The sequence below is a fragment of the Periplaneta americana genome, chromosome 9 (genome assembly GCF_040183065.1).
Source record: "Periplaneta americana isolate PAMFEO1 chromosome 9, P.americana_PAMFEO1_priV1, whole genome shotgun sequence".
NCBI lineage: Eukaryota > Metazoa > Arthropoda > Insecta > Blattodea > Blattidae > Periplaneta > Periplaneta americana.
The window spans coordinates 7,404,707-7,548,885 of record NC_091125.1 but is presented as its reverse complement, the minus strand read 5'-3'; the positions used below and the strand labels follow the sequence as shown (position 1 = coordinate 7,548,885).

The 144,179-nt window shown below is 36.9% G+C and overlaps 2 protein-coding genes across 3 annotated transcripts in view; one reads left to right on the top strand and one right to left on the bottom strand.

Moving 5' to 3' along the window:
* The window catches only part of LOC138705755 (uncharacterized), a 130,780-nt gene extending 117,095 nt beyond the window's left edge, over positions 1-13,685 (top strand). Inside the window, exons 4-6 of the mRNA XM_069834377.1 lie at positions 730-988; positions 8,228-8,519; positions 11,499-13,685. Coding sequence (XP_069690478.1) covers positions 730-988; positions 8,228-8,519; positions 11,499-11,660 — 713 coding nt within the window. The 3' untranslated portion in view covers positions 11,661-13,685. The remainder of the gene's footprint in view (positions 1-729; positions 989-8,227; positions 8,520-11,498) is intronic.
* A 52,006-nt stretch (positions 13,686-65,691) lies between these two features.
* On the bottom strand, positions 65,692-140,643 carry LOC138705754 (UDP-glycosyltransferase UGT5-like). Of its 2 annotated transcripts, none has more exons than XM_069834376.1 (6): positions 140,500-140,643; positions 100,472-100,706; positions 84,923-85,512; positions 82,206-82,428; positions 79,904-80,123; positions 65,692-71,738 (listed from the first exon to the last, which is right to left on the bottom strand). In XM_069834376.1, exons 1-6 carry the CDS (start codon positions 140,500-140,502, stop codon positions 71,447-71,449), a joined length of 1,563 nt encoding a protein of 520 aa, XP_069690477.1. In that variant the 5' UTR covers positions 140,503-140,643; the 3' UTR covers positions 65,692-71,446. The 2 variants fall into 2 exon arrangements, with proteins under 2 accessions (XP_069690477.1, XP_069690476.1); XM_069834375.1 differs by lacking the exon at positions 140,500-140,643 and adding an exon at positions 140,446-140,489.
* Positions 140,644-144,179: the final 3,536 nt, after the last annotated feature.

Here is a 144,179-nt window from a genome sequence, read left to right as displayed (position 1 = left end):
CTTTTTTACTGCTGATTTTATTCTATTATGAACAAATTATTCTACTCCTAATTGGTGATTATTGTTTCCTTCCCCATAGTACAACACGTAATTTTCTATTTTTGTTATGGCATTCCCGTCTAACCTAACCTCTTGTACTCCCACGAAGTCTATTCTATATCTAGCTAGTTCTTTTGCTACTAATGTTATCCTTCTGTTCTATAAAAACTAGTTACGTTCCACGATCCAAATCCCATAACCTTATTCCTTTGCTGCGGTGTGCCAGAGAATCAATCCCATTCCGAGGCTTACTGTATGGGTTCGTAACAAGCTGTTTTTTTATGGTGATGGGTTGTTAGCCCTTCACCCAACCCCCAAACTGGATGATCACCCCTTATTGGTTGTCCACGACTGCTTATTCAATATATTCGCAGCTAATCTCCATATCTGGAGGCCGTCTCCTCTATCCGAAACCTGAGGACGCGCCATGCCATGGGGATAGGGACCCACAATACATGGGTTTACGTATAATGCAAAGAAAATAAAAAATGGAGTGTGTTTGTGAAACGAAAGAGGGAAATCCTTTGCAACATCTATGTTGTCCACCACAATTTCCCTTACACCCAGGCCGGGTGGAGATGAAAGAGTGTGCCGCTAGGTCTGAGCCAGAGACGCTGCTATTTAGTAAGTCTATGGCTTCAACGTGACTGACATACAAGGTTCACCAATATAAGTTGGCGTTGCTCACAGGCGCAGCCTGCACGCTGGCTGCCGTTGTCCTGTACTACACCTTGATGGCTTCTTTCTCGTGGCTACTGCTGATGGCGTTCGACGTGTGGCGTACTCTGCGGTTGTCTACGGTGCACCTACGCGTGGTGTCCCGCGAATCGAGGCATCACGTATTCCTGACATATGCCGTGCTGGCCTGGCTGCTGCTGCCCGGCTCTATTGTCTGCGCTTCTTTGACAGTGGAGTTCCTGTTGGATGAAACAGCGCTGATCCGGCCACGGTGAGTGCCATTTCATTCTATTTCCTCGTCTTCTGTGGTCTCGAAAGTTCTATAATGGAGCAAAGACCATTACGTGAACTATGACAAGGATAGCAATATAGACTATGACAAGTACCAAGGCCCTTGTTGTGGTCCTTGTCGTGATCCTTATCGTGGTCTTTGTCGTGATCCTTGTCGTTTATCTTCTCATGGTCGTTATCGTGCTCCTTATTGTATTTGCCATGGTCCTTATCTTGATATTTCTTGCGTCATATTACAAAAAAAAAAAAAAGTCACCCTATCTATCATGATCTTGTTAGATCTAAATTATAACAATTATTTCAAGATATCGTCGAGTCAACTGTTCTTATGAAATACATTTTTTCATGCATTTATTGTATCGTTTATAATATTGTAATTTTGTATTTTCTATGTCCAATAACCCCGATCGAAAACCTACTTATGCTCGGTCTCTTAATTTTTGGACTTTCTAAAACTCTATTTAATGTTATTGAGGGGAAAAAATAAAAACAAAGAACAAATACAAAAAACTTGCAAGTATAGGATTCGAAACCGCTCTTTTTCGTATAATACTCACATGCACCAGACGTACACATCTTGTAACGTATTAACCTGTTTCTGTCTCATTTATTTTTCATTTATAAATTTCTTAAATTGTGTTTATGTATCTATTTTGATCTCAGGAACATATTATAATAATTAATAAAAAATTGAAACATTATGTCACGCCAGGCAGAATATGCATTTGGAATATGATGTATGTAAACTTCAACCAGAGAATGCAATAAAGCCTTTATTTTATGCTTAGGCAGTACTTTTCATTTTCATTTTTCATTTCCTATGGAATGGCACCAATTACTCTATACACGTTATTTTTGGAGATACTTCGCAGTTTTCTGCGTCAATACTTTTCACACTAGACAGGTAAAACTCTTTCCAGTCCAGAACAACTTTCAGTACAACGAAGATATCTAGGAATAACTGCATTTTTTGTGAGATAGCATATGACAATGCAATGCCTCAATTCCAACTCTGACATATTGATGTTAATAATAATAATAATAATAATAATAATAATAATAATAATAATAATAATACGTGGCGTGACAGTTCACGAAGGGCGAAGACCGACAAAACGACTGCTGATTTCACATCTATATGCCTCAAGATGAGGTGAATTCAAATAGTACGGGAGTAACATGTCAGCACGATGACATACAGCCGTTATAACTCGCTTACGACATCGGATTTCGCTATTCAGCGTAGCTCCCCAAATTAGTCACGATGCTGTGTAGGCACCAGTTCCATGTAATGGTCCAAATTTAATGAAGAAATGTCTTTCATCACGTGTACTTTTTTATTTTTTTAATTTTTTTATTGTTGATTTTTTACTGTACTTTTTTATTTCTTTTTCCAACACAAATCCATATACAGCTATAGAATTAACAAAACATTTTAAGCAGACAATACTTAATAGAATAAGTCCCAAAACGATATTGTATAATCTGATTGTAAATCACCTAGTTCAGCAAAAATAAATGTTTCTGTACATAAGATACAATCTTATACTTCCTACATATTACAAGCCATTAAAAAAAGAAACATTCCAACATTGTATATATCTTACTTTTATATTTAGTTTAAAATTATTTCAATTCCTTTTCTTAATATTAATTATCACATAACTATACACAAAATAAGTATCAAAAGTTAAAGAATCTTAACAGTCGCATACCAATGCTCATTATTACACCAACTAATACCAATGGTGGGGTCAGTGACTGACCCCACATATTTTATATTGTTTCTCCAATTAAACTATATAAACTATATATTTTTGTAATCTTTATGGTTTAAGGAACTTTATGTCAACTTTATTGAATGCATTTTACTTTACAAAAATTTTTTTTGAACATATACAAAAAAAAAATAAACATTCTGAGAGAAACAGGTATTCGGATACAATATTACTTGGTGTATTCAAGATTTATGCAAAAAAAAAACAATCATTCAGAATCACACTGCGAACAGGTTCTAAAATTTTTTATTTTATTGTAATAGGTTATTTTACGACGCTTTATCAACATGTTAGGTTATTTAGCGTCTGGATGAAATGAAGGTGATAATACCGGTGAAATTTGTCCGGGGCCCATCACCGAAAGTTATCCAGCATTTCCTCATTTTGGGTTGAGTGAAAACCCCCGAGCAAACCTCAACCCGGTAACTTGCCCCGACCGGGAATCGAACCCGGGCCACCTGGTTTCGCGGCCAGACGTGCTAACCGTTACTCCACTGGTGTGGACAGGTTCTAATAGGAATGGACTCTTCTTTCGTCATATAAGCAGAACATATGTACTTATTACATGAAGTACAGGTCTTCATGTATTTGCAGTCCTTACTTCTTGGGCATAAATAACAACCGCCTTTGTTTGGAATATTTGTCACTGCATTACGAGTCACTTTTCTTTGTGTTTCTGAACGTACAGTTCCCCTGCTCACTGCTCCTTGGTCTTGATTGAAATTATAACCAAATATACATAAAGCATGTATATACTTTGTGTATAGGCCAACCGAATTTTCAGTACGCTTCTTTATATTTATGATGCAAAGTTGTGGACTCAGTTCTTTCAAAAAAAAAAAATTCCTTCCAGAATCTTTTTTTTTTTTTGTACTGTTTAGCCCATTGATCAGTAGTTTCACGAAACAATATATATGCATTATATGCTGCAATGTCAGTGAGGTTGAACAGAACCGTCATTGGCCGTTGCCGCGTTCCTCGACAACAAGAGTATGTTCTTATGCACTAGTCAAGAACATCCACTCCTGCTTTAGTAGAATTGTAGAATAGGATTATATCTGACATATCGTCAGTCACCTTCATGTCACAATGTTGCGTGCAAAGGACTGTCACAACTTTTCCTTTCTTTGGGACATTGCTGACCAAGGTGGTATCTTCAGTGAAGGCAAATCTAACTGTTCCAGGTTGGGCAGAAACGGGGCGAAGCTCTGTCGGTAAATCTCTTCTGTCACTTCGTATGGTGCCAACTGTAGTTACTTTCTCCTTCAACAATTCCGTTGCAAGGAACATTCTTATGAATATCTTGTCCATTGTGATGTTTCGTCCTGATTGTTCCAAGTTAGACATACGAACCAACCTTTACACTACTTCAGGACCACTGTTATGATTTCTTTGCTCAGATTCAAACTATCCTGCATAAGGGTCTGCTGCGAGGCAGTAGTTTGTGTTGGAATCACACAACAGGTTTACTTCTATCCCATATTTACCTGGTTTGGTTGGGATATATAACCTAAATGGACAGCGCCCATGAAATGTTTTTAGTTCTTCGTCAACAGTGGCAGACTCGTTAGGGTTGTAAAACATAGGAAACTTTCTCACCACCATATTCCAAACATCTCTGAGAGGAGCAAATTTACCTCTTTTCTTCCAATCTTCACGTGTAACTGAAATATCAAAACGCAGACATTTCAGTAACAATCTAAATCTATGTTCTGAAAGTGTAGCTCTATACATTGGAAACTTTTCTGCACTATATAGCTCACGAACACTGTCTTTATTTTGTCGATTCACCCCACAGATTAGAGGAAGTCCAATAACACCTAAAATTTCCTCTTGGACAAAATCTTTCGAATTTCGAATAAATGCATCAGCACATGATTGCCTGAGTATATCCAATCTCTGGTTCGTGTGGATCAAAATAATATATAAACCATCCTGATCCAAAATACATACAGAATGCTTCCCTTGGAGTGTCAGGCTTCACTCCCGGCTTAGGTCCTCCCTAGGTTCTGATGATGTTAGCGGAGTGACGCCTTCCCTCATTTGTACTGGTTCATTTTTCCATATACTGTATTACCAGATGAAGCTGTCCCATTTCCAGGGGGTTGGTCAATTTTTGCTTCCGGACGTAGATGCTTTCGTACGGGCTGAACTTCTAAAAAAATAAGTATTTACATGCATCACACACGTAACCAGAAACCTATTACTTTCTGACCAGTAGTTTATTTACAAACAGAAAAATAATATTATTATACGGAGGAATGAAGCAAACGTTAGGCCTACCTTCTTCTTCCTCCGACTCACTTCTTTCTCTTGAAATATCTCGACCTTTAGGCTCCTGAATAACCAGGGGCGTATACTGGTTAAAGGGTTTGGGCTACCGCTGACCCTATTATTACACAAAATATATCTAACAATTACTTTAATTTTAATTACTATGGTAAAACTAATACAAAATTATTACATTATGTTATATTATAAACTTTTTCTTTTGTAATTTCCTTGGGCTACCGCCGGTAGCCCGCAAAATACGCCCCTGTGAATAACATCTTCAGCTTCGCTACAAGAACTGTCAAATATCGCCTCATCAATGTCTGTCCCTGTTATACACTTCTTCTTAGCCATATTTACTGTCAAAGAAATAAATACAACCTCCTGGCTGCAATTATTACTGAAACATAAATGGATATAAGAAATCCAATGCGCATGTACTGACAACAATCGCTATAACTCAACAATGGACTGCCTCCAAAAGTTAATTTTCTGCTACGGTGTGTACAACATAACAACAAAGAATGTCAGAAAAGCATAGCATAAATTTCCCAGTAATAAAAGAGAAATCATTAAATATATTCTCTGGGGTCAGTAGCTGACCCCCCCCCCCCATTGGTATGCGACTGTTAAGTAATTGTTGAACATAATAATTATAATGAACATAACAATAATAACATAATGTACCCCATGATATGTCCAGTGATCATATTACCAGTCAAACAGCAACGATTACTGAACTGATAATGAAATAAAACCTTTTCTACATATTACAATTTTATGTAATCATACTTTTATTACATTATTGCTGTATATGTGTATGGACATTGCTTTAACATTTTAATCCAATATTGTTTTCATACAAAGTGCTAATCGCTTCACAATGGTTGCCTGTGTTGTCTTCGGTTTATAATAAAAACGTGGCTTGAGTATAAAGTTTAAATCTATATATGTCACAGGGATATGCGCCATGTCACTAATATTCTGAATTGTAGTTTCCCAGTATTGTTTAGTCCTCGGGCACTCAAGAAAGCGATGTTGAAGACTGTCCTCTTCCTGACAATAGGAGCAGAGTGATGTCCGGGCTAATCTGATACGGTATAATTTGGAAATATATCATTGACCACTCGAAACCATAGGTCTTGCTGTTTAAAGGTCAAAACACTGTTTCGTATATTCTTCCAGATCCGTTTCCAATTATTCACAGGAAAACGGTAGCCTACACAATTTTAGGAGCTGGCAAATTTCTATTCATATACTTATAAATATATTTAGCCGTGACAGAAGCTGGAATGTTTTGTGGTATGCAACTGATTTCCTGTTTGAAAGTTCGTACTTGTGGTGCATGACTTGGCAGACATCGTAAATCCGGTGGATTCTCTAATTTGGTTATGGATACCCATTTGGAGAAAAATGTGAAGGAGAAGTCATCTCCCTGTCCTTGGACATGAAGAAGTACTCGAACCAACACTCACTCATTCTGTAATCTGTACCGTTGTACTATGCAGCTATGGTGCGTAAGTTTAATTCAATACACCTGATCATAAATTCTATAGCCACAGAGTTATTTATACACAGATTTTATTTGCGAGGCTGACCTTTATTTACACGGAAGACTGACGCGAACACAAAACTTCAAGTTAAGTATAATGATGAAAGAAACATGAAAATTAATTCTGTCCTCTTAAGGATTCGTATAACAAGAATAATTCAAATCATCAGAAATGTATGTTATATATGACAGCAACACAGACGATTAGACAAAGAAATATAAATGAACTTCTAGCAACGTTAAGTTTCCATAGATATTTTCGAAATGATAATTCCAGCGGAAATGTTAAAATGTTAAACGGCATTACACATTCCGCTGTTTATCCAAAATGGATGAACTTGAAAGTTTTATATTTAAAAGTTACACTATATTCAAGCTTCATTGTTACATCAGCTTGTTTGAAATGCGCTGAGCACTGATCGCGTTCTCTTTACATTACATTTCAGGTTCAGCTCTCATAACAGAGCTAGAAAGTTGGTACCAAAACTGTTAAGTTGTGTGAGCTTGGACTATAATATATCTCTACCGAATGAAAAGTAATAGCCCATCTCTCAATGTCAGTGAACCAGAAAGACAAACATGTACAGCCGGGTGGTAACCAAACATGTGCTCTAATCGGCTACAGCCTTAGAACAAGAAAATAATAAACAAATAGACCTAATATAGAAACAATCATTTGTAATTATAAACTTCGTAAACCCCAAACTAAGATAATTTACTCAATCATATAAAAATAACATATAAAGTATACAATTATGATTCTAGCCACATTATAACAAAAAACAATTAACATTTTCATTTTATCAAAAGAAATATTCCTTTTATGTTCAGAAAAAGAAAACAATATTTGTACACCGAAAATGTATTCGTTCTACGTCACAAGACGTCTGAAATATGATGCAGTATATGTTACTATCATCAGGTGAACAACTACTTTGTGAATCTAATAGTGTATCTCGTATGTGGCACATAATATTAAACCCATAATAATTGTTTTCAAGAGAATGATTTTTCATTTCTATTGTAATGACAGCTAGAAAGTTCGTATCGTAATTCCGATGTCGAACTTGGACTGTAACGTAACCGAATGCATAACAGCATGATACGTCAACATTTAACGAAGAATAATCCGCGAAAAAATAAACATATTACACACTCCTGTTTGCATAATTATTTAATAACAGATGTATTTACTTTTTTGGAATCATGCATAATATTAACATTAAGTAAATAATACAGTAATAACAGAATAGCTCACTTTGTTCAGAACTTAAAATATTAATATAAATTAATAATATTCTTCAAACTATTCAAGACTGTACACAGCTCCACAGAATGCCACTACACGTTGTTTATGTGAACATACTGCGTATCGTCTGTAGCGAGCGGGAGCAGGGCGAGGCGCGGATGACATCTATACTCCTCGCTGTACTCAACTGAAATCTACTGCTTTGGTACGAACTTCATGCCTGTGCTCATAATTATTGGTTCGAAGATCGATGCACACTTTTCCCAAATGAATGGTGCACTGCTTTTACGTTGGGTTTTGAGAATTGTGAGTTTAAAGTCTGACAGAAACAGGTCGCGTTTTCTGACCCACAATTGCGTTATTTTACAGTTTTGGCTCTTACAACTGCTGGTTTGGAGCTCGCTGGGCACTAGCTATGTTCTTTGCCGTGCCTGTGGGTGTGATAATGGCGCTAAACTTGATGTTCTACATCTCCAGCGCTCACATGATATGTTCCACCACGGTGTCCAAATCAAACAAGAGCTCTAGTACACGGAGGGACCACAGACTTTTTGCACGTCTGGCTCTTCTCATGGGCCTCACGTGGATCACTGGTTTCATCGCGGATTACCTGAACTTGACAGCTATGTGGTATATCTACGTAGCTTTGAACGCTTTCCAGGTGAGTATAGAGTACACTAATTGCAGGAAATTAAGGAAACGCGTTGCTGAGTTGTGGTTTATTTGGGCATTGTCTTCATTTTTAAAAATGGTATACTGACGTTCAAAGATATCTGACACTACTAATCGATAGTGATCGATAATTTGTTGGTGTAAGTGTGGATTCTTTAGTTATTACTTCTCTGATTAGATGGCGAAGATAAAAGTCACTGTTGCCAATAGTAGATAAATATCCCCGTGCTACAGAATAAAATTTTTCATCCCACTCTACTGATTGTAAAACAACACTGAGTTTGGCTGGAAACCGCTGATATCGTCTATTAGAAGGATAACTTTTGCTTAATCTACATAATCATTTTCCCTGGCACTATTTTAACGGGTCACAATAATGGTGCCACCTATTGAGAACTAGCGGAACTCTTTCAAGTTTGTCAATTTTTCATATCTTTGGTTCTAACTTATCCCGTGGTTGAAAACTTCGCTTACACGATCATAAAATTGTAAGTCGGATACTTTTGAACGTCAGTGTACAAGAAATTTTCTTGAGAAATACTGAGGTGAAGATTGCATCGCGATATCATCATTCTAAGTTAGAAACAGTCTGTTCCATATACGCCTAAATAGTTGTTATATTCAGAATGCATATTAAAACTTTTGTCAACGATTATTACAATATGTATTTTCTCTATTCACTGTGTTGAATAGAGGCGTATAACATTATTATAGTAACCGCCGTGTTCAATGAAGGACTATAAAATTATACTAGCCGGTGTGTTCAGTAAAGGTTTATCAAATTATAATAAGCACTGTGTTAAGTGCAAGTGTATCAAACTATAACAGAAACCCTCTACATTAAAAGCGTATCAAATTTTAGTGACCACTGCATCTAGTGAAAGCTCACAAAATTACAATAAGCGCCGTGTTTAGAAAATGATTTTAAAATTATAGTAACCACTGTGTTTAGTAAAAGTTGAAGCTACTAAATTTTTATAATCGCATTTAGTAAGGACTTATGAAATTACAATAACCATTGTGTTCAATTAAGTCTCATACAATTGTAATAACCACTGTGTTCAGTAAAACCATATCAAATTGTAATAATCACTGCGATCAATGAAGTCCCTTAAAATTATATAATAACCACTCTGTTTAGTAAAGGCTTAACAAATTATAATAACCACTGTGTTTAGTAACGGCTAATTAAATCGTAATAACCATTGTGTTTAAGAAACGTTTATGAAATCATTATAACCATTGTGTTCAGTAAAGATTTATTAAATCATAATAACTACTGTGTTTAGTAAATATTTATTATATCATAATAGCTATTATGTCTAGCAAAGTCCTTTTTGACCCAGATTTGCCCACCGTCCTTTTGAAAGGCTATTTTTCCTTTCGTGGTAAAAATTACTTACATTTTAGGAGTAACTCTATTTTCTCAATATTCTTGTACATGAAATTTGTACCTATCTGTACTGCATTCAACGAGATTTCTTCAGTGAGAATGAGGTTTAGGAGCCTTGTTTTTTATTTAAAATGAGCCGGATTTCTCTTACATTCTTACTAAATTCTTTGTGATTGAATCAGATGGTTGTTGGACATGAGAATATTTTCGTATTTTTGTAAAAGTATAGTTAGGGTGCTTAGGAAGATATTTGGGGCTAAGCGGGATGAAGTTACAGGAGAATGGAGAAAGTTACACAACACAGAACTGCACGCATTGTATTCTTCACCTGACATAATTAGGAACATTAAATCCAGACGTTTGAGATGGGCAGGGCATGTAGCACGTATGGGCGAATCCAGAAATGCATATAGAGTGTTAGTTGGGAGACCGGAGGGAAAAAGACCTTTAGGGAGGCCGAGACGTAGATGGGAGGATAATATTAAAATGGATTTGAGGGAGGTGGGGTATGATGATAGAGACTGGATTAATCTTGCACAGGAGAGGGACCGCTGGCGGGTTTATGTGAGGGCGGCATTGAACCTTCGGGTTCCTTAAAAGCCATTTGTAAGTAAGTAAGTAAGTATAGCATGACACTTTTTGTACAACTTCTGTGTAATATACCGCACTCACATTATTATGCTCGTGCATGCAGATTTAAATATCCTAATGTACGCTATATTGTCATGAAATACACTGAACTGCATTGAATGGAAGTCAGCTGTATACTAATTCTCCAATATTAATGCCTCTTCAGCGTATATTGTCTGTGGATACTACGCAAGAAAAAAATCTTCCCACGTTCGACCCAGGAGAAATGTACACACTATTTCGTCGGCAGTCGCGTTCGACCTTTCAATAGTAATAGGCCGAACGCAATTAACTATAACACTAACTATGAAGTAACTACCCTTTATATAAAAACTTTCTTTCAGGCTCTTCAAGGACCTTCCAATTGTTTCACTGTCATGAAGACTTCTTGTTACTAACTTATTTGCATGCTCTTTGAGGCTCGTCAACTCCTCACTTCTGACTTGGTTTCATTCTCATTAAGTAATTACTCGTATATTGGTTTTTTCACGCTCATCAAAGAAATTTCAATAAAATTACTTTGCTTCATGGTCGCAAGAGACATTTTTTGCAGCTAATTCGAGCAACCCATCACCACAGACTTATTTTCATGCACATAAAGTAATTCCTCACATAATATTTTTTTTTACCTCACCAATTAGCTCTCAATGTACTGTTAATATTCGCGGAAGACGATATTACACTGATCTCCTTTCATGCTCACATGCTGTTCACTCCATACTTTATTTCACATTCAAGAATTCTTAACATATTGACTTTTTTATACCAGCTAAGAGATTTTTCCTACATGTATTTTGTTTCATGTTTATCAATTACTCTCCAAACACTGATATTCTTAGTAAGAATTTCTTACGTGCTTATAAAGTCGTTCATAATGCTCACGAAGTGACTTTCTTTGCATCATATATGTTTCGTAATCATTTCTCATACACTTATATGTTTTAGGGCCTATTCATCTTCGGGGCTTTCACCATGACGCAGAAGATATGTGACAGGATAAGAACTCAGGTGTCAGGAGACTCTAAAACTAATTCGACGACGAAGGAAACTTCCAGCAAGAAGAGGAAGAAAACCTTTATGTCGTTACAAACAGATTGCACGTATTAAGCATAGTTCCTTAGATTCAGTATTCTTTGAAAGTGTTGAGTCAAATATACTTGCAAAGTACAATTTCTTTCATTTCAAGAAATTCTGTGTGTAGACATTTGCAATTGATAATCTCCAGTCCATTCTTTTTTCGGTCAGGTTGTTGTGCTACCATTACAATGGGATATCATAACATATGGTCCAAGAAACACAGGAAATGAACGTAGTACCTATATAGTGTTAGTGTTCGCTTTTCACAGAACAGTGCATTCGTTGACATTGGACATATTTCCATTTAATCAACTTTTATGCAACTACAGCCATCTTAAATTAACAAACCATGCTGCTGTTAGAATTGGCAACATTCATATATGGCTGAGTCAGACTCCTAGTTGGAGATTAAAGTCAAGTATGGGAGAATGATCGAAGACCATAGTGAAATTTGAATTTAAAGTAACATTTAGATTTTTAAGGATGAGTATTGTTTTTAAGAACTACTTGTTTTCAATTAACTTATTAAGAGAAAAATATAACGGTAAGAATTAATATAATCGTTTTTTTTATTTATTTAAACTCCAACCTATGAATTCTTGAATTTCCTTTTAGACGTACATATTTGTATCGTTAAAGTTCAAATTATTTATATTTTAGGTGCCTAAACGATGCTGTGTTCCCGAATGCAAGTCTATCTACGACAGTACATTAAAATTAGGCACGCATGTAACAACGTTTTCATTCCCCAAATGTGAAAATAGAAGAGAAGCATGGATTCGTACAATAGCCTACCTAAGAAAGATTGGACTTCTACTTCTTCATCAGCTGTGTGCACCACCACTTTGATGAAAAAGATATGATTCTTTATGACAAGTACAGACAATCTGATAACACACTTACGAAATTGAGGCGTTCAGAAGTCAATATGATTAACTCCTTTTCCAAAGGTTTTGAGATATTCAAGGTTAAAGTTAAACACACACTATTAATTCTGTGATGTAGTCGAGAAGAAAACTGCAGTCTGTGGGCTTTTTACTGAACTATGGAGCAATCACATTGACCACTGAAAATATGGTCAATTTAATAAATTGCCAACTTATAAACTCTGAAATAACCAAAAGTGGAGTTAATCATGTTGGCTTCTGAACGCCTCAATTACTTCTTAGGTAGATCCTAAACTTTCGAACGATGCAGTGTCTCGTAAATTCCAAAATGAAAAACATAGCTTTAAGTAAAATTATAGAATAGAGGTTGTAGAAAAACTAAATAAGGGAAAAGAAGAACAGGTATTGAAAATATGTATAATAAGTGATTTTAATAGCTTTGTGGTAGAATTACCTGCAAATTTATGTCTGTGAAAATGGTCATTTAAACAAAATGATGATTGAGTGTGGCTATAAAAATTAAAGTATGATGTCAGTGAAACAGAAAGTTGATAGTGTCATAAGTGTAGTAAGCAGAGAGATTCATTTAAATGATCTGAATGATGTACTTCTTATTCAATTCGCAAAGTTTAATTTGAAATCTAACAGTGTGTTGGTAGATGAGCAATGCGTAAATGGGCAGCAATTTAATGTAATATAATTCACAATGTTTATTTATTTGCCAAGAAAATGTTGCACAATCACACAAAGTGTGTAAATGACAGAGTAGAACAATCGAGAATATTAGGCCTGCAATAGGTTATTACCTAGTTACTGTGTGAATTATTTATCAATAAACTCAATCACTTATATTTAACTCTTACTTATATCGTTATTTTGAAATAATCAAAATGTACAAAAAACAAGTTACATATCACTGTTTTTTATATATTTACTTTTTAATTTATATTTTCAAATTATAAATTGTAAATTACTTACATTTATGTTTAAGATGATGTAAATTTCAAATTATTGTCCAATACAAACTTCTTTGAAAGCCTATCACCATTATTATTAGTATAGTGGTTTGTTAGGCCTAAAGGTTGACTTAAGGCACAGGCCTACTGATTTTTAAAAACGTCAATGTTTTCTTTCTTTAATAAATTATTTCACATTTTAATGCAAACTACTTAAGACGAACCATTATTATTGCTTAATGTTTTCCTTTTTTATTGTAGTGTGTTGTAGAAATATAAGTAAATTAAGTCTCTATCTTTATTGATAATAGCCTATACCGCCGCAACTGCACATAACATAAAAACAGGTTTTGTGTTTATATTTCCTAATTGTAGAATAAGGCTTATGTATATATCAAACAAAAATGGCTGCTTGTCAAAGAGGTACTCAAAACAGTTCAGAATGTTGAAGAAAATATCAGGCACTTTCTTTGTTTAAATATATAAACTGGTGAACCTTCATTGTCCCTACTAAAACGACTGGACGTAATCTAGAGAGCTTGTTTTCACAGTTCTAAATGTCTTCATTCACCACTGTTAAAATGTGCACTCCAGGGCACCTATCTTTCAAAACTGAAAGCAGCACATAAAAGTCGGGAATATCTTTTCCTTCTGCTACAGCCCTGACAGCAGATCTTTTTAATGTACCTCCTACACATCAGGGTCTCCTCTATTGTGCCCAGACTTAGTGTAGTTCCAAGAGAAGTATTCAACAGTTGGCATTAATTCTTCACAATTGTTCGAATTATATGAAACATTGTTTTACTCGTATTTCGGTATTGCATAGCTGGGCTATCACCAGTGGCGTGCGGTGCTATTTCTGGATGGGGAACAGGTCAGAAATAATAATAATAATAATAATAATAATAATAATAATAATAATAATAATAATAATAATAATCTGTATTATGATTTAGCAACATTACCAATTCTGTGCGGTGCTATTTCTGGATGGGGAACAGGTCAGAAATAATAATAATAATAATAATAATAATAATAATAATAATAATAATAATAATAATAATAATCTGTATTATGATTTAGCAACATTACCAATTCTTTTTTTTTACTTCATTTATAACTTAATTAGAAAAAGAATATGTTAATATAAAACAAATTAATGATATTATATTATCGTTATTATTATTAGACCTAAATATATAACACCGTTAACTAAAAATAAATAAACCTAAATTAAACCCACAATTTACCGCTTGACGAGCACCCAGTTAACCATTTCACAGAATTACAGTAACTATTTTGAAAATGTCTTGTATAAGATTTTGTTTTAGTTTTAAGTTCTGTAAGGAGAGGAGTAGGTTTGCCATTCAAAATAACCGCGCTTTTCTCAGCAAAATTGATCGAACTAAACGCTCTCGACTTCAACTGATCGATAACACAATACTTGCTGTCTTGGTTCGCATTATGGCGCTCGCGCTCTGTCTCGTTGAAGTTGGAACAGGCAGCAGTCACCTGTTCCATTGTCATTATTTCGTCAGATTTAACTCAGGCCGTGAATGCGTAAATCGTACGGATTTTTTTAGGAACTATTATATAATTTCACACACAATATTATGTCACACGAAAAACTTTTCGAACTTAATTGTTTTCCGAATTATCACTATATAAATAAACTAACTTGATGAAATAGTATATTACACACTTCTCAATACTTCGCGAGGGAAGAGGTAGCCTTACAGCTTCCAGCGATACTCGGGTAAGTTCGTGTCCACTCGAGCCTGCTTCGGAGAAAACATTGCTTGCAACTCCCACTCACATCATCACGCACAGCAGACGAGAAGGGCTCGAGTCGTTTACTCTTCGCTGCAATAAGCCTGCTAACAATAGCTGTTTTCGCTTTTCGAAAACTGCGAGTAGACCTATCCTTTAGAAAGAAGTATATCTCACAATCTCAGTTAAGGGGGCAGGGAGGAAGGGAACAGACTGTTCCCTCTGTTCCATGGAGGAACCGCCACTGGCTATCATTAAGCCTATGGAAGGTACTCAAAGTTTCATCTTTATTCAACTCGGCAGCCCAAGGGAAATAGGTTTAAAGTGAGTCATTATGACAAAAGCATCATGGCGAAAACTCTTGGACATCGTGCAGAAAGGAAAGGATGTCACATCTTCGGCTAACAGCTTTAAGTACATTACATCAGTGTGAAGTCTTATTTGTTGTCTTGAGCCTCCAAAATTGAAAAACCTGGATTTGTTAAATATACTTACAATTGAAATTGTCGCATATATGACGACTTCTTTGTCCGTAGTGTAGATTTTAATTTTAACATGGCATTATATTGATGGACTATGTTTTCAACATGTCACATAAATTTGATCCATTGATTGATGAAGTTTGCGATTGTAAGAAATGTATATATGTTTTTAGCATTGAAACTCCTCCAACTACAAAACAGTTACGGAATTTGATTAATTTAAGTGTCAGTGAGTGTTTATCATGTGTTCATCACTCTCTCTCAAATGAAATCACTTCTTCACTAGTGAGACAGTACGAGGGAATGACAGTGAAGGAATGATGATGATGATGAAGATGATTCATTAACTTCCATGGGCATCATCTGGATAATCAGGTGCTTCTTCTGTTGTCTGCAATTTTTATAGAAGTCGTGGAATACGCTAGGGATTCATTGCAGACATTTCTTAGGTCAGAATGCTTATGAACATTTATTGGAATTTGAGTGTCTCTCGGGGATACAACAGCAACTGGCCAAAAAGCTAACTGACTTTTCCTCTTAACATCCACCTCTTGGAAGTCCTTGGTTCTCATATCTGTTTTGTAGCTCAGCACGGAGATCTTGAAATTTGTCTTGTTAGTAGGAATGATTTCACTGAAGTAAATAACATTATGACTTTTTTTTTTTTTTTTTTTTTTTTTTTTTTTTATTTTAATTTTGCAATTCCATGTTCATCACAGAAAACGGGTTTCTCTGCTTGCAACCCCTTATAAATTGCTGCCAATCCCATGGAACCATTATGTGCTCTGCTCCATGTGCTTCTTGGAGCTCTCAATAATGGAATGGTCACTCTCAGCGTGTGTGTGTGTGTGTGTGTGTGTGTGTGTGTGTGTGTGTGTGTGTGTGTGTGTGTGTGTGTGTGTGTGTGTGTGTGTGTGTGTGTGTGTGTGTGTGTGTGTGTGTGTGTGTGTGTGTGTGTGTGTGTGTGTGTGTGTGTGTGTGTGTGTGTGTGTGTGTGTGTGTGTGTGTGTGTGTGTGTGTGTGTGTGTGTGTGTGTGTGTGTGTGTGTGTGTGTGTGTGTGTGTGTGTGTGTGTGTGTGTGTGTGTGTGTGTGTGTGTGTGTGTGTGTGTGTGTGTGTGTGTGTGTGTGTGTGTGTGTGTGTGTGTGTGTGTGTGTGTGTGTGTGTGTGTGTGTGTGTGTGTGTGTGTGTGTGTGTGTGTGTGTGTGTGTGTGTGTGTGTGTGTGTGTGTGTGTGTGTGTGTGTGTGTGTGTGTGTGTGTGTGTGTGTGTGTGTGTGTGTGTGTGTGTGTGTGTGTGTGTGTGTGTGTGTGTGTGTGTGTGTGTGTGTGTGTGTGTGTGTGTGTGTGTGTGTGTGTGTGTGTGTGTGTGTGTGTGTGTGTGTGTGTGTGTGTGTGTGTGTGTGTGTGTGTGTGTGTGTGTGTGTGTGTGTGTGTGTGTGTGTGTGTGTGTGTGTGTGTGTGTGTGTGTGTGTGTGTGTGTGTGTGTGTGTGTGTGTGTGTGTGTGTGTGTGTGTGTGTGTGTGTGTGTGTGTGTGTGTGTGTGTGTGTGTGTGTGTGTGTGTGTGTGTGTGTGTGTGTGTGTGTGTGTGTGTGTGTGTGTGTGTGTGTGTGTGTGTGTGTGTGTGTGTGTGTGTGTGTGTGTGTGTGTGTGTGTGTGTGTGTGTGTGTGTGTGTGTGTGTGTGTGTGTGTGTGTGTGTGTGTGTGTGTGTGTGTGTGTGTGTGTGTGTGTGTGTGTGTGTGTGTGTGTGTGTGTGTGTGTGTGTGTGTGTGTGTGTGTGTGTGTGTGTGTGTGTGTGTGTGTGTGTGTGTGTGTGTGTGTGTGTGTGTGTGTGTGTGTGTGTGTGTGTGTGTGTGTGTGTGTGTGTGTGTGTGTGTGTGTGTGTGTGTGTGTGTGTGTGTGTGTGTGTGTGTGTGTGTGTGTGTGTGTGTGTGTGTGTGTGTGTGTGTGGTGTGTGTTGGTGTGTGTGTGTGGGTGTTTGGTGTGGGTGTGTGTTGTGTGTGTGGAGTGTGAGTGAGTGTGGTGTGTGTGATTGTGTGTGTGAGTGTGTGTGTGTGTGGTTGGGGGTGTGTGGGGTGTGTGTGTGTGTGTGTGTGTGTGTGAGTGTGAGTGTGAGGTGGGTTTGTGTGTGTGGGGTGAGTGTTGGGTGGGGGGAGTGGGTGGGGTTGTGTGGGTGTGTGTGTGTGTGTGAGTGTGTGTGTGTGGTGTGGTGTGTGTGTGTGGGGTGTGTGTGTGTGTGTGGTGTGGGTGGTGGAGTGTGTGTGATTGTGGGTGAGTGTGTGGTGTTTGTGAGTGTGGGTGTGTGTGTGTGGTGTGGTGGTGTGTGTGTGGGTGTGTGTGTGTGTGGGGTGTGGTGTGTGTGGTGTTTGGTGTGGGTGTGTGGTGGGGTGTGGGTGTGTGTGGGGGTGGTGTGAGTGGTGTTCGTGGGTGGGTGTGTGTGTGTGGTGTGGTGTGTGTGTGGGTGTGTGGGTGGGTGTGTGTGGTGTGTGTGTTTGTGTGTGGTGTGTGTGGGAGTGGTGTGTGTTGTGTGGTGTGTGTGTGTGTGTGTGTGTGTGTGTGTGTGTGTGTGTGTGTGTGTGTGTGTGTGTGTGTGTGTGTGTGTGTGTGTGTGTGTGTGTGTGTGTGTGTGTGTGTGTGTGTGTGTGTGTGTGTGTGTGTGTGTGTGTGTGTGTGTGTGTGTGTGTGTGTGTGTGTGTGTGTGTGTGTGTGTGTGTGTGTGTGTGTGTGTGTGTGTGTGTGTGTGTGTGTGTGTGTGTGTGTGTGTGTGTGTGTGTGTGTGTGTGTGTGTGTGTGTGTGTGTGTGTGTGTGTGTGTGTGTGTGTGTGTGTGTGTGTGTGTGTGTGTGTGTGTGTGTGTGTGTGTGTGTGTGTGTGTGTGTGTGTGTGTGTGTGTGTGTGTGTGTGTGTGTGTGTGTGTGTGTGTGTGTGTGTGTGTGTGTGTGTGTGTGTGTGTGTGTGTGTGTGTGTGTGTGTGTGTGTGTGTGTGTGTGTGTGTGTGTGTGTGTGTGTGTGTGTGTGTGTGTGTGTGTGTGTGTGTGTGTGTGTGTGTGTGTGTGTGTTTTTTTTTCAAGAGGAACTTGTGATGAATTACTTTGAGGTTGGCGTAGAACCTAAGGACTAAAAATAGAAGGCCACCATAATGAAATTTCGGTTTTGACCAGCGCAATTATCACTCCAAATTGTAAGTTCTTCTATTTGCGATTTTGTTAGTTCAATCAAGGCAGCATTTGTACAGTGCTGAAGAAATTATGAAGAATAGTCTGGTGTTGGCAAACATTTCTCAAGGTCTATCATAATTGTTCTCTTTACAGTACTGTTCTCTCCACATGAGTTTTTATTATTTGCCTTTTCTATATAACGTAGGTCTGGTTCTGTAAGATGTATGTTGTAGTCCATTTGTATTATTTGCTTCTCTTCTTCAATATCTGTCTCTTTAAGTTTTGTCAGAAATATACCATAGATATTTACTTTTAAAATCATATTGGACTTACAGAAATATAACAACAGAGTTATCAACATAAACATTCTTCAGGTGGTTAAAATGGACTTAAACCATATTCTCATAACAAAACTAAAGCAACAGAATTACCAACATAAAAATTCTTCAGGGAGAAATTATTGTATAATGGACTTACAACAATATTCTCATAACTGAAATAATTGTTTCAGGAGTAAAATCTTGTAAGAGAACTTACCACATTTTTCCTCTAATACATAAAAGGACATACAACTGTTTCACATATGCTAACTTCATAACTGCATGGTTTTGAGATACAATACTTTTTCTCTAGAAAGACACCGCAATCATTAAGCCTCTGGTGGACTTAACTAGAAATTGAAAAATTTGGGCTTACAACAATTTACCTCCGAGGTACAGATATTAGTTTTATTACACTAATTTATTAGCTGAAAACCAATAATGTATTTCGAGAAGAATTGACTCTGTTGAATATTGCAATGTGTTGGAGTTATTGGCTGCAATTACTATGCTTGTGTCATTTGCAAATAATATTGAATAACCTACTACATCTTTTATAATGGGGCCAAGATCATTCATGAACACTAGAAAAGTTTATGAACAATGACACTGGTCTGCGGACTGAGCAAGTTGCCAAGTGACATGCACAATAACACAACCACTTAGACAAGGATTAGCGTTGTTTTGGAAAGAAACACGCTTAAAATATGAGTGAGAGGTCATACATAATAATACATTATTATATGTATAAATCATAAAAATTACCAAATGGACTCAGCGCCTTTTGGGGTACCTCTATTATCAGGCAGTACATCTCATTTGACGATATGTGTCAGAGGAAGAACAATTGTCTGTATGCTTCTAAATTCTGATTAGTATAACATGTAGATAATTGGCGATGTATGCAATGAAGGGAGAAAGAAACTGGCCATCCTACTCCATTATCTCCTGGCCTAATTGCCTCACAAGTGGTGCTTTTTGGTATCACTTGTGAGGGTCTGTCTTCGGAGAGTTGACTACACAACAACTCTTGAATTATAGAATAACAATTTCATCAAAATATGTCGGGATATGTGAATGCAGCCGAACGCCATTTTTAAACAACTCTCATTACACATTATGCAATGAAATATAATTATTGTGTGCATGCTACTATGAATCAAAGATACATAAGTAGAAATACGTGTCGCAGTCTACGTCAGCCATTAAAGCATGTCTGATAAATGTGTTTCGAACGGTGCAGGGACGAATGGGACAATGTCGAAAAATGTGAGTGAGTGAGTGAGTGAGTGAGTGAGTGGTTTACCATTACATCCTCTGCACCAAGTCAGGATTATTTGCAACTTCCATCGACAGATCAATGGACATATTATACTAGTAATACGAATTTGCTTGTCTGATTCGTGTATGGATCATGTTAAAAAATAGAGATTCCAGCCATCAGAGTAACTGGATGCCGCGACATAACAATTTGATTCATAATCTCCATAATGGTTACGCAAAAGAATACAGAAATAGTGATAATTTGAGTGACAGTACAAATACTATAGCATTGGATATACCTATGAATGCAATGAAGCCAAAGGAAAAGGAGGAAAGAATAAGTCCGCTATCTTTTGTGAAATTGTTCTGGGTTGATTCTTGCAAGCTCTTAATGAATAAAAGTACATAATATGTCAAATAGTTAACACATAATGTAGCAAATTCGATTCTTGCTGTCTACGTAAAACCAGGCGATTATTGTTACAGAAAAGGAAATATTGATGGTCATAACTGTAGTGTAGTTTTTCATTATTTCCATAGCGTAGCTAAGAAAGAGTTTAGGCCCTACAGCCCTAAAAATGTAATTTAGGCGAAATATTGATTGCAGCTGACAGAAACTACGTCACAAAAAAAAAAGTACTTCATAGATGAATTATGAAATATCATTGAGCTTTTCATGATGATTCTTCATCCACTTCCGTAGATCCTTGTCTGTCTCTAGCCAAGTTTGCTTAGTCAAATGTATGGATTTAATTAAAACAGACATGCAAAAATTACAATATATTTTCTAGAAGAAACCCCAGTAAGATGGGGCGATGGGTGTAATGTAAATCTTGCTTTAAGTAGGTTAATTTTTGTTTTTCATGCAATTTCATTGCCAGAACTCAGACTTCTCCCACTTGAACGATGAAGTTTTAAGTACAAGGTGCGTCATTGAAGCATGAACCAGCGCGCGGAGTTTGTGCTCTCATCAAACTCACAGCTTGTTCTCGCCTGTGGATATGCAACCAAGGTAGTGTGAGGATGGGAATTGTGTGTGTGTTGTTTATGTAATCCCAGAAGTTATTATGGCACAGTACTTTTTAAGTAAACACCGTGTATTTATTTATGATGTACTATTAAACAGATGCCTCATCAAGTTCAAAACTAATATTAAGAAAGAATTCCGGGTGTAAAAGTTTAAGTTGTGCAACACTTCATGCTCTTTATAATTAATGTCAGGCGGCGTTTTATAATAAGCAAGAAAAAGAGTAAAAGGTTCTCACCGAAGAAGCATTAGTTGACATTGGTCATCGCTTATAATATTCTATACAAATTCATTCAACGCCTTTCACAACAAATGGGACTTTCTAATGTCTCTGTAAGAATAGTTACAAAATTGTTAAAATTAAAGTCAAAAATAACTGTGGTGCGTGAACATCAACTAGGTGATCCTATAAGTAGTCGCATCTATTTTAAGACAATCCTGAATAATAAACATGATGGAGATATAGACCCGCACTTAATACTTTTCTCGCACGATGCTTGATTCCAGTTCAATGTAGGCCTATATTAATTTTAATTCACAAAATAATAGTTATTTGTACTCTGAAAAACCTAGTAACCTTCATAAAGTGCCCATCGACGAAAAGTGGTGTACGATGCGCAATGAGTATCGAAATAACCATAGGACTAATCATTTATGAGAAAACAGTCAGTGCCTACACATATGTGAATGCGATTTTGTCTCCTTTCTTTAGAAAATTAACTGACAAGGAGTATGATTTTGCCTTTTCTCAACAGTACTGTGGGACAACTCATATAGATAATGTTTCGATGATGGAAATGAAGTGTATGTTCAATCGGGAGACAGAGTCATTAGTAGTGATTCTTTGTCCTCTCGATCTCCCGACGTAAGCCTTGCGACTTCTATCTCTTGAGTTAAATTAAAATATGTGATATGCAAGACAGACTCACACATGCTGGAAGAATTTAAGAAATATCCATCGGTTTCATTACCAGTTAAAAAATGATAAGTAGGCAAAATTTTAACTGCTTTAATCTATAAATTGTTAAGCAAATTTTATATATAGCCCTTGTTCTGTAAACAGGATCCAAGTTATTTAAAAAAAATATTAAGTATACTAAAAACTATTTTAGTAAACTTTAAAATCTGAAACATGTCATTGTTGCAACTAAGAATCATAGTTATTTTGTATTAATACGTGTATAAGTCTGTTATGTCAATGATTCCTTTGCAATAAAAAGAGAAGTTCGGGTAATATAAGTTTATTGCTCGTACTGTAAAATTAATGATTTGTTGGTTGTCCTCTTTTTACAAAAGAGGGGTGATATATAGTGTCCCAAATTGATGTAGGGGAAACTGTCCTAAAATGACGTACTCAGGTAAAATGACATACCTTAGGTTTCTCAACAGTTGCGCACGAGACAACATTCCTCTGAACTGGGTTATGCTCGTATATTGGTTACAGAAAACCTCCATAAATTGCGTTGATTTTTCGTGAAAAATCTTATTTGTGTGCCTAAGTCAGTGAAAATCTTGTTGCCGAAATTTGGAATTACATTTCTTTGGTGGCATTTTATTTAGACTTAAAGAAATCAAACGCAATTTTTTTTTGTATATGAGGCATGTAAGTACTTTCGTTCTGATTATTTTTGACGTATTTTGTAACCTTCAAATCCATGTGAGCGTTGGCTGTACCTCCATATGTTGAAAGATACCAGTCAAGGTAAAATGACATACCATCTATGAGGATAAAATGACACACTATGTTATTTTACTCAAATTGAAAGTTAATGCGGTTTTAAGTGAAAAACACATCCATCCTACATTAAATTGAAACGTTGTTCAATCGACACTATTCCTAGCTGTTCAAACACCAAAGAAAATCCTTGCAGCTCGGGGAAAGAAGCAAATAGGGACTATAAAATGCTCCAAACGAGATCAACAAGCAACAGCGCTGTCATATGAGCTCTCCTGGAAATTTTGTTCTGCCTGCTTTGATATTTGCCATGAATAAGTGAAAACATGAACTTTTTTGACGACGCTTCATATGGAACATCAGGACTAGTTAATGAATTGGGATGGATGACCGGGGAGATTTTCACACAGTGGCTGAAGTGCTTAATATGCCAACATATCCAAAAAGAAAGTACTTCTTCTGAGTGATGCTCATTTGGACTAAAAACATATTAATATGTTGACATATGCCAGAGATAATGGTTTCATCCTCTCCGCACATCACGCATCAACTTCTCCTCTTAGATGAGAAATTCTTCGGGTCTCTCAAATCGTATCAAAACCAGGAAGACTCCAAATAGTTGAGGGTTTATCTTAGGAGAGCTGGGTGACCCAGTACCAGAATGACAGTTTATTTTCATTGGCCTAGAGGAAAGCGGTCACTAACCACAATGCTATTATTTGATTTGCACAAACAAGAATTTGGCATTTTAATCAATTCTCATATAAGCCTATACACATTTTGAAACACTATTTCTCAGTAACGATATGAGACAGAAATACGATTCTTGCGGTTTTGTATTCCTTAAGCCCGTACTTGTTCAAAATGATTCCCTTCCTCCACAGTACACTCCCAACAACGACGTACAACAAAGCGACATACTAATTGGATTGTTTCTAATGGAATATCATTACAGACATGTTCAATTTGAACTCTCAGTTACGCCAGTGATTTTGGTTTTTCGGCTTACACTGTGTCCTTTAGAGCTCCCCAAAGGTAGAAATCTGGAGGGGTTAAATCCGGAGATCGAGGCGGGAGCCCCGCAGCACTTCCGCGTCGTCCTATCCATCTCTGATTGAGTGTGCGATCAAGAAAATTCCTCGCATTGACATGAAAGTGAGCTGAAGTCCCGTCTTGTTCAAAGTAAAATCCATTTTCATTCTCAAAGAGGTCATTAAGACGTGGAATCATAGTTCCCAACATCCACACCTGTTGGAATAACGGTTAGCGCGTCTGGCCGCGAAACCAGGTGGCCCGGGTTCAATTCCCGATCGGGGAAAGTTATCTGGTTGAGGTTTTTCCGGGGTTTTCCCTCAACTCACTATGAGCAAATGCTGGGCAATTTTCGGTGCTAGACCCCGGATTCATTTCACCGCCATTATCGCCTTCATCTCATTCAAACGCTAAATAACCTAAGATGTTGATAAAACGTCGTAAAATAACCTACTAAAATAAAAAAAAAATAAAAATAGTTCCCAACATTTGCAAGTATTTCTCACCCGTGACAGTCCTTTTGAAGAAGTAAGGTCCAATTATTTCTCTGGAAGACAGACCACACCATATTGTTACTCCTGGAAGACTGACGGCCATTTCTTGCAAAAAGTGTGGTTTTTCGTTAGTCCAGTACACAATTGTGCCAGTTAATTGTGCCATTAAGTTTAAATGTGGCTTCATCTGACCAAACAATTAAAACTTGACAATCTTCCCTTTCATTACAGATGTTCTAGAACCACTCACAAAATTCCAGTCGTCTATCTGGTTCGTCCTCATTTAGTGTGTAGACAAGTCTCGGAATGTAAGGCTTCCATTTTTGAGCTCGCACAATTCGATGAACACTAGATTTGCTGATACTAATCTCACAAGAACATTGCCTCATTGATTTCTTTCGGGATTGTGGAAAAGCCTGCATGACTGCATCAACATTCTCGTTATCGGTGGAACTCCTCTTTCTTCCGCGCCGCCCTTTCAACACATCTTGCACTGTTCCGTCGAGTTCATACTTGTCTCGGATTCTTGTGATAGTTAACCTTGTTGGTGGTTGTGTTACAAATTCAACCCTCCAACGTCGTTTAACCTCAACAATATTCTCCACTTAACATTTCAGTATTCAGTTACGTCCATCGAACGATAATTGCACCGACATGTTTGTTTATAAACAGATGAACACGTTTCCATGCTTTCTGAATCATAAACTGCAAAAAATAGTATTTCTATCTCATTTCTTTGCTGTGAAATTGTATTTCAAAGAGTGTAAGGGAATTCGGGGGAATATGGGCACGTGGGGAATATGGGCAATATTAAGTTTTCATGTCAAAACTCTTGCAAGGAATTGTGTTTCTTCGCTAATAACGGTTAGTATAAAGTGAGAGTATCGTAATGGTTGCTGTACGATGCGCGCTATGTAGTACTGTCTCGTATTGTTGTTAAAACAGCCATCTAAATCGTGAGTATTGACTTCCAAGCATACTAAAATTTCACAATACTTATTTTAGATATGTTATATGCAGTAGATTACACATGAACTTTAGAAAATAGTTTAAATCTAATAGTATACATACAAAATACACATCTTCAACTGCCGGTTTAACGCGTCAGAAGTTGTTTTGTGAATTGTTTACGGTAGTGCCAACTATTCAAAGTAAACCCTACATGTCGGGGTAATATGGGCGCTAATGTTCGGGGGAATATGGGCAAGCATTACAGTTTATGAAAATGACTCTTCAATCTTGATGAAAATGGCATACAAATGATTACAAGAGCGAAAGATGTCATTGCACCCAAAGCACACAAAGTGGTGCATTGCATTTACTCTAAAGAAAAGGGAAAATCCATTACACTTGTGGCCTGCTTCAATGCAGCAGGGAACTACTTTTCTCCAAGTATCATTATAAATCGAGTGAGGACAATAATTACTGAAAGAAGAGCTGCCTGCTGCCAGTAAGTTGTACTCCAACAAGCAGTCTACCTACATTAACGGAGATACGAGGTATAATCATTAAATTCCGAGACCTGTCCCATAAGTGGAAATAAAACTACCTCATTTAAATGTGGCTGCCATCACCTTCAAGGTAGTCCTCTTGGGCAGCTATATACTGATCCCAGCGTGTCTGCCATTTTTGGAATGCCTCCTGGAAGTCGCGTTCTTGAAGCCTGTCAAGCACCTTCTGCGATTCGCGTTGGATCTCCTCCACAGTGCTAAAACGGTGACCCTTTAGCTTGAATTTCATCTTCGGAAACAAAAAAATTCGCAGGTGGCCAAATCTGGTGAATACGGGGGTGAGGAACGACGACCATATCATTGAGAGTGCAAGACTGGAGTGTTGCGAGAGCTCTGTGGACTGGAGCAGTGTCGTCATGGAGTATCCATTTGTTCTTTGTCCAGAGCTGTAGTCATTCATATTCAAAATGGACGTGAGGATCATTATGCACAATTTGTCAAATTTTTCGACATTTTCGCCAGTGTTGCACGTGCGTGGTCGACCAGGCATCTCGTCGTCCTTCAGCGATGTTTTGCCATTTCTGAAGCACGATTGCCACTCGAAACATCTCGCCTGAATCACTGCTTCATTCCCGTAGGCTTGCTTCAAAATTCCATGGGTTACGGTTGCCGATTTCCCAAAGAATTTGACGTTGGCTCTCTCCTTCAGTTCCGAGTCCATCGCATTTCGCAAGTGCGCGGATGCACGCGCTAACAAAACCTTGTGTAACACAGGTTTCAATGAAGAGAGCGCTTCGAAACTTCGTGTCGCGTCTTTCCAAGGTCGTTTAGTGTCACTGCTGCGCACGCGTGTCAATCACGTGATCCCTTCGCCCACAGAAGACAAAATCTCGGAATTTAATGATCACGCCTCGTATATTTTTTCTCAATAATCAAGAACTTCGTTGCTTATTTCAACATCAGTAAGCATGCACCTGCAATTTTGATAGTAGATGCACGTGATTCACATAGTTGTAATCCTGATACTTTTAACTTTGCAGTAGAAAATGGATTATGCATGTTTTGTCTTCCTCCACACACCACAGCCTGGCTTCAATCAGCAAATAGTGGTCTGTTTGGTCCTCTGAAGAAAGCTTACAACAGTAGTGCTACAGCTTTCTTCAGGCAACATAGGAGACATTTTACGAAGGTCGAGTTTGCTTCCATTGTCAAATAAGCATGGAACAGATGTATCAATGTATGTCTAGCTGTAAATGCCTTCCGAGCTTCAGGCCCTTTTTCACTGCACATGAGTGTCATTCCTGATTATGCTTTACATTGGCACTGCAGCATCAGGTGACAAACCTACAATTCATACAATTCCTTCGTCTGATTCAAATGTATTAGAATCTCCAAACGTCATTCATCGCCAAAGAGTCACATCATCTGTCAAAGGCGTTACGCAATAACCATCACAAATTGCATATACAATATATAATATAGTTAATACAGTTATATTTTCAAGTATTTTAAGTGTTTTTCACTTCTTTCAGTTGAATATGATTCACATCATTAATGCCCATTTTACCCCCACACTCGGGGGAAAATGGGCAAAACACATTAACTTGCATTTTCCAGTTTTACTTGTATACGATTAGGAGTAAGCAGTTAGGATTCTTATATAATATAGGTAAATAGTTAAGAAACATATCCCAGCTGTAAAATTATTTATTAGAAAAACCCGAGAGATATTGCACCCGAAATAGTACTAAGATGCCCATATTCCCCCGACTTCCCTTATACATCAATTTGGGACATTCTGTATATACGCTATAATATGGTCGATGTCATCAAGGCTATTCTACGATTCTGACACACGACGAGCGCCACTCTCTGCATGAGTAAAAACGCTGTGTACTGGTTCCCACTTCATTGGCTTTCTCTGTGTATGTGTCATATCAATAATATTCGATAATGTTATAACTATATTCATGTTTTAAGAAATTATCTTATTTAGATTTTCCTATATTATTAGCATTAATAATATCTAAACTGTGTAATATGAATTGTTTGTACTTAATTATTATAGTATATAATTAGCAGTTACAATTTTGTGAAAATCAACTTTACGGCTATGGGAAAAAGTATTGTCTGAAATAAAATAGGACTATACTATAATCTAATCACGTTTCACTAAATAAGATATCACAAATTTGTATTACTTACAGGAAGACTCATAACTATGAAGTTAACTACGTCGCGTATTATATAAGTCGCGTTCTTTACTTCAACCGAGGAACATGTACAAAGCACTGCTAAGCTTCAATCAAAATATTGCTCGATATAATTAGGTAATAAAATAAACAGAGTATCAAACACATTTGCGAGAGCGGCTTAACTCATTCTCTTCTTTGTAGAAAATGCTGATACATTTTTTAAATAAAAATGGTGTAGTTTAAGTGACACTAATTTTGTTTCAGTTCACAGCTATGTACATTCGTAAAATATCAAATATCAGTATTCCGCAACCTTTTCCTACTCATGGCACACCCTAGGCGGTCCTAGACTCAACAAGGCACATCAAAATGTTAATCCCCTCAAAAATCTATGATGTGACTCTCTTAATATAATTACGTAATGGAATCAAGATAATAACAATAACAACAACAACAACAATAATAATAATAATAATAATAGGTAGTAATATTATTATTATTATTATTATTATTATTATTATTATTATTATTATTATTATTGAATAGCAATGGTTAAAAATTGAATAATTTCAAAGAAAAATTGATGAATTTTTGCCAGTACATGGGGGCAATTTTCAGTACATTTTGTGAACTGAAATCAACACGTGATACAATAGAACAATACTAATGTTGGTTTTATTGGGTTTTCTTGCTTTGAAATTCATGTATTGCATTACTATTGCAGTTAAATTTCAATGGTGCATATCCTACAATGTGTCTTTTGAAATCATAATTAATAAGTTTACATAATATTAATATTGTTAGTCAATTGTTTTATTAGCTTTATCACTTGTTTATATTAGCTTTTGTCTGCAATTGTTTAATCCAAAGCCTCCTCAAATTGATGTACTGAAACATTAAAATTTCCCTTTATTCAGTATACATACATTGTCACCAAAAGAGGTAATTTTCAAACGAATAGCTTGTAAATGGCAAAAAATATGGTTTTGTATGTAGTGAGACCTGGAGAATCCAAAAATGGAGAAATAAGTACATGGTACTATTTAAATAAGACTCATTGGCACATTCTTTATAAATGAAAACATGTTCAAAATATTCCTTCCTTGATACCCTGCAACTTTTGTATAAATAGTTTCTTCATAAAATTAGAAATAAGAAATTTAGAAGCATTGTTCCATACTTTTTACTCACTCTGTATAGAGAGAAACCCAATGCCCTTTTTCTGAGAACAGTCTTCACAAGCAGAACACTATGCTAATTGCACATATTCTTAGAACATTTTGAACAACACTCAACAATTTTTCTTTCTAAGTCACGTGGGCTCAAAAAGCATCTTTTTCTTGGCATTTTCTTTGAGTGGATGAAATCCATATGCACTTTCTGGGACTGTTTGACTCAACACCAGGCCATTATTTGAAGAATATTCATGTTCAAGTCTGGATTGTTGACTCTGTGCACCATATGTGGTCGTGTAAGGTCAAGGTCGTAACATCGCGCCGTTTGTTTTTTCTATGGCTGCTAAACGTCGTCCCTTGAGATATGTACAGTAGACTATTTCGTCTACAATATTACTTATGATGAAGTAACTCCATGTATCCTTCGGTACTGACGTATTCCTTCCTCTTACGGGACCTGGAGAAAATTTCATAATATTATGAGTGTGCACCCTGCTAGGAAGTAGTGGTGTTTTACTCCACTGAGTTTCATCACGTCCGATCAGAAAGTTCGCAGGCTGGAGTGTATTTTTTTGTACAATTGATGCCAGATGCTTCATTACTACTTACTCCGCATTCTGAACTATCTGACAGAGGCCTGTATTTAGGTTCATTCTCTGAAGCTTCGCTATATTCATCCAACCATTCAGAAATTGCGGTTGAAGAGTTAATATGTGCTTATTGTAGTGCTTGTAGTAGGCTACATCGTCTTTCTCGAGAGCCACTAGTTGGTGCCATACTCTATACAAAAAATAAAAACTTTCTAAGTTTAGAAATAAATGTGTAAATAGAAATAAGAATAAATATTTTCATGATTTCTATTTGTAAGGCCAAAAAACACAAATAGGGTAATAAAAATACTTATATTTCACAGCTCTGAGAATAGCATCTTACTCTGCCAATGTAAACTCCAACAATGGTTGTTTGTACGAACCTGCTATTTCAATAGTATGTTTTCATTATTTTCAATAGTTTGCATCACTTAATAAGGTCTTCTCTGTTCTAAAAATATATTTGACTACATGTGAATGATAATTCCATCTCGTGGGTGATACTCGGAGCAAACTTTTCTCTATGATTTCTTGAATTACTTTTGATCTTTGTGGTGAATTCGAAAAGAGGAACAAATTCCTGAGAGATGTAAAAAAAAAGATGTGACTGTTAGGATTAACTGAGACAGTTGTGGACATATTGGGATTTAGTTGGTGAGCATAGCAATGGATGTAATTTGCATTTGTATACTATTTAAGCCTCCCCTCATAGCATTTGTGCAATCGTAACTCTGAGGAAAAAGTTTCCCTGGATTATCACCAACAAAGGGCTTGAGTTCTTTCAAATGCAGTCTGCAATAGAATTCTCATTTTGAGGTACTGGGTTAATAAAGTTCCAAAATCTTTTCACTGGCTTCCGATTGATAACATATGGTAAGACAATAACCAATTGAAATTCACAAGAAATATCGGCTATTACAGCTACATAATTGGCACTCTTTATTTATTTTCAAACTTCCTCATGATATACTTTCGAAAAATTCGTTTTGTATGGTATTGGAAATGCCTTTAAATACTAAAGATTGACACAGATGAACTTTAAGATCTTTATCCAATTCAGTGCTGAACTGAATTAAGTCGCGAAGCACTACTTTATTTTCGAATGTTGCTGTTTTATCATGTCCCCTGAGCGCCAAATCCAGTGCACTACAAAACCCAATACAGTTTATAATTAAGTTTAGAATATATCTCTTCCTATCCACTTGTTCATTATGACTGATTATTGTTTCTCAATAGTGCTTATTCTGAATACTGGTTTTCCCCAAAAATGAAAGGCTTAAAACATTGTCCATGTGACGGTTAGATGATTCGTGCAGTTTCATTTTAGACTATATGTGCCCCATAGCAGTACTTCCAGTCTTACACCAACTTACACCTCCGCCGAACAACGCACATGGAAAGCAAAAGAAAGCATTTTTTCATTCACAGTCACAAATCTATTTGTTCTTGTAATAAATATCAGGATTGAATTTGCGGCATCGACTTTTTGTTTGTTGATGAAGATTCAGAATTGTAAGCGATCTGCCCTAATTTTTTATTGTATTTTTTTTCTGCCAGCGTTCTAATACTAAATGGAGTTTACAGCAATTCACATATTCGACTAAAACAGTTTATCTGCCGAATTCATTTGCAGATGAATTTTGTTCATATTTCTCATGTCATATGGCTATATTTTAGTTGAAAAAGGTATCGTGGTGTTTTATTTTATTTTTTTATAAATTCACACTTTATTTTGTTGTTCCCAAATGGGAACATTAGCAGGTAACATTATCTTCTTTTTCTTTTTTAACAAAACTTTATTCTATGTATATAATAGTATAATTACATACATTTAACTAATTTATTTCTTAAAAAAAGACATGCACCAAGCTGAGAAAATACAATGAATTGCTATATTACTCAATTAAAAATTTAATTACAGTATTTAAAAAAGTTCATGAAACGCTGGAAAACAATGTAAATGCATATTTCTCGAACATTCCCGACAATGAAGACTTGCATTACTTTTGCATTGCACACACCTTCCCTGTTTGGATTCTACCAGGTAATGTCTGTCACTTTTCCTTACGTATGTGGAAGGCTGCATTCTTGGCCCTGGTTTTGATCTTAACATAGACTGAGACCTAAGCAAGGAAACAGTTACTTCCCTCCACAAAGGTGTTCTTTCGATGGTAATGTATAAGTTTATTTTTTCCTGTTAACCCGTCTCTTATCAATAACATAATTTATGGTCGCTAATGATTTGGCAGTTTATAGCTAGATGAAAACGATTTTCTGTTGTGGTATTGTTCTACATTGTCTCTTCCGGGAGACTGAATTCTGATGGGAGTACAGCCTATCGCTCCCACAACACCAGAAAATTCATCTATTTGATGCAATCCATACATTACAGACAGTGGCGGTTGGTGACATTTGTCAATGGGTGTGCAGTTAGGAAACAAGTAATAGGCCTAAAACAAACATAAAATTCGGTACTTAAATGTAATTAATAATTACCGTACGTTTATATTAGTATGGGGGGTAGAAAATACATTCTTCTCTCCTTTCTCTGAGCGAATCTGTCGATTACCCTCTCGTTGAAGTCACACATGTCACTAATCACTTGCTTTTCAATGGACAACATTGCCAAAGCTGTCAGTCTGTCTTCCCCCAGGGTGCTACGTAGAAATGTTTTCACACGTTTTAATGTCGAGAAACATCTTTCCGCTTCACTGGTAGTCATGGGTATTGTCACTTGAACCTTCAAAAGTTTCACACTTTCGCTGAATGTACGCTCCAAATTATTTTCAATAATAAATTTCAATAAAACACTTGCACTGGAGGTGTTACTAAAGTCTTGATGCATGTAAATGATTTCTAACTCTGTTCGGAGTCTAGGTACATTAATGAATGGATAGGCTATGTGGGTTTCGTTTAACAACATTTCTAGAAACTCCTTGTTGTATTTGTTGAATTTCTCTGTAACGAAAAGCTTAGATGACTTGAGATGCCCGGTAAATTTAAACCGATCTACAGCTTGAGTAATGACAGTGTCACATATTTCTTTCGCAGCAACTTTCCTCGTATCGGACGTTTCCACTTTCCTTTTCTTTTCTGATGGTGGATTTTCGTTGATCGTACCAATCTATCTCTGACCTTTCGGATGTTGTGCTGAAAATTTGTGACTGCTTTATTCGCTGAAACAGAGTCTATTTGCCTTTTTTGCAGTTGGTTATACAGAATATCCACATGAGGTATTATCAGATGAAACACTTTCAACCAAAAGAGAAAGACTGGCTGCTGGATTCGAAGAAGAAGCCCTCTTGCTTGAATAATTGTACTCATTCGCTTGCTTTGTTCTTGTATTTCTTCAAGACAGTTTATCAGAGATTCCCTATGCTCATATACAGTTTAGACCAATCTTGATTTTAAGTTCCACCTTATGTTTGAAATACCAGGAAATCTCTTGCCTACGATGTCATCGAGTAATCGTACACGTTGTGGTGAGTTGGAAAAAAAAGCTGGAATTTCATTAATATCAGAAAAAAAGATCCTCACTTGAGTATTTTGACTCGTAACTTGCGCCATAATTAAATTCAGTTTATGAGCATAGCAGTGGCCGTAATGCGCGTAAGGATAGTAGAGTCGGGCAAACAGCCTCCTACTCCCGCTCGTTCTCGCAGGCGATACTAGCTGGCCGATAACGCCAGTTCCGAGAATCGTATTCTCGAGATCCCCACTCTCGGGCACGAGGAATACCGGGTCCCGGCCTGTTATCGCACGGCCGACTTGTTATGAAATGCGTACACTGACTGCCGGCTTAATTACCGCTCATCACAACTCGTAACTCTTATTGAAATGTTAATGTTCATGTGTGTAGGCTACACAATAATACAACATATTATGATGACGAAATTCTTGTAGAATTCATATTATTTTAATTAACTGTTGCCTTTCTCGGGAGACAAAATATTGCAGCATTTTCAGTATTTGCCTAAGCTCTTCAATAACAAGCTGTGATTGGATCTATAACATGTTTTCTTCTTATCAGTATTTCGTTCACATTGTTTTTATTCATTCAATAGTGTTTTTGAATACCGCTATTGTAATGGATATCACAAGAGTGTATATTTACAATAGTAAGTAAAAGCTAGTCCGCCTCCTTGGTCTGATCAAGATGGACCGGGTTCGATTCTCGGTCGTGAAGTCAGGGGTATTTAATTCGGACCTCTTCACTGGGACTGGTTGTCTGTCCATTGTCCAAGTGTGTGTGATGTCTCGCAGTGGCCCCCGAATACTCTGACCCAGTAAAGGGGGAAGTCCTGCAGTGTGTGCATATGTTCAATATAGTTGTGGGTCTAGGTACAATAAGCCTCAGGCTACGGTTCCGAAATTAGTAAAAATAAAAGCTAATTAAACAGTAGGTACTGGACAACAAATTACACGAACGATTTTACAATAAGAGTACATATTATAAAACAAAACTATATAATTTGAGTTAGTATGATTGACAATAAAATAATTAATACGGCAGTATAATATGTTAGAACGCATAATAGAGTAATTAGGCATTCGAATTTCATCATTATGAAATAAAATGACATAAAAACTAAGTTGAGGTAGTAGAATATTGGCAATAAAAAATTAATTATAGGACGCATAGTAGACAAGCAAAGTATTCCAATTTTTTCACATGAAATAAAACGTTACAAAATGAAATAAAGTGAGATAGTATAACTGGCAATTTAAAATCATTAATAATAGGAATTTAAATGTTATAACTAATAAAAGACAAAGTTTGGTTTCAAATTATGTCATTACAAAATTAAATATTACAACATTAAATAATTTGAGATAGTATAATGGCAATTTAAAACCATTAATAATAGGAATATAAATGTTCGTACTCATGAAAGACAAATTATGGTTTCAAATTATGTCATTACAAAATTAAATAATACAAAATGAAATAATTTGAGATAGTATTTGAGATGATAAATCAATAATAATAGGAATGTAAATGTTAGAACTCATAAAAGACAAATTATGGTTTCAAATTATGTCATTACAAAATTAAATACTACAAAATGAGATAATTTGAGATAGTAATTTTAAACATTTAAGATTTAAAAAAGTGAACTATTATAAATAAAGTAAAACCAACCCCATGACATGCCAAATAGGTCTAGAGGATGGCGAGAGGTTAAGGCTTCCACCTTTACAGACACTCGGCATTTAATGGCAGTAGGGGTGTCAGTCCTACGTGCTCGCCGCCTTTACCTCCCAATGAAGTATGTCTCTAGTAGGCCTACTCATTTCTGTTAGAGATTGAGTAGACCTCAGGGCCATAGTGCGGCTGAAAGGATTAGATCAGTGGAAAAATCCATGACCCCATCGGGAATCGAACCCGCGACTTTCCGGCTTGAGCGTTACGCCTTAACAGCGACGCTACCGTGCGTTTCTTTACATACAGTAAATACTAGTCTTTAATTCACGAATTTATAGTATTACCGTGGATCAGTATTAATTTGTCAAAATGAAATATTATGACTAAAGAACAACTTCCTTAACTTCCTTAAAAATTCATACCTGAAAATTTATCCAACATGCACTTGTTTTGTCATTTACAATCTTTCCCACTAATTTGTAGGTTCCATCCGCTAATTTACTCCTCACGGTTTCTTTTGTATTAGACTGCATTGTATTTAGCAAGCGCAACTCATCACCACGTATAGCATACTGGGTTAATGAGTGATCTCTACAGAGTCTACACTTCATAAATAGCTTGAGATATCGATGACATTTGCTCTTGAGCATATCGTCCAATCTGCGAAAGAATGTGACGGCTGTTATCATCTCGCATCCAAGTTGATCGTTTTAACCCAAGTAACCATAACACAGATATCTGTCTCCATACGTCCTTATTCCCTGAAGGTTATACAGTTTGTGTTTGATTGATTGATTGATTTCACAAGGGCTGGATTCGGGATGGATCCTTGCACTTAGGCCAGTTAGGCCCATTGTATTCCCTATATGCGATGATTGTCTAACAATAAGTCCGAAAGATGGCCCGGGTGGCATCCGTGTATCGACACTGACAAGCACGCCATCCTTTTTGTACCTTGCAGGCAAGATCCCATAATCTACTAACAAGCCCAAACCCGGGGCCCGGAGCTTCAAGCTCTTAAAACCTCGGTAAGCATCGGAAATCCGCACTACTCCTGGATATCATTCCAGCCTCTTTTTGACTATTACAGATGATAAGTGAAATGAGAGAGGGTGGAGTGTATTGGTGGGATGAATGAGAGAAACGGGAGTAACCCGAGGAAAACCATTTGCAACGTCTATTTTATCCACCACAAATTCCATCCAGACATGACCGGGGTGTGAACCCGAACCGCCTAGATCAGTGGTACTCACTAGCAATTGAGAAAATGGCTATTTTCCGAGAGCCACAATGCATTTCATAGTATTGAAGCTTAAAAAAATACGTGGATTTATTATTATTATTATTATTATTATTATTATTATTATTATTATTATTATGAGTTATTTAATAATAATAATAATAATAATAATAATAATAATAATAATAATAATAATATGTGATTGGTGTTTCTGAATATTAAGGGCGAACTTTGCTACTCTTCTGAAAAATCACATCAATAGTACGAGAAGGTTGAATTGTTAGTTAATCTGTTTTTAATTTCCAAATTTTGAAAATAAAGTGTCACATAGGCCTACAATTGAAAGACACTCCTTTAACAATCTCCGCACCTGTAAATAGCTTAATTTCTGCTACGTGATACGATACTTTGGATTTAGTTCGTTTTTATGTACAGTGGAATACATCGATTTCTGTTCAGATATCAGAGACATTTTTAATATTTTCAGCCTCCTGTTCTTGGATGAGAATATTTTGGACACTTCTTATCAAATTTTGAATGCATGCTATTGTAATATATATTAAGATAAACATGTTTACAACCAATTATTATATCAAGACATAATAGGCACATGGGACATCATGACTATCCTTTTATAAAGAAAACAAATAGCTACGTATAGTAGCTGAAAATCTTCATTGACAGTAATGATACAGGGTAATCAAAGTTTTCTCCGGTTGCACATTATTACAGAAATTTATATATATAATAATAATAATAATAATAATAATAATAATAATAATAATAATAATAATAATAGTAATAGGCCTATTAGTTCAGGGGCCGCAATAAATGTTTCTGAGTGCCGCAAGCGGGCCGCGGACCGCGTAATGAGTACCACTGGCCTAGATGGAAGGCCAGCCTCATGTTATCTATACTAATAATAAATCTGTAGCTGAAAATTTTCTGGTAATTTTCGATTTTCCAAAAATAATTGGTCCTAACATATATAATTAACCACCCTGAAACCGAAAATCGCTTTTTTGAAATTTTTGTTTGTATGTCTGTCTGTCTGTATGTTTGTTACCTTTTCACGCCATAATGGCTAAACGGATTTCGATGAAAATTAGAATATAAATTAAGTTCGTTGTACCTTAGATTTTAGGCTATATGGCATTCAAAATACGTTATTTAAAAGGGGTGTTATAAGGGGGCCTGAATTAAATAAATCGAAATATCTCGCTTATTATTGATTTTTGTGAAAAATGTTACATAACAAAAGTTTCTTTAAAAATGATTTCTGGTAAGTTTTATTCTTTGAAAAAGTTTGATAGGACTGATATTTAATGAGATAAATGAGTTTTAAAATTAAAATAACTGCCATCTAAGGCGGTGTATTGAAATAAAAAACAAATGACTTCGCCTATAAGGGGCCTTGGACACAACAATCGAAAGCTATGAAACATAGCTTTTCCAAAAATAATTGGCAATAACAATTAATAACATGTTAAAGGAATTGTCATTGCACCAAATGAGTGGTCTCTGGATCAAAATGATCGCATTTTAATATTTTAAATACAATAAAAATTAAGTAACACATTAAACGATTTATCCTTCTATCAAACACGAATGTTCCCTGGATCAAATGTCCTATTTTAATTATGTAATTACTTTATATTTATTTCTAACGGGTGCAGCGGAGCGCACGGGTACGGCTAGTACATACTATATTAAAATACCATTTAATACCATCCGTACAATAACGTGTTTTCATGCGTAGAAGGGTTCCGTACAAATTTTACGGAACAAACGTTTGAGTCATGAGTCCTGCGCCAACAGCTTCTTTGGTTAACACGCCGTTATTCGAGAACCAGTAAAGATTTTGAGTGGCCATCACTTTTAAAAGTAATTTCCATCCTTTCTCAACATTTCTCTCGCAACATTTCTAACGTGAAAATAAAAGTTTTCCGCTTACCAGAGGTGAAGTAGCAAATGTCTATTCTGAACAGATCAATCTCCATCGAAGTTAATATTTTTTTTCTCACTTTCCAAAACAGATTTTCAGTTCGATTTTTTTCTATGCTTTCCTTAGACATTGAGCTATCAATCCAAAAAATTACAGCGCGATTGATTAAGTATTATAGGAGCTACGACATGATATATATAGGACCGGGAAATGTATAAGCCAATGCTTCCTATAGAACCACGGCCCGAGCGATATTGCTTCCTTATCAGTACTACAGTCCCGTCTAGACCTCCGAGACTGTCGGGTATGATATAGTATCGGTAATCTCGGGACCAAGAGAATCTCGTGTTCTCTATCAATGAGTCATTTGGCTACATTCGGTACGCGTGCACTAAGCGAGACTGTGGAGATTACGCAACCGAGAACGGGCGATAATATGAGGCAGTCTGCCCGACTCTAAAGGATAATCTGCCTGATTAAAACGTGAACACCAGCATTTCCGCCGCTCATAACGCTAGCTCCGTCATAGCTTTGTGAAATAAGCTTGTTTTTGTCATGGATTACTTGCGACAAAACATCTTTAACACACTCTGACAGACACCGCATTACAATTATTCGGGTTCACAAAAGATCACAATCGTTCCACAGGCTTCCCATTGGATGAAAGATAACGCAACACTATCACCGTTTGTGTTAGGGATGATACGCCCGTAGTTTCATCTGCTATGACTGATACATAGTCTGCTTTTCCTATTTCTTCCTTCACCTTCTCATGGTACACCTCCAACATGCACTGTAACAGGTCATTTTGTATGTCTTTTGAAGTGCCCTTAAACACAGTTGCTTCTTTCACGTGCTCTTTAAGTGCGGAATCCAACTCAGCTGTAAAGTTTATTAATCCGCGAAAAATTCCCGGATTTGCGGAACTATCCCTTTCGTCGTGGCCACGTAGAGCTAACTCAAATGCACCACAAAACTTTATACAGTTTATTATAGCACATACCTATTTCTACTAATTTGCATATTTTTCTGCTCAATATTTCTTCTGAACGCAGTGTCCAATTGTTGCGCAATGTTACTTCTACCGAGCATTTTTAAGTCCAATTCCGCATTCAAGTGACATCTGGAATTTTCATGCTTAGAAGCTTTTTGTCGTAAGTGACTAATATTTTCGAAACCAACTTTCGTCCACGTACCGCTTACATCCTGGCCTCGCGCAAAAAGTAAACATGGGAAGCAATAGAGAAAATTAGTTTCGTCACAACCACATATTCACTCATAAGTCGAGTAGACATTACAATTGAATTTTCTTTTAACTTCTTTTCCTTTGCACTTCGTTGTTTGAATTAGTTTAATATCTGGAACAGGCCTACCTCTCTCCTTTATTCTAAGCTTTTCTTCAATCGTGAGATTAAAGAAATTCACTACTTTCAGGTCTCGAACGCAGTTCATTTTTGCAATATCTATACACAGTGACAACAAAACAAGATTGAAGATTCACACTTATATCACAGCATGGTGCTGGCTCCTGGCTGCAAAGTGCGAACTGTTTGAAATTGAAACGATTGAGAAACCGGAGTCGATCTACAGTATCGCAAACTTCTGTATGCAGAAAGTTTCAAACTTTTTTTTTTTAACAGTCCGGTATTTAAATGAAAAGTTTATGTTTAATTATCTACTACATGACATCGAGTTGCTAAATTACAAACATACATTATTTAAACCATCAACATAAGGATTACAGCAATTTTATACAGATGAAATATTACGACGTTCGCCAAGAAAGAAAGTTGTTGATTTGGCCATACCGTATGTTTGACAAGGAGAGACGAGTGAGCGCGAGAGAGCCATTGGGCCGAGTCGGCTGCGTACGCGCATTCGCATACCTCTTGGCGATCTCCTCTCCACTTATAAAAAAACACAAGAAGCTTCCGGTTTAGTTGGTTCATAACCTGGTCACGTCAATGTGCTACAAATTAACGCTCATATGAAGAGACGCGGAAATGCTAGTGTATAGTGAACAGTGAAAAGTGGAAAGTGAATAGTAACAGACACGCATAAATATTAGTAATACGAAGCCCTCTCAGGACCCCATACGAAAGGCGAAAGTATATATATGCGTGACTAGTGGAACACTGGCCGCCATTTTATCACGGCCTACTAGATACCATGCCAGACGCAAGCAACCAAGAAACCATGACGAAGACCAACGAATGTGAGACGAGAGACAATCAAGACACTTGCCCCATCTGCGAGCGGAGGGTAGAGGATGAATCAGTCATCACTTGCGACGGACTGTGCCAGAGATGGCACCACCTATCATGCACTGAGTTACAGCAAGGCCAATTCAATGCATTAAGATCAACCAATAAAAAGAAATCCAAGCTGATGTGGTTATGCTATAACTGTGAGCAAGACTACATGACGTACAAAGCAGGAAAGAGCATGCAAAAAGAAATGGAAACCTTAAGAATGGATATGAACATGAAGCTAGACGCAATGGCAGAAGCCATAAATAAGCTGAAAGACGAAAGACCACTACGTGCAACTCGTGAAGAACGGCCTCCGCAGCCCGCACGCAGTTCGGTAATCAAAAGCCCAGCAGAGAAACTTACAAATGAAAAGAAAACGCAACGCTCGGAGAACGACAAGTCTAGTGAAGCAAAAGGCAGAAAGGCAGCACAACCAACAAACAGCGACGACAACGCTGCAGAAGACGAGCCAAAACACACGGAACGAGAAACCGAGAACACTAACATCGCAGCGGAAGAGGAGGAGGAAGAACAATTCACCGAGGTGATCTACAGGAAGAGACGACGACAACAACAGCGATCGCACACAATTGGTAAAGGAGACACTGAAGACAACCTGATAGAAGCTGGAGTGGCAAGAGCATGGCTTTACCTGGGGCGCCTCTCACAGCATACAACTACAGAGAAAATAAAGAGCTTCCTCAGCAGAAAAGGGATACAGCAAGACGTAGTATGTGAGGAACTAAGAACAATGGGAATGGACAAAGCATTCAAAATAGGAATACCAATGCAGAACTTAGAAGAAACTGAGAAGCCCGAATATTGGCCTAAGGGGATTCTCGTAAGGCGATTTCGCTTCTCACGCAGAACAACGGGCACGCAATACCCCACAACAGAATTTGATGCGTAACAGCCACCAAAGAAGAATCAAGACAGCCGACAGGACCCGCCTGATGACAACCCGGAGCAGGGACAAATCAATAAGTACACTTTTATGGAACTGTGAGGGACTAATAAATGCAACATCAATGCTTACACAAGACATATTTCAAAAATACGACGCAGTTGTGTTAACAGAAACATATCTAATGCAAGAGTAGCACAGTCAGAATTTCTACGCTATCCACAACTTCGCAACACAGGGAAGCAGAGGCAGACCCAGAGGCGGGATATCGCTGCTACTAAAACCAAAGCTGACACCCTTTCAGACACTTCATAAAACGGAGAACATATTACTTGTGAAATGTGGACCCATATGGATAATGTGTGGATACTTCCAGCCATATCTCAAGGAAGAGGAAATTATAGATGAAATTGAAGAAGCAATAGTTAAAGTGCCAAGGTACGAGCCCCTGCTTATAGCAGGCGATCTAAATTGCCGTCTGGATAGCCCACTAGCTAAAACGGAAAACGTACTCTCCTATATAAATAGTGAAGGGCTCTCTGTCGTGAATAACAAAACAGAGAAAACTTACTACAGCCCAAATGGCAGCAGCACCATCGACCTGGTCTTTGTAAATGAAGGAACCAAAGTAATATCTCACAAGGTTATCACTAATGTTGCTGTGAGGAAACACTTACCCGTAGAAACCATTCTACAGCTTGGAAACACCTTCGGAACCACGGAAACTTCTAGAGCCAAAATCCCAAGGAAACTAGATGTGGGAAAGATTCAGGAAAAGGACTTGGAAAATGTAATTAGCATCATCCAAGAAGGAGATGTGGATACCGCACTGGAGACTATCGAAAAACGCATGAAAGAAGCCATCCCTCACCATGAAGACAATACCTGTACAAGGAAAGCTAAACCATGGTTCAATGCCGAATGCTATAGTCAGAGGAAAGCCACACTCAACGCACTACACTCAGCTAGGGAGTTGAAGACAGAAGCAGCCTACAGGAATTACGCCGACAAAAGGCGACAATACAAAGAGACTGTAAGAGAGGCAAAAACAACATACCATCTGAGCAAAGAAAAGAAGTTAATAGAAGAAGCAGAATCGGATCCATACAAAGCATTACGCCAAAAGAATCCCAGATTCCCGAAGACAATACCAATACAGACGTGGACGCAACACCTAAGTAGCATCGTAGGTGCGAAAGATACACGCCCCAAGATCGACTCATCACCAGCTGTAGGCTTCGAACCCATTAATGAAGAGGAGGTAACATATACCATAAAAATGAGCAGACCAAATAGAGCACCAGGTCCTAACCACATCACAAATGAACACTTGAAGCTCGCGGTTCCAACCATGGTGCCAGCATGGACAGCACTCATGAATGAATGCCTGCGCACAGGGAAAATCCCTGCACAGTGGAGAACAGCAATAATCAAAATGCTATATAAAGGAAAGGGAGACCCCAAGAACCCAGACGCCTACAGAGGTATTGCTTTGGAAGATGTACTGTTGAAAACTTTCACGAAAATAATAACAGGTCGCTTGGCAGAAATGATAGACCCTAGTATCCCAGAGGAACAATTTGGATTCAGGGAAGGAAGATCGACCATTCAAGCTGTCCGATGCCTCCAAGAAGACATACAAGATGCACTGCGACATCCAAAAGGAAAGCTGTATACAGTTCTCGTGGATTACAGCAAAACGTTTGACACCATCAACAGAAACATGGTAATAAAGAAACTGGGCTCGATGATTGGAACAGGTCATTACGTCACCAGAATAGTAAACAACATATTGCACAAAAACAGCTTAGTAATCGACGACAGCGTCACATACTCAGAACCTATAGAGCAAAGTATCGGGGTGTTGCAAGGCGACCCACTAAGCCTCACGTTATTCAATGTAGCAACAGCTGATATTGTGAACAGTGTCAAGCTAGATGGAGTCAGCATGTATATATATGCCGACGACATGGCCCTAGCGTCCACATCACGGCAAAAGCTTCAGTCCTCGCTAGACCAATTATCAATATGGGCCCGAGAGAACGAATTAGCCATCAATGTAGACAAAACCGTATCCATGATCTTCCGCCGAGGAGGAAGAATAGCAGCTGAAGATACATTCCGTCTGGAGCACAGGGAGCTACAAAATGTAACCCAATTCAAGTACTTAGGAATCACCCTCCAAACGCATGGGGATACGTATACACAACATGTAAATGAAAGAACCATACATGCTATAAAAGCAATGCATGAAGTACAGCATGTAAGCAAATTATCGCTAGAGACAGCCATGACATTATTCAAAGTCAAAATCAGCCCTATATTGCAATATGGTCTGAACATCATATGGGAGAACCTTACAAAGAGCAATTTAAAACGCATAGAACGAGTGAAGGCAACATTTATTAAAAGAGCCCTATCCATATCAAAATATGCTCCATCACGACTATGCTACGAAATGTCAAGGGAACCCTTCTATATCGAAGATTTGAGACACCAACTACTTCTCCCGTCCACTGCCCAGTACGAGAATCTCCTACAGGAACTCCGAACGAAGAGGTCACAAATATGGAGCGACTTCTATACAACAGAGGCCATGCTGTCCGACGAGTGGAAGAGACCGTACTACGAACTCAGACACACCATCACACGCTTCGCAGTGCATGGTTTTCATTTCAAGATTTGCAAAACGACAGGCTACCATGAGCCCAGTGCAGAGTGCGTGTGTAAATTGTGCGAAGGTGCCTGTGAAAGATACCACGCCCTCTCATGCAGACTAAGAATCGAATCACTAACGAGTTTCTGTAGTGAATAAGCATCCATGGAACGAACACACAAAATATGCATATTTTGCGCTTTTCTACCTATTAAAAAACACAATCCTCCCTTCTCACTCCTCGCCGCACCTTCCCCTCGTTCTGTAGCAAAACCAGGAGTTGTCTCTTGACGCCTGTTACACCAGCGCGATGCGGCAGAGGCAAGAGTAAACGGCGGCAGATTTAAATTCGTTTAAAATTGTTTCTTGGTTCACATGCTCGAAATTTGAAAGATAAATGAACACTCTTTTAAAACTAAGTTTCTTAGGGTGTGCACTTGCGAGCGTGCGAATACCCAGCCGCCGCCACTGATTACAGATCGTAGTTCTGTCCCTGAAGGAAATGAAATATAGCATGGGCAGAAAGACGCAAGCATCTACAATAATGCATAGTGCTGTGGTACGATTAATGCTATAAATATCACTAATCATAATGTTAAATGTCCCTGTAGCGTACGATCTTAACGCTGTTAAAACTCTGTTCATAGATGAGACGGGATTATTTCGATTAGTAGGAAATTCCAACCTTTCATTCATTTCATTCACTAACCATCACATGGTTTCTTTGGACAAACAAAATCTTTCCTCGCATTTCCCATCGCCGTATTCTTCAAAAGCTTTCCCTCTTTCCTCATTAACGCCAATTTGACGTTGGCCTCTGTTTGAAGAACCCAAGTACAATATTTCGTCTTCTATTCCATCGAATCGCGCGGCCATTTTGTTGGAATTTGACCCTGATAAATTCTACATAATCAAGTTTTAACCTTTATCCTGGTACACTGAGGTTAAACAGGGCGACATGCGAACTTTACTGCTGTAAAATTGTGATCAAGAATGGTGTACTCGTTTACTAGAGGTTCAATTTGCTCATGTCATGCCCTAACTTGATCTGGGACAAATCGGCAAAGGCTTCTAACATCAGACAACTTGGCTGCCGTCACACTTGGTTTTTCTACTGGAGTCATCACTAATTCTTCAGGAAATGACTTCTTGACATACTTTAAGGATGTAAACATCGTTGTGTAGGTTTGCGATGCAAGAACTGTTCCATAAAATTTTGATAAAAATAAATCCATGAGACGTTTCTTCCAGTCTTTTAGCACTGCACTCCGCGTCAATGACTTGGAGAGGCTCGGGAATCTTCCTGCATTTACTTGAAACATCATCATGCCTTGTTGTGGCAGTTGTCACACCTGACTTTAAAATGCTGCCCTGACCTCCAGAATGTTGATCTTATCTTGAAAGTTGGTGAGAGGGAAATTATTTATACATTTATAATGATGGGTGCAATTATTTATAAATTTATAATGGAAAAGGATATAACTCCTTTGACGTCCTTATTCATCAAACTCATCAATTGGTGCTCATATAAATTGACCTGAAGTTTATTCTATACGAGAAACTGATGCAGAATCTGCCTTAGATAAACCGACGGGCATTTGTGCACGATTTGTGTCTTCAAAATACTATAATTTCTTACAATGGGCCACAATTTACTTTTCACGAGTTTGCTGAATTTTATCTTGTAAGAATAATAGACTAATATAATCGTACAATTAATCTGGTAATTCGAAAATTCTTAAAAAATTGTGATTGCAGATGAGTCCAAAACGTCGTAAGCTGTGGAAAGAGGAGGTTATGAAGGCTGCAATCATATCAGTTAGGAACAAAGTCATGCGATTGCAATGTGCTTCCAATACTTTCAATGTTTCCAAGTATACTTCAAAAGATAAAGTCAATAACAAAGAGGAGGATGTAGATAAACTAGTGAGCACGAAACTTGGTATAAAACCTGTACTTCCATTTGAACTGGAAGATTCTTTGGTTTCATATTGCTTAGAAATGGAGTAGAGATTTTATGGTTTACCTGCAAAGGACTTAAAACTATAGCTTTTCATTTAGCAATTATGAATGGTCTGAACCACCCATTTTCGAAGAACGATGAAGCCGCCGGACGGAAATGGCTGCACAGTTTCTTGAGAAGAATCAGGAATTGAGTCTCCGGAAACCACAAAGAACGTCTATGGCAAGGATCAGAAGTTTCAATCAGGAGAACGTAATTAAGTTTTTTGACATGTATGAACCATTGATGAACATTATCAACCATTCACCAAACAGACTGTACAACTGTGACGAGACAGACTTGACAATGATTCAACACAAAATCATCAAAGTAGTTAGTCTGAAAGGTAAGAGGAAGGTTGGATCTGTATCTTCAGCAGAGAGGGAATCTTTAGTGACTGGAATGACCTAAATGAATGCAGCTGGCCATTTCCTGCCCCCGTTTTTGGTTTTTCCTAGGGTCAACACGAAAGCCGAACTTCTGGATGCAGCACCAAATGGTAGCTTAGCAGTCTGTCACAAATCTGGCTGGATTCAGAATGAAAGTTTTGTTCAATGGTGTCATCACATTCTCAGCAATGTGAAGCCTACGAAAGATGACCCAGTAATTCTGTGTTAGATGGGCATTATTCCCACACTAGAAATGTTGAACTCCTAGAACTAGCACGTGTCAATGGTGCTCATATTGTGTGCTTACCTCCACATTGCACGCATAAGATGCAACTCTTGGGTGTGGCATTCATGCTACCTTTCAAAACTTCCTATGCGCAGGCAATTGAACAGTGGCTCAAACAAAATGCAGGAAGAGTAGGGACTCACTACCAGGTTGGTATGCTATTGAGAGAAGCTTTCAATAAAGCAGCAACTGTTGCTGTAGCTACAAATGGCTTCAGAAAAACCGGTCTGTATCCTTGCAACCACCATATCTTCAGCGACTTCAAATTTCAAGAAATTTCTCCTAATACCCATGAATCAAGTGATCATTCATCTGAAGCTTTACCAAATAAATTAGATGATGCCAACACTTCCCAACCTCGGCCAGGCTCTAGCAGTATCAACGAGCCAAAAACTCCACAAAATTAGTCGTGAGGCAAACTCTTATCTTTTGTTACACCTGCTCACATTTCACCAATTCCTAAAATAACTTACAACAAAAAAGTCCAACTGATAGGGGACGTAAAAATGGTTCTGCTGCTCTACTAAAATTTTCGCAATATAAAAACGAATTGGCTGATGATTTTAAGAGGAAATTACTCACAGATAAGGAGACATATGAACAAAAAAGCGTTCAAAAGAAGCAGACTGATAAAGTACCTACTCAGAGGAAGAGACAGAAAAAATAAAGTCAGGTATCTTCAGATTCAGACGACGAAGAGTTGGATGAGCCATTGATAATGAAGATAGCGAAAATGATGCAGAATGTCCATATTGAAACGGGAAGTTTTCTTTTGACAAAAGGGGAGAAAAATGGATCGTATGCACTAAATGTGGAATTTGGTGCCATGAAGAGTGTTCTGGGGATTATGACTACAAAATGTTCATTGTGTTATTGTTTGGAAGGTTAGATTTAGTTCTCTAAATATCTGGATTATGTTTAATTAACAAACATTCTATACCTTGCAAATAAAGCTTTCAGGTATAACTTCCTGTAAAGTTATTTGAATAATTTCGAGGGAAAAATTGTTCCGGGGCCGGGTATCGAACCCGGGACCTTTGGTACGTTAAACCAAAGGTCCCGGGTTCGATACCCTGCCGGGAACAATTTTTCCCTCGAAATTATTCATTCTATATCTTGATAGCTGAATATGTAGTTATTTGCTGTCAAACACATTGTATCAGAAAATCTTATAATTTCCATGTTGTATTCGTATGTTATTAAAAAAACATGTTTTGCGCTTAAATACAACAGATATATAATAAATATGTAATAAAATTCGTTTCTATACAATAAACTTAATATTTGTCCTATGTATTTTTCACAAAATGAGGGGTGCGATATTAGGAGCACTATTTCTCCTAATACGGTTTTTGCAATTTTTCTTTTGTGCTTGAAAAACAAATGCAAAATAAAAGTAATTTTTAAATTTGACCTCACTGATATAAGTATATTAAACCCGTATTAAGAATCCGTATTTATTTCGAATTTTTGTAATATATTAATACTTGAAATACTACTTTTTCAAAATGGGTGCGATATTAGGCACAGTTCCCTTAATATGATTTTATTTCTTGTAATTGTCAGCTTTTAACCCTATCTTCAGCGAAAATATTGTAGTAATTTTTAATGCAAAAAATGTTATCAATGAAAAATGTTTTCCTTCCAACCGCTCAGTGGAATTTTAAATTTATCTGGCTGATTGTATACATAAAAGTTTGTTACATATCCCTATTTTTTCTACATTTGTATCTTTTATCACTTCTGAGAAAAGTTCACCCAAAATTGAGGAATGTAACATTGTAAGATATGGAAATTTTGACACCATTTTTATGCACGTTATTTTTTGTGACATTGGTACACTTTTTTCAGAAAGTATTGTACCCAGAAGGCTGAAATTCATATAAAATATAAATGTGATTGCTTTTACACAGTAGGTTAAAAAAATAAGTTTATTTCTATGTTCAGAAAAAATAAATAAAAAAAATTGCAGTCATGATTAACGAAAAAAATGTTATCAATTATTATTTTTCCCCCCAATCGCTCAGTGGAATTTTAAATTAATTTAACCAGTTGTATACATAAAGGTATGTGACATATGACCTATTTTTTCTATATTTGTATCTTTTATAACTTTTGAGAAAAGTGTACTCAAATTTAAGGAATTTAACATTGTAAGATATGGAAGTACAGACTCCCCTTAAGAAATAATTTAATTAAGAAACTTTTAACTGATCCACAACAATCCAAGTGTAGCATATTTTGTTTAATAAGCAAATATTTGTTACCGTTTCGTACTACTCCTGAGTGCACGTCGCGACAGGACACACTCCTGCTAAGATGATGTTTACGTATGAACTTAATTAAACTCGTTTAGATTTTTTGTCTCTGTCAATAACGAAGATTTGTAAACAGAATCAGTTCGCCTACGAACATGGTAAACGTGAAGTCAGCTTCATGGTTAGTGAAAATATATACGTGAAGGATGAAGGCAAAATGGATAAAGGCTGATATATTGAAGATTTTACGAAATTGTAATTGTTGTCAGTGAAGTGAAAGTAAAAATAAGGTTACCAATATATATGCTGATCAAATAAAAAGAATTTGTTGATTTGTGATGTGTTCTTATGAATAATAAAATTTCTGTAACATATACATACATTTCTGGCTTGTGGGGGAGGGTTATTATGTATTTAATTTATTGTAATACGTTGCTATGCTGTTGTAATGGATTCCATAAATAAAGAATTGATTGTTTGTTCTCGACTTAATATGAGAAACTATATAATATTATCCTTTGGGAAGTGGACACAATGGAATAATAAAATAAACTAATTCATGAACATATTATACTCTTATGATGAGCAAACGAATGCGCCCACACTCATAGAAAAAACAAAATACATGTCATAACGATACATTTCCAATTTCATTTTTGTTTTTATTTTCCGATAAGCTACTTATTATACATTATAACGATACATATTGTAGTATACGTACACAATGATATACTTAATATCCATTACGCACTCTGAAATCAATAGGCCTACCTTACTTAGCTAAGTGCAGGGACATCATTTTATTTTTACTTCAATTTTTATTGTACCTGAGTTTTTTAATGTACTTCACTCCCATCCCTTTTACTAATGAAGCTCAACCGTCCTCCACACAGATCTAAGACTGCATACACAGTCATAGTAGCCTTACGATCATAGTGAACAGTACGTTCCAAAAATATGTTTGCGTAGTATATTTGACTTCCAATCAAAAAGTTTGTATAAACAAGATAAATAATTATATTAACAATATATTCTATTATCATAATTATATTATTATCAACAATTATTATAGTAATAGCAACAATATTATCAAAAAAACAAATTGAAGACCGAGAAAAAAGATCATAGGCCTAGCTTTCAATATTGAATCATTTTCGCACAGGTACTGTCGTCCATTTGCCTACGTCGTATCCCGATTTCCTCCACCAACTTTTATTCGCCAGCTAGTGGCTGGGCTGTATTAGCTCTTTTCTGAAAACATTAATTTCTGTTAGGAGTTAATTGGACGTCTACGTAATATTATACTACTATTTAAAATAACTTAAATAAAAGGGCCCCGTTAAGTAATGAACATGATTTCCTCCCTTTCTACGACCCTACGACATAACCACTTGGACGGACAGTAGATAGTATGTCTGAATAATTTTATCGTTTCGGATCGGGCAGAAGTGAAGATTGAATTTACAGTACGTAATGCACTCTTTTATTGAGTAGGTACAGAATTATTTCAACATGAGTTACTAGTACGAAGGGCGAAACTGGTAATTGGAATAGGCACAATAGTCTATAGTGCGATAATATGCACATTAGAACTGAAGCCTGTATCGAAATGAACGGCCACCATTTTCAAAAATGTGTTTAAATATCCATATTATGATCATTCTTCAATTTAACTTAATTCTCTATATTGTACGCTAATGTGCTGTAGACAGTATAATATACACTGCATAATGAATACGTCCGCATGGATAGCTCAGTTCGTGAGTAAAAACACTCTATACTGTACTGTATACTATACTGTATTTTGATTAAACAAAAACCTAATGAAAATTATCGAACTCAAAATCGCGATATTTCCTAGTTTACGTAAATGGATGAACTATTTTTCTACCTAGTAAAGTGATTTGTTTCTACATTACGCCAGTATCATCGAACTCCAGTCGTGGAAGGGGGTAGCAAACGACTTTGATCGAAAGGTATAGCCAGGTTAATATTAAAAATGTTGGTAAAAATAAAATGATGTCCCTGTACATCAAAATGCCACAAATATTAAATAAATAAATATTGTCGATTTTTCTTTACGAGATCCCAAGATCCCTGTATGAACTAGAGAGCTATGTCCAGCGCTGATTCTGTAGGATGCTTCATGCTTGTTCACTTCGCCATTTGTTGTATAGTCATGTCATTACCCGCAATAATAGCAGATGCACCAACACTTACACTATTACCTGTAGTCTTAGCAGGTTCTTCATTTTTACTAATACGTTTTCTTCCACATTGTTCTGTAAAAAGGAATGGATATCTCGCGAACTCATTGTCACATGAAGTGAAATGAATGAACTCTGTCTAGAAAATATTCCAGGCTTGTTCCAATTCATCCTTACCTGGATTATAGAAAGACAAATCGCATAAAATAATTCTTGTACTTAAAATAAATACCTCTAAGCGAACGTTTATCTGTATATTCATTTGCAAATAACCCTATTATGACTCCTAGCTGATATTAATGGATAAGTGTTACTATGGTTTGCCACTGTTGCTAGACCTGCAGAAGACCGAAAACTACTCCTAGTCCACAAGCCTATATTTTAGTAAGTCTGTTTGCTTATGCAATACTACGATCACGGCAAACATCGACAGAAGGATAATGCTCTCCACATTATTTTTTCTGTCCACTTAACATAATATGTAAGAGTGTTGCTCTTAATCCCACTAAATCTTCAAGATAACTGAGTTCGTCATGTGTCTACGATGGGGCGTTCGTGATCTGGACGAGAGCCAGAATTTGCAGCTGCTAAGTGATAGAATTCACAAGGACAAAGGAGAAGACAAACTTGCCACAAGGAAGTACATCGTTTAATTGTTTAAAGAATTATTTTGAAGGAACAGTAAAATAACAAACAAGCGAATATATATTATTTTCAGGCAAAAATCATTCGGATTCACGCTTACTGATGCAAAAAAACAGAGTTTTATCTGCAATGCTTGTCTCCGTATTAAAATGCAACGAAATTCTATGAATAATATTCATCCGCTGTAGAATTACCCGGAATTAATTTTAATTTGCCAGCAAGAATTACTGGGTGAAATAACTTAAAATAGACCATTACTAACAATTCGCTATCATCTCAGGAACACCTATTTTTCGTGATGCTGTTTTGGGTGAAAATTAATAATGGAAAACAAAAATATTACAGCCAGAGTACAAAATACTCGAAGGTTGTCAGGTTGTTTGCAATAAAAGTTGCGGCGTACCGTTTGCTCAGTTAATGTACATACTGTATCTACCTCCATCGTTAGTTATTTGCTTTGTGCACTCTTGGGATTAAAAATGATGAGGTCCCGAGTTAGAGAACGGTTTCATTCACTTTCTTATCTTGATTTTCTATGTTACTATGCTCGGTACTATTAGAATATTATTTGGTTATCTGAAATTATTCAAATATTCACTGATTCCTGCGATTACAAGGTATGTATACTGGATGTTCATTTCAAAGTGTGTCATGACGTCACTGTTGTTGGGTCACCGATTTGAAGCGAGTTTCAGTTTATATGTTAGAGAAGTTGCCTATTATTTAAGGCGTTCTTCAATCTGAACTTGAGAATGTGTACGGTATAACTTGAACGTCGTAGCAACAGATGGCGGTCTGTACGGTCTGTGTGCTACCATAACCTCTTTCGAACTGTGTTTTGCGCCGGAAAGTCGTACGCAGGGTATTTGTTATCATCGGTTGCGTACGGTAACATTCCACAACACAAATCAAATGCTCCGTGTCCATGTTGACCGTCGAAGTTAATGTCAACAAATACGTAAGTAATCGTCTTAACCCTCTCCCCATATCTCGACAGTACGTATTTCCAAACAGTTCACATTCCTGCCACTACCGGCGTTACCGTACGTATCGGCACGTACTCTTCAGAATGAACGCCGTACTTGCTAGCCAACTTCTCTGCCTCTTAGATTATACACCTGAGCTGCGGAAGTGTAGGAAGATTGAATTCTCTAGGCTCATCAGCTAGCCACATGACGGCATGCAGTGAGCCAAGACACATTTTGAACTGAACACCCAGTAGATACCTCGGTATAGTCGCCACCGTGCAAAGAAAATTCACATATCTAGCTGTTCCATCACATTGCAGGCGAGTATGAAATATCTAACTGTTCACAGAAAGCTTATAATATGACTATGTCGCAGTTTCGTTACGTAGACAGTGGAGAGTTCTAGTGTCTGTGCAGACGTTCAGACGTTACTGAAGGAAGCAGACAGTGCTATCGGAAGCTTTTCGAAGATGCACTTCGGTCAGAGCATTAAATTCTGAATGTGATGAATCCGAGCTAGAATACTGACTGATGATTAGAGACGACACTTTGTCCCAGTTCGCCATGAGGTTCACTGGTACTGGTGTATAGAGTACCTGTGTTTACTACAGGGCTGACCACATTACGTGATTCTGAGAAATGAGCGCTGTGTGCTTTAAAGAGCGGGTCTTGGGAGCGCTGTGACGTATGCATAGTGTACGTCATTCAGTGTCGGTGCAGTTGTGACTCTGCAGTATGATGGCGAACTTTGAAGACGGAGCTTCCGCTCATACACTAAAGCGCCCCGCTATTCCCAGTGCTTTTAATGTATCATGGGAGGAGGAATTCTTTTTCGTAGAGAGCAGTGGATTAGCAAAGTGTTTAATTTGTCATAAAACAGTCCAACTGATTAAGGAGTTCAATATCCAACGGCATTATTCTTTACAAGATGCTACTGAATAATGACAAATATATTGGTAATGAACGCCATAAATTAATACAACAACTTAAAGAAAATGTTTCTCAGGTACATTATATTAGAGTAGCCTATCTATTTGATATTTATATTGCATTATAAGTTATTATACATTTAGTAATATATAATTTTAAATTATCATAGTATAGTACATTACAGTTCATGATATATCATATCATATCATATCATATCATATCATATCATATCATATCATATCATATCATATCATATCATATCATATCATATCATATCATATCATATCATATCATATCATATCATATCATATATAATATATCATATATCTAATATAATATAATATAATATAATATTATATTATATTATATTATATTATATTATATTATATTATAATGTATTAACAGGATGACAATAATACACTTAGTGAATCGGCTATGAGAATTAGCTACAAAATTTGCCACGAAATTTCAGAGGAATTGAAAACATTCAACGAAGGTAACTTCATCAAGCGATGTTTAATTATACTGGCAGACGAACTCTGTCCACAGCAAGTAGGGGAAGTGGAAGCCATATGCCTGTCTCGCAGAACCGTGGTGAGGAGATTGCAGTATGTGCATATGAGTTATGTAAATAAGCCTAATGTTTTGTGTGTGTGCATAGAGCGAAGTTTATGCCATTAAATTAATAAGAGTGTTATAAAGTCTGTACTGTACAATGGATTGATGTAATAGCCTTATAAACTATTATGTACTGACAGACTGAATGACTAGAACAACCGTGGCTCTTGTTATATTAATGCAGGGAAGGTAGCTGTAATGTGAGTCCGCCACTGCGTGAGCGTTCTCCTCTGGCTTGCCTTGCGGAGCAAGAGCAGCTCCGGCCTGCTAAATGGAGCCGCTCTCATACCCGGCCCTGATTTATTAGTTGATACGAGCAATCCAGTGTCAGCACGCGACTGTTTGCTGGTATAGATCGACGGAACGAAAATGCAACGTTTCTACAGGTTATCATTGCCATATAGTATGTATGCGCGTAGCATATGCCTTGATTAGTTACATCTTTACAATATTACTTATAATATTTGCAACAACGACCAGTTAGTCAAATTATACACAAATATTTGCATTCGAGTTACGTACATTATTCTGTTACAAACTGTAGTCCGTTACAATATACTATATAACAATGTGCATTTTTAAGTGTGAAAAAAGAGAAATTCCTTCTGTTTTCACTTAAAATGTGCTTGTACTGCGAGAAAGTTCGCTCAACATCGCACGATGTTATACATAGGTGCATCTCAAAAAGATTAATAATAGTTTCACTGTTTACTTTTTCTACTGTAGTATTTCTGACGCCAACAAAAATTTATTTCCTGGTTCATTGGAGAACATCACTCCTACAACAACGTGAGCTACTTATCGTTCCACAACATCCGATGTTTCATCTATAGATACAAATATTTTGTTACTACCTTTAGCTGTTCGAATGGGTTCAGAGTTTTTTTCGTATACAGACGATAAATAGATTGTACGCATTGATGTTATACTAGGCAGTTTTTTAGACGTGTATTTTTCCATAAACCGCTGAAAATGTGGGTTACTGAACTTGAAGAGTCCACTGCAAGAATGATGGATGCCATTTGGAATACATTTTGCAGGAGAAGCAATTGAAAGTTTGAAATGGCTCAAAGCTTAACTGTGATTTTCCGATCGTTACTGGACAATGACTATCAGTGTTAATGCCATATAACTCTGTGTGTACATTCTATATGTCTTAAGCTATGCATTGACAGTCTTGGTTCATTTTCTACAAGAAAATGACATCCATCATCTTGTAGTGGACTCTTCACTTGTGTATTGGACTATTTGCCGATATCATCATCTCGCGCAAATCATTATAAAACTCAAAGTTTGTAAACCGAGCAGATGAGAGAAATAACGGCAAACGTTCACTATGCTTTTTCGTTTCACAATGCTTTTGCAAATCTGTACGAACGTTTACCTTTAGTTCTGTGTTGCACACTTTACAGCGTATATTATCTCCCTCCACACTAATATACTCACAAACGCAGTTGCAATTGCATTCAGTTTATAGTTCTTGTCTGACTACGTTGTATTATGTTTACACTACTGCACGCAGTCATGATCACAACCACCTTGCCATTAAGTGACAACGGCACCAGTAGTACTGTAGGAACTGTAGGTAAGCCACAACGAGTTAGAAAGAGAAAGATATAGAGTGGTCATTGCGCCGCCATGTTTGAAGAAAATTGAACGACCGTCGGTAATGAACTTATGCGCCCAAAACAAAGTGGGCGTGGTGATAACTGGCATTAGAATCGTCAGCTTCTTAATTTCGTTTGCATAAATCAGTTAAACTGAAGTGGAAAAACCTAGTATTTCGTCAAATACGTGCTAGGAGCTTAATCTAAACTTATGTACGCTAAATTTAAAACACTTGAGCTATTCCTACAAGGAATGCTTAAAAGAATAACCTAAGCAAAATTGTCATGTAGTATGACAAGAAGTCCTAGCAAATATACTGAATAAAATGTTAATATTCTTAGGTTCTTTTAAATGCGACTTGCAAGATTGCCTATAAAATGAACGAGTATGATTCGGATGATTTTATTAAATTGTTTTCCCATTCTCTACACGTTGCAAAACTATTTACTATACCATAAGATATAGAATGAAAGTAAGCCCTATCTGTAGTAAACAACCTTTACCTTCAAGCTTGTAACGTGGGTGAAACATGACAAAACACGCTTTCAGTTTTTTTGTTACAGTAAAGTATAATTATTATCGAAATGTGAACGTGAGGCCAACAGCCGGCTGGTCTGTCTCAGCCTTTCAAGGGCTGTGGCACCACAGATAATTATTAGTGTATAATTGAGCACCCATGTACAATAATGGGGTAAGTAGTTACGAAAGATATTCATACTTAACCCATTATTGCACGTGGGTGCTCAATTATGTGCTTTCATGTCCTTCCAGTCAAAATACTAACAAGAATACGACCTACCCCAGAGTTTTGCGTTATTTTGAATGCGAGTGTCGAAATACAATTTTAATATTTGATTGCTATTACTAGGTTTGAAACGGAATTGTAGCGGTTTTATCCGTATTTAGTTTAACTTTATTACTAGTGAACCATTTATTTGATTAATCGTTTGTCTTCGAAATAGGCCTACTTCTTATAAGCTATAGCTCATCGTCTTCTTGTATAGGCAGTAAGGACAGAAGGAGCAGAAATAAAGGATGCCGGTGTCGAAATACAGTTTTAATATTGTATTTCTATTTGTTTTTCACTGGGTCTGAAACGGAATTGTATTGGTTTTATCCGTATTTAGTTTAAGTACATTACCAGTGAACCATTTATTTCGTTTATGCCGGGCGTTGTTACACATTTATGCATGAAAAAAGTGCTGCTAATTAACAAAACTATGGACTTAACTTCATAAAATTTACATGAAATATGATATATCAGTTGTCTTTTTCTTTTTGACATTGCAGTTATATGCAGCACACACAACAGGCATGTTTTTTCTTCGTTTTTTTGTACTTCTTACTTCCGTTATGCAACATTGTAAGCAGACGAATTTTTACAAAGGTGGGCGCTTAGCTCAGATCTGCATTGTTTCGCGGTGGCACCGCAAAGAGCGCTGTACAGGACAACATGGCCACTCTATAGTCTTCTCTTTCTAACTCGTTGGTAAGCCACTACAATGAAAAACAAGCAGGCAGCGGCGGAGAGCAGCATAGGTTCGAATCCTAAACAAATCAAAAGTACGTACGTTCTTTCTCCGGTGCAGCACACACAGGTTGCCCTTTCCTTTCACAGTGCAGTACCTTCGAACCCATGGACTCCGTGATGTCAATATAGGCAAGCAACAACCAACCTAAAATCCTTCCATGATGGGACAAAGTGTCGTCCCTGCTGATGATATAAAATATTCCTTCGTAAAGTGATAAAAGCAATGTGAAGAAAATATTTTGAAAACAATACTGTAATAATAGGTACTCATAAGGTCGTGCAATTTTTTTGGATACCGGTATATTTTCATTTTGAGAAACCACATTTTATTTTTTACCCATCACCTAAAAAAACTGGGATACGCAAGAAAATACAAGAGTTATATTTTCTTATATAATGTAATGCATATGGAATGAAATAACAAGGCAAGTTGTATCGTATGCCTGCAATAACAAGGAAAGTTGCATCGTATGACTGCAATAACAAGGCAAGTTGTATCTTATATCTACATTAACTAGATAAGTCGGAGTACTTTACTGTTAATGTATCAAAATAAATTCAATAACGAGATTTTGACGAATAATACATGAAACGTATACATATAAATTATCAGTAATACTAATTAAAAAAATGAAGATTTCCAAAGGCCTTTTTTAATGAAAACAATGTTACTTTTACTTACTGCCAAAAACCCACTTCTTACATATACCTTGTTATTGCAGAGCACCCCTCAATATCCCAACTCGAAACAGCTATTACCTAATAAAATACCGTATTTGCTTGCATACTTTGTTCCACCGCGTATTTTACGCATCCTAACTTTTAAAGGATTATTATGAACTTTAGTTTTGCTCCGTGTATTTTCCGCACACATTTTACGTACAATATTTTTGTCAGTGTAGTATGAACCTTCATTCCCTAAATTCCATTGCCAATACTTGCATTCCACGGCATTGTTCCACACGTTAAAATCGCTGGTGCGCGTTGTATATCCCTGTTCACTTTCACCATTATGATATATTTCCATGTGTGTATATTACAATTATCTGTATAATATAGTAAGCTTCGTATGACATTGACAACTTGTTTCTATTGTCCTCTTTTCTCTAGTATCCTCCATAAGTTTTCCTTCTCACCCAGTCAAAAGTCTTTTCGTAATCTATGAAAGCAGGATGTGTTTGAATATTAAATTGTCTCTGTTACGCCATAATCTGACTGGCAGTGAAGATATTATGAATACCTCAATAAACAGTCTTGTAGCTACTCTGTTCTTCCAGTAAAACTTCCACAGACTATGTGTTAATACGAAAAGCTCCATTTCAAGTCCATTTCCAACGGTCTCAGATCAATTTCTTTATTAAGGTCTACTTCCTTATCAAATGTAAGTTTGGCATAACTTTCAATTCATCGCTGTCGACGGAGTTTGTCAGTGCACTTCCGGTTAGAAGGCCAGCGCAATAAGCATTGGAACATTGACACAATGGCGTTTAAAAAATATGTTTTCGTGGCAGTTCATCGTCAAACATTACTGGACTTCCTGCTCTTCGTCAGATAAAGTTATTATCTGTTCCAATTTAATTGAAATTATTTTGGTCAACAATAAATTTCATTGCGGTGTTCAGCAGTGTAATGCCTCTGTAATTTTGATGTTAAGATTTATCGCAGTTCTTGTACACTGGAATGGTTATAGGCCTATTTGTCTTCCAATTTCTGAGTATTTCTCATGAGGGCTTGGTATTATTCGAACGGAGTGGAAAGCTAACTTTCAACATTTCAATATATGCACTCAACTTTTACATATAAATTAGGCCTACATCTATTTAAATTTTGTCAGGGATGCTTTAACAAATCTTAATAATATCTCTGAAAATGAATTTCCGAACTTAAAGAAAGCACAGCAACTGAGAGAAATCCTAAGGAAAAGATATTTTTCTTCATGGTGTCAACTGCCGCATAAGGGTAAAGGAGTCAGTTTTTATGCGGAATGTCCTAAGACAAATTTCTGGCTATTCAATAAAAAAAGGCCTGTCATTATTTAAATATATTAATGCGGTGAAGATGTCATACAACCTTTCTGCAATACCGTCAGTCTCAGGTAGAGCATTCAACACAACCCGTTGCCGCCACCTAGGCTGTGACGAGACTGAAACCCTAGGACATGTGTTGGGTTTCTGCCGAAAGACTGAGTTACTGCGGAAAACCCGCCATCACAGGTAAGGACAATGCTTGCTGACATCGTAAGACAACAAGGATTAGAAGTCCATGAAGAAGTGCATTGTATCTCGAAAGATGACTCAACAAGACGAGCAGATATTGTTGTCATTGATAGGAAAAGAACACAGAAAAAATACTAGACCCGACTCTCAGGTTTGAAAGAGATGCACAACAGCCAAAACTTACTGATGATGAAAAGAGAATCATCTATGAACCTTGCATTCCTTACTTTAGCAAGCAGTATAACATTATGGCTAATCGTTGGTCAGTAGGCTACACGAACTTTTGAAATCAGAGGGATTCACATTTTTCAATGTTGAGAAAATACTTAGAGAAATTTTAAAGAACTCAATTCAAATTTTGCAATTTCATCTCTATTTCAAGTAATATAATTCACTTTAATTTTCTTTTGCAATTTATTGTATGTATTTTCATTATAAACTTTTATATGTGTATTTGTTCCCTTGATCCTTGTGGTCACCTTTATTGAAGGGCAGATGGTTTTATTTTATAAATCCGAATTGTTGCAACAATGTCGTTAAGTCAGATACTACGTTAGTGGCTCCCAATTTGGAGTGCATACCTTAGCCGTGTAAATCAAGTATATCATTGACAGCCACACAAAATACATTTGACTGAATTGTGTTGAAGGCCACTCTGGAGTTCTCGGAGACGAGCGAGCTAATGAGCTAGCGAAGAACGACATACATTATTTCTTTAATAACCCTGAGTTTTGTTGTCAGGCGACCGAGCGATCCTAGAGAGGGAAGTGTGTTGCGCCTGTTTACGTCGTGAGAAGTCTGTCTGCAATCGATTGCGTGTACCAGGAAAATGGAGAAGATATTGCTAAGCGGCACTTCTACTGACCTCCCGGCACAAAGTGCTCCAAGACGCAAATCTATTTGGACAAATGTAATTTTATCACTATAAAGAAAGCTGTCTCAAATTAAAATTTTCATAGTCTAGAAATTCAGTATCAACTTAACTATTCCTCATCACGTGCCCCATTAGTGACACCACTAACATAACATGTGTTTCCGTTGACAGGCAAAGATCTAAAGGGCTATTCCATATGAAATCGATCAGTAAAAAACCTCGCAATTTTTATACTCTAATTTTTTCCCTACTTATACAAGGTGCTGAGGAGAGTGCATTTTCAAAAATATACTATCGAAAGTCAAACTGTTTTCGTATTATTGAGCGACAAATTTAGCGTATTTTATAAAAACAAGCCTCTTTCAGCGCTCAGAACTCTGGAACCATTTACTGCAGAACATTGAACGAGGGCTTATTTTGAAGCTGACAGTTGGTAGATTATGTTAAGAAGTAATTTTTATTTTTAATGTACATAAAGAGACACAGATAATCTGATTTTACTTACTTTTAGGCTTTTTGGCCATTTGTAAAAATGTAAAAATTATTGAGAAAAAACCCTGCATTATTAAGAGGGATTCGGTATTGTTTGCTTAGTGGTATGGCAATAAGTTTCGAGGGTATTAGATTATTTTCACACGCCTAGACTTGAACGGCGCAGTACCGCACGCACTGGCCGAGAGCTGAAGATAAGCGAGCGTTGGGCGTCATTTTACTCCTGTGTTTATGAAAACCTGTGATAAAGCTAGCACATCACGTGTTAGTCTCCTGGCCTTGGTTGTCTCGGCTAGCTCCCTTCTCACAGTCAGCTGGTTAGTTCACGCGCGTACTATTTATTTTCTTTATTTGATATTTTCAATACTTTCTTATCAACATACCATCAGTAAAAAATATGTGTTTATTTGTACTTTCAATGCGGAATCTAACTATATATTTTTAAAATATTTTTTCTTGGCAAAGGCGTCTTAATGAGAAAAAAATTTAAATTCCTCCATTTCCATAAAAAGTAAGAAAATCTGTTTATATGTCAATATAAACTTTAATTTCTCAGCATCAAAATAAACCATGATTTTGAGCATTGGGTGAAAGGGTTTCGGAGCTACAACAGTTTAAAGTTGCTAATTTTATGAAAATACGATAAATTTAAATATTTTTAATTTAAACACTACGAAGTTCTGATGCCTCAAACTTTGCATAAAGCATTGTATCACAGTTCTCTACGTACAAAAAAAGTTTCATTGTATTTAGAAATTGTAAGGTCAATTTTCTCTATATTTCGGTCGATTTGAGATGGAATAGCTCAAAAACAGTCCTGTTATGTAAGTGTTACAGTGAGATCTGTTTGCGATTGTGCAGTTTTCGTGTATTTTTATTCGAAATGGAATCTCTCTTAAAGCCAATGTCAGTGTATAAATATGATAAAAGATTTTTATTATTTATTTGTTATTAAATGATTTATTGTACATACTTACTCACTTATGGCTTTAAAAACGAAATAGCTTCCCAAGGTCAAAAATGATTATCTTTCTTATTAGCAATCTACCTTATTATATGCAACATTTTGCCAGAAATTTTATAAAATTAATAACAAACTTTGATGTATCTTACATTAACTGCTGTTCACTTCCTCAACAGAAACCACCAAAAAGTTCAAAGTGTGAAAAATTTCTTTGCTTGCTTCCAGCTTGAGACGGTTCCTTGTACTTAGCTTAGATATTGTTTGTTTATTTGTTTGTTTATTTTTATATGTGTAGTGTGTAGGATTAGGTATTCATTTTTGATAAGGTATTTTATTTTATTGATTTCCATGCGTAGCTTAGATTGGGATTGCATATGTCATACACAGAACGCTTAGAACGCTAGATAGTTTAGCATAATAGCCGCACTAGACAATGTATAACGGATAGAGTGCGAAGGCTATTGTCCAAGTCAGACTCGTGGAGCCAGGTTTAATGATGCGTGGTCCTATATTCCTTTGAGTCGACGTGTACTGAAGTAACCTCGTGATAGTGTGGGTAAAGTTTAAAGAGATGGTCTTTGTTACACGGGGGAATTTTGTGTTTTTTGAGAAATATTAGGAAGCCATTAGCAGATATTGTAGATGCATGCCAACGTATATTTTTCAAGTAACGCGTCTATGTTGACGTAGGGCTCTTCACAACCAATTAAAGTTTAGGAATAGATCATGTGATCGAATAGTAGAGGTGTTGATTTTCATATAGTTAGGGGTGGCAAGACGCGAGGAGATTCATTCTGTTTAGTGATGGGCGAAGTTGTTCTTTTCCCGGAACAGTTCCGACGGTTCCGGTTCCGAAAAAATACTATGTTCCAAATAACAGTTCCGAAATAACAGTCACCAGTGGTGATAAGTCGGAGTCGTTCAAACGAACGGTACAGTACCCTCCCTCTTCACCATGCAGCTCACACTGGAGCACTCATAGGCATGACATAGTACACATTCTTATCTATAGATGGCACTGCAATGCACATTCGAATCGATTTTGGAAAATTGTTGTGCATGCGGACAGAACCATTCAACCATACGTAGTGTGGACCGGGCCATGACTAGAGAGGGCTATGACAGAAATCAAAAGCTTAATGTTAGTAATTAAACAGCTGTTGACTACAAGGACAGAATACAACACTTTGTTTTCGTACATAAAGTTATAAAGACATGGTAGCCAACTAAAAAAAATAACATAACATTTAAAACATATGGTATGTAATTTCCGTTCTCTCTATTACATAATAAAAAAAACAAATCATTAATTTTTATTTTTACTTTTCTTAATGCACAGTTATAATAATAATAATAATAATAATAATAATAATAATAATAATAATAATAATAAAAAAGATATATATTGGCAGTACTGAAACCTGGAAACCCCGCAGTGGGTTAGTAAAATGTTGGAATCGCATCTTTACCAAAATGTAATTTAAACTTCGCATTAAACCTCGCTCTCCAAATCAGTACTTATATGGGTAGTTTCCAACAAATAATGCTCCAACATTTTTGTCGTTCTTTGATAACAGAGAAGATATCACAAAACGTGTGCTTGTCAGACTTAACCTCAACAAACGACATACAGACATTGTAACTAAACCACTCATTACCATTTACGACTTTAACCTTTGTATAGAATCAGCTGATCAATGAATTAATAATAGTATGCGTACTTTATGACTTTGTAGAATGTTTATAAAACAGAATTAGTCAACTAATGGTGAAATAAACTATAAAGCGGGAATGAATATTACAGATTATTAAATACTTACTATAGCATTACAGATGATTGGCCAGTCTTACAAATGTTGATATTAAAGTTCGCGCCACCGCAAGGATTTCAATTTCCATGCGCCCCCCTCCAACCACGTGGGAGTTTCAAGTACCAACTTCATCCAACGAAGTTCCAAGTACAACATAAAGAACAACGAGAACAGTGTAACCGCAGCTGTCATTGGTTCATCGGAACGAGCTCCGACATTCCGACTGTTATCTCGGAGTTGGAACATACCTTGTGCAACGCGGTACTGCGAGCCCGCAACAGCTGGGCAAGTGAGCAGCTCGGAGTCGGAACACTGTTATTTCGGAACAGGAGGTTCCGACCTACTGTTCATTTTTGCAACAGTTCCGAGACCGGAACAGTTCCAAAATAACTGTTGTGTTATTTTTTACCCATCTCTAATTCTGTTAAGAGTAGTGATGGGGTAAAACGTGATTTTTCACTCACCGGTGAAGCAGTGATAGTTCTTTTTCAATCACGGTGATTTAAAGTAGTGATCCAGTGATTTGAAGCGATTTTCAACTGCCTGTGATTACGACGAGCTGTCTTGCAACAGCTGATCACTGGAGCAGTGATCTAGTGAGTGGTGGCGATTCGGCGATTGGAAATTGGAGTGATTTCTCACTACGAAATGCCAGTACTCCAACTGTTTTTAATGAAATTGTTGGTGAATGTGATTATGATCGTGAAATGCGTTGGTGTCAAATTCAAAATAATGAAGGGATAAGAAATGGATACATTCAGTGGAGAGAAAAGACTTTTCGCGCTGGGTTGGCCCTGAATGTATAAATTAAGTTGTGTTAGCTGAGGTGATTTTGGAAGCGAAAATCATTGAATTTATGAGGGAGTTTGTTTGTGGAGATGCAGTTAATCGTATACGCAAGGAATAATAAAAGCTTAAACTAACCTAACCCATCATAGATTCGTATAGGGCTATGCAAGGTGTACAAGCGGAGTACAAAGGGGAACTACCTCAGCACTAGTTTAGCATAAGTGATCTAGAAAAAAATGTTACAGTGAAATCAGACATATTAGTTGAAAATATTTGCGGAATTTAAAAAATATTTAACTTAAATTAAATATGTAATTTTCATTTGGTAGGATTAAAATAAACTGGTAAGAGTGATTGAACAAAGTAGGCTTACTTTCTTATATTAGCCTTAACGAACCTCGCCTCAGTCTTTTTATTTTTTCCACATTCCACAGTATCGTTAAACTACTACAGTATACTGCAAATAATATTAGTAATTCTCCAGAAAAGCTACAATCAATAAGGCTCAATTTTCTTTGACTTCACTGGCTTCTGTGAGATGTATACACGTATTGTGATGTACACGTGGTTTAGTAAGCTCCCATAAATACAACAGCTATCGTGTAGACCTATGTAGCAATACATTCAACATAAAAATCGTTTCATACTTACCTGTATATTCTAATGCATTGTTGTATCCCTCCCTCCCACTGCTTATCAATATAACACTCGACAGGTCCAAGACGCAATACTAGGAAACTATTTCTCTAGTAATTATCCTGGACCGCTCGCAGGTTATGTTGCAAATAGTAAAGAGAGTGTAGTTCTTCTGGAGAACATACCATAAATTAACATGAAATCAATAATAATTACTATGGTTAAATCGCTATAACAACATTTATTTAAAGAATTTACTTATATAAATAATTACCAGAGATAAGAATTCATGCAATTACATAATCTGTATGTAAATGTCGTAAGTGAAATTTATTGTAGACATTTCAAGAATTTTTGTTTTGGACGAGTGAATTTTATTTCATTATATTGGCATATTCGAACAATGTTTTGCATATTATAATATCATAAAATAAGCATATTTTATTTTGTTTTCCATATTATTTGTATATAAACGTTAAAAAATCTATCTACCTGTGGTACAGTTAACCTCGAGAATTATGGAGAAATTACTACAGTAACATTTATTTACAAAATGAACTTGGTGAAATCTCTACAATAACATATATTTACAAAATTAACTTAGTGAAATTACTACAATAATATTTCTTTTCACAAAATTAATTTTGTAAGTCAACAACTACCAAAGATTGGAAGTTAATGCAATTGCATAGGCTATATTTGTCATAAATATGTGAGTGAAATTTGAGTGGACATTTCAGAAATTTGTTTTGGATAAGGGAGTTTTATTTCAGAATATTGGCATATTTTAACATTAGTTTGCTTATATTAACGTAATGACAGCATACAATTAGCATATTTTAATATGTTTTGCATAGTATTAATACATATTAACTAATGAAAATCCAATAGAATTACGATCATGTGATATACAAATTTGCGCCCTTTATTTCACCAAATCAAAACTGTCGCCAGTGGCTAAATATTGGTTCTTTTGAATTCGCGGCCTTCGCGGGTATTGAAATTTCCCGCTAATGACGTCATTCAAGGTGAAGGGAAGTCTATTTTCTTGGCCACTAGGTGCCAGTAAAGGATTTTGCCAAGCAGTTCAAACCTTGTGCAACAGATGGAAGAAGACTGCAATGGAAGAGATTCAGCTATTTCACAGTCTGTTGCTATCAACGAATTGTCTTCTCTTTCTAACTCGTTAGTTGCTATATTTGAGAACAAGGAGATAGTTTAATCACTGTATGTACAGTATACGTGACAGTAGTTTCATGTTGCAGTGAAATCACAGTTCGATCACTGTTTCACTGGTTAATGAACAGCTCACTCACTGGAGTGAAAGTGATTTATTAATCACCGGTGAGAAATCGCTGCTAGTGATTTTTTTCCATCTCTAGTTAAGAGACTCGGCGGTGTGCAGATATACATTCGGGTGAGATAGTCGGCGGCGAGTAGATAGATTCTGTTAAGAGACCCGAAGGGGAGAAGACATACATTCGGGTGAGATAGTCGGCAGCGAGTAAATACGGTGATAGAAGTCAAGTCAGCTATACGTTCGGGTAATTTCGACACTTAGACGAATTTCAGGCTCCGTAACCATATCATTTACGGACTTAGAATATTATCAGGGGTAACTAGCAGCGTCACTTAGTTGAGTGAATGTAGTTGATTAATCATAGCAGCCGCCACCGAGATACCTCCTGTCATTACTTATGAATCACATGGTTATTCTTTAAATTATTATAAATTTCAATAAGCGCCGATTATTACCAAACTGTAAATCGTCGAGTGAAATCAGCAATATAATTCGTCATTTACTATGATACAGTGAATTAAAGCACACTCTTGGATACACGTTCAGCTGCACAGAATCCTACAAACGGAAATAAACATCCTAATTGGAGTTAATGAATACAAACTGAAGCGTATGTCGCGTGCATCATTTATTCATTGCGTTACGTTCTCCCAAACTCCATGTCCCGATCGAACCTTAGCCACCTGGGAACTCTAATCTACCACAGTTGATTCGAGGGGGCTGGCGCCCAACATTACAACAAAAATTTGCCACCTCGAGTCATCTGTTCCGATATAATCGAAGCTGACAGCCGGAGCAGAGCTGTGGGAACTGCTGATCCTAGGCACCTAGCGCAACGCAGATGACGTGACGGGAGCGACGGCCTCAAGCTTCGTTGCTTACTTTCAACTGAGGTTAGACAAAGAACACGATGCCTTAGAAGCACAAACATTGATTTCCCATAGTTGTCGAGAGATGGCAAATTATACAGGAGAAGTTAACGGTGTATCTCTTATTAGGGACCTGTCTTTTATTTGGGTACTTTACCTTATATGTAGAAATTTGGTTAATTACGTTCTCAACATTTTCTTATGGGCCTTCAGAGCTTAAAGATAATTAGGCAGTGCATTGAAAACTGTAACAGGTACGTGAATAGTGAACTACTTTTTTTATAACAGCTTAGAGTAACAGAGGATAGATGGAGATCTGATTTGTGTCTTGTATTAAAATTGTAAATGTTTTGAGTAGTATTAACTATTCCTTGGTTTTTAATTTAAAACATCATCAGAGAAAGAGTGTAATTACAATGTACAGTAAAGATTTCTAAATTTTGGAAAATCTTTTTACACGACGTCCTTCTATGTACCCAGTCATTATCCTTATAGCTTTCTTTTATAAAACAAATTCTAACTTCTGGGAAGTTGCAGATGCTTTGAAATTAAAAGTATTTAATTGGATTCAATTTCCAAAAAGTGTCCTGTAAAAAGGAAGTGGAAGTACTCATTTCCTGACGTCATTGAAGCTGTGGATAATATTTTTATTAAGGGGAGAGGATAGTAATTTTTAAAACTTTTTTCTTATTTGGTGTAAAATATTAATTTTTTGTATGTAGAGAGCTCATGGCTATAGCAACTCAACAAAATATATATATTTTGAATAAATTATTTGGGAGGCAGATTTGAAAAAAAAAATGTACCCAATGCAGGATTTTACTAAACTCGATATATCCAAGCCATTTTTAAAGATAAATTCAAACACTATGTTACAATTTATTTGTAAAAGCACGCTGTACAAACTGTATGTAACAGAAATTTGATATTAGTTCCTACATTTGTAAAATAAACAATTAAAATTTAATAACATTTTTTTTGTTTTCTTTCTTGCAAACAGAGAGACTTATTTTTAAAATGAAATCAATTAGGGAAATTCCGTTACAGAGAAAAGTTTCCTAGTAGTCTAGAGAATGTGTATTATAAATTTCATTCATACATCTTTAATAGTTCAAAAATTATATCGATTTTTGTCTGGCTATGTAGCGAAAAAAGTAAAGTTCCAGAAACAGCAATCAAAGGGGGTGTGATTTAATAATCCAGAGCGCAGGAACTTGAAAAATGGCGTCTCAACATCCAATAAGGGCACAGATACCCACACAATATTATACAATGTATTCCACACACATCACAGAGTATTTTAAAGAAAAATTTGGTTTTGAAAAAAAAATGAAGTTCCGGAAACAACAAACAAAAGGGCGGTGTGATTTAAAAATCCAGAGCGCAGGAAGTTTAAAAATGGCGTCTCAACAACTGATAAGGGCACAAATAACCACAAAATATTATACAATGTATTCTACACATATCACAGAGTATTTTAAGGAAAAAAATTGTTTTTTGAAAATTTACTCATTTTTCACCAAAAAATACCATCCTCTTCCCTTAAAAAAGAAAATGAACATGGCGATGAGTATTTTAGCAAAAACAAAAAAGTCTTGCCAGCCCTAATGTACGAGCTACCTACAATGCCAAAAAAGAATTCACAAGCGCGGATAATTATTATTTCTATATTAGGCCTATATGGAGAAATTCGGATGTTTGTAGAGTAATGATTGGCAACAATGCCAATGCACCAGTAGCGGTTCCTCGGGGGAGGGAAGGGAGGAACGTCCTCCTCAATTTTTTCTTCTTTTGAAAGTAAATACCAAATAAAATATATGTCTTGAAATTCAAGGAAGATTCGATAATTTTTAAGTTCACAACTATAAGAAAACCTCTGCTGATCGAGTTTTAAACGATGCGCGCTCATGTACTGCTAGAAAACTGTGAGAAAGATGCGAGATTGTGTTGTGTGGAGGAAAGTCAATCCATTCCTCCTTCACTGCAGTTAGCACACATAGACAACAGCGCACTAGCGGCCAGAGAAAGAAGCAGAGTTTTAAAGCGAGTAAATGAACGGAGAGGGAGGAGATCCTCCTCTGAATCAGCGCATGGGCGGAAATAGAAACCGACTGGTCGTGCAGCAAGCTCGCTACCGCTGCCATCTAACGATGCTGTATTCAACCAGACTATAACACATCTAGGAGGAGGCACAATAAAAACAGTTTTAACGCAACGCTATGAAAGACACCATATAAACTTTTTTTTTAATTATGAATCAAAAATATTATTCATTGCACTTTATATAGGCTACTATTCATGGTTTGAAACTTTCAAGGATATTTGAAAGTTAAAGTCGGGTTTATATAAAACAAAGAGGAAGTAGTTCTACGTTAGTATCGCAGATCTTTTTGGCCCCTGAAATTCACTTCCATTCATTGTGTACAGCCAAATTGTCAGTTTTGTACAAATATATTTGAAATTGAAAGTAGTACTCCAAACTACATTATTTTTGACATAAAAAATTAATTGGCCACCGGCAACTTTGAATAATAATGATAGTATGACATTACAAGAACTGATATTCTTCAAAAGCATGGATACTGAATTTTTAAAATGTACATGTAGCAACACAGACCACGTGGGTGGGTGCAGTGTTCTCGCTTTCCTCAGATTATTTCCCATTCCCATTTCCGTGGTTCCGATTACATGTTAGTAGCTATAGTCTCTTCCAACACGTGTGATGCTGTAGTGTGCTCGAAAAATGCTGCGAGGTGAATTTCCTTGTAATTGTTAATTTGTGCAATTATTCAACAATGAATGGAAGTGAAAACATTATCTATTTTGGAAAATTTAGGAAACTCAGTTTACAAGAACAGATTATTACTATACAGAAGAGAAGGCCAACCCCAACACTACCTGGTCTTACATGTGTGCATGTTGGCTAATTTGTAGCATGTTTCATTCAAGAAGGTGTCATTTCGTCCTGTTACCTTCTTTCCTCCTCTTATGAAATACGCAGGAGCCGCCACTGCAAAGCACTTCTTGTAGGTGATATGGGCTATAGAATTCTGTGGTTCCAAGGCAAAATATGATATTTAAATTTTTGTTGAAAATGAGATTTTGCGATATGTTACGCATCCTGCTGGTATCTTCGTTATGGCAAAAGATGACTTGTATATCTCTATTATTTTTTTGTCTAATCCACTGTTATGAAACATGATTCCTACGATTTTGTACGGTTGTTTAAACTATATCTGTAAATGCTCGCTCTTGAAAAGTGAAAGAAATGACATAGAGGCCTACCACATTTTGTCTTGGAGCCACAGAATTGCTCCTTGGCTTATTACTTTACCATCACTCCACAACAAAGAACCTACAATAAATGTATATCGGTATATATTATGTCCGAATTTAGCGTATAAAAATAATGTAAAATCATATGTTTTCGTTTAGGTTATAAAATGGCTGTTGGCTAGTGTCGTCAATAAAATTACTCTCGACATGTATGTACTATTGTATTTTCTTAAGCAGGCACTTTGTTCAATGCACAGCACTACGTGGAAACCCCGATACTAGTGAATGTCTGGAATTGGTTGGTAAGAAATGTTTCAAAGGACCTAATTTTTTAACAACAAGCAAAGTAAATATAGAAGTAATATAACGACAGCACTAGAAAAAAAATTGTTTCCTCTTTATTCATTTTGATGAGTAGTGAAGGAAACTGATTGGTGACATTTAAGCCTATTATAAAAGCTTCGCGTGAACTATGAAAATGCAGTGAACTGAATTATAATCATTAAGCTACCTCTTCTTCTCTATAAGAGTTTACTTATTTTTCTTTGACAAGTGTTTAGTTGTACGAAACTTGGATATTTGGTTGATCATTGTTTTTAAAAGCAGGAATGTGACGAAGAGAACAGAGCTTATGACCAGACACAGTACAGCTATGACATCTAGCAACATGTATTGGTACCAGGTCAAGTCCAGAGCAGCAGAGCGCATGTGTGGAGCTCCCTTGTGCCGCATCACGTACTCTGTCCAGTACACGGCCTGCTGAAGGGGCGTGAGAGGCTGGTCTTGAAATAAGCGTGACAACCGACGTGCGTTCTTCAAGTATCTGCAAATAAAATAACCAGAGTTATGTACAACAATAACATCATAGTACAGCATATTAATTTTTTCTTCGTCTTCCTGTTCGCTTCAGGACTTCAGTCAATAACCCGAACTGACAATAGTCATACCAAAAGAGAACTCTTCATATAACTGGGTCCATATTTTTTTGTCGAATGGTCTATAGGTCTACGGTATACGGCAAAATGAAAAACACTGAAGTTATTGTTGAACTGTTGTCCATATTTCCCTAGCAACAAGTATTTATTCATTTATGACTATTTCGTTCATATGACATTATTCCATTTTCGACCAATGAAGTGTAATGAAATTTTGAATTCCAACCAATCATAGTCAGACATCGCGTTAACTTTTGCAGCTAGATTTATCGCTATCAATTTTATGGTCGTTCTTTTGTTTAGTCAGTGTCGCCAACTTTTTCCCCATGAAAAGCATGAATCCATTAATATGCATCTACACCAGTGATGTCAACGCAAGCGCATTTTTCTGACCTTGACGTCGTGCGCGGGCAGCAAGCGCTAATTATGGAAAGAGGAAGGGTTGTGTATATGAATAAGCAACCTGTTGGGTTAAGAAAACAGTGATGCACAAACTTCAAACGGCACATGAAATTTTATGTCGTTATTTTTATATGGCTTTTTTCTGTTTGTTATTTTCTATATTGTCTGTAAAACAAAAGTACTAACACCAATTTCTTAATGTTTAAGTGAGGGGTTTGGATTTTTTCCATTGCTGGTTGTCACAATCAAAAATTAAGACAACGTTTCGAAGGATGGTTCTCCCTTCGTCTTCAGGTGGAAGGAAGGAGAGAAAGGAAAAAACCTACTGTTGGGATCGTTACGTACAGCTATTCGGTATGACTTATCGTTGATTCCTGGCTTCGGTGGAGATTCTAATTAAGAAAAACCCGAAGTCATTAGCAGTATGTTGGCACTAAACCAAACGGAATAAAAAAAGATGGGCGTGAAGTGGTTAAAAAATTGATAAAAGACACACAAAAGGATGGGACGGGGAACTAAAAAATGAACAAGTGTTATGATACCGCGATAGAAAATAAATGAAAGATAAAAAAGGAAAAAAAAACTAGTAAGAAAGGACATGATAAAAAACTACTACTGCCACCTAGCGGTAGCAGACATTACTACTAACTACTAAGCTGCAACACTAGGTTGCGTTGTCTGATGGTGGAGATGACCCCAGATGGTCTACGTGGTGTTAGTGACAGCATTCTTCCCCTTGTACTGAATATTTCTGATGTCTTGTTCAACTATGGGTAACCAAATATCCGGAAGAATTAGACTAGGTTGACTAATGGCATTGTCCGAGAAACTCATATGTGCGGCTTCCTTATATTTCCTCTGTGTCAGAGAACGCTCAGTTTGTAGGATTGAAGTATTTTCCCACTTTATTTTGTGTTCGGATTCAAAGCTGTGTTGTACTATTCTTGAATTATCTATTAGGCATTGTTTGAAGTTGTACTTGTGCTTCTTAATTCTTGTGGACAGAGGTCTGCTTGTTTCACCTATATAGGCTACACGCGACCGCATTCACACGGAATGTTATAAATGCAGTCTCTGGTATCCATGTAATTAGGTTTGGGTTTGTTGTTGGAAAGGATTCGGCTGAGTGTAGGCTACATCTCTCTGATTTGAAGACCGCTCTGATGTTATATTTCTTGGAGATTTTCTTGAATTTTTCGGAGGTGCCTTTTACATATGGGATAACTATGGTACTCAGGGGGTCAGGGGGAGGATCGTTCTTGTTTTTTTGGTTATAATTTATGGCCTTTTTGATGAATTCTTGGGGATAACCGTTCGTTGCAAAAGTGTTAGTGAGTGATTGTACTTCATTTTGTAGGTCGGATTCTTTACTACAGATGTAGTTAGCCCTGTTGAGGAGGGTAAATATAATGCCTCTCTTTACATGTGTGGGATGATTGGACTGGAAATGAAGATACCTCCCCGTATGTGTGGATTTCCGGTAGACTGTGGTTGCCATTTTGTCTTGGTCCTTCGTGACTAATACATCTAGAAATGGCAGACAATTGTCTTTTTCCAATTCCATCGTGATCTGGATAGATGGGCGGAGTGAGTTAAGATGTATTAAGAAGCCATATAATAATTGGAGACTATGAGGCCATATTATGAATGTATCATCTACATCCATTGTAAAAAGGAAATTGGAAGCTGATAACAACATCTCTTCGTACACTCAACTCTCCATATAGTCAATAATGGAACTACTGGATATTTGTCTTAAGATGACTTATTTTGTTTTTAACAACAGGTTCTTCCAACAGAACGAAGGCATGGCGTTGGGTTCCCCCCTTTCCCCGCTCATCAGCAACATCTACATGGAATATTTCGAGGAACTGGCCTTTTCTACTGCCAGCCATAAACCTACCCTATGGCTCCGTTATGTAGATGATATATTCATAATATGGCCTCATAGTCCCCAATTATTAGATGGCTTCTTAATACATCTTAACTCACTCCGCCCATCTATCCAGTTCACGATGGAATTGGAAAAAGACAATTGTCTGCCATTTCTAGATGTATTAGTCACGAGGGACCAAGACAAACTAGCAACCACAGTCTACCGGAAATCCACACATACGGGGAGGTATCTTCATTTCCAGTCCAACCATCCCACACATGTAAAGAGAGGCATTATATCTACCCTCCTCAACAGGGCTAACTACATCTGTAGTAAAGAATCCGACCTAAAAAATGAAGTACAATCACTCACTAACACTTTTGCAACGAACGGTTATCCCCAAGAATTCATCAAAGAGGCCATAAATTATAACCAAAAAAACAAGAACGATCCTCCCCCTGACTCCCTGAGTACCATAGTTATCCCATATGTAAAAGGCACCTCCGAAAAATTCAAGAAAATCTCCAAGAAATATAACATCAGAGCGGTCTTCAAATCAGAGAGATGTAGCCTACACTCAGCCGAATCCTTTCCAACAACAAACCCAAACCTAATTACATGGATACCAGAGACTGCATTTATAACATTCCGTGTGAATGCGGTCGCGTGTAGCCTATATAGGTGAAACGAGCAGACCTCTGTCCACAAGAATTAAGAAGCACAAGTACAACTTCAAACAATGCCTAATAGATAATTCAAGAATAGTACAACACAGCTTTGAATCCGAACACAAAATAAAGTGGGAAAATACTTCAATCCTACAAACTGAGCGTTCTCTGACACAGAGGAAATATAAGGAAGCCGCACATATGAGTTTCTCGGACAATGCCATTAGTCAACCTAGTCTAATTCTTCCGGATATTTGGTTACCCATAGTTGAACAAGACATCAGAAATATTCAGTACAAGGGGAAGAATGCTGTCACTAACACCACGTAGACCATCTGGGGTCATCTCCACCATCAGACAACGCAACCTAGTGTTGCAGCTTAGTAGTTAGTAGTAATGTCTGCTACCGCTAGGTGGCAGTAGTATTTTTTTTATCATGTCCTTTCTTACTAGTTTTTTTTTTCCTTTTTTATCTTTCATTTATTTTCTATCGCGGTATCATAACACTTGTTCATTTTTTATTTCCCCGCCCCCTCCTTTTGTGTATCTTTTATCAATTTTTTAGCCACTTCACGTCCATCTTTTTTTATTCCGTTTGGTTTAGTGCCAACATACTGCTAATGACTTCGGGTTTTTCTTAATTAGAATCTCCACCGAAGCCAGGAATCAACGATCAGCCATACAGAATAGCTGTACGTAACGATCCCAACAGTAGGTTTTTTCCTTTCTCTCCTTCCTTCCACCTGAAGACGAAGGGAGAACCATCCTTCGAAACGTTGTCTTAATTTTTGATTGTGACAACCAGCAATGGAAAAAGTTCAAACCCCTCACCTAAACATTAATGATCCAACATTGCTTTCCAACCCCTCATTTAGATCACCAATTTCTTAGCCTAATATTGCAGTTGTGTTTTAAACGTTAATAACATAATAAAGAGTAAAGAAGGTATATTCACACATATTCCATAATAACTACAACTATACTGTAGAATTAAACACATCATTCAAAAGGAAAGTGTTATACCAAAGAAAGACACTGAATATGACATGATAAGTTGAAATTGATATTGATGGTAGCTTTAGCCTTATAAAAGTAATCAAAACAATATTATAGTACAAAGCAAAGTTGCCTAGGTATATGCTTTAACCGTAAGTAATATTACATAAAAATCTTATCGCATTATGCTTTTAGGTGATATTGGTGCGCAACTTTCTGTTATCAGAATATTAAATTATCTCGAAATCTGCTGAAGCTATAGTGCTGACGTTTTACCAACATACATGCACATATCTTTTGTTTGTGATGTGACAGTATTTATTTTGCTAATTCATTTCCCTTACAAACATTTTCCATGCGAATATTTTCAAACATTTTAATACATTATCTCCAGTAATACGTAGGCCTATTTACGATATATTAGATTTACGAAAAACATTGTTTTAGTACCTGTAAGGCTACTAAACAAACATATCTGAAAATATCACTTTCCTGTAAAAAAGAAAGTTGAGAAAATATTCCTTTTGAATAAAAAAGCAAACTTGTGAAAAATGAGCATTAAAATTAAAACTTACAGTCTTATAATGCACTTACACTTCTCAGACAAATCTAAAAATTAACATGGATACAGTTTTAATAAGTGCTCTTCCCTTTATCCATTGAATCAGTGCTGGCCATCTCTGTATATAGCTCGACCAAGCGGCATATACCACGTCTTTCGTCTCTCTCTTTCCTTTCCGCTGTAAAGCGCTCAGGCTACCTGGGCTCTAAAGCGCGCGCTTGCTCCTGTGGGCATCAATTGACATGCCTGATCTACACGGTTAAACTTTTCTTTCAACTTTATGCATTCAAGCAATGAATACAATATTGATATTTAATATTAATTAATATATTTACGCAGTGAAGACGACGTTCAAAACGGCTCACCATGTAGACACAAAATCTTCATGCAACTTAATTGAACGTATGTTTTAAACTTGGTTCTTTCAATATTCTTTCCAGATTGCATGCATACGCGCATGGAAAATTGAATTGTGTAAATGCAGCTTTAGTTCCTTTACACACTACAGCGAGAATGTGTTTGTCGAACTATGTAAAATGTTTTCCTGTAGCACGGAGTAACGGTCGAAATAAAGCATAGTTGACATTGGTCCCGCTCTCACAGGTAACCTAACCTAATTTAGCCTATCAAATTTGTATTACGTGAATGAAATTAAGCAATTAATAGAAAGTCAGATGTTCAAATTTATGTAACATCAGCGCATATAAAACCCAAAGACCTTGTATGGTATTATGTACAAGGTCTTTGATCAAACTGCCTTCCGTATGACGTAATAAAATTTGTGTTTTAATTACCTGTACAGAGATGGTGTAGCAAGATATGTCTAGTTGTAGTGTGAATACATAAGCATTGCTAGCTGTTTCCATACATATTACTTAGTTCGGGATTCTCGGTGTAGTGTGTAATATAACGATGAAGTACTAAATAAAGTGCGAAATCTTACTTCCACATCTTCTAATTCCATGTCCATTGTAGGCTATCTGAAGAAAATTACACTCCTTCATTCAGATTTGTTAACTGCGTTTTCAGCAATTTATTTAATTGATGTATTAATCAGATTATTTGCAATTATATTATAAAATGTTTACATTAAATTATGATTTCAGGAGATAATGAAAAAGTATTTCTGTTATAATAATAAGAGAAACGCGCAATACATGTAATTAACATTGTTAAACCTTCATTTCGCTTTTCGTAATTGGCATTAACATCCAATTTCGTTATTGCAGTAATCGATATTCATCTATTTCAACTTCACAATATCTGAATAGGTTAAGTATTCATAAATATACAATTATTAAAATTTTTTAGGGAATTTTAGGGATATATTATTTACATGTCTATTTTATTCACAAAATAATCCTAATAAATGTCACTCGAGGTCTGAGATTTATCGGGGAATCTCAGACCTCTCGTGACATTAATCTGACATAATGTGAATTCAGTGCTGTGTTTATCGTGGAACTTTATTTCCGCTCATACGGAGTAGGCGTCACAATAGATCAAGTTTGCTTCACGTTAAAGAACATTATACGAGGAGCGATTAATAGTGAGCCACCAAATAACAGAATAATGTTAGCTGTCGTTAACAAGTTCTGTCGTACGGGATCAGTGTCATGTCAACGTGAGGGTACTATTGCGAAATACTGTCCCACCAAAATTATACAATGGAACAAGAATTGATGTGAAAAAATTCATAAAGAACTTAGTGGAAGCGACGATATTAACTTGGAAAACGAAAGAAGAAGATATTTATATCCCACGTATTCTTATAATACCCACTAACATTCCTTTCGATTTTGAGAAACTGAAATTTCAGTGCGAATAGCATATTTGTAAATGACCGTATTAAAATATAGCTCAAGGATAGTCGCTCAAAGTTGCAGACATTAACTTAGAAACTCAGTGTTTTTCACATTGTCAACTATGTAGCTTGCTTTCGAGTGAGCATTCCTAAACATCTATATTATGCAAAAGGGGGGAAAATAAAGAAGTGTACGCATATCAATAAGCAATTCAATTATACTTCTGTCGTGTCCCTAATGTATACAGGACGTATCAAAAGATCAGATCATTCCTTAAGGAGGTGATTCAGAGTTACACGAATTTCACTTACCTTATCTATCCCCATTTGATTCCACACCTAATGGACCTGTATACTTGAGATGCGGTAGGCTAATTATCAATTGTTTAGAGTAGATGCTCAAAATGTCCCCCCTCTCGCACGAACACATGCATCAGTACGCCGTCTGAACTCTCGCTGCGCATTATCCAATCCGTGGTTATCTCCATTGCAGCAGTGTTAATCTTTGCATCGAGCTCCTCCCTGCTTGTTATCTCCGTTTGGTACACTTTCTCCTTCATGCAGCCCCAGAGAAAGAAATCCAATGGTGTTAGGTCTGGGGACCAGGCTGCCCAGGCAACTATGGTATCAACTAGACGATTCTCCAGGACATTTCACACATCCAGTACGCCAATGGTTACATCACCATTTTGCAGGTAAATGGATTGGAAGGAGTGACCTCATTTTGGAAGAGTACAGTACTCATTATTATTCTCAGATGTGGATTCTAATTTAGCGGATTTATCTTGAAAATTTGCTTGAAATATTCTTCTTTCCTCTTCGTTTTGAGTTTTTCCATGTCAAATTTTTTTGTCACCTGTCTTCCTCTTATTATCTTCAGATAAATATCTTCTTCGTCTATCAGCAGGACATAATCTGAGTTAATATCCATTCCTGGTAAAGTTTTTGCATTTTTTAATCAATTGAGGAATCTTCCCTGTACCAATAGGTCCATATAGTCTATCTGATATCTGCTTTCGTCCCTTGGCATGTCCATGTATATCTTCTTTGTTTATGTTGCTGCAATAATGTTTTTCCAACAATCATTGAATTCTCGTTTACAAAAATTCATCAAAAATTCTCCTCTATCATTTCTTCTTCCCAATCCATATTCTCCAACTGTGTTTCCATCTTGTCCTTCTCCTACTACTGCGTTCCAGTATGAAGTATAATTTTGATATCTCTAGTTGCCTTTTTATTTAATTACGCAGCTGGTGGCGTAAAAGAGCAGACTTGACGGCCTTAACAATACCAGAATAAATAAATAAATTATTATTATTATTATTATTATTATTATTATTATTATTCGATTGTTTTTTTTTAATTGTTCTATCAAAGTAAGCTGTTTTATAACGTTTACATCAGTGATGTCAACTGATGCCCATAGGAGCAAGCGCGCGCTTTAGAGCCCAGGAGAGCCTGAGCTCTTTACAGTGGAAAGGAAAGAGACCTAGCGCTTGATGCTCGCGCACGACGTCAAGGTCAGAAAAATGCGCTTGCTTTGACATCACTGGTTTACATTATATATCCGGTATGTTTAAAGCTGTGAGCCTGTTTTATTATTTTATAGTTAAATACAATAAAAATTGTCTCTTCTCCGTAAATTTTGTGCGTTCATATTTTCTTCCAGAAGTGTTATTTCACACAACTATACAACAACATAAATATTCGTCAGACGTATTGCACACTACATGTAAGCAGCTTACTTGGGGTTCTCCAAACCTTCTCTGAGAGCCCAGCTCACGGAATGTTCACTGATGTTGTTGAAGTCCAGTCTGATGCCTATACCGAAAGACACAGCCCGGGCCACATTGTGCTTCTGGTCACCAAAAATCGGGATACCCACAATCGGGATCCCTCGTGTTATCGCCTCCTGCGAGCTGAGTAGTCCTCCATGAGTCACGAATAGCAGCACATTAGGGTGGGCTGAAATGTAGAAATATATCAATATTGTTTGCAAGTAACTGCTTCATACTGTATACCCATCGATGAGTAATAATACAATTAATACGCATAAATATAATCCAATAATAATAACATATACACATCTACGAAATAATACTAGAAGTAATAGGAGACGAAAAAACCCGCCTCATCACTAGGATGGACGATATACTACATACGAAAATAATAAATATTAACTCTTCGCAATAATGACAAAACATACGGAGAAGACGTATGCGCAGTTGCGCATATCTACATTCCGATGAAAATTAAATATAGTGAAATATATCTGAGTCTATGGCACTGCAAAGAGGGGATTAAGAAGGGCGGTACTGCAGTGTATTGGAAATATATTTTATATACACATATATACCTACCTACTACCAAATACTGCATACATACACACACACACACACACGCACAAATACATGCATGTAAGAGTGATTTGTGTAGAAGTGGCACAAACGTGATATTACAGCTGTGTGTACGCGAAACCATATTGTGTGCCGGATGCGTGAGATTGCTTGTAGATCAGAAGAATATAATAATAATTATTATTACAAATATTATTATTATCATTATTATTATTATTACTATTAATATTGTTATTGTTATTATTTTATTATTATAATTATTATTATTACTATCATTAGTGTAAATTAGGGTTCGTTGGACAGTCGGGCAAGTTGGACACTTTGTACTTTAACGTGTTACCTCGCCACTTGTGGACACCACATTCTGCTAGAAGTCAAAGACGGAAGGAATCCCTCTCGTGGCTACTTCCGTCATTGACTTCTAGCAGAATGTGGTGTCCACAAATGGCGAGGTAACACGTTAAAGTACAAAGTGTCCAACATACCCGACCGTCCAACAGATCCTAATTTACCCTATTATTATTATTATTATTATTATTATTATTATTATTACTATTATTATTATTACTACTATTAATATTGTTATTGTTATTATTTTATAATCATAATTATTATTACTATTAATATTGTTATTGTTATTATTTTATTATTATAATTATTATTATTACTATCATTAGTGTAAATTAGGGTTCGTTGGACAGTCGGGCAAGTTGGACACTTTGTACTTTAACGTGTTACCTCGCCACTTGTGGACACCACATTCTGCTAGAAGTCAAAGACGGAAGGAATCCCTCTCGTGGCTACTTCCGTCATTGACTTCTAGCAGAATGTGGTGTCCACAAGTGGCGAGGTAACACGTTAAAGTACAAAGTGTCCAACATACCCGACCGTCCAACAGATCCTAATTTACCCTATTATTATTATTATTATTATTATTATTATTATTATTATTACTATTATTATTATTACTACTATTAATATTGTTATTGTTATTATTTTATTATCATAATTATTATTACTATTAATATTGTTATTGTTATTATTTTATTATTATAATTATTATTATTACTATCATTAGTGTAAATTAGGGTTCGTTGGACAGTCGGGCAAGTTGGACACTTTGTACTTTAACGTGTTACCTCGCCACTTGTGGACACCACATTCTGCTAGAAGTCAATGACGGAAGGAATCCCTCTCGTGGCTACTTCCGTCATTGACTTCTAGCAGAATGTGGTGTCCACAAGTGGCGAGGTAACACGTTAAAGTACAAAGTGTCCAACATACCCGACCGTCCAACAGATCCTAATTTACCCTATTATTATTATTATTATTATTATTATTATTATTATTATTATTATTATTACTACTACTATTAATATTGTTATTGTTATTATTTTATTATCATAATTATTATTACTATTAATATTGTTATTGTTATTATTTTATTATTATAATTACTATTATTACTATTATTATTAGCCCTATTATTATTATTATTATTATTATTATTATTATTATTATTATTATTATAAAACGATTTGGGATGACCACAGAGGAATTGATCGACTAGGAAGTAGATTTATCTACCACATCTGTATCTTGAAATGAAAAGGAAAAAAATAAAAATTGGAAAACAATATACTGGTTAGTGGGAAATATTTACTATAATAAAGTTTTAATAAACACACACCTAGAATATCGGATTGTGGCAGCCACTGTCCTAGTCTCACATTGTCTGGTTGTCCTGGCAACGACTCCGTCTCCCACTTCCAGAGAACTTTCTGCTTGATCTTAGCGAACGCCTTCAGTAGGGCTTGTCTCTTGACGTCTGGCAAATCAGAACTCTTCAGAATTGAGCCCATGCTGAAGTACACAACTCCATGCGAAGCCTCATCCAGATATTTCTGCAGGTCCTGGAAAGAGGTAAGTTTGTAAATTGGCATATGTATGTATGTATGTATGTATGTATGTATGTATGTATGTATGTATGTATGTATGTATGTATGTATGTATGTATGTATGTATGTATGTATGTATGTATGTATGTATGTATGTACGAGTATGTATGTGTCATCATTATCGTTCCCATAGTTAGCATGTATGAACACTTTTTCATGGTTACATCTGCTCCAAGCGAACACGTACGATTTGCATTAAAAGTTTCGTAAGTAGCCCCTGTAACACGAATTTTGCGGATTGCCTGCCTAACCACTACTGTACTCGTCTGGTCATTATTTTAGCTAACCTTATAGTGGAGCTTAACAAAATTTCTATTTGATGACTACAAAATGTTCTGATAAAGACGAAATGAAACCCAGATTCCAGTAGTCCCGACGCTGTTATTTCCGGCGTGACTCCGCCTCTTTCCTTACGTTTTAGAAAGTGAAGGCTCTATAAAGTCTAGGTAGGTAGTATTGTTCGCCATTTTTGTTCTTACGTTGGCGAGCTACCATACGAGGAATCTATTTGCCACACCGTTAAACATTATCATGTCGTAGCTCCTATGATAATAAATCAAACGCAATGTAATTCAGCAAATAATTGAGCGGCAAATAACGTCTTCGTGTACTTTCTGCGAACGCCAACGAAAGAGCTAAAATGGCGGGCGATTATGTTAAGTATTTATCGAGCCTTAAGAAATGAATCAGCGAATCACAAGACGCACATGTTTAAATGTAGCCGACCTGCAACGCGATTGGCTGCCGGAAATTAGAGCGACGGGACTATAATACACTAGACAGAGGAAACGGAATTTAAAACATCATCATAAGTCTCATTATCTTACTAAGAAATTTCCTTGTATGATAAAAACAGACTTCTTCCAGGAATTTAAATATTCAATAACTCATTTTCAAACACAGTGAGTCTCCAATCCTCACTTTCAAATACGAGTAAATGCTTCAAATTCTCATCACAGAAATAAATGTGATAGGTAGTGTTCTTGACATTATACATCCCAGATCATTTTCTCATATGTTCGAGGAACTTACTAGCTCCGACAGAGTTTTCAAATCCAGGAATGCCAAATTTATTCTCATCTAGTTAGAGGCTGGAGGGAGTTGCTGCACTTATCGGAAAATATCTGAACCGCCCTTTTCACATTTATTTTTTCAAAATTGCTTGCGAATAAATCCTTTTATGTAAGGAAGAGAACTGTTTTCTAATATGTCTCTTTTTGAATGTTGAAAATCATTCTGAGATATTTACAGATGATTTTGATCCCTTCGCTCATAAGCGACAGCATAGAGTCAAAAAATATATTTGTCACACTTGTATCAGTACTCAAACGATAAAATAGTGTTTTTTTCAGGATTACAAGGACGAGTTATTTATGGCATATAATTCCCTTAACAAAGCATAGCAGACATTTTTACAGTGGTTGAATGATTATCGGTGATAATCCAAGCAACTTTAAACCCGGCATCTTCAACTTCAACATGTTCTATCACTCTCAAAGTGATGTCTTTCAATTCAGTTCCTGTTATGTTATCTGTGGAAGAGTACTGGACTGGTATTACAAAATGAATTGACAAAACCTGAAACACAAAATAGGTTATTCGAGTCGTTATGTCATTTTGTTTTTCATTAGATTTCTCCAACACTTTCATTTGCACAGTTCCAATAACGGTATCTTGAGTTCTCAGATACCGTACCTCTGCTAATTGACATGTCGTCGATAAAGATGGAATCAAAAGCCCTTTCATCCCTTACAATGGTTCTCCGATAACTTAACAGTCGAATAAATTCGTACATTTGGAAAAACTAAACAGCATTGGAGCTCGAACTCAGTATTCATAATTTTGTGTTTTATGGCAGAGCCGACCTACACGCTCATACGAATTTATTTCCTATTTTCAGATTTCAATTTAGTATTCGCATATGATTCATAATATATCTTAATGTCGTCTATGAAATATACGAATAACTAGACAGATGGGTAGATGGGTAGATTGTGCTCTACGTCTGTGTCTTGTATATGGAACTTGGAATATTGAAGCGGTTCATTACCTTTTTCTGGTACGGGTGCTGTAGACTAGCGTTCAGCTGTCAAAAAAGAACTTCCATGGCGGACACTGACAGCACATGAATAGGTCGCTGAAATGGGTAGAGTGCATGAAGGGTAAGGAAATATGCTGCATCGTGCACAAGGGATAAGGAGACAGCATACCCGTCAGCAATGTCTTGTCGGCGGTTAAGAGACGCTAGACCAAGGGTGCAGTGTTCTGATAACCGCTGTCGTAAACAATTGAGTTCAGCAAGGCTATGTTGTGCTTAACTAAGCGCAAATACATATATCTTTGTAAGTTAGAGACACGCGACTGATCATGGGTACTTATTTTTAATCTAAAGGATGCAATAAGCGTTGAATTAGTAATCAGACTTTTACCAAGAGAGCTGTGAATGTACCTGTGGCAGCTGGCGTGGTGGGCGCACGTGCAAACCACCCACTTCCACTATGCTGGGCGTGAGCGGTCGCGGGTAACTAATGCTGAAATGACTGTTGAGTAGCACAAGCGTTGTGGTGGTCGCTTCCAACTCTACCAACCGCGGGAGCGGCTCCGAGACGTTGAAGAGATTCCGCACCACCGCGTCTAGGCGGGGTAGATAGTACAATTGGCGACCGAGCCTGAAGAACGTTCCGCCCAGCAAGTTGAACGCGCGCTCCCAGAAGCTCATACGGTCGCCTAGATTCAACATGGCATCAGGAACGTACGATGGTGGACTGGGATTTCCCACCCAATCGCCCATCCAGTGCGTGCCACCGAACGTACAGAACTTCACTACAGGTGCTTTAAACTTATAAGCAAACTGAAGGAAACAGTCGCTGAAGAATGCTTCCATTATGATCAGGTCGAAATGCAAGTCTTTAGAGTGTATCAGTTCCTGCACTTTGGTATCAGACAGAACGTCGGCACATAAACCACAACCTAGATGCCATGTCTGAATCGCAGTCTCGAACAAAGTGTTGTCTTCCAAGTTGTAAGGATTGCCACCAACTGGAAATGTTAAATTAAAAGCGTATTAATATACAAGTATATTTAGCCATTCTCGATAGTACGAGTATAGTGATCTTCATTCTGCAGAACGATATAATTTTAAGATGCCTTTTAGAACATGAGCTTGAAACATCCCATGAAAATTTGTACTCATATGAATGTAGGCTACTAGAAAGTAAAATGTAGTTGTCACAGAAAACTGTAATACACAAGAATCATACTTAAACTACGGTGTTATGATTGTACTACTACTACTACTACTACTACTACTACTACTACTACTACTACTACTACTACTACTACTACTACTAATAATAATATAACTTATTTCAAGAAATAGACTGCCCAGGCATCCTGGGTTGCCAAAAACACAGAATAACACACATATAAGAATAGTAATGATTACAGTAAGATAGATGAGCCAAATTTAAATGCGAACTAGGAGCTTAAGTTTAAGAAATAATAAATTTGTACATATATTTGTAACAATCACACACTAACGAATAGAAAAGGGGGGGGGTATTATGATATTCCGTATAAATGATTTTTCAGAATTGCCACAGACCCTTTAATGGTTGAAGTAATTATTTTTGGAATGATGTCATGGATTCCAAATGTTTTGATAGTGTTTACAGTTGATCGTGGGATGGTGCCCCTCGCTCCGATCATTAAACCATGTACTTCCTAGGTGCCTTCCATCTGATATTTTTCTCGAAAATACGGAATAGTAGGCTCATAAATTTGTTGTTTTTCTTTGTTGACCTCGGATGGTTGGGTCTGGCTCATCTCAAATCTAACAGTTGGGTCCAGTATAAAACCTTTACTATTAGTCTTGTCTAGAGCCACGATGTCCGCTCTTCTAATTCCGCCGCCTTCAGACGCAACGCAGTGCACCTCTTCATGGACCTCGAAGGATTTGTTTCTAAGGGCTTGTGCTATTAGTTTTCGGATGTTATGATGGCGTGAATTTCTCAGGAGTTCTCCATGCTGACAGGATCCTAGGACGTGTGCTAAGGTTTCAATCTCGTTGCAGTATCTGCAACGGAAACCGTCCAAGGATCTCCCATGAAGACTTCTCACTGGTGCTACGTTAGCATTCATCTTAATTGCGTCCCGCCATTCAGAGGAAGATAGACCCTCCTTAGAAAAAATCCATTTATTTCCGGGAGTATATTCTTGAAATAAAATAACACCTTTTCCTTTATGTGGAAGCGCACACCATTTGTCGTACTCTTGTTTCCTAAGATTTTGTCGTAGTTTATGGACATTGATGTTACTTATATTATTATTATTATTATTATTACTTATTTATTTATTTATTTATTTATTTATTTATTTATTTATTTATTTATTTATTTATTTATTTATTTCATGTGGCAGAGCTAAGGCCAGTAGGCATTCTCTTCTGCCCAGCCAGACTCTAATTCTAATTAAATACAATTGAAGAGTTCGCGGGAAAAACGATGAATGTCACAGTTTTGTTAAGGTTGATGTCATTATCTAATTGAATGGATCACTACGACATTTAATGTTGTTCTTATGAAAAATGGTAAAAAGGAGAATTATCACCACGAATACAGTAATCCTTTCCTTTATTTTCTGTAGAAACAGCACTACATCTTGCAGTTATACACTCAATTAGATCATTATCCAATCCTTAACAGAAATGTGACATTCGTCGTTTTTCCCGCGAACTCTTCAATTGGTTACATAGTTATTACATTAATATCTAGACCATAAAACAACATGAAAGTAAATAATGAAAGTTGAATTAGTAATGTTAGTTAGACAATAATAAACATTGGTAATAATAATAATAATAATAATAATAATAATAATAATAATAATAATAATGAGACAATTTAACTATATAATATATAAGCTAACCATTAAACGTTGAGAAACCTGAAACAGCTATTATTGTTAACAAGAATTGTAGAAGAATATTTCGTTAGTCTATTCTTAAATTGGTTTGATGTCTGAGAGTCCCTGACATTACTCGGTAGGGAATTCCAAAGTCAAGGAACAGTCACAGTGAAAGAAGATGAATATGAAAATGTTCGGTAGGAGGAAATGGATAATATTGAGGAGTGTTGTGATCGTGTATTTAGGTTATGATGGATGGATGAATTTTGAAAACGAGACGTGATATGGTACTAATAGACCTACTTTAGCAACATTTCTACTTGCAACTTGAGGATGCATTGATATTTGATTCCTAGGGTCTACTTCCTTACTGATCCAATCATCATTAATTTTGTGTTCAAATAATTTATATCCAGCCTTTATTCATAGAAATATCATTTCTGCACGTCTGCATGGATTTGATCTTTGTCCCTTCATAGACGGTAGCGATCTACATTGCACTTGTCTAGAACCGAAATATATGAGATGAAAATAATCATTGTTTACTAATTTTCAGTTGCTACAAGTGCAAAGATTTGGCGACTACGATATTATTCCGTGACATTACCGAACGAGGAGACCATACAGCTCGTCCAAGTCAAGTCTGCGAGTGGGGATATCGGGATGGAATGTAGAGGCAAAACACAGTTGCCACATAGGTCACTTAACGCTCAGATTTCAACGTGTGCACATCGTTTAAAATACACTACGGAGCACACGCATTTGTTGTCCTTGTCTTCAGATAAAGGCAACAGTTACGCTGCCTCCCCCCTCATGCAACTTTCTCTCCTTCGCCCACGCTTGCCAATCAGAACGCCAAACCTCACTGTCAAGCAGAATTAGAAGTACAGTCTATTTCAAAGCGTCTTAAATTGTTACCGCTCTATGAACTGAGGCAAATAATGGAACATCTAATAACATAATATATTCACAACATTTTATAAAATAACGAATGGCTGAACAAAAATCAAAACGGCTTCAGACCAGGATATTCTTACGAAAGTCAAATCACATCCTTAATACAAGACTTATCCGATGAAGTTGATAGGGAGGGAAGAATAGTTGGAATTGTGATCGATTTTGCTAAAGCTTTCGACGTAGTGCGTCACGAAAATCTGTTAGAGAAACTAAGTAGGCCTCCAATTGATAAATAATCTAGTAATAAGATGGATATATAAATTCTTAGAAAACAGGACCCAAAATGTTAGACTAGCAAAAGAAATGTCGGAACTAGGAAATGTAACTTCAAGGTACGGTTCTTGCACCTCTATTGTTTCTTGTATATATAAACGATATAAATAGAAATACTACTTCTCAGGTAAAGTTATTTGCGGATGACCGTACAATATATAGACAAATTACTAACAAATCCGATATCGCCGCCTTGCAAAAGATCTTAACGCTATTAAAACCTGCACGACAGGAAAAAAAATCAATATGAGTAAAAGTACCTAAACCAAAATCCTTATGTAGAACACATAAAGAAATTTGTCTCAACTATCAAATGAATGGTACACCAGTGCCACAAGTGAACACTTAAGTTATACTACTAGGTTCAAAAAGTTCCCGGAATTTTACTACCATTTTTCGTATTAATATATAACAAGGGATATTATACATTTGTTTTGTTGGTAACATTCATGATGTCATTTCCTTAAAGTTTGTTGATAATGGCAATTATTGGTTTTGAGTTGTAGGCATTTGTTTATCATAGTGTTTTGTTTGTTCGTCGCATTTTGTAATTATGTCCACAGAGCAAAGTACAAACATCAAGTTCTGTGTTTTGCTGGGGACATGATCAGTATGGCTGATGAAGATGGTGATTTCTTAAACAAAATGAAACTGGTGCTACTTGTACGACCCAGTCCCTAAACGACAGTCATCTGAGTGGAAATCGAAAACATCTCCTCGGAAGCAAAAATTTCCTAGGGACACTTCCAAAGGCAAAGTTATTTTAAATGTTATGTTTTATTTAACGACGCTCGCAACTGCAGAGGTTATATCAGCATCGCCGGATGTGCCGGAATTTTGTCACGCAGGAGTTCTTTCATATGCCAGTAAATCTGCTGACATGAGCCTGTCGCATTTAAGCACACTTAAAGCAAAGTTATTTTGGAAGTTTTCTTCGACTCTCAGGGTCTCATGCACCATGAGTTCATTCCAGAAGGTCGTACTGTAAGGAAAGAATTGTACGTAGAAACCCTCCGTCGCCTCTGGGACGCAGTGAGAAGGAAACGTCCAGAAAAGTGGGTAGAAAACAACTGGTTCCTTATGCATGACAATGCACCTGCTCATCGCGCAATTATTGTAAAGAATTTTCTTGCCAGGCACAACATAACTGCTTTGGATCACTCACCATACTCTCCTGATCTCTCACCACCTGATTACTTTCTGTTTCCCCGTCTGAAAAGTCATCTGAAAGGACGGAGATTCAATGCTGAAGAGGTTATCGCAAACGCGACGAGAGCACTAAGACGGGTTTCACAAAATGGCTTCCAGGCCTGCTTCCAGGAACTCTACACGCGTTGGCAAAAGTGTGTTGTTGCGGAAGGCAACTATTTTGAAGGGAATGCTGTAGAATAGTGTTTAAGGTACATTGTTTCTATGATGCTAGCAAATTCCGGGAACTTTTTGAACCTAGTTGTAAATACCTAGATATAAATAACATGTAACATGTAATTAAGCATTATTGCATTGTTTCATCTGATAAACTGGAAAATGTATTACTGTGGAGCTATTATGATGGCAACCTATTACACAAAGTCGCCAAAATGACGGAACATTATACGTGACTTGGCTTTACGTGTGCTGGACCCGGACGGGCCCGTACATTTAGGCGCGGTTAGGGCAATTATTGTGCGCCGTTGTATGCGATGATTGTCCTAGTTCCATAGGTGGCCTCGGTGGCATTCGTAAATCCGACGCTGACATATAGACTATCCTGCCTCAGCCCCTAGTATAATGAGGATCACGTAAGAGTAATTCCTAAAAGACTAATTTGGCCGTCTCTTCAGTGTTGCCAACTAATACTAGATATCACCAAAAGAGCATAAAATCACACAATGCCATATACTATAATAATAATAATAATAATAATAATAATAATAATAATAATAATAATAATAATATAGTATTAACAGTAACGATGTCTTACTTATTTACACATCTCATCTTTATGTTGGGGAGGTGTTTTTTAAAAGGTTCAATACCGTAATTTGTAAAAGAGTATGTTTTTCTTCTGGACCTCTCGCACATTATGTTAGTACTTAGTAGATTACTGTAGTGTTTGATCAGATATTTTGTCTGACAACATGGAATTCATTACTTTAATTAAACAGTTTACAAATCATTAGACCTAACCTAAAAATGTATTTTGTTTGATCACGTGAAATGATTAGTATGAATTCCGAAAACGAATGCCACTTTGAAATGTATGCTTTACAATATTTACTCCATTATTGTAATAAAAGAAACACGAAAGAAATTAATTAAAATGTGAAATGGTATTTCTATTAATTACTCAAGGGTATGTATCACACGAAATATGTTATATTTATTTACACTTAGCCTACCTGACTCTATAATCTTGAAATTGTAACCACAACACAAAGCAACACATACAATAACTATTATGTATTATACTGATATTAATTAATTATTAGTATGTTCAAATTTAATTGGCTTCCAGTAATGGGCTCAGGACTTAAACTACTGAAAACTTGTGTCATTACTGCCAACATAACAGTTGTAGTATTTCTCAGTACCGAAATTCGAAACGAAGTTGGCAAAAGAAAATTCAACCTGCAAACTAGAAAATCATCATAATCCACTAGCTTATGTAGCAATGGGGGAAAAATACCTTAGGGTATTACGTAAGCTGACCCGAACTATAGAGCCAGGTCCCATTTCGCGAAGGAGTAGCCTAATGAGCCCCAGGGGCCCGGAGCCCCGAATCCTTCCTATACTGCATCGAAAACCAATACTTCCCCGAAGACTTCACCCCGGTAAATTTTTACTATTGCGGATGATAGATGAAATGAGGAGGAAGGTGGAGAGTGTTGGTGTAATAATCAAGGGAAACAAGTGTATCCCTGTGAAACATCTGCTTTGTCCACCGCAAAATTTCATCACGACCTGGCCAGAGTTCGAGCCCTGGCCACCTGAATGGAAGGCCAGCGCAGTAGCACTGTATCCGCAGATGCATACGTGGCCCTTATAATATGGCTTATGGCTGTTATGAGTATTTTCGTAAAAACAATTTATGTCCCATGCAGGAAATATGCAACGCCAAATCGGTCATTATTATGGCGAAGATTGCCCCTGAACTTACCTTCGTCCATTTAAACGATATTTCATGTAACACATCATAATTCACACTGATAACGGATTATAATATTGTTCAAAATCTATGTTTTTAGTACATTAAAGAAAGCACTATTATATTCGCTAAACCTTGCACTGCAATCAATCTTAAAATATATAGTCTCCAATTTCACTAGTAGCATATCTTTTCTCTTTTATTTTACATAACTCGTTACAGTCCAGTCGCCAGTTGCGAGAATAGTTAGCTCTCCTCTTCTCCACTTGTTCCGTTTCTTCAATATGTCTTTGTTATGGCGATTGTATATCTCTGATACAATAAAACCTTGGATTACGAGTAACTTGGTTTGCGAGTGTTTTGCAAAACGAGCGAACAATCAGGAAACATTTTTGTTTAATAAACGAGCGATGTCTTGCAATACGAGCAGCATGATTTGCACGCAACTTGCTTCGCTTGCCGTGATCGATAATGTGATCACAACTTTCCTTCAACAGCACAGGAGATCTCGTCTGAGAAGGAAGAGGAGACAAGAGCTGACAAATTCTTCTCTTCAAATGAGATTAAAGAGGTATGTAAAAACTGAGAAGCAGTAAAAAATGTTATTCAAATTCACCACCCTGTCGGCCTGGTTGGCGAGATGGTATAGCGTTGACCTTATGTGCCCGAGGTTGCCGGTTCGATCCCGCAAGGGGCGATGGCATTTAAGCATGCTTAAATGCGACAGGCTCATGTCGGTAGATTTACTGGCATGTGAAAGAACTCCTCCGGGACAAAATTCCGGCACACCGGCGACGTTGATATAACCTAGGCATTTGCGAGCGTCGTTAGGCCTAATAAAACATAACATTTTTTTCACCACCCTGATAAGGTTGTAGCAGTGTGTGCGATATAGCTGCTTAACGACAACCCAATGTCACATTTCCGCAAAATCCTCAAAACGAGACAAAAGCAGGTGTCATTGGATAGGTTCTTAGTCAAAGCAAAAGATTCCAGTCAGTCAAGTAGTCCGAAGTGATTCCATTAGTGATAGTAAAAATATTTTCTTTAAATGTTCAAGAAGTTTACTAAGCAGTGAAACAGGTGAAAAACACTAAAAAGTCCACACCTGTGGAGTAACGGTTAACGCGAAACCAGGTGACCCGGGTTCGATTCCCGGTCGAGGTAGTAGTGTTTTCGATTAAGAGCACGTTTTCGAAACGAATTATGCTCGTAATCCAAGGTTTAACTATAATATATCCTACTTCAGGATAATTTATAATTGCAGTGTTTTCTTACTAATATCACCCATTACAATACAGCCACAAACCTCCCCACCCCAAGTACATTTTCTTCACTAAAATTATCGGGTTAAACTAGCTGAGGCAGTAGAAAACAGCCAGACAGTTTTAATGAAATATAATGCCGAGCTGTCTAAACTTCAGAACCTAATTGATAAAATAAACAATTTTGTTCCATGAATTTCAAAGGGATAATGTACAGTGTGCGAGGAGCTTGACATGTAAGGATTAAAGCAGTCAGTTCGAACTCAATGCTCTGTGACGTCATAGCGAACTTCTCTCATTCTCCGTAGCAATCCAGATAGACTCTCGGAGCAGACCGCAACGCCAGATCCTATCGAAGCAGTGGTGTATGGCAAACCAGCTTAACTTAGTGTTTACAGTACCTAGTAATAATAATAATAATAATAATAATAATAATACTAATAATAATAATAATAATAATAATAATAATAATAATAATATATTAATGTCTTAGGAAGGAGATAGGTATACGCTACTATTCTTCAATAATTTTGGTATCTTTCTGATATATTTAATGTACTCTAAGTTCATGTGGACTTATTTTTAGACTAAACTATAGTCCTGGGCGGCTTGGCCTTTTATTAAAAACCCTTTGTGTCTATCCAAGCTAAATGCAGTTATTTAGTAGATAGGCATATTTTACTTATGTAGAAAGACATCTGATATAACTTAGATATCAGAACTACATGTCTTTAATTAAATGAAAATGCAAGTAATTGCATCAACCCTGAAATTTCTGCAAAGTGTTCCAAAATAACTATTTCTGTTGGAAGAGAAGTTGATTTAGGGGAGAGTCGGGTAGTATCGGACATCGGGTAATATCGAACAGTGAGTTTCTTTCATTTAACACACCATGATAGTACCTGATTGACATGGTTACGTTTCTGTGATGTCCCATAGAGAAACGTAACCATGTCATTCAGGTACTACCATATGGTGGTAGAAGAAAGAAACGCACTGTCCGATACTACCCGATGTCCAATACTACCCGACTCTCCCCTATCAGCTCACTCACAATCCTAGGAAAGAAAGATTGAGGAAATTAAAATGACACAAAACCGGAATGTACAAAGTAAAGTATCCCCATTGTCATCTGTAGGAGAAAACAGCCGTGATCCTCAGCTGGCGGGTGGAAATAGCGACCAATTAAACATTTATGTGATAAGTTTTAACTATCGTAATAATTTAGCACACATTGTAAAAATTCAAGTGGATTTACGGGATCGTAGCAAGAAAGGAATGTGATACGCAAATGAACTGGCTCTAACGATGTTTTTAAGTCCTAATGTTGATAATTTTATGCAGTGGGCTACTACAATAATTGTCTAGGCCTACAACGTGTTTAAGACAAATGACAGAAAAATGGCAGTAGTCCCTACTCTCCTGCCCCAAATAAATTTATATTTTCTGTTGTAAAGTTGAAAGTGAGTAATTTAAGTGAGATAGAGAAATATTGCCTTAAATTCTTTTCTACTTTATATCGAATGATGAAATAATAGGATTAGGTAATACAGATACGGTACAATGAAATGTGTAATCTATGTTTGGCATGAACTGGTAGGTCTACAATGTAGATTCTACATATTTGTAGTTGCTTCATAAATGAATGGGAATTTAAAAAAAATGAGACAAAAAGCATTGCCCGTTTAAGTATGCTATTCCTTGCATACTGTATATAATATAATAATATGTAAATATAATTAGTATAATTATTACGTTGTTATTATTACTACTACTACCACTACTATTGTATTTTTCTATTATATATAATAAGTCTAATTCTGTACCTAATACTTTTTAATTTTTGTATTTCTTTGTATCTACTAGTATGTATAGCAGGCATGGTTTCAACACAGCTGCCAGCACGGCTTCATAATAATCGAAAAAACCGATATCTACTTTCCTTTCTGTATATTACTTATTCTCTACATTACACTATTAGACCTATACATTCCACCAGAGCTAGTAGCTCTAACAATCCACGATCCGCCACAGCTCCGAGCTCGGCTCTGACTATTTCTCCGGGCCTCTTCTCCGAGAAGAAAAGCGTGCTCCGACGTCACAACTCGTCCAGTTGATAATGACTGGGTTAAAGCAAAGCTACATTGTACTTTTTCGCATCGATATCCAAAAGCAATGTGTAATCTCCACAGCATGTGCGTGCTGCAAAAGTTTCCATAGCGTAGTTTCATGCGTATTATATCACGGACTATTCGTCTTGCAATGTTCGCACCACTGCACTGGCGCAAAAAAAAAATCTCTTCCGTCGAGTATGATAGTATTAATAAAGGGCCACGTCTACGAGTACCTTCCTTCTTCACCGCACTAGCGCAGACTGGCAACATCATTGATAGCGGTATCTAGGATGAGTTCAATAATTCGATTTTGTTCAGATAAAAGGGGTTAAGTCATTTTTTGTATAAATGGAATTTTGTTCCCCAGGGAAACACAAGTTAAATTATTCTACAAGTGGGTGTGCAAAAAAAAATTAAAATATTGGATTTTGATGTGTTTTATTTGTGTATAAAATTATTTGCAATAAGGATAGGATGTTTAATTTTCATTTAATTCAAAACTCATTTTTATGACTTATCACACTTCACACAAATACCATCGAATTATTGTGAAGAGAATGAACAATCTCTACAATTAGCCGATTGAAGTGAAATTAGAATCTGACTAAATTAAAATGACTAAATAAAAATCTACTTAAGATCAGTGGCGGCTCGTGAGCTTTCACATTGGGTGTGCACATATATATTACCTTCTATTCAAAATTATAATAACTAATGATTATAGTGCATACCTTTACATAAGGTGTCGGTAAATAAAGTTCATCCTCCTGTCTTTCTTCTCAGCGAATTTGTCGATCACCCGTTCATTGAAATTTTTCATGCTCCTCACCAGCTCCTTCTCGATCGACAACATGGCCAACGCACTTAAACGTTCCTCCGACATTGTGCTGCGAAGAAAAGTTTTAACGCGACTTAATGTTGAAAAACATCTTTCCGCTTCACACGTTGTCATAGGCACAGTCATGAGAACTTTAAGGAGCTTGAAAGTTTCACAGAATGTTCTTTGCACGTTGTTTTCAATTAAGAATGCCAACAAATCTACAGCACCAGACACATTTCGGAAATCTTCCCGCATATAGATTACTTCCAATTCAGTTTTTAGCCTTGTTTTCTCGATGAAAGGATATGCGACACAGGACTCCTGGAGACATCTTTCTGGAAATGCATGGTTGAATTTAGAAAAATTTTCAGAGGCGTGTAGATTTGATGCTGCAATATGGCCTGTGAAGAAGAAACGTTCTTTGGCTTGATTAATAATGACGACGCACACTTCCTTAGCAGCAACATCTCTTGTTATTTTAACATCCTCTTTGCGTCGCTTTTCTGCTCCTGTTAGGAATTCAGGCTGGCTGGCAACACTGTCAATCTTATCCCTGATGGTCGTTATAGCATCTTCGAAACAAGATACTGCTGTCTGAACTGACACTGGGTCAATGTTTCTTTTTTGTAGTTGGCTGTAAAGCATATCAACGTGCGGCATTATTAAATAAAAAATCTGTAGCCAAAACTGAAATACTGATTGTTCCATTTTCAGTCGTATTCCTCTTGCCTGTGTTATTGTAGGGTTGTGTTTGCTTGTTTCTTCGATTTTTTCAAGGCACTCAATTAAGGAGTCCTTGTGTTCGTATACTACTTCAACTGTCCTAGAATGAAAATTCCATCTTATTTGCGAAGCTTTAGGAAGTCTTCTCCCTACAATTTCATTCAGAACTTCGACTCTTTGGGACGAATTTGAAAAGAAAACTGGAATTTCATCCAAGTCAGCAAAAAATATCCTTACATCCTTATTCTGGCTAGTAGCATGGGACATGATGAGGTTGAGTTTGTGTGCATAACAGTGCACATAATAAGCAAAAGGATAATCCTGCTTTACTAGAGTTTGAACTCCAGACCGAGAACCACTCATGACGTTAGCTCCATCATAACTTTGTCCTACTACTTTATTCTTGTCAGAAACAACAACCTCCAATGTTCGTTTCACACATGCGGACAAAATTGGTGCGTTCTGTCCCGAGGGATTTAGAAAGGTCCAGAATCTTTCTACAGGTTTGCCATTTGATAGTACGTACCGAAACACCATCACCATTTGAAACATTGATGAAACATCTGTCGTTTCGTCAGCAATTACCGAAACATAATCAGCACTTTGGATTTCGGCCTTTATTTCATCCTGGCAGACTTCAAACATGCACTGCATTTTGAATTTCTTTCGATGTACCCTTGAACACTGTAGCGTTTTTCAAGTGTTCCTTTAAAGCAGAGTCCAATTCTGAAGTAAAATCTACTAGTCCCCGAAAAATGCCAGGATTAACTGACCCCTCCGACTCATCATGTCCTCTAAGAGCCAGTTCGAAAGCACCACAAAACTTTATACAGTCGATAATTTTTCACAATATGTATCTATTTTTTGTTATTTCTTCATTTTGTTGTTGAATATTTCTTTGAAACGCAGTGCCCAATTGTTGCCTTATGTCATATTTACCTAAAACACTCAATTCTAGCTGTGAATTTTTGGCGCTTTAGACATTTCGTGCTTTGTAATTTTCTGTTTCAAATGCCCGACATCGCTACAACCATTATTTGTCCATGTGCCATCTTTCTCACTCGCGAACATCAAACAAGGAAAACAGTACAATCGGTTCGTAATTTCACAACCACAGAGCCACTCGTATTTGCTATAAAATTCAGGATTGAATTTTCTATTAATATCTCTACCATTACATTTGCTCGTCTGAATCAAATTTATTAAAGGTTGGGGTCTTCCCCTACTTTTAATTTCCAACTTTTCTTCCATACTTAAATTACCGAAATTTGTTTTCTTCAATTTTTGAACCGAATTCATTATTAATTTATTACACGTAAAACTATCACAATGTAAACAATACTATTTACCAGAAAGCATTAAACAACACCAGCACAGACGTTAACCGAATTCATTATTAATTACACGTAAAACTATCACAATGTAAAAAATACTATTTGCCAGAAAGCATCAAACAACACCAGCACAGACCACGCTAAGCTACATGAGACTTGATTATTTTTTGTCAGTTTCTGACACTGACGTCTTGAAATGGCTATGACAATTACTTCGTCAAAACTCGTTATATTTAAAAAGAAAATATAATGTTCGTCTGACATCTAAACTTCACTAGTATATTTTAAACATTTTCTATTACATGAATAAGCATAGTTTTATTAGTACAATCGGCCACGAAGTAATATTTGTAGATTTATTCCAATACACTGAAGAAAGTATGAAAGTAATTATTTTTCTTACTTCCCGCAAGCAAAGAGCCATGTCTGCCAACCGAACCCTAGAAAGTGTAAAATTCAAACACGTAAATGTGGGTGAAGGGAGTGTAGGGACAAGGGAGTACATGCCAAACGCGTCTGAGAAGCTGCGTACGCGCAGGAGATTCTGGCAAGGGATGCGATTGAATGAGGATTGTTGCTGTACTCCCCCTTGTTTACCCGCTGCCCGCAAACATACCTAAATATGTTCGCATCTAAACGGCATTTCTTGCAAGTTGAGAGGGTGCGAAGACATTCTTTCCCCCCCCCCCCCTATTCCTCAGATACCGTTAGCGACCGAGCAGTAGCTGTTACTTCTTATACCTGCACCCCCTACGCTGTACCCAGAACAAAATAAAATATTTAATAAAGTACACTAGGGGATATAAAATGCAGCCATACAGATGTTTGACAATGACTTGTTTCAGTATATTTTAGTGTCATTGTTATAATATTTTCAACTGGCTACTAATAAAATTAACGAATGTTGGTTTGAATGTTGGGGAGCGACACAGTGCAGATTGTCCCAGTGTGTTTGTCGCAGTGTAGCAACTAGCGGTGGAGAAAACATTTATCTTTTGCCCTGAGTGGTTTGAGATTTGTTTCGTCCTTACAGTTTACTTTGTAGTGTTTTGTGAATATCGGTATAGGAAATAGTGTACATAGTGTAGTGTTAATTTCTTATATAAGTACATAGTTTTTTTTATTTAGGATTAGGACCGTATTTTATCGTAGTTTGTAAATTATTTAACGAACATTATGGCTTCCAGCAGTGTTATAAAACATAAAAAAGGCAAACCAATGCGAAGTGGTCAGCAGAGATGTGTGTTGAATTTATTTGAAACGTTATGTGCCGAAAATCCAACTTACAGTTTAGAAAAGGTGGCTGAGATGGCGGGGAAACTGACGGGAGTGGGAAAAGCAAGTGTTTATCACATCAGAAGAGAGGCGAAGATGAATGACAATAAATTAAAGAGTCCGGTGAAATTTCGCAAAACTGTTCCACTATTAGAAAAATACGACGAATTCACAAAATCAGCAATTAGATCTAAAGTTCACCAATTCTTTTTTCGTCAAGAACTGCCAACTTTAGACAAAATATTAGCTGCTGTGAACGGCGATGAAGATAATAGTGATAAGATAAGACGTAAAGAGGTATGTTAATTTAAATTAATTCTTGATTTCCGCACAAAACATTATGAAAGTCTATAAAAAATTTCTAGTTCTAATTTTATTATAGTGCATGTCATAATACAGGCTTTGTATTATAATGTTATTCATAATTCCACTTAAATTCACTGCATAGTACTATAATTTGTGTAGCTGAACGTAGAAACGCATTACTACTGGTTCAGTGGACCTATGCTTATTAAGATCGAAATACTTAAATTTAATATGTCAGTTGTACGCCTGTTTTAGTATTTATTTCTTCTTACGTTACAAGTAACTGTCGTATATTGAACTCATTAAATATTTTTAATATGCAAATTATTGATATAGACAGTAATAAAAATAGAATTGACTTCTTGGTATAGACTTTCGAAATATAGATTTTGACACTTTGTGTTGTAAGTCAATTAGTCGAACGTTTTTACGACGGACTGTAGCACCTTCCCCTTCACTGACGGTAGAGAGTGTGAGTAGAGGGGAAAGCCTCTCAACCAAACTGAAATGGGGATTAGTCCCAAGTTGCGAGCCCTATAGTGACTGGAATAGAAAAGATCCTACTATAGTGCGTGGAATCGAACGAGAAATATTGTAAAAATGTTGTTAAGTTGCAAAATATTTTAAAATTTTAATCTAATCCTAAAACAGATGGCGAGCGTAAAATATTTAGGGTGTGCACATGCGACCATGCGAATATACAGGAACCGCGCCTGCTTAAGATATTGTCTAATTCATGTGGAGAGGATTAAAAAATATACTGCATAACACATTTCAACAATACTGAGGAAGGAGAAGGAAAAATTAGAAGCTGCGTGAATTTATAACTCAATACCTGATGAAGGAGAAACATTTCTAGCATATATCATGTAAACTTAAGAGGGAAATGTGCAACTTACCTATCTTGGCAAAGGACGGCAAGCTCACCACGATATCTGTATAGTTCGCTAACGGAGTCTTCTCGGGGGCCGTGCTCACTACATTCAATTGATGCCCCCTTACAGTTAGCTCCCTCAGCAGGGTTGACTTCAGGGTCATGTGACTATGTGACGGCGCCGGAAAGAATGCCAAGATGTTGGCGGCATCCGCCACATTTGGCACCCCGAACAGTAGAAGTGCAGCTACCCAAGTTAGCTGTTCAAAAACACAAGAAAAAATGACTTTGGTGTAGGACTAGTAATTTTAAAAGTTATGTATATTAGCGCTTTCAACATCCATACTATTTTAACAGAGACAGAATTAGAACTAACAAGCAACAACTACTAACGTAAATGTCAAATCTCTAACAATAAGTATAAATATGAAAGTATATCAAGAGCTGACTAATTTTGGAATGTAGGCTGTCACGGCCAGCGTTGTATGGATCGATGTTATCCGGGCTAAAGGGCCATGGTCTGTTGGCGCTGTTGCTACCATACGTTTCGTCTGCCGCAGCAGCAGACATCGATCCATAGTACATCAAGACTCAAAATCATTTGGAGAAGGATATGGAAATAGTTCTCTACAATAAGATAATATGATACATACTCAGAGGAAGTAAAATATTTTATTATAATTACTACTACTATTAAGCCAGCAGTGTAGCTGAGGAGGGAGCGCATATATCTGTAGATCTGAGGTTGCGCTTGGGCGTGGGTTCTGTTCCCGATTGGACTGAGTACTTGGTTTGTCTTCTCTGAGGTTTTTCCCAACTGGAAGGCGAACATCAGATAATCAGAATTTGGGAACCTTTTTTGGCTAGGACATTATATATTTGTGTATTAACACTTCCTCTATCTTGAAGGACTATATTCATTTCATATACAATACTGCGCGAGGGGGGAAGGCTTAGGTCCCCGAATGACATTTCCTATTCGCATAAGCCATCTTACAATCAATTCCCAACAAATTAGAAGGAGCTAGTGCACTGGTAATATCTACTAAAGTCCAGTTTATTATACCAATATATGAATAAAGTTTTCGAGGATTACAATTTTATCCAATCAACCAAATAATGTATTTTAATTGGTTATTTTACAAAGCTTTATTAACTGCTATCTAGCGTCTGAATAAATTGAAGGTGATAATGTCAACGAAATGATTCAGGGTCCAGCGCCGAAAGTTACTCAGAATTTGCTGTAAATGGGTCGAGGAAAAATCCCGGAATAAGCTTCAACCACGTAACCGTTTCTCCACAGCGGTCGACCTCATATTATGTTCTGATCAATTTCCCCACAATCCTTCACCATATCCTCCCTATATTAATGTTTAAACCTTACATACCAACATAATGCATAATAATAAACACAGATACAAGTATCAGTCTTAAAAATAATTTCTACACAGGCTTTATTGGGTGTTTATTTTTTTTCACTACGGCTCTTAGCTCAAATATTTTGTAAGGGATGTCATATTAATGGACATTGAGCACAGTTTCCATTCACCCTCCTGAGTCCTGAGACATTTGTTGTTTTATTTTCAAAGTTCATTATACTTCTGTACTTAAAAAATGTCACTGAATTGAAGAAAAATGCTGAAAAAATTCTGCAGGTTACAGTCAGGGCACAAATGCAGGTATATTATAGTATACTTCGGGTCTCTGCACATACATCTTATAATATAACCATAGTACACTACAATATATTCTCAGGACTAAGAAGGGTAAGATGTAAAGTGGCATATGTGAAGAGCTGGCGACTTTACATAATCACTATACGCCCGCTCCAGTATTGTGCACTTAAGCCCCGCCCTCTATATCAATACATGTTTGTGATCGCGTCTGTATCGGTTGTTTCACCAATAGTGACTTTAATATGTCCTCGATCTTGATATTTAGTGTGCGAGCATAGCTCATGTTTTCTTAATTTGATTAATACGTCCTTCCACACAGTTATGACTTAAGAATAATGTTTAACAAGTTCATGACCACCTAGTAAATCATACGGTAGCGCGGATTTCATAGTGATGAGCTCATTTTCAGGCCTACTAAATAAATGGCCACAGATCCTTAATTATTCCAAGTGGGACCCATGGCCATAATACGAACTTTCTTACTCAAAACAATTTGGAGAAGCATATCCTAAAGTTACAATCTTCCTTCGTAAATCACTTTGTATACTCGTATTTACGTACACTCACGGAAACAAAAAGTGGCCGGTCGTGTTTTTCTAATTGATCACCAAATGGCTTTGGTGGTGTCATCCCATCCTGCGCGTGCCTGGCCGGTGATTACTCGTACTGCGTGGGCGCTATCTTGCTCTTCTACTTGGCCCTACAAGGTGAGCCCGCTGGCCATGGGTTGGTCTTCGGCGTCCATCAGAAACACTTCATCCTGACCAAGACGGAGTATACGGCGCCGGACATCCAACGTCGCATCGAGTAATCGCATGGCGTCGAGTCCCAGGACGACGTCTTCAGTGATGTTGGAGACGTATGCCCACATTCCCAGTCTCCTCTTCCCCAAGGGCAGATCCAGGAAGACCTCTCTCTGGATGGACAAGCTCTCGCCTGAAGCAGTACGTAGCTCATATCGGCGCAGCGGCGTCCTCCCAGGTAGGCCACTCACGACATCCGGCCTGGCGATAGTGAGCATCGCCCCGGTGTCTACCAGTACTCTGCATGGACGGCCTTTTATTCGTCCTTCTGCAATCAGCCCATCGTCACATCTTCTGTTGACTGGCTTCAGAATTAGCCGAGGGGACGGTGATGACGGCGCCGAGGTGCCCCCCTTCGCATCGGCCCCCTCTCTCTCCTGACTGTAGCCAGATCGGCCGCAGTCCCTCCGTAAGTGCCCAGGTTCACCGCAAGATTAGCAGGTGGGCACACCTCGTCTCCATCGCTCAGGTGACTTCTGTTGGCCTTCCTCGACGTCGGCCACCTCTATCTCTCTTGCCTGCGGCCAAACCGGTCGCAGTCCCTCCTAAAGTGTCCCGGTTTCATGCAGGACCAGCAGGTGGGCACTCTTTGTCTCCGTCGCTTAGGTGACTTCTGTTGGCTCCCCTCGACGTCGGCCACCTCTCTCCCCTGCCTGTGACCAGATCGGTCGCAGTCCCTCCTTAAGCTCCCCGGTCTGCCACAGGCCCAGCAGGTGGGCGCTCCTCGTCTCTGTCGCTCGGGTGGCTTCGGTTAACGTCCCTCAACATCGGCCGCTGTGACACTCCTAATCCAGTGCGGTGTTGAGACTTTCACCGTCGACTTGGCCGCCTCCATCTGGAGGGTCACCGCCACAGCGTTATTAATGGAGTGCTGCTCAGCCAAGAGCTGTTGTTGCCTGATCGGGATCGCGGACTCCGCAGCCGAAGGTGTAAGCTGCCTCTCCACCGAAGAAGTTAGGAAGTAGGCCCCTGAGGACCTTATGGGCCAGTTGTTGCACCGACAACGCAAATTCTTGTAGGGACTCGCCTGACTGTTGGACCCTCGTTTTTAGTTGGGTCCTAAATGCTGCTGCAAGTTGATGGTCACCATAATGTCCGTCCAAGGCCTCCATTATCTCAGCGGCTGTCCCCTTTTCTGGGACGCTGTGCAGAATCTCGGACGCCTGTCCCTGAAGCGCGGCTAGCAGCTGAATAGTTTTCTCTGCCGGCGTCCACCCATTATGCTCTGAGGACATCGCTCCGTCGAACTTCGGCGTCTTGACGTTCGAATGTCTGGCTGGAGGAGTCGATTCTACAGAGCCACTATATGGGGTCCTTAATTCTGTGGCCGCTTTTTCCATGGCACGTCGCACCTCTTCGGCAATTATCTGTTTCTGTTCTCTAACGTGGCGATCCACTAACGCGAGTACAGTATGTGCTTGTTTTTCTTCAGCATGTCAACGCGAGTATGTGCTTCTTTTCCTCAGCATTTTTATCCAACAACTCATTCATCTGCTCTTGACGATATTCGAGAGCGTGAATTTTGCCGTCGAAATGGTCTACGTCCTGTCTCAGTTCGTCCACTGCTGTATTTACAGTTGCGAAATTCTCGTTTAGTTTGTCAAAATCGGCTTTAAGTTCATCCTTCACGATGGTAACAATTCCATCCACGTGGGCCGAAACGATACCAATTTGTGTAGTCACTTCACTAATATCGTCTGCCTTTACTTCACTTATGTCGTTTTTCACCTGGCTAATGTGCTTGTTCATGTCTACTTTCATTTCTGCTTTTACTTCACTTATGTCGTTTTTCACCTCACTAACATGCATATTTATTTCTGCTTTCATTTCCGTGATGGCTTGCAGGATCTGCTGTAGATTCTCCATTATGTCAACAATGTCCCGCATCTGACACCAAATGTAACTTTTATTATTTCAACAATAATGTTACTTTTATTTCTATCTTTCCAGCACACCCGTCAACAATGGATATTCCACTCAATACATTAGTCGTTATTGCACTCCACAGAACAACAATGACAACTCACGTCAATTATTGAGAACAACAATGTACTCCTAATTTCAACTAATGTTCACAAAGAACTATTTACAAAGCAAAACTGTCAGTTCTCAGTTCGTTCGCCCTAGCTAGTTCATCTAGCTCACTGACTCAAGTTCACTGCACGTCGAACCCAAGACTTCCGGACACGTCGCTTCCGCCTGGACGCTGCCACAGTTACTCACTCAAGTTCACTGCACGTCGTACTCAAGACTTCCGGACGCGTTGCTTCCGCCTGGACCCTGCCACAGTTACTCACTCAAGTTCACTGCACGTCGAACCCAGTTCCTTGCCTGGTCGCTACCACAGTTGCGGTCCTCTTCACGTCGAACCCCGGTCTCGAAGGCTGGTTTCCTTGCTCGCTCGCGGCTGATTCACTGACTAGACTGGCAGGCTGTTCTTTGCGGCTCACTTGCTCCTTTTATTTATTAGATCACACGTTCTCGAATGTACTGTGTCGCGTAACTTCTACAGCAATCAGCTCGCGTGGCTTTGCGAAACTTCTAGATATTCCCTCCCTTGCTCCTTCTCCGCGGGCCAGCGCCCGCCGAATCTCGCGCTCCTCTCCCCGCGCACCTCCTTTCTCCCCAGACGCGCGCGAACTCTCCGACGCGGCCAGACTGTTCCGACCTGCTTGCCACAATATTAACTATTGTAAATTTTACAACCTTGTATTTATACAAAATGAGTTTCTCGTCTATCTTCACCATCAAAACAAAAGTGAGACATTCCCTTGAACTTTAAAATGATATCACTGTGTGTATGGAATGCTGAGTCCAGATATGAGAAGCTACTTTTTGAAAAACAGGCACATTAATTGCATTATTAATTTTTTACTTTATAACTACTGAAATATTTATTATTCTTATGGTCAATGCTGTTTATGATTATGTTTTTAAATAGAAAATGAATGTTAATAAGAAACTTTTTGACTTATTTTGCAAATCATCTCGCGACCCTTCTCAACCCCTTACACTCTGGGAACCGCTGGTTTAGATCTTTAAAAATTGCCGTCGAAACGTTGGTATTGTAACTGTCAAGTAAATTTAAAATACTGTTATTATGATTAATTTTCATTGTTAGAACTACAAAGTGTTAGTGGAAAGCAAATTTATTATCATTGGATTATTAAATTCTTAATCTACAAAAGAAATACAAAAGAAAACAATAGGATAACAATAATACCATTTACAATTTGTCAAGATCGTACATATCAAAAATTCTCATCACTGGGCTAGATTCGTCTTTGCGTACAAATATTTTACAATTTTATACCAGACAAATTTATAACTTTTATCTCTTGGAATGTCCTTTGCCTTGTTGAACAAAAAATAAAAATATTTGTAGTCTAGTAATTATATTATTGTGGACATTACGTTTTAAGTACACAATTAAACATACGTACAAAAGTACGTAAGAAAAATGTTGAGTCAATTCATAGAGACATTATTTTCATCAATCTATATTCCTGATTTCAAACTACAATACCCACAGTGGAAATGCATTGTAAAAACCGTTATTCTGGTTACGGATATAGCGATATTAATGATATGTAATTTGAAGGAAATATTTTATTTAATTGTCTATTTATTTATTTACTTTTCCCTTCGGTATTAAAATTTATGACAAACATATGTCCGACGAACCACCTAACATGGTGCCGATAAATACAATTTGGAAAATAGTTTCGTACCGTAATGAACATTCGTCCGCTTTGTCTCCATAATCTCTCAGAGTCCTTAAAACACGGTGTGTGAATTATTTTTGTGTACTTTTAAAGAATTCCAAAGAAATAAAAATTAGTTTTTGTTATGTCGGAGGATTGAAGAGAGCGAAAATTACCGGTCTCTAAGTTGCGAATTTTTAAAATAATATGTATTCACCTATAGTATAGTAAAGTATGAGCAAAGGCCTACGCACGCACAAATCTATCAACTCTCTTGTAAATTATTTTGAAGTACGATACAGGCGTATTAGAAATTTTGTGTGAAATTCATGCTCTTTTGATTTATAACCCATTTCTAGTATTGCAAAGGATAATGAATTGTACATAAGTTTTGATTACACACCCTTCACTATTTTAACACTATTTTATTTTTGGTAAATTTGCTACATAAACAACTTTGCTATGTTACTTGAAGCACTGCTGGTAATTTCCTTCGTAACAGCTTAGTTAATGACTAATTTCGGCCGATTTTGGCCATCTTCATATTTCTAGTGAGGTTGCTTTGTTTCCGATTTCTTCTTATGGTTGGTGCCTTGGTGGTGAGTACGTTAATGATCAGCAGGGTTGTGTCAAATAGTGTGTGCGTTCTGAAATTTAATTGTGTGTGAGGATATGTTGTGGATGTGCTTTTGTATGTCTGTATACTTCACATTGTTCTAGTGTATTTACTAGCCTATATGTAGGATTTCCAGATTCCCGGTCGTATTTCGGAAATCTTCATTCCGAAGACTTTCGTTTCCGAATGGTGTTATTTTCGACTGGTCTAATTTCCGAAAATCTTATTTCCGGCTGCTCCAAATTTCTATATATTTTTTCCGAACGTTTACTAATCATATTTCTAGAAGTTGATATTTCCGAACTGTTACATTACAATTACGCCGATGGAACACGTTCGAGTTCTGACCGTAAAATTTGGGCTGGTGGAAGCTCTGAATGTTCTGCAGCCTTTCACTTCAAGCCGTGTCTTACAAGTTCAGCTTCAGAATCTTCTCTGTTCGGTAGATATGTATGCTCGGTAGGACCTGAGATGACATCCATATATCATTGGTGACAATCTTTACCACTCGAGAGGAAGTACACCTCAGGCGAACTCGTCTGCACTTCCAGTATACCTCTATGCCGGTTTTGCTCTTGTAATGCTCCTGGAATTATTTTGGGTCCATGCTGTTTCATTTTTTTTTTTTTTTTTTTTTTCAATTTTTAGCATCGCCTGGTAACGAAACGATGTTGCCTCCTTTTGTTCCTGGAATTACTTTTGGCTTCATGTCTTTTAATTTTTTAATTTTGAACATCGCCTGGCAAACGAAAAAATGGTGCTTCCGAATCCGAAATAAGGATACGGGAATATGCCTATTCTGAAATACATCATTTGGAAAAACCGTTCCGATTCGGAAATAAAGGTTTTGGAAATACGACAGGGAATGAGATTTCCATGTTTCCTTCTATACTCGTGTAGCTGTGGTTTGTGTTGGTAACGTAGTTGTTGTTGATGATAGAGACTGGATTAATCTTGTACAGGATAGGGACCGATGGCGGGCTTATGTGAGGGCGGCAATGAATCTTCGGGTTCCTTAAAAGCCATTTGCAAGTAAGTAAGTAAATAAGTAACGTACTCTGCGGACCGTATGTGGAAGTATTGTGTGGTTTGGTTATGGTTGTGATGTGTACATTATATTGTGTTTGAAAAGATCTCCCAGTCCGTGAGATGTAGAAGTCGTTACAACACATCACAGCCATAACCAAATCACACAGCACTTCCACATACGCAAAACATAACACCAATACCAACCATAAGTACAGCAACAGAGAAACATTAATGTTAATCTTGTATAAACCAAACACACTAGAATAGTTTGAATTATAGGCTACAGGCATAACCACATTCACAATACTACAGAGTCTCCGCCATAAAAATGCATACACTATTTGTCAGACTGTGTCACATATTGATAGTCTATTGTAAATTGATTTGAATTATGTGTATGTTGTAGTATGGTCTTCCGCTCAACAGATGACGGTACTTTTATCACGATAGTGAGAAAACAAAATAACTGGAGCACTGTTGACGTCCGAGCAGGGAAAATGCATTGTGAAGTGGTTTATGAGGTTTGATAATCCATGGTCGCCAGATCTAACCCCTATGGATTTTTACTTGTGGTGTGGGGAACTGTGAAACATCAAGTCTATCGACTTAAGTCATGCACGCTAGAAGACCTTCGCCAGGAGATTACAGCGGCAGTGCAGCGATCTCCATTGAAACATTGACCGACGTAGCTGCGGCGACCGCTCGTCGTTGCGTTATGTGTCTGGCAGCCAACGGCGAACATTGTGAACATCTAAAGTAACGATGTGCTTAAGTGAAGACAGTACTACATGTGTGATCTGTATCGAAATGTATAACATATACATAATAAATAGTTTTCATTCCTTAAAGAGTATATACATTTTTTGGCGGATCTGTATATTTTCTACACACGGTTAAATTTAAGATTTTACACGCTATTTGACACAAAACTACCAAAAATAAACGTACCTACCACTACCGCACCAACCATAAGAAGATACTGGAATCAAGCAACTCATTATATATATGAAGATGGCCAAAATCGAGCCGAAAATAGTCATTAACTGAGGTAAATTACCAGCATGGTTTCACACGTTCTGCCGTGAGCATGGCAAACGGTAGTTACAGTGGCGGAATCAAGAGTTGATGTGCGAGGCTATAACTGTCATGACATGAGGATATGAGGATAGCTATAAATTTAAATTGAGCTATTTAATGGAGTAAGATATTCTCTGTTTACTATATAATAACTAACAATACTAATGTTGTACACGCAAATCTAGCGTTCAGATATAGCTCCCTGTGAAGTTGATTTAAATAATTTCAAGGGAAAAATTGTTCCGGGACCAGGTATCGAACCCAGGACCTTTGGTTAAACGCGTCAAGGCTTTACCAATTCACACAGTTTCTATGCACTCAATGCTGGTTGCTTGACGGTTGTCAGCCCAGTTTGAGATCCGTGGATATAAAAGGAGAAATTGAGTCGGGGTCTGGTAGAGTTCCTGGGTAGCTCAGTTGGCATGTTTAACCAAAGGTCCCGGATTCGATACCCGGCCCCGGAACAATTTTTCCCTTGAAATTATTCAAATCAGCTTCATATACAGTAGATGAAAGCTAGATTTTCATAATACATGTCACTGTTCATTAACAGGAAACCACAATTCAAGTCACACAGAGTTTGTGTGCACTCAATGTTGGTTGCTTGACGGTTGTCAGCCCACTTTCAGGTCCGTGGATATAGAGGGAGAAATTGAGTCGGAGTCTGGTAGAGTTCCTAGGTAGCTCAGTACATTCTCTTAGGCATCATCACTTGGCTAACTTGTGTGACGCGAACTTGTAGGCTTCATTAAATACGATGGTGTTTCGTATAATTATTACGTAGATAGTCCGAATCATGCATATAGTTCTTGCAGCAGCATGATTTGGGAAAACTTTCCTGAGGGAAATGGGTGTAGAAAAAATGTATAATTGTTGTGTTTTAATATTTGTCCTTTAACTCAATATTGTTCTGCACGTAAATTAATTGAGTCGGTTACAGTCGTAACTCACATGCTCCAAAAGAATACGATTTATAGGTTATTGATCACATTTCTTACATGACGCTTGTGTAAATGGGCGACAAACCTCCCTGTTTCTGTCAAAAGTCTCGTGGTCCACTGGTCTTGTGAGTTCTGTTGTATAGCGCTTCTCGACCAATCATCGACCAGTATTTCTCTTCCGTTTCTCCACTTCTTATTGTGTAGAATAGAGTTGTGGATGAGTATTTTGAATGTGGCTTGTTGTTTTTTATAACTATAAGTGAATTTAGCGGCTGTAATTGGGAATTTTGTAAACGTAATATTATGGAATAGAACGTATCAACAGTTGGAGAGAGAGGACGACCACGGAAACGTATAGCAGCTTCAGAAATAACGAAAAGAAACCAGGCCAAACTGGAAAGGTTAATATTCCTTTCTGATCCGTGATATATTGGTAAATTAAGCAGGGCCGAGTGTTTTATCACAATTATAATATATGTTTTAATTGTTAACCAGTATTTTAGCGATTTTCAGTAACCAAACATTTTCAAATACTTGTATGTAACGTCTCTGAACGTCATATTCAGTGTTTCATTAATGAAAATTGTAATATTTAAACACGCTTAAGTGGTGAAAGGATTTTTTTTTTAATACCAAGATGTTAATCTTGCGATGTAAAGGAACGTAGTAAGGAAAATTTGAGCTTTGATAAAATTATTAATCAGTATTTCTTTTGCAGGTTGTAAATTGAGCGTTAGACTCAAATAAGGGGAGAACCCGCTTTTCTAAGATTTTTTTTTCACCTTTAGAATTATGTGTCATGATTGCAATATCTCTGGCAATAGCTTACCCCACTGGAGTTTCCGCCAGAAGAATACTTAATTTCTCTATTTCAAGTTTTGTGACTGGACCTCTCAATTTATATCGAACTTTGTTATTTTGTAATATGTACTCATCTGAAGAATTTGACACCTATTTTCTACATCGAATTTAAAAATATGCTTGAGACAATGCTCTTGTGTAATATTTTAATTTGTTACTGTCAAATCGCACATGATCCCAACTGGTCACTTTCTAAACTCACATGTTCCAAACGGAGCACTCTCAGAACACTCATGATCCAAATGTAATTGTCAAAACTCGTATGATCCATTATATTTAAACCTAAATAACTTTTACTCCTTTATAAGTAAATACGGTTACAAATCTGAACAGTAGTTTTTAATAATTTCGCTTTAATTTATTAACTTTTATTGTGAAGAAAATGGACTCCAAGTATTATAAATATGTTTTCCGTGATTTGTGAAAATTTTCATTTTGGAACAAGTGATTTATGACTCTAACCGACTCAGTTCTAACTATGGTTCATTAAATAGGGGTATTGTGAATGTGTATTGAGAATATAACGAAAGCAGTGCTTTTTCTCTGGTGGAATATGCCGGAATGGCGTTCCGGGAGCTATTCTGATATATTTTTCATCTCGAAATAGTGAAATGTTCGAATTTCGTGCCGCCAATCTATAGTGAGGCTTCTCACAACTCCACTTTATCTCTCCAATGATATAAACCCTGCTAGCTGACGCCATGAGGAACCTGCTTCTTATTAGAATTGTTGGGCCTTCTTTGATCAACTTCAACCCTGACAAGTAAGTTAATTTCGCGTGCTAAAAGTCCGTCGTGCTGCAATAGATGTCAGAAGGAAAGAAAGTAACGGGAAATTAGAAAATACTGAAGAAAGTCTATCCTGTGGAAAATTACTGTATTTAACTCTCCAATTCCCATTGTTAAAATAATGATATTTTCTTAGTATTTTTTTTTAAATTATGTGCTGATGTGTTGAATATATGATCACTTATGTTTTTGGTTTTAATTTTCGTTAATATATAGGCCTAACAGATGTGTCACCTGTAGGTGACACGGGGCGATAAATGTACACTAGACTTGATATACAATATAAGTTCGTATTATTTATTTTATTATATGAAATCAAGTATACAGAATTTTGTTTGATGTTCATTTCTATTACATTATATTTAAGTACAATAACAGCAATAATGTTAGTAATTTTATTTACTTCTGAGCATGAAAATTGTACCAACATTGAATATATAACCCTACGTTACATTTCTTGCACATGATTCTAGTTCGCTGGTGACACAGACCACATCTTCTTTGAGAGCAGTCAACTCCTGTGTGTTCTTCGACATCAAGGTCTCTCTTTACTTCTACAGGTACTCGATCTTTCAATGGAGCATTCACCAAGTGACTTCTTTCTGATGATTTACCATGCAGTTGGCAATATGTCAAAATAATAGCTTTGCGAAACTGACAGTATGTCATATCCTTTCCATTTTCACTCTCTTTCATAATTTGCCACGCATTCTAGCATGCTGCATCAATACCAAACGCAAAAAGTGGAAACCACCACTTCTTTCCTTCAAGACCAACTCTCAAGTTATCAACATTTTCATCAAATCGGTCGACGCCCCCCATGTATTTGTTATACTTCTGGATCATGGAGGGGGAATCTACTTGTATTTTCAATCTTTTACCACCTTTTGCTGCTACTCTGTCAACTTTTTGTATGGGTGTTATGCCGTGACAGTTGGATGCTACTGTCACCACATTATTAACATGCCATTTTACAATGATGATATTCTTATCCGCTTTGAAAGACATCGCTCCACGTTTTTCTTTCTTCAAGGCAGATGACTTCATAAGTGGACATTTCTTGAGCCGGTTTTCGCTCGATGTTCCTGTTCCTCCAGTCCTTCTTTCACTAAGTGCACTTAGGAGATGCAAACTCGTGAAAAAGTTGTCAAAATATAGATTGTAAGGTTTGAAATCTGGGGGCAGACGGGATTCCAATTCTAAAACTACAGCTGCACCGAGGCCCATTTTTTCTTGATTGGGAAGGGCTGCTGCTTTTGCGCCTTGGTATGGCACAAATGTTATCAAATAAGCATTACGTGTTGCAGCTGACCACAGCTTATACCCAAATCGCAATGGCTTCCCGTGAATGTGTTGCTTAGCACTGTGCCTCCCATAATAAGGAACCATAGTCTCGTCTATCGAAACATGACTTGAAGCAACTTTATGGTAATTATTTGCAAAATTAACAATAAATTTGTGAAAATAAAGCCTCACTTTTACAAACTTATCTCCAGTTGGCAATTAATATTGTCACACACATGCAATTATTGGTGAATTTCAAAAAATCTATTTCTACGAATGCTATTCGCAACCATCTCATTACGGGTATCAGATTTGACCTCCCAAAACATCCTCATATATTGAGGTGTCAAGTAACCGGTCAATAGTAATATTGCAATATAAACTTTTACTTCTTTCGAATTTAGATTTAGTGAATAATTTCTCTGTAATGCATACAAATTTGACATGTCTACAATTAGATCAATGATATCATCACTAAAAAGCAATTCAAAGCATTGAACCGGTGTCAGGTTGTGAAATTCTTGCTTTTCCACTTTTTCATCACAATCACCTCTATCAGATTTCAAGTGAAAATAATTTTCATTACCTGACCATTGCCTTTGTGTGCTCTCTTGTTCATCGGTTCTTGATACTTCCTCAGATGACGATTGTTGTCCCAAACTACTTCTTACCGCAGGCACTTCTTCAGCTTCAGATATTGAAGTAGTAGTTACATTCACTTCCACAGTTGATCTCAAAATACGGCCTGGTAAATGATTCATGTTGGTTTCCGTTTCGTCACCACTTTCTTCATCTGTTCTATCCCCATCTTCAGGTGGAAATAGCACTATTTCCTCTATAGCACGGTCAGCAGCAGGTCTCTCATCATTAACCATCTCAATAATCTCATGCAGTTTCAAACTGGAATGAAATAAATGTATTTTTGAAACATGTTAAAAATGTATATTCTGTAATGCCCCATGTCACCTGTAGGTGACACCTTCAATTTCACTCAAAAATTAAAGACATAAAATTATAACTTCACAGATTGTGCTAAACAGCAATATCTAAGAACATTCTGCATATCGAGTTACTAAGAATTAATTACTTTAACTTACCATTTCACATTATTTCTTTGCTTCGAAGATGCTGGTGGTGAAGAGTCCTCACTCTGTGACGCTTCCATCTCAAATAATGAGTAATAACGGTCAATAATCGACATTAAACGACAGTTGTTGGCAAAAATTGAAAACGAACGTTCCAACAATGTTTATAATTCAAACACTAACTTCTTATATCAATTTAAAGATTTTACAGGGCCATTTGAATTAACTGCACCTATACTGATATGCAGTTTAGTAAATGCCTTTGTTAGAAATCATTTATTACTTTGTTAACCAAAAGTAAGTCAGTTTATGCTAACATGGATGTAATTTGTTTTTCTTTTGAAAGGTGTATTCAAAAGTGAAAATAAAGAAGGGTTAATTATGTTTCGATATGATTTTTTCTGAACTCCGTTTAGGCCTTGGATTCCAGGTGTAATAAATTTTACATAGAATTTCGCCTCATTTTTCTCTAGAAAAAAAAGCACTGATTGCAAGCATTTGCAATGCTTCTTTCAATGCGTAACGATATTTTATAATTCAATCCAACAACACTGGCGCGATCAGTTTTACCTTCATTGTGAAATTTACATTTGAGGTTTTCAACCAGATATGGGTTCTTTGTCTATCTATTTATCAAAATCCTTAGAGTGACACATTGAGTAATGTCGTTAAACATTACAATATTTTGGTATTTTTTTTACTATATGCTTGTAACACACTAAACACTTAGCTGCGTCATTTCTTGTATAAATAGAAAGCTTATGTAGTTCACAACTGAGATAAAGAGCTATGAGCTCTCTCAGGCGACCTTGAGCCAATTTAACGGATCCTGGTCTAAGGTTCGCGGCTTGAAACCCGACGCAAAGCTATAGATTTTAAAATATGATAAATCCAAATCACAATTTCCTGCAGGAAGGAAGTAAAACTGGGAGACCAGTATTGTAGACTTACGACACATAAAAGAACTGTTCCAGATAGAGACCCCCCCCCCACCAGCATAATTTGTTGCCATTTGTGGACCATTTAGAAACCATACCAACGGGATAGATGCACCACCTGTAGTCCATACCATACTAAGATCTGTAATGGTAATTTACAGGACTGTCCTACACATTAGATGAAATACTGATAATTAAAACTATTAAGAAATATGTTACGTACGTATTTTACGTTTTTTTAGTTGGTTATTTAACGACGCTGTATCAACTACGAGTTTATTTAGCGTTGATGAGATTGGTGATAGCGAGATGGTATTTGGCGAGGTGAGGCCGAGGATTCGCCATAGATTTCCTGGCATTCACCTTACGATTGGGGAAAATCTCGGAAAAACCCAACCAGGTAATCAGCCCAATTGGGGATCGAACCCGCGCCTGAGCGCAACTTCAGACCAGCAGGCAAGTGCCTTAACCGACTGAGCCACGCCGGTGGCTCGTATTTTACGTTATAGTATCCTTATTTAAACCATGAAGATCCATAGAATAGAATGAGTTGAAGGCTTCCAACTTTTATCGACTATCGGTGTTAGTAGCCTCAGTAGTTTCTGAAGTCACTGCTTTTCGTCACACATTAGTGACTGTACAAGTGTCTTAATGTCATTATTAAAAGATGGAATCACTTCAAGAAAATGACAGTTCTTTTTAGAATCGTAAACTGTTGTGCCCAACAAAATACAATTCAAGTTACGAAACTTTGACAACTGCTCTACTTAGATACAGACATTTATAAAATAATTAACAGAAATAGTTAAACAGTTAAAATGTGAGGAAGAAAAATAGCTCCGACGTCTCAGAGGAAAACATGAACATTCCAATTAGATGTCTTTACTCATATATCTTCTAAAATATTTTCCTTCGTAATGTCATTGAGTAGACACTGGAAGTCAAAAGCAATTGATAAAAAAAGACACTGAAACTTAACCTCAACAACGTTTAAGAGGGTCTAGGGGAAGTTAAGGTATACTTTAGAAGATATTAAGAATCTAATATACAGTGTGTTAACTAAATATGGAAAATTGCTAATAACTCGTTATATATTCACTTTATAAAAAAATACCAAAAACAAAAATTGTTGGAGATATCTAACTAAAACTTATGGCTGTTGTCTCGCAAAAGTATTGATTCATGTACAGGGTGTGGCAAAAAATAACACTTTTTTAAAATGGAACCCTATATTAAATTTAAATAATTGAAATCTTCATTCAATTTTACATAGAAATAGAAGTTTGACTCAGCATAAATGAGGAATACTCTCTTGTAAATGTTATGGTTCTTTCAAATATTTTGATAATGTAACACAAAATAAATGTGTGTATTCATATGGAGTAGGTCATGAAACAAACAAAATTATAACATAACTGTTTCAGAGAATGTTTAAAATTATGGTTCTTTCAAATGCTTTGATATGTGACACAAAATAAATGTGTGTATTCGTAATGGAGTACGCCATGAAACAAACAAAATAATAACATAACTGTTTCAGAAAATATTTAAAATTATTGCTATTTCGAATGCTTTGTTATGTAACACAAAATACATAAATGTGTGTATTCATATGAAGTAGAACATGAAACAAACAAAACAATAACATAAATCAACAATGACTCCTTTTTATTCCTGAGTTTAAAACTGTTCATCATGGCAATGCTTTCCGAAAGAGAAAGGATAGCAATCCTAATGACGGGTTGGTTATGGTGACAGAAAGAGAAATGAACAAGAGATATGTAATTTAGTTAATGATGCATACACAAATAAGAACATAACACAGTCAACCGTATCAAAAATAGTAAAAACAAATACTGAAACAGGAAGTGTCAAGAATAAACCAAAAGATGGAAGACCAAAAACAATTACAGGAGATGAAAATTCCCTTGATATGATGTTATGCATTGAAGAAGATCCTCATAAATTAACTGGACAGGTGGCACTTGAATATGATATCAGTCATGTATCAGTATGAAAATTGTTGAAATCACAGAAATGTTATCCATACAAAACAATATGCAAGAGTTAAATGAGGATGATTTTTATAGAAGGAATGAATTCTGCGAAACAATGATTGGGATGATAGAACAGAAACCACATTTTGAGCAGTTTATCATATTTTCAGATGAAGTAACTTTCTCTCTACATGGCACCATCAATCGCCATACTATCGGTATTGGTCTCCTCACAACCCCCATTGGATGGCAGAAGCACATACACAGTATCCTCAAAAAGTCAATGTCTGAGCAGGTTTAGTGGGAAGCAGCAAAATTGTTCCATTTTTCATAGACGGAAATTTGAACTCTGATAAGTATCAACAGCTTCTGCATGATGATGTTATCCCAGCTTTCAGACAGTTGTGTCAAGGGAACATCTGGTTTCAACAAGATGGTGCACCTCCACATTATGATAGAAAAGTAATGGGTATCCTCAACCAAAAGTTCCCTAGTAGATGGACTGGAAGAAGAGGACACATTGAATGACCAGCTAGATCAACTGACCTAAATCCATTGGATTTCTTCCTCTGGGGTTACTTGAAGATCAAGGTATATCGTGATAGACCAAACAGTATTGAAGACCTAAAATTAAAGATTAGTAATGAGATGGAACTGATCACTCCTGAAACTGTGAGAAACTTAATGGACTGCTTTCGTGATAGATTGGGGCATTGTTTGGCCGTGAATAGTTCTCATTTTGAACATTTGTTATAATTTTAAACATTCTCTGAAACAGTTTTTGTTTGTTTCACGGCCTGCTCGATATGAATACACATATTTATTTTGTGTTACATTATCAAAGCATTTGAAAGAACCATAACATTTACAAGAGAGTTTCAACATTTATGCTGCTTCAAACTTCTATTTGTATGTAAAATTGAATGAAGATTTAAAATATGTAAAATTTAATATACAGTGCCATTAAAAGGTAGTTTTTGTCACACTCTGTACATGAATCAATACTTTAGTGGGACACAGCCGTAAGTTGTAATTAGATATCTCCAACAACTTTTGTTTTAGGGATTTTTTCATTAAATTAACCTATAAAGATTTATTATCAATATTCCATACTTAATTAACACACTGTATTTCTTTAATTTCTTTTACAAAAGATATGTTGTTATGTTATGCTAAATTATAGGCCTACACGCTATCTAAATATATTACGCAGTTATTTTTATTGTAGAGAGTGAGCACAAAGTCTTTCCCAGAATATAAACATTTATTACTGAAAAGCTGCGCTAGATACAGGAATAAGACTTTCAGCAAATCGCACCTCAACTTGCGAAGTTTTCACGCTTCAAATTGTGCTCTATTTGTTGCCTGAAGAGCGTGTAATCGATACTCCATTCCATGCCATATTTTCAAAAACACCTATTCAATCACCGTCATTATAGCAACCCTCATTCAGACTTTCAGGATTTCAATACCAGGAACTGATGAACTTTACAATTTGTCGTCTGTTGGTAACCCGAGAGGGTCATGTCCGCAAGTCCGGTGAACGTACTGCCCATAGTTTTGGACCGTCCCTTCCGAGCCATTTGTTTCGAAAATGCTTACCTATCAAAGAACTTACAAACACATACATTCTATTGCGGTCGTGCACCAGCTCGTTAAAACACTATCCATGACTGAAATTCCTCTAGCCCCGATTCTACATGACGCTCTAACACATCCTTGCAAATTCGTGATGTAATAGCGAAATCAGGAAAACTTGAAGGGTCAAATAACCTTGTTGTGCATTGAGCCGAATCAAACATCGACCTTTGGGCTGTTTATCACATGCTCTAATACCTCACATGGCTTTCCCGACCCACAAATTCGAACACTGTGTCGGTTTACTCTTCCGGAGATGTGAAATGTTGCCTCATCAGAAAAACAAATCTGCTTAAGGTAAGGTAGTCATTGTGTTGTTCAGTTCGTTCCAGAATGTCCACAGCAAATAAAGCACGTCGCGGACAGTCGTTTGGCAACAAAGCTTTCATGATTTACAATCTATACGAATTGCAGCCACTTCTGAAAAATTTTAACAGTACTCAGATTACACCAAGGTGAGACAGGACACGTAATTTTTTTTGGATTTGTGCGTACAGCACCAGTCACTCCATGTCTACCATTTCTTCTCTAGTTCCTAACACTGTGTATTTCGTCCACACTCCAACGTAAATGTGACTGAACTGTAACGAGTGATCTCGTTTCTTAAAACTACAAAATGCAGTGCGCATTTTCCCGCATACACGACATTTTAATAGTGAAATGCAGTACCGCAGTGCCACCAGTAAGGAAAAAAACTATATAATACGGACTATGTAATGCCACAACTTTCATTTTTCTGTCTGAGTTAGTTACAGTTGTTCATAATCAGGGCAACACTTCGTATTCATCCTGTATATTTTACAGTAGGGATTATTCCAGATATTTACTCCATTTCTATTCTATCTGTTTCTTTTCTTCAAAGTGTTGCCTAGTAGTCATATTAGAAAAGTCAATAAAACATTAATTACGTACGGTACTCACTCTTTTGTAGCCTGTGAAAACAGTACTTTTTAAATAAAGTAACTAATAAATTAAATAGCGGAAATTTCTTAATAATACGAGGGTTAAGGGCGTAATGTTTAAAGCAGCGGAGGAGAGGAGAAGTTGAATAAACAAAGCTCCGCTGCTGCTTAAATATTATGTGTAACAATAATGAAAGTAGGAATTTTCAATTTACTCGTTATTTTCTAAATTTAATGTTTCATATCAATACCGCACAGTTTATGCCAATTATACGACATTACAAGGTGTGTTCTTACAATTAGCGCTATTATTAGTATCATCATTTTTTTATTATTGCTTTTATTATTATTATTATTATTATTATTATTATTATTATTATTATTAATTCACGAGAAATTATTTCTATTTTCAATGGTTAGGGTAAATTAGGGTCTGTTGGACAGTCGGGGATGTTGGACACTTTGTACTTTAACGTGTTACCTCGCCACTTGTGGCCACCACATTCTGCTAGAAGTCAATGACGGAAGTAGCCCCACTTGTGGCTACTTCCGTCATTGACTTCTAGCAGAATGTGGTGGCCACAAGTGGCGAGGTAACACGTTAAAGTACAAAGTGTCCAACATCCCTGATTGTCCAACAGACCCTAATTTACCCTATAGTATCAGTTTTCTATGTGATATTTTTTTCAGCATTTAAACCAGTTAAATGTTAGGGTACAAGGCCACCAGCATAACATTGTGAAATGTATTGTACAATTGATAGAGTTCAGGTGTTCATAAACAAACCTTCTTCTGTTGATGGAGCATTTAAAATTCGCAATTACACTATTTTTCCTAATAAACTGAATAATTATGCTGATGTTCTTGAATTCTAAAATGTAAATTTTGTGAGCACAGATTTTATGACTTTCGGAGCAAAACATTTCTTGCACAATAAATCTCAGGCTACAGTGCAAGTCTTCGAGCCCCTCCTGCATACAAGCTATATATATATATATATATATATATATATATATATATAGAGAGAGAGAGAGAGAGAGAGAGAGAGAGAGAAAGAAATTTCTTTGTATGTTGATCATTTCCCTGTAGGATAGATGTAAATAAAAAGGCTAGAATAGATCTCTAAACATAAATAACTCATTTATAACGTAATGTTATCACTAGGGAGCGGATTTTTATGTGCTAAAAAATTTAAATATATTTATTTTTTGTGCTAAAAAGTACTAAAATATTTGCTAAAAATAAAAAAATATATATATTTTTTAAATATGACAAAAATACCTTACTTAGCTTGTAAAAAAATGTTACTAGGTACTCATCAACTACACTTGAGTGCTAGTAGCTGGCCGAGAATTGCAATGAACAACAAAGGTCATCTCCAAATTCTCCTTCACAAATGCATGCCGATTATCTCTGAACAACGACTTATACTGTGAAAACGATCTTTCCACATCACAGGACGTCAGACGTGCATATAAGAGAGGAATGACACAAACACATACACCGTCAATTTCACCTACAGGCACACTCTCCAATACTTGAGCAACTTTACAGATTTTTATATATCCACTGTTTTTCCCAAACACATTCTGGAATTTGTCCCTTAGTAAATTGTGCTTCTGAACCTGGTAGCGAGTCTATTTAATTTCCACGGCACGCACCTCCCTGTTTCAGACAACAGGATTTTGGATGTTTCGAGATGTTTTATGGTGTCACACAAAAAGCTTAGATTTTCTAATAGGAAAGCCAAATCGTTTTTTAAATAACCATCTTTCAGTATATCTTGAAGGTTATCGATTGACGAAGCCCGATAACAGGGAATCACAACAAGATATATTGCCTTACTTGATAGACATGAGCGAGAGGCGAGAGATTTGTTTAAATTACACAATGTTCATACACGAGCTCTTATCTGTTGTGTTTGACAAACAAAGCGTGGAATGAAATCATCTTCAGCAACAATAAACATTCCTAATTATGTGTTGCAAGATCTGTCCTCCTTGTACATGTTAATTTATTCTCTGATAATAACACTGATATGCTGCCTAGCAGTTCTCAGAACTTGAGGCGAAACTATTACAAAAATGGATCACGGATAAGTTACACCACACAGCGCTTAGAAACACGATTCAACCAAGAACTCTTAAAAAAGATAACGTACTTCTGAGTGATATAATTGATTTAGTTTTAAAATATTTAAAATTTCTTGTAAAAATATTCTTTAAGTAAAAAACCTCCAAGATTTATGTGTTTACAATGATTTCCTGAAAATATGTATTTACATAATTTTTTTGTGAAAATATTTATTTTTATGTGAAATAAAATTCGGGTTTTGAACTTAAAGCTTCATGTTCGGAATTTTTAACTTTGTTAATTGTGTTTTATCACACGCAAAAAGAATATTTAATTACATAGGAATCCGCTCCTTAGTTATCACTGAAACTACAGTGCATGCATTCTATCTTTCCCCGCTCGCGGATGTACAGCTGTCCGTTCTCCTGAAACAAAGTTCCCTTCGTGTATCTTCGCTACAATTCGGAGACAGGCGATGTTACATGTTGTTGGACCACGTTCCCTGATATCTACAGTTATAATTGGGGTATTCCGTGTGTTATTCGATAGCGTAATGGTAGCGTTCAGGCCTCTCATTCATGAGGTCTTGCGTTCGAATACAACCTCGTGCTTTATATGTTCTTTTTTGTTCTGTTTTTGAGAGAAACAAACTATACATAATGGCTCCTTTCTCTTTTACGATTATTTTAGTAATTAACATCAGGTTCATTAATATATTATGCCATGACTTTATCTTTATGATATTGTGGCTGCAAATGGAAAGAAAAAAGATTTTATTCTCAATAAAAATATCTTTCGTGGCATAAACAAAACTAATTTACTGGCGTCGGCCTTAAAACATTCAAACAATTAAGCGTTCAAAAAACAAAACAAAAAGCCACAATTCAATATTTAGTCTATCTTCCTCTTATCTCGATCATCTTGCAGTCGAGTGGGCATGGAATCGACTAGTCTTTGCAAATAGCGACTGTTCTTAGACACGATATTCCAGGCATTCTGAACATACATACATAAATGTTCTGTCCATGGGGAGGTCTTTCATTGCAAACCCAGCAATCTCCAATCTTTCCTATTTTCTGCCTCCTCTTAGTCTCCGCATATGATCCACATATCCTAATGTCGTCTATTATTCTTTTCAACCAGAGACCCAACCAATTCCTTTTTCTCTTTCTAATCAGTTTCAGCATCATTCTTTCTTCACTCACTTTTTCAAACACAATTTTATTTCTTATTCTGTCTGTCCACTTCACACGCACCGTTCTTCTCCACATCCACATTTCAAATGCTTCAATTCGTTTCTCTTCATTTCATCGTAATGTCCATGTTCCTTCCCCATACAATGCCACACTCCACACAAAGCACTTCACTAGTATCTTCCTTAGTTATTTTTCCAGAGGTCAGCAGAAGATACTTCTTCTTCTATTAAAAGCTTCCTTTGTTCATGTTTGCAGTTTTTCTTGGGAAGGATAGGCCTAAATGCGGTAACATCCCGTTGCTTCCGCACACCACTATCTCTTTCGCATCTTATTAAATTCCAGGGGGCCCAAGCGTGGAGATGAGGACAATGGATTTGACTAATTGGGCCCTCCGGACTTCATCGAAAGTCACGGCAAGGGTTAAATATTAATTCTATCAGGATGTTTGACCCGATCAGAGACCGGGAAATCACTATTAGCCTGTGCCCCCCGCATCCTGGACTAGCTTCTACGAATCATCAGAAAACCTTAGACTGTGATTGGGCCAATTTTTCCGAAAATGTTTCCACACTTTTGCCCTCGTAGCTCAGCGGACGAACGCCGGAATTTAGATGGCAACGTCTCAGGTTCAATTCCTCGTTACTCCTTTACATTTTATTGTGGTTCAAGATAGTATAATGTAATAATACAAAAAGAAAAACTAATACCAGTATTATGCAACTGGGTTTTTCCAAACCTAATATTATATTTATGTTATTTATATCGCTAAAGAACGATTACAATATAAATAACTTGAATATTATTTATACAGTATCACTAAAGAACGATAACAGAATATAAATGATAAATATCGGTTTGTTTAATTAATATAATATATTATATAATACGTATTTAATTATCTAAATAAAATAACCTATTTTACAAAGAAAGATGGTTATTTGTGTTATAATAATTACTTACATAAAATACAGATTATTTATATTGCGAAAGAACAATAACAATATAAATAACTTGAATATTATTTTATAATGCTAATGAAGGAAAACAATATAAATGATAACTTGAATATTATTTATATCGCTAAAGAACGATAACAATATAAAAAACGCGAATATTATTCATATCGGAATTTCACAGATTTATTACAGATGTATTTAAGAAATTGTAGAAGAATAGTAATTAGTAACAGTGTCCTATTTATTCTTCTTGGAGCCAAATTTGTAACTTTCAAAAGTGTGGTTACTATGTTGAAGTGTATGCGTTGCAACGGATGCTTGATTTGTTATGTATGTGAGTCAGTTATGGGATGCTTGATATCGTCGCAATGTCGTAATTATAGTTTGATTGTGTTTGTGTGACTATTGTGTATTAATTTATGATGTATGGTACGGAAAGCTGCATATTTGTGTTATAGAAGTGTTACGTATGTGTGTTGTTAATGTTTTTGTATGTTTCAAATTGATAACTGATATTTGTTTTGCAATCGCAGTGCCTAATTTACGGATTATTTATGTTTTGTTTACATCGCGTAAGCTAATTTAATTTTCTTTTCCATTTCTCTTTACGCTTATCTCTTTTGTGTATAAAACTATAGCCCTAACATACATATGTAAAATAGGGCTAACCCCCATTGGAGATACAATAATAATAATTATTATTCATATCGTTATAAAATGATAACAGAATACAAATGATGACTTGAATTTTTGTCATATCTGTAAAGAACGATAACACAATATAAATAACGTGATATCCATAAAGAACGATAACTGGATATAAATGATAATTTGAATATCATTTACATCGCTAAAGAACGATTAAAAAATAGAATGAAAACTTGACGAAGGCCCGAACCCACAACCTTTGAATCATTAAACAAGCACTTTACCGCTGGTCTACGAGGAGTAGATATGGAACACTTTCATAGTTCCGGAACTACTTGTACAAGCACATGCATCGTGTAACTTCGCCGCGACCCGAAGTGGACTTTGAAAATATTCGCTGTTCACGAGTGCGGCCACTTTTTTTTTGACAACTGTACAGTGGACGCAGCAATGCATAGAGCAGCTACATATCTCATGCGAGCAGGGGAAATAAAATGTATACACATGGATGTAAGGATTAACAACTTTTAAAGTTTTCTATAATGTATAAAAACAAACACAGTGTATCAAAAGCTTTTTTACTTTGCCTATTTCATTGACGTTATGTTCGCTACAACGTATATTTAATTAATGAAAACGTAAAATTCAGATGTAGACCCTGACCGACAGACATAATCTTTTTGATCAACCGCGGCTGGCAATAACAGACATAACTCCCGATTTTTTTCATCCCTGATTCTGAGAGATAAAAATATTTTAATTTACATTAATGTTTTGTCGTGTATGATGCACAGTATATAAGCTGGAAGCATATTAATATTATCGTAATCTGAGCAATAGTAATAGAATATGCAAAACAAATATATCAATGCCATTAGTTGAGTTGATTTAGGGAATAGCTGTGAACAGTGCTAGACACTGGATAATTTGTAACATATTTTACATACAAGAATAAAAAATCTGCCACTGACAGAGGACATGCCTGCTTGTGCTTTTGTATCCCCTTCCCTCCTTCATCATCCCACTCTGTTGCTTTACGGGTTGCGTTCGAGTGAATCGCAGATCTGTTTCATTTTGGCCACCGTTGCCATAGAGAATATAAGTTAAGACTGCAATAGTCATTCATTGAATTCTCTCCCTGCAGTTTCTAGCTATGTCAAAGATTATAATGAAACTATTTCTCGAATTGATTGTTGTCAATTAAATTTTAAGGTAACAGATAAAAACCTACATTACAGTGGCGGTTCCTCCATGGGCTGTTCCCTTTCTCCCTGCCCCCTTAACTGAGATTATGAGATATGCTTCTTTCAATGAAAGACGGGAAGCAAGTCGTACACTTAGGAATAAAAAGAGAGATTACTTGAAGGAAAAACTGAATGAGGTAGAAGCAAATAGTAAGAATAAAAACATTCGAGATTTATATAAGGGTATAAAGGAATTTAAAAACGCATATCAGGCAAGGGTAAACGTGATCAAGGATGAGAATGGTGACTTACTTGCAGACTCTCATTCAATCCTGAACAGATGGAAAAACTATTTTGGCAACTACTAAATATACATAGGCCAAATAGAAATGATCAGGACGAAATTCAAATACAAACTGCTGAGCCATTCATACCGGAACCCACACTTTCTGAAGTTGGAATTGCGATAAAAATCTGAAAAAGTACAAGTCTCCAGGTGTTGATCAAATTCCAACTGAATTAATACAAGAGAGTGGAAGCGCATTATCTAGCGAAATTTATAAACTTGTGCTTGCAATTTGGGAAAAGGAAATTGTAGCAGAACAATGGAAGGAGTCCATAATAGTACCTATTTTTAAGAAGGGGGGCAAGACTAACTGCAGCAACTTTCGAGGAATATCACTTTTGTTGACGTCGTACAAAATTTTGTCGAATATCCTTTTGAGAAGATTAACTCCATATGTAGATGAAATTATTGTGGATCATCAGTGTGGTTTTAGGCGTAATAGATCGACTATTGATCAGATTTTTTGTATTCGACAGATATTGGAGAAAAAAATGGGAGTATAAGTGTACAGTACATCAGTTATTCATAGATTTAAAAAAGGCGTATGACTCGGTTAAGAGAGAAGTTTTATATACTATTTTTATTGAATTTGGTATTCCCAAGAAACTAGTTCGATTAATTAAAATGTGTCTTAGTGAAACTTACAGCAGATTCCGTATAGGCCAGTTTCTATCTGATGCTTTTCCAATTCACTGAGGGCTAAAGCAGGGAGATGCGCTATCACCTTTACTTTTTAACTTCGCTCTAGAATATGCCATTAGGAAAGTTCAAGATAATAGACAGGGTTTGGAGTTGAATGGGTTACATCAGCTTCTTGTCTATGCGGATGACGTGAATATGCTAGGAGAAAATCCACGAACGATTAGGGAAAACGCGGAAATTCTAGTTGAAGCAAGTAAAGCGATAGGGTTGGAAGTAAATCCCGAAAAGACTAAGTATATGATTATGTCTCGTGACCAGAATATTGTACGATATGGAACTATAAAAATTGGAGATTTATCTTTCGAAGAGGTAGAAAAATTCAAATATCTTGGAGCAACAGTAACAAATATAAATGACATTCGAGAGGAAATTAAACGCAGAATAAATATGGGAAATGCGTGTTATTATTCGGTTGAGAAGCTTTTGTCATCTAGTCTTCTGTCAAAAAATCTGAAAGTTAGAATTTATAAAACAGTTATATTACCGGTTCTTCTGTATGGTTGTGAAACTTGGACTCTCACTTTGAGAGAGGAACAGAGATTAAGGGTGTTTGAGAATAAGGTTCTTAGGAAAATATTTGGTGCTAAGAGGGATGAAGTTACAGGAGAATGGAGAAAGTTACACAACGCAGAGCTGCACGCATTGTATTCTTCACCTGACATAATTAGGAACATAAAGTCCAGACGTTTGAGATGGGCAGGACATGTAGCACGTATGGGCGAATCCAGAAATGCATATAGAGTGTTAGTTGGGAGGCTGGAGGGAAAAAGACCTTTGGAGAGGCCGAGACGTAGGTGGGAAGATAATATTAAAATGGATTTGAGGGAGGTGGGATATGATGGTAGAGACTGGATTAATCTTTCTCAGGATAGGGACCAATGGCGGGCTTATGCGAGGGCGGCAATAAACCTCCGGGTTCTTAAAAGCCAGTAAGTAAGTAAGTACTTCTTTCTAAGGGATAGGCCTACTTGCAGTTTTCGAAAAGCGAAAACAGCTATAGTTAGCAGGTTTATTGCAGTGAAGTGAAAACGTCTGCTGTGCGTGATGATGTGAGTGGGAGTCTCAAGCAGTTTTCTCCGAAGCAGCTCGAGCGGACACGAACTTACCCGAGTATGGGTACACACAATGACGTTATAGTTACCTACCATGGAGAAATATATTTATCCATGTACCTACCTAGACGCACAGCGAGCGCTGCTGTGCTGTACAAAATTGAAACCCTTCGAGCATCGACATCATTGTGGCAAGTGTGGCATTTAACAGGTAGTTGTGATAGTGACTGCTAGTATATCCAGTGTGCATTTGATGAATCTATCATAATGATACATTTTTGTAAGGCTTATAACTGCACAAATCGCTTCAGGAAAGGCTACAGCATCACTTTTCTAGCGTAAATAACGATATTTATATGCATGTAATAGTTTAAGGTGCAATTAATGCAGGAAATAAATAACACTTTTATGTAGATTGAATTATTCTGTTAGCTTACACTAAAACTATTTCGGCAAACATATTGCTGCCTTTTTTTTTTAATATGATCGGAACATTATTATAAAATGTGTTATTTCTAGCTTTCCCCCTAAAAAAACCAGAACTACTGTTGCGATTGGTTATCTGCCTTTAGAAGAGATAATTTTATTCGAACATATTATCACAACATAAATTGTATTCTGAACATTTCACATGAAAAAGAAAGGAAAGTCACGCAGTTTCACTCCTCTTTAATTTTTCAAAACATCTTATGCTGATAAGTTCATTGTTGAAACAAGTTAAGTTCAAATAGACCTAATTTCCATTGGCTTGAACTTCATCATTTGAAAGTAAAGGCTATTTAGTAGAATTTCTTTTTTTTCGTGGTATAATATTATTTTTAGGTAGGAAAACATCCTATGAGGATTCTGAAAAGTACTGGAGTCTAAGAACTAGACAATGTAACTGCTATTGCGAATTGTTCACACGTCCCTGATATTATTAGTGCGGAACACAATTATATACTCAGTCTAAAAAAAAATTGAGACTAATGGAAAAGGTGAGTTATAGAAAAAGAATGAACAGATTAGGAGTTTGAAAAATGAAAATCTGACTTGTAAAAGAAAATGTGACAGATTGTTGTTTAGTCAACTGTCCGAAGACAGGTCTGAACATCACAAGTGATACCAAGGCGGCTCCACTTATAAGGCAGCTAGGTCAGGAGATAATGGGGTATGGTGGCCAGTTCATTTTCCTCTCCATTGCATACATCGCCGACTAGCTACATATTACACTAGTCAGATTTCAGATGCATACAAACAATTGTTCTTCCTCTGACACATATCGTCAAGTGAGATGTACTGCCTGATAATAGATGTAGGCCTACATATCAGCCAAACCTCAATCAGAGGATGTGACAGAAATGCAACTATAATATCAAACTTAAGAAGCTTGACTAAAAAACCGAAGGGAAAACAACATGATTAACGAAAATTTGCATGACATTATAAACAGCAAATTTTTCAGATCTGACGCTTGATTTAATAAAGAGAGCTACAATATCCCATTACTTACTTACTTACTTACAAATGGCTTTTAAGGAACCCGAAGGTTCATTGCCGCCCTCACATAAGCCCGCCATCGGTCCCTATCCTGTGCGAGATTAATCCAGTCTCTACAATCATATCCCACATCCCTCAAATCCATTTTAATATTATCTTCCCATCTACGTCTCAGCCTCCCTAAAGGTCTTTTTCCCTCCGGTCTCCCAACTAACACTCTATATGCATTTCTGGATTCGCCCATACGTGCTACATGCCCTGCCCATCTCAAACGTCTGGATTTAATGTTCCTAATTATGTCAGGTGAAGAATACAATGCGTGCAGTTCTGCGTTGTGTAACTTTCTCCATTCTCCTGTAACTTCATCCCGCTTAGCCCCAAATATTTTCCTAAGCACCTTATTCTCAAACACCCTTAACCTATGTTCCTCTCTCAGAGTGAGAGTCCAAGTTTCACAACCATACAGAAGAACCGGTAATATAACTGTTTTATAAATTCTAACTTTCAGATTTTTGGACAGCAGACTGGATGATAAGAGCTTCTCAACCGAATAATAACAGGCATTTCCCATATTTATTCTGCGTTTAATTTCCTCCCGAGTGTCATTTATATTTGTTACTGTTGCTCCAAGATATTTGAATTTTTCCACCTCTTCGAAGGATAAATCTCCAATTTTTAATTTCCATTTCGTACAATATTCTGGTCACGAGACATAATCATATACTTTGTCTTTTCGGGATTTACTTCCAAACCGATGCTTTACTTGCTTCAAGGATCCAATAATAATAATAATAATAATAATAATAATAATAATAATAATAATAATAATAATAATAATGATAATAGTAATAATAATAACAACAATGTAATAATAATAATAATAATAATGATAATAGTAATAATAATAACAACAATATTATTATTATTTTATTATTATTATTATTATTATTATTATTATTATTATCATTATTGAGATTCCAATTTAATCCATTTTGAAGTAAGATTTAGTGAATTGATTAACAGCACTCAACATAATAAAGTCTCTTTACATTTTTTAGGATAAATAGTAGGTCTACATTTTCTTCATTCCTGTCCTTTTTTATTGTCACTTTGTTCGTCGCAATGACACTTTTATAATATTTAATATATGAATATCAAGAGGATTGTTAGTTTTGAAAAAAAAATATATGTAATTATAGAGCATATACTGTAGGTACTTAATTTCTTCAAGTACAGTAGGCAGGCCTTCGTAAGAAACTTTATTGACGGAATGTAATCCAGTTATATTGGTTTTATAAATCGTATTGTGTACTTATTATTTTATTATAGTAAGCATAAACAATAATTTCACAGTTTATCATATTTTGATGTATTATTAAGGACTCGGATACTTATATTTGTGATATTTGTAGCTAGAAACTTAATAGCCAGATAGCTTGAGCTGCCACAGTAATGGCGTCGTGCGCAACATTCTATTTGACCTGTCCCGTATGGTCTGCGCAGCCACTGGTGTAGGGCCTTGGGTACACAACAAAGAAAGCATGTAAACGCTGGTAACCTGCTCGCTGGCTGCCAGCGCAGATTGCCTGCGCCTGTCGGCGCTGAGTGGTGGACACTGAGAACGTGTGTTAAAGCGGTAAAACCTGCCACTTGCATTCACCAAAGAGTTTTTAATACAAAATCTTTGGCTTACAAACTCTTTGGCTTTCACGATGACTAGCTTGTCTGATGAAGACTTTCTATTATATTTTGATAGTCTCATATAGATGTATTAAAAGAGACAAGAAAACAATTTGCATTCACCAATAAATCTTTGTAAAAAAGGTGTTGTGAATAACATCACTTCTTTAGTGAGCTGAATGCAGACGAAGATACATTTCTTCAGTATACCAGAATCACTTTGTACACATTTTATTACATTTTAAATGCAGTGGAACATGTTTTAACCAACACTGGTGTAATTGATAGCTATGGTAGTAGATTTTTTAAAAAGTGTAGGTGTTCGTCTCCTCACGTTCTTGACCACGTTTTCTACTTCTTTTCTTTTGTAAATATTGACGCTTCTGCCTTTCAATATGTAGCACAGAATCACTGAATACATCTGTTGGCCTACGTCTTTTTTTCTGTAACAGATACACAAGAGGATTCCAAAAACGTTGTAGTAGGCCTAATATCAGGGACTCTGACACAGTAGGCCTTGGATTATCGTTAGATCTCGGATTTTAGGTTAAATACCTACTTTTATCTGTAGAGATAAATTAAAACTAGTTAAATATCTTCATATTTTATGTACAATATGAATATTTGAAAGCGGTTTTATAGTTCTTAAAAATGCCTATTTTTAAGGTTTTAGAGCGTAAAATTGTCCATTTCTCTTTGTTACGTAGGCCTATATATTTTTAAATTTTCGTGTAGCATGAAAGAGAAAGTTTTGAATGTAATGGGGTGTGTATGATTCAAGTTTCCTATAACAGTTTGGTTGTAGGAAAGAAGAAATTCCTGGAAGGACTGGTTTTGTTGAGCACTTGAACAGACAGTAGAAATGTGAAGAATAGGGAGGGTGTACGTAGTTCTTCCTAAAGAAAGCAGCATGGTAAATATTGCTAGATTTAAATAGGTGTCCAATGCTTCAGTAGGCCCTATCATTGAGAAGTATTTTTGCCATTATAAAATGGTTGTCTAAGAAAAGGTAAAGTTTGACTATAGAAAATTAGAGAAAAACGTAGTTATGTATTGAAATGCCAATTATGAATAATGTGTTAACTGTAAATTCATTGGTAAATTAATTAATTAAATTGTAATATAAGCACTTATGTATTAACAGCCTTAGAGGACTGAGACCGATGAATTATTTAAAAATTATGTAGGCCTACCGGTATTCAGAATTTAAGACTTAACAGAAATCAAGTTTCTAACCGCAATATTTTTCTTACTGTTTTGTCACCGTATACCGTAATATTCAATACTCACTAATTAATTGCATTTTTATAGTCACTGTAGTTTGTGTGCCTAGAAATTACATTTTAGCTGCATAAAATAGTAATTTAGCTACTTGAAATTGTATTTTTAGTTGCCTAAATCCATGTTTTTAGTGCCTAATTTGATAAATTCAGGACCTATTTTAGGTGCCTAAAAGTCAGCTTTAAATGCCTAAAAATCCAAGGTCTACTCGTCATTCTGTGGGAAAAATTAGGGCTTAATGTCACTAATATCCTCTCTATTCGGTGAGGGTGAGGATGGTGTTGCACTACGATGGTCGTCCAATTCAGTCGCTGCCGAGAATTGAAGGGTTGATAGGAAAAACAACCCATGTCAGTTTTAGCCGAAAATGAGATATTGGTACTAATGGAAAGCTAAAATCATGTGGCATCTGTGTATGCTTAAAAAACAAGCAATATATTTATAAAGCATTGGGGTATTTATACCTATACTTTAAGTTTCTTATCCTTTTTACATAACGAGATATAATGTTTTTTCGCTCCCCTGAAAAAAGTGTTTTTTTGACATGGGTTGTTTTTCCTATCAATCCTTCAATTGTGTCTCGTCTGGATTACCAGGAGCTACAGACACTTTGGTCAAATTCCCTGGGCTTCACTACATGTTAAGGAACTTCATAGCTTCAAAAATGTGTGATCGCTGCAGTTACCAGATCTCCACATCGAGAATATGGAATTTTCCCACGTTTGACGGCAAAATGTTTATTGTTTAGTTAACTGTCCCAAGACTGGTATAAACCTCATTAAGTGGCACCAATAAGATATCGCTCATGAGGCAACTAAGCTGTAAGATAAAGGGGTAGGGTGGACAGTTAGTTTTCCCATCCTTTGCATACATCGCTGACTAGAAACATATTACACTAATGGACTGCAAACTAATCTCTTATAGTAGCCTATACTTCCACATCATCCTCAGCTTTGGGGTAAAAGGTGATCAGAGCGTGGTGCCGACCACACCACCTCATTCTAGTGCCGAGGTCATGGAAAGCATGGGGCTCTACCTCCATGCCCCCCAAATGCCTTCATGGCATGTTATGGGGATGCCTTTACCTTTTTTTTATAGGTAAGATGGATTACGTTTTTAAAATGTTTTCTGAAAAATCTTATCGATTAATTTGACAACTTTTATCTTCCATCACTTCGGTTGTTGATTTGATTGCGTACGAAATGCTACATTAGAGCTAATTATTTCTCACTTATAGTACACTTTTTAGAAACAAAGCTGAGGATGATGTGGAAGTATAGGCTACTATAAGAGATTAGTTTGCAGTCCATTAGTGTAATATGTTTCTAGTCAGCGATGTATGCAAAGGATGGGAAAACCCTATCCCTTTATCTTACAGCTTAGTTGCCTCATGAGCGATACCTTATTGGTGCCACTTAATGAGGTTTATACCTGTCTTGGGACAGTTAACTAAACAATAAACATTTTGCCGTCAAACGTGGGAAAATTCCATATTCTCGATGTGGAGATCTGGTAACTGCAGCGATCACACATTTTTGAAGCTATGAAGTTCCTTAACATGTAGTGAAGCCCAGGGAATTTGACCAAAGTGTCTGTAGCTCCTGGTAATCCAGACGAGACACAATTGAAGGATTGATAGGAAAAACAACCCATGTCAAAAAAACACTTTTTTCAGGGGAGCGAAAAAACATTATATCTCGTTATGTAAAAAGGATAAGAAACTTAAAGTATAGGTATAAATACCCCAATGCTTAATAAATATATTGCTTGTATGCTAGTGTTGGACGATAAAGTTATCAAATTAATCGATAAGATTTTTGAGAAAACTTTTTAAAAACGTAATGCCATCTTACCTATAGAAAAAATGTTTGTAAAATATTTTTAAGAAACTCCTCATTTAAAGGATTCTAATAGTCTGCTTAGTCTAATTACCCCATTAGAATCATATAAACATTTTAAAAATAAATTTTTGTGACGTGATGTTTAATCTGGAAACTCCTCAATTATTGTGAAACATTTTCTATTCTTATCTTTAGATACAGTATTTTACTTACCGTCCTGCTTCATTTCTGCACTTATCCCTTTCCAACAACTTTATTCTTCACTAATCGGCGATGTATGCAATGGAGAGGGGAAAGGACCTGGCCACCCTACCCCATTATCTTCTGGCCTAGTTTCCTCATAAATGATACTTTTTGTATCAATTGTGAGGTTCAGACCTGTCTTCGGACATTATTTGACTAAACAATTACTACATTCCTTTTGCTATGGTACTTGGCTTTTTTATCCCACAAAGCAGGATTATTATAAATAGCAGCAATTAATGCATCACTATTCATTTTACTTTCTTCTGTGCACCGATAATATAATTAATATAGAATATAGGCGTCAACAACCAGCGAGCAGGAATTAAAGATTGATTCCTGTAAACTTGTAGGCGCTTGTTGCACGCGTTGACAAGTACGAACCTGCTTTTTTTCTGTTCGGACCTCATTAGTTAACATGCAGCTTCTTAGCGCGGTAAGCGCGTGTCGGCGCCCGTAACCTGAAAGCGGGGAACCAGCGTTCTTTGTGTGTACGGGTACGCATACAAAGGAAGCAGGTTTCCTGCTTTCAGGTTGCCAGCGCCGGCACGCGCTTACCAGCGCCAAGAAGTTTTACGTGTTAGCTAATCAGGTCCGAACACAAGGGAAGCAGGTTCGTACTTGTCAAGGCTTGCAACAAGCGCCTACAAGTTTCCGGAATGGTACGCACACAAAGAACGCTTTTTTTCCCGCTTTCAGGTTACCGGCGCCGACACGCGCTTACCGCGCTAAGAAGTTCTGCATGTTAACCAATGAGGTCCGAACAGAAAGGAAGCAGGTTCGTACTTGTCAACGCGTGCAACAAGCGCCTACAAGTTTACCGGAATGAATCTTTAATTCCTGCTCGCTGGTTGTTGACGCCTGTATTCTATATTAATTATATTATGGGTACACAGAAGAAAGTAAAATGAATAGTGATGCATTAATTGCTGCTATTTATAATAATCCTGCTGTGTGGGATAAAAAAGCCAAGTACCATAGCAAAAGGAATGTAGTAATTGTTTAGTCAAATAATGTCCGAAGACAGGTCTGAACCTCACAATTGATACAAAAAGTATCATTTATGAGGAAACTAGGCCAGAAGATAATGGGGTAGGGTGGTCAGTTCCTTTCCCCCCTCCATTGCATACATCGCCGATTAGTGAAGAATAAAGTTGTTGGAAAGGGATAAGTGCAGAAATGAAGCAGGACGGTAAGTAAAATATCTAAAGATAAGAATAGAAAATGTTTCACAATAATTGGGGAGTTTCCAGATTAAACATTACGTCACAAAAATTTATTTATAAAATGTTTATATGATTCTAATGGGGAAATTAGACTAAGCAGACTATTACTTACTTACTTACAAATGGCTTTTAAGGAACCCGAAGGTTCATTGCCGCCCTCATATAAGCCCGCCATCGGTCCCTATCCTGTGCAAGATTAATCCAGTCTCTATCATCATACCCCACCTCCCTCAAATCCATTTTAATGTTATCCTCCTATCTACGTCTCGGCCTCCCTAAAGGTATTTTTCCCTCTGGTCTCCCAACTAACACTCTATATGCATTTCTGGATTCGCCCATACGTGCTACATGCCCTGCCCATCTCAAACGTCTGGATTTTAAGTTCCTAATTATGTCAGGTGAAGAATACAATGCGTGCAGTTCTGTGTTGTGTAACTTTCTCCATTCTCCTGTAACTTCATCCCGCTTAGCCCCAAATATTTTCCTAAGCACCTTATTCTCAAACACGCTTAACCTATGTTCCTCTCTCAGAGTGATAGTCCAAGTTTCACAACCACACAGAAGAACCGGTAATATAACTGTTTTATAAATTCTAACTTTCAGATTTTTGGACAGCAGACTGGATGATAAGAGCTTCTCAACCGAATAATAACAGGCATTTCCCATATTTATTCTGCGTTTAATTTCCTCCCGAGTGTCATTTATATTTGTTACTGTTGCTCCAAGATATTTGAATTTTTCCACCTCTTCGAAGGATAAATGACCAAGTTTTATATTTCCATTTCGTACAATATTCTGGTCACGAGACATAATCATATACTTTGTCTTTTCGGGATTTACTTCCAAACCGATTTCTTTACTTGCTTCAAGCAAAATTTCCGTGTTTTCCCTAACCGTTTGTGTATTTTCTCCTAACATATTCACGTCATCTGCATAGACAAGAAGCTGATGTAACCCGTTCAATTCCAAACCCTGCCTGTTATCCTGAACTTTCCTAATGGCATATTCTAGAGCGAAGTTAAAAAGTAAATGTGATAGTGCATCTCCTTGCTTTAGCCCGCAGTGAATTGGAAAAGGATCAGATAGAAACTGACCTATACGGACTCTGCTGTATGTTTCACTGAGACACATTTTAATTAATCGAACTAGTTTCTAAGCAGACTATTAGAAACCTTTAAATGGGGAATTTCTTAAAAATATTTTACAAACATTTTTTCTAACTTATAGGTAAGATGGATTACGTTTTTAAAATGTTTTCTGAAAAATCTTATCGATTAATTTGATAACTTTATCGTCCAACACTTCGGTTGTTGATTTGATTGCTTGCGAAATCCCACATTAGAGCTAATTAATTCTCACTTATAGCACTCTTCTTAGAAACAAAGCTGAGAATGATGTGGAAGTATAGGCTACTATAAGAGATTAGTTTGCAGTCCATTAGTGTAATATGTTTCTAGTTAGCGATGTATGCAAAGGATGGGAAAACAAACTGTCCACCCTACCCCTTTATCGTCTAGCTTAGTTGCCTCATGAGTGATACCTTATTGGTGTCATTTAATGAGGTTTATATCTGTCTTCGGACAGTTAACTAAACAATAAACAATTTGTCGTCAAGCATGGGAAAATTCCACCTTCTCGATGTGAAGATCCTGGTAACTGCAGCGATCACACAGTAAATTGATCACATTTTTGAAGCTATGAAGTTCCTTAACATGTAGTGAAGCACAGGGAATTTGAGCAAAGTGTCTGTAGCTCCTGGTAATCCAGACGAGACACAGTTCTCGGCAGCGACTGAATTCGACGACCATCGCAGTGCAACACAATCCTCACCCTCACCGGATAGAGAGGATATTAGTGACATTAAGCCCTATTTTTTCCCACAGAATGATGAATAGATCTCGGATTTTTAGGCACCTGAAATAGGTCCTGAATTTATCAAATTAGGCACTAAAAACTTGGATTTAGGCAACTAAAAATACAATTTCAAGTAGCTAAATTACTATTTTATGCAGCTAAAATGTAATTTCTAGCCACACGAACTACAGTAACTATAAAAATGCAATTAATTAGTGAGTATTGAATACTACGGTATACAGTGACAAAACAGTGTGAAAAATATTGCGGTTAGAAACTTGATTTCTGTTAAGTCTTAAATTCTGAATACCGGTACATAATTTTTAAATAATTCATCGGCCTTAGTGCTCTGAGGCTGTTAATACATAAGTGCTTATATTACAATTAAATTAATTAATTTACCAATGAATTTACAATTAACATATCATTCATAATTGGCATTTCAATAATAACTACGTTTTTCTCTAATTTTCTGTCGTCAATCTTTGCCTTTTCTTAGACAAAACCATTTTATAATGGAAAAAATGCTTCTCAATGATAATGAAGCAATGGAAACCTATTTAAATATAGCAATATTTACCATGCTGATTTCTTTAGAAAGAACTACGTACACCCTCCCTATTCTTCACATTTCTACTGTCTGTTCAAGTGCTCAACAAAACCAGTCCTTCCAGGAATTTCTTCTATCCTACAACCAAACTGTTACAGGATACTTGTACCATACGCACCCCATTACATTCAAAACTTTCTCTTTCATGCTACACGAAAATTTAAAAATATATAAGCCTACGTAGCAAAGAGAAATGGACAATTTTACGCTCGAAAACCTTAAAAATAGGCATTTTTAAGAACCATAAAACGGTTTTCAAATATTCATATTGTACATAAAATATGAAGATATTTAACTAGTTTTAATTTATCTCTACAGTTAAAAATAGGTATTTAACCTAAAATTCGAGATCTAACGATAACCCAAGGTTTACTGTGTCAGAGTCCCTGATATTAGGCCTACTACAACGTTTTTGGAATCCTCTTGTGTATCTGTTACAAAAAAAAAAAAAAGACGTAGGCCAACAGATGTATTCAATGATTCTGTGCTACATATTGAAAGGCAGAAGCATTAATATTAGAAAAGAAAAGAAGTAGAAAACGTGGTCAAGAACGTGAGGAGACGAACATCTACACTTTTTAAAAAATCTACTACCATAGATATCAATACACCAGTTTTTGGTTAAAACATGTTCCACTGCATTTAAAATGTAATAAAATGTGTCCAAAGTGATTCTGGTATACTGAAGAAATGTATCTTTGTCTGCATTCAGCTCACTAAAGAAGTGATGTTATTCACAACACCTTTTTTTACAAAGATTTATTGATGAATGCAAATTGTTTTTCTTGTCTCTTTTAATACCTCTATATGAGACTATCAAAATATAGAAGAAAATCTTCATGAGACGAGCTTGTCATCGTGAAAGCAACTGGCAGGTTTTACCGCTTTAACACGCGTTCTTTGTGTCCACCACTCAGCGTCGACAGGCGCAGGCAATCGGCGCTGGCAGCCAGCGAGTAGGTTACCAGAGTTTGCATGCTTCCTTTGTGTGCGTACCCTACCATTCCGGAAACTTGTAGGCGTTTTTTGCACGCCTTGACAAGTACGAACCTGCTTCCTTTGTGTTCGGATCTCATTAGCTAACACGTAAAACTTCTTGGCGCTGGTAAGCGCGTGCCGGCGCCGGCAACTTGAAAGCAGGAAACCTGCTTTCTTTGTGTGCGTACCCATATCGCTGGAAGCTGTAGAAGTTACCTCTTGCCTCGCGGAGTATTGAGAAGTGTGGAATATACTGTTTCATCAAGCTAGTTTATTTATATAGTGATAATTCGGAAAACAATTAAGTTCGAAGAGTTTTTCGTGTGACATAATACGAGTATTGTGTGTGAAATACACATTAGTTCTTTAAAAATCCGTACGATTTACGCATTCGGGGCCTAAATTAAATCTGACGAAATAATGACAATGGAACAGGTGACTCCTGCCTGTTCCAACTTCAACGAGACCGAGCGCGAGCGCCCTGATGCGAACCAAAACAGCGAGTGCTGTGTTATCGATCAGTTGAAGTCGAGAGCGTTTAGTTCGATCAATTTTGTTGAGAAAAGCGCGGTTATTTTGAATGAGAAACCTATTTCTGTCCTTACAGAACTTAAAGCTAAAACCAAATCTTATACAAGACATTTTCAAAATAGTTAGGCTACTATAATTCTGTGAAATGGTTAACTGGGTGCTCGTCAAGCGGTAAATTGTAGGTTTAATTAAGATTTATTTATTTTTAGTTAATAGTATTATAAATTTATTCCTAATAATATAATTTAATTAGTTTGTTTTAAATTAACATATTCTTTTTCTGATTAAGTTGTAAATGAAGTAAAAAAAAAAAAAGGAATTGGTAATGTTACTAAGTCATAATACAGATTATTATTATTATTATTATTATTATTATTATTATTATTATTATTATTATTATTAGTGTTGTTTCTGATTTGTTCCCCATCGAGAAATAGCACCGCACGCCACTGCTATAGTATCAAACTTCTAAACATTGGTCCATTGCAATGTTGGAGTTCAAATTTACGTGTACTAACACTACACGTGTGGCTTCAGATTAATTAGCCAATAAAGTAGTCCAGGATTTTAAGAAATCCTATGCACACAACATTCTATTTCACAGTGTAGGATCTATGTGTGTACGTGTGTGCTTGTGTGCATGTGTGCGTGCGTGCGTATATTGTATGTATGTATGTATGTATGTATGTATGTATGTATAATTAGTATAAATGTTTTTATTATTTTGATGGTACACTAAAAATTTACCAACACTGCTTACTATTCACTTTGAGCACTTACTTGTTCCGCAGAATAAACATAACGAGTCATTTGCACAGTCTGAACAATACGTACCATATCGCAGCTGGCAGCTGGACTGATGATATCGCCCTACTAATTTAAACGCCGACCTTCACCGCAGTAGCGACCAATTCCCAAATGATTGGTACAATATTTTTTTCTCTGCTACGCTACGACTTCGTGGCTTTCTTGTTGTAGTCTTGTGCAATTCCTTCTCTGTGCTGACATCACGGAACTCAAAAGTGTTTGTAGATGTTGTCTGTAAACACACTATAATCCAAGAAGTCATAGTCGATATTACGAAACTTAGCACTAGAAGAGTTTCTTCCTGACGTCTTGGGGGCCGAATCGGCCAAAGTTCCCTAAGCAAACAGCACGTTGCGAGACAGTCATTAGCCTACATACTATACTGCCACGAGAATGGTTTGCTTAGTGATTTCATCATTTGTGTTGATATACGTATAATAAGTTCCATTACACTAATACATGGACATAATGGAATGGAATTTTTGGAAGGAGACACTAAGATCCAGCACTGCCGCCCTTAAAGATCTATTGTGCTAACTCTGAAGCTATAGTCGCGTCGCTGTTATTTCCGGCGTGGCTCCTCCTCTTCGCTTACGTGTTACAGTAAGTAGGTATAATCATTTGCCATTTTAGTTCTTTCGTTGCCGGTTGCAGTTAGGAGACGAGGACGCCATTAAACATTATCATGTCGTAGCTTCTATAACAGTCAATCAATCGCATTGTAATTTTTAGAATATATATATATATATATATATATATATATATATATATATCTAAGGATAGCATAGAAAAAGTTTGAAATCAAAATATTTTTTGGAAAGTGACCTATTCAAAATAGACATTAGTACCCACAAAAGCTGGTAAGCGGTAAACTTTTTTATTTTTCATTTTAGATGTGGGGTCAAAGCGAGAGAAATGTTTAGTAAGAGTGAGAATTACTTTTGAAAGTGGTTTGTATTCGAAAATTGTACTGGTTTTCGAGTTACTGTCAGTTAACCTTAAAAATATCGAGCTTTAGAATGTACACGATTTACCAAGCTGAGTACAAATAATGTACCCCAGACAGAAATGTTTATTTTCCTTATTCTAATATTTTATGAACTTAAGGAGAGGAAAATTGAACTTACTTATAATATCAAATACATTTACAGTCACAAAAATCAGTCAAGTCCCTCTGAACAAGAATTGCATGTCGTTATAATTTTATTGTCAGAATGTTTCTTGCAAACAAAACACAAGCACTTATCACATCTCTTTCTGGATTTCCTGTCCACTTTTCTTACACGTACTGTAGTTTATACCATCCAATGCTAGAACTATTTTCTACTGCTTCCTCAACATGTTCAGCTCCCAGAAGGTCCTTCATTGCAGCCACCGTTCGTGATGGCAATTCTTTCATTTTCTTCAGTTTCTTTTTCAAGTACGGTTTTACTATTCTTTTCCCAACTTCAGAAGAAATGTTCTTCGTCTATCCGGTGACTTTATTTTCCAATTAGGATTTTCAGTTTTCCAGGTTACAAATGTATAAACTTCTGCTACGTCTATGACGTTCATGAACAACAAGAAATACTTCCTGTTTGTATAGTGCGATCAGTTATGCTTATCCCCCGGGGCATGGCGTTTTTCCTATGAGTGAGCCCCCACTCATTTGCACTGGAGGAAATAGCAAGCTTACTTGCTTACTTGTTGACCTTGCAAACGTCTTGCAACTGTCTTTATAATATATTTTTCAATTATCCACTTAAAAAACATCTGAATTACTGTCTAATATTGTCCAAGAATCGTTTGCTGACTGTCGCAGTTGTAGCGCAGCTTTCCCGGTCTTGTGTTTGTGTTGTTAATTTCTTAATTAAATAGTATAAATAAAGTGTATTATGCCTCGTGAGTTTAAAACGGCACAGTATACCTTTATTTACGATTCATAATGTGTTAACTCAGTCAGCAAGTGAAGTTCGAAGACAGTTTCAAGAAAGATTCCCAGGTTTAGACGTTCCAGATTGTAAAACAGTCCATAATCTTTATCACAAATTTCATAAAAATGAGTGTCCAGCCTAAGAAACCGAAATAGCACCGTAGAGATCTCACCGGAGAAAGATTACATCACATTCGTAATCATTTAGACAATTCTCCTAGAAAATCTCTTCGTCGTCTTGCACAAGTGAGATTTTCGTATTGGACTGTGCAAAAGGCTACTAAATTATTGCACTTCAAGTCATATACAAATAACTGTGGCACATGCTCTTCACCCAGATGACTCCGTACTGTCGTGTTGGCGTGCCTGGGGAAAAACCCAGGAAGGAAAAATAAAGAGGATCGTACCGTTTAAGGTTTTTGGTTGCCTCTAACAATAGTACTTATGACACAAGCCATCATAAACGTAACAATTTAATAAACCACAAACAAGTAGAGAGAAAAAACTACAAATATTATACAAATTAAGAACTGTGAAAACATAAGAATCCCCCCAAACAGGAAGTGGGGATAATAAAAGAATTTTTAAGTACTAAAGTCTGATAACGGCGTAAATTGCCGAGAGAGAGAGAGGACTAATAACTAACATGGAATGAGAAGTGAAAATATGGTACTATACACTACGAGTGATCAAACCCCCCCACATAAAGTCCAGTTCTCCATGGCACACGGGCTCTAAGAAACCCCATAAAGTTCAACACTCCAACCTTTAGCTGATTGCCGGTGCAGGTCCGTGTAGAATACCCCGTCACCGACTCAGAAACTATCACCATTAACACCACGATAGACTCGAAGAAACTTCACTGTCATCTACAAGATGTCGACGATCCCACGCTGTGTAGAATATGATAATTAACAGAGCTGGCCAATGCTCTCTTAGAGATGAAGCAGACCGCCACCGGGTCTATGTAACTGCAATATGAAAACGATGTTCTATCAGTGATGCATCCCACGCATAACTAGAGTCGTTCCGATTCAACCAGGCGGGTCGACTCAAACCCGGCGTTGGCGAAGTACAAACAACCGACGAATCCTCCCGTGGAGCTGGAGACTAGACGTCCTCTCTCTGACTCGCTTCGAATCCGAGTCCCCTCTCTCGAGGCCGCTCCTAGCCGCTCCTAGCTCCTCCAGCAGACAGCCGCCCCACTTCCTTGTTCCTCCAATCAGAGGAGGCGAAAATGGGGGTGCGTTTACGACAAAAAAAGAACAATATAGCTAACACTATCACATAAAAACCCCCCGCAGCATAAACTACACCACAGTACTTAGGCGCACATTTTGTGAGTGGAACTGGAAAATGTGTACAATGGACAAATAGACCCACATTTAATATTCTTCTCGGACGAGGCCTGGTTCCACCTTCGTGATTATGTGTGTACTCAAAACAATCGTTATTGGAGTAATGATAAACCAGACTTCGTAAATGCAGTCCTCCTCAATGATAACAAAATCGGTGTATAGTGCGCCATCAATGGTGAAAGATTCATAGGACAAATATTTTTTTAATTTAGGTCTGTCGATTAAGCGAGACGTGTTCACGTAAAACTCATGGCCATGTCCCCGACACAATCACACTCCGATTCCCCCCCCCCCATTTTGACAATGCCCTTGTGGAAACACTCACCATGCTCTTCGCTGACAGAACCTTAATTTGAAGGGAAGAAGTCGAGAGGAGAAAGAACAAAATTAAGTTTCTAAGATATGCGGCAGCTGTCTAGAAGATCGTTCACGAAGTC

Bases quoted from the DNA above. Each gene is read 5' to 3' on its own strand.
- LOC138705754 (XM_069834375.1), bottom strand. From the start codon at position 140,475: ATGACTCGTTATGTTTATTCTGCGGAACAA. The intron at 100,707-140,445 runs GTAAGTGCTCAA...GTTTTTGAACAG, and splicing joins ATGTTTATTCTGCGGAACAA to CTAACTTGGGTAGCTGCACT. The intron at 80,124-82,205 runs GTGTGTGTTTAT...TCTACATTTCAG, and splicing joins GCCACAATCCGATATTCTAG to CCCACCCTAATGTGCTGCTA.